This window comes from Lepus europaeus, chromosome 12 (genome assembly GCF_033115175.1).
Source record: "Lepus europaeus isolate LE1 chromosome 12, mLepTim1.pri, whole genome shotgun sequence".
NCBI classification, from domain to species: domain Eukaryota; kingdom Metazoa; phylum Chordata; class Mammalia; order Lagomorpha; family Leporidae; genus Lepus; species Lepus europaeus.
The window spans coordinates 11,517,890-11,639,785 of record NC_084838.1 but is presented as its reverse complement, the minus strand read 5'-3'; the positions used below and the strand labels follow the sequence as shown (position 1 = coordinate 11,639,785).

General features: G+C 48.1%; 2 protein-coding genes across 6 annotated transcripts; one reads left to right on the top strand and one right to left on the bottom strand.

Annotated features, from left to right (window-relative positions):
- Positions 1-3,767: 3,767 nt before the first annotated feature.
- On the bottom strand, positions 3,768-27,192 carry RBM18 (RNA binding motif protein 18). 4 transcript variants are annotated; one of them, XM_062207625.1, is made up of 7 exons: positions 27,087-27,192; positions 26,606-26,662; positions 22,395-22,514; positions 14,184-14,310; positions 10,670-10,756; positions 8,912-8,997; positions 3,768-5,693 (listed from the first exon to the last, which is right to left on the bottom strand). In XM_062207625.1, the coding sequence occupies exons 3-7, from the start codon at positions 22,505-22,507 to the stop codon at positions 5,534-5,536; spliced, it is 573 nt and encodes a 190-aa protein (XP_062063609.1). In that variant the 5' UTR covers positions 22,508-22,514; positions 26,606-26,662; positions 27,087-27,192; the 3' UTR covers positions 3,768-5,533. The 4 variants fall into 4 exon arrangements, with proteins under 4 accessions (XP_062063609.1, XP_062063607.1, XP_062063608.1 ...); XM_062207623.1 differs by lacking the exon at positions 26,606-26,662; XM_062207624.1 differs by lacking the exon at positions 27,087-27,192 and having other exon boundaries at positions 26,606-26,939.
- Positions 27,193-27,225: 33 nt separating this feature from the next.
- MRRF (mitochondrial ribosome recycling factor) lies at positions 27,226-90,345 on the top strand. 2 transcript variants are annotated; one of them, XM_062207621.1, is made up of 7 exons: positions 27,230-27,310; positions 34,151-34,359; positions 41,944-42,099; positions 47,052-47,170; positions 55,113-55,204; positions 79,692-79,851; positions 89,474-90,345. In XM_062207621.1, exons 2-7 carry the CDS (start codon positions 34,176-34,178, stop codon positions 89,549-89,551), a joined length of 789 nt encoding a protein of 262 aa, XP_062063605.1. In that variant the 5' UTR covers positions 27,230-27,310; positions 34,151-34,175; the 3' UTR covers positions 89,552-90,345. The 2 variants fall into 2 exon arrangements, 1 of the variants encoding a protein (XP_062063605.1); XR_009867589.1 differs by lacking the exon at positions 55,113-55,204 and having other exon boundaries at positions 27,226-27,310; positions 89,474-89,560.
- The last annotated feature ends 31,551 nt before the right edge of the window (positions 90,346-121,896 follow it).

The following is a 121,896-nucleotide window of genomic DNA, read 5'->3' as shown; positions in this document are numbered from 1 at the left end:
GAGCCAATACGCTTTCTGCCAAGGTAACTGGGGTATGGTTTTTGTCACGTGAACTGAAGAAGGGGTCCCAACCAACCTGCTCTCCCAGCTGGGGGTAGGGCTTGGCTCTGGCACACCTGATGTCAGAGCCCTAGAGGGACCACGAGGGGTTGCAGCCCGCATTTGTCTCACCTGCCAGCTTGCATCATGATCCCACGGGCCTGGATAGCCAGTCCCCTGTCCCCAAAGACGTCTAGGGGCTCAGAGCCACTCTTTCATTCCCTGCAGAAACACCCGAACTTTTCAAACCGCAAAGGTTTATAAAGACATTGCCATTAATGCAATATCATTGAGAGCAGGAATTGGCAATCTTAAAGTAGATAGTTAAAGCTTTGTGGGCTATACAGTTTTGTGGGCAATTGGTCAACTGTTATTAAAGTGAGAAAACAGCCACTGACAGGGAAATGCATGGGCCTGTGTGGTAATAAACTTATCTCAGAGACAATCAAATGTGAATTTCAGGCCATTTTGTGTCACAAACTAGCATTTTTTTTAAAAAGATTTATTTATTTGAATGAGAGAGAGAGAGAGAGAGAGAGAGAGAGAGAGAGAGAGAGAAATCTTCCATCCACTGGTTCACTCCTCAAATGGCGTCAGCTGCCAGGGCTCTATCCAGGTTTCCCAGGTGGGTGGCAGAGACCCAAGCACTTGGGCCATATTCAGTTGCTTTCTCAGGCACATTAGCAGGGAACTGGATCAGAAGTGGAGCAGCTGGGACTCAAACTGATGCTCACCTGAGATACTGGCATAGTAGGCAGCAGTTTAGCCCACTGCATAACACAGGCTCCACAAAATAGCATTTTTCTTTTGCCTTTTTTCCTGAACCATTTAAAAATATAAAAACCATGGTTAGTTTGCTTGTGGGTTATACAAAAAGAGGTGGCATGGCCAGTGTGCTGAAGAACATACATGGGATTAAATGTTTGCCCTATAGACCTCATTAACTATATGATTCTGGCCAAGTCATTTTGTCTCCCTAGGTTCCAATTCTTCTATCTGGACAAAGAGGAGGCTTATTCTTTTCTTTGGCTCTAATACCAGGATTTTTTTTTTTTTTTTAAGATTTATTTATTTGTGAGACAGAGAAGTCTTCCATCTGCTGGTTCACTCCCCAAATGGCTACAATGGCTGGAGCTGGGCTGATTGGAAGCCAGGAGCCAGGAGCTTCTTCCAGGTCTTCCATGTGGGTGCAGTGGCCCAAGCACTTGGGCCATCTTCCACTGTTTTCCCAGGCCATCACCAAGGAACTGAAGGAACTGGATCAGAAGTGGCGCAGCTGGGAATCAAACTGATGCCCATGTGAAATGCTGGCGTGGCAGGTGGAGGATTAACCTACTATGCCACAGTGTGGGCCCCTAATACCAGGATTCTATATTTCATTTAGCGAACACTTAGTGAGCATGTATTAGATACCAGACATTGTTTTAAGTGTTGGGGATACAGCACTGAGAGTTCCTTCTGACACAGAACTTAAAGAGATGAAATGAATTTACATAGAATGTTAAGTAGTGGTAAGTGCTATTGACAAAATGAAGAAAAGCAAGGGGTTGGAGGACAGCAATGCTGTGATTTCCAATGGGAGGCCAGGTGAGGCCTTTTCATCACTACACATTTGAGCAGAGCCATGCATCAAGTAAGGAAGGGGGCAGTGAGCACTGAGGTGCCAGCAGGTTAAGGCACTGCCTCAGATGCCTGCATCCCGAATCAGAGTGCCAGTTCCAGGTCTGGCTACTCCTTCCTTCCAGTCCAGCTTCCTGTTAATGTGCCTGGGAGGCAGTGGAGGATGGCTCCAAAACTTGTGTGAGACTCTAAGATTAAAGAGTTCCTGGCTTCAACCTGACCTAGGCCTGGCTATTGCAGGCATTTGGCAAATAAACTGGCAGATGGATGCTCTATCACTCTGCTTTTCAAATAAAATTAAAAAAAAAAAAACAAAAAAGGAGAGAGTGTGTGGGCTTTGTAGGAGGAGAGCCCATGAACAGGCCTTGAGGGACAGGGGGGAGGCCAGGGTAGATGGAGCACAGTAAGCGAAGGGAAAACGGCAGGCTATAGAGTCCACAGGCAATCTAAGAACTTTTAAGTCTCTGGATTTTATTGTGTGACAGAAAGCCACTGAGAGGAGAATATTTTAAAAGAATTTTAAAAGGATCACTTCAGAGGGGCCAGTGTAGTGGCACAGTGGGTTAAGCCATCACCTGTAACACCAGCATCCCAAAAGGGCACGAGTTCCAGCTGTTCCACTTCCAATGCAGCTCCTGGTCAACGCACCTGGGAAAGCAGCAAAAGATGGCCCAAGGGCTTTGGCCCCTACACCCATATGGCAGACCCCGATGAAGCTCCTGGTTTCAGCCTGGCCCAGCTCTAGCTGATGTGGAGTGAACCACTGGGTGGCAGATTTCTCTGTAACTCCACCTTTCAAATAATTTTTTAAATTATTTAATTATTTGGCTAATGGGTAGGAAACTATTGAACAGCTCTTCAGTGGGGGTACTGCAAGGGTCCAGGCAAGAGACGATGGCAGTAGCGCTGGAGGTGGAGAGAAGTGGTTGGATGTAAGATGTATTTTGAAGGCAGAAATCATAGGATTTGAAGGACCAGACAGGAGGAGGAATAAAGAGAAATCAAGGATAAATATGTTGGCATCAAATTATATTTGAGGAACATCATGATTACACATAGGAAATGTTTACTATTTATCAAGCAAGAATAAAATTCCCACATCTATTTATTTGGAAATGTATTGTGCATACCTGACATAGATAAGGGACAGGGCTGTAGAATACTTGGTTTCACAAGTTTTTTTTAAAAATATTTCTTTAAAAGATTTTATTTGGGATAGTCACAGACAGAGGAGAGAGAGAAAGGTCTTCCATCTGCTGGTTCACTCCCCAAATAGCCTCAACAGCCGGAGCTGAGCAGATCCGAATCCAGAAACCCAGAGCTTCTTCCGGGTCTCCCACAAGGGTGCAGGGGCCCAAACATTTGGGCCATCTTCTGCTCTCCCAGGCCATAGCAGAGAGCTGGATAAGAAGAGGAGCAGCCGGGACTTGAACCAGCGCCCATATGGGATTCGGCGCCTCAGTGGGGGCTCAGCCCACTGCGCCACAGCACTGTCTGGCATGTTTATTTCTGACATGCTTTGAAAACCTTTGCTGTATCCTCTTCCCAGACACTGAGTTGCCAATTCCGGAAAATCTACTGGTTAAGGACGCATGTGGCATTTGATGCAACAGCCAAGATTAAGACAGTTCATTCCTATTTCCTCAGTTCGATACTCTTGTATAAAACTGTGACATATTAGCAAAACAGTTAAACAAAGAAGAATTCTACTTAGCATACAGATAATCTAACAGGGTTGACCAGGTTACCACTTGTATCTTGCAAACCTTTCATCCTCTTGGCAATTTGTGATCTATTTATTCTTTTGAAACCCCTGTTTCCAGAGACTGAACACCATATGATACTCGCAGGAACTTCCACGACCTACTCCTTTTCAAGCAGTTCCCTTTGGGGCTGGAACAGCTGGTCTCTTTCTCTCTCCTCTAGCAACAGGAGGGCAGGCACATGGGGGGGAGCTGCCAGAGGCCGACCCTCCGGCTGCAGCCCTGTGCAGAGACGGCCCTTGGAAGCAGGGCCCCACCTGGACACACCGGCCCGAGCCCTTCGTGATCCACGCCTTCCACAGAGGTGCAGCCTTTACTCCAGAAAAGGACGAGAGAAGAGAGAACCACAGACGCCGTCTTGCATTTATTCACACAGAGGGATAAGAAATCGGTACAAATAATAAACATTGCTTTAAATACAAATAAATAACTCTGGTTTCTAAAGGAAAAACTCTATATACTTCTAAGGTAAGTATTTTCTAAGTTCCTATTAAAAATAGAAGACTATTTTGCATTAAGTTCTACTCCACTAAAACCCTTTGAGGACTTAAGGATAAAATGGTGAGTTCCGTACTCCAAGGAGTCACCAGAAAAATGGGAGATAGTACTCCTACCTCCCTGAACCATCCTCCAAAAGGAAGGAGATACTTGCATCATAGATAAACACAGTTAATAAATGCAGAAAGTATTTTATATCTAAAGATATCTAAAAAGATTAACCTTGGGAAAAGTGGTAAGAATTTCTCTACACCAGTTCGGTGAATCCTGAAACCTCACGATGCTTAAGTTCCTCTAACAAAAGCTTCCTCGCGCAAGGAATCAGAGTGATAAACAGTCTGTGATCACCTGAATGGTTCCCGGAGTAACAGAGGGATTCCCTGGTAAAGGAGCAATGGTCCTGGCCAAAGTTTGCCAAACCTGGCGTCAAAAAGACTACAACTGTGCTCAAGAAACCATGCCCCAAATCTGTTGGCATAATTCTCTCCATATACTGCTGTATGTAGGATGTTCAAAGTGGCAAAAATATCGAGGGGAAAGTATGTCCTATGAACGAGGAGTCATTCTCATTACAATCCTGGTGCCAGAGTGGCTGCTCCACCGACTTCCAGGGCTCAGGGCATGGCCTTCCTCATCCTACACAGACAGGATCATTTGCTCTCCTCTACTCGGACCCTACACAATTATTAGAAAATAATGTATTTGATAGTGACCTATAGCAACGTTTATGTTTTCAGAGAAATTTTGTTCTGCTATTTAGACTGACCATGATACAATTTCAAACACAACAGTCTCATGCTATGAAACAATCTCATGCAGTAAGTGCATTTTTATAAATCCCACGTTAATAATACTTGTATCATAGAAGGCGGTATTATTTATATTTAAAAATGATTACTACAGAATAAGAGTTAGATTTCTAAACAGAACTTCCACTGTGGTATAAAATGCTAAATTTGATTCTACAATTTTGTTGATGCGAACAATTTTAAGATATACACCATGTTTTCCTAATTGGGATTTTGAAACAACAAGCATAATTTTTAAACAGATCACTACAATGTTTGCTCAAAGAATCATCTCCCTTTTGCCAAGAACGTTCTCTTTTTTTAGTCCAATTGGAGGGATTTTCATAGTAAATTCTGCAACAACAGTTCAGAACATGATTTAAAATCTACCATTTCCCACCATTTTTTACTTTTTCTTTATGTTGTGAAGACATGAGAGCACAGAAAAATGCTCATTTTTTTTTTTGATGGACATAAATAAATTTAGTTTCCTGGTTTGAATAATAACATTTTGTGTGCTTGCCTTTTTCTCTGGCACACTATATGGTTTCTGGAGTCACAAATCCAAACAGATCAGCCAACTAGAGCATCCCAGTGTTCAAATCACAAGTTTTGGAGACAATCCTATTTATTCTGGATGATGCTCAATTCCACACATACTTCAAGGACGACACATCCATAAGAACATCCAAAAATGTTATGCTACCAAACTAACATGTGACTGTGCTCTGTCAGACAGTACCAATTACATCTACAAGGTACAAAGGCAGAGGACTTCAGGTGTAGAGACCAATTCGCTTGCGCTGCTATGGTAATTCACAATCATCATCTTCGAGATTTCCAGGCTGTTCTAGAATAAGGAGTAGTCCTTTTTTTATCTGGTGGTTTAAAGTAGGAATAGACAGGCGCTGCTGGGTACTCTGCATCGGGATTTTCTGCCATCATTTTCAGCTTTGCCTCAATGGCTTTTATCTTTGCAGTGACACTGGAAAAAGGGTAAGAGAGGATCAGAGAGGAGCAAGGTACATTCAGAAAATGTCTGTGCGTTTCATCTTCTTCCTCTTACCCGGATCAGAATGGCAACAAGATATTAAATAATGAACATTTAAACCTCTGATTTAGAAGACTAAAAATAAATAATAAATAAATAACCAGAGCTCTCATTTTAAGAGAGAGATCCAAGTCTGAACCATCTACTGTTTTAAGTCCAGATACTGCCAGGAGTACTTCCTGTGTATTCACATCTAATCTTCAGACAGACACCCTTCAGCACCTTAGTGCTTCACAGAGAGCACTCAAAAATAATTCTTGGGGCCGGCACTGTGGCCTAGCGGGTAAAGCTGCTGCCTGCACTGCTGGCATCCCATATGGGCATTGGTTTGAGTACCGGCTGCTCCACTTCCGATCCAGGTTTCTGCTATGGCCTGGGAAAGCAGTAGGAGATGGCCCTGGTTCTTAGGCCCCTGCACCTGTGTGGGAGACCTGGAAGAAACTCCTGGCATCGGATCAGCCAGCTCCGGTCATGGTGGCCATTTGGGGAGTGAACTAGTGGATGGAAGACTTCTCTTTCTCTCTCTCTGCTTCTGCCTCTCTGTAACTCTGCCTTTCAGATAAATAAATAAATCTTAAAAAAAAAAAATTCTTGTTCAATTCAAAATGACACTAGTAAGTAGGTTATAGTCCTTATTTGGCAGATGAACAAACGAAGGCACAGCAAGATGAACTTGCTCAGTGTTGAACAGCTGGTAAATGACAGAGCTGAGAGCTGGATGCAACTGCCTCTACAGCCCATGCTGCTCACCGGTACACCAGAACACCTTCTCAGTCACTGAATAACGGACAACATGCTGGCAACCCCACAGGCTCTTTTTTTTTTTTTTTTTTTTTTTTTGACAGGCAGAGTGGACAGTGAGAGAGAGAGACAGAGAGAAAGGTCTTCCTTTTGCCGTTGGTTCACCCTCCAATGGCCGCCGCGGTTGGCGCGCTGCGGCTGGCGCACCGCGCTGATCCAATGGCAGGAGCCAGGGGCTTATCCTGGTCTCCCATGGGGTGCAGGACCCAAGCACTTGGGCCATCCTCCACTGCACTCCCTGGCCACAGCAGAGAGCTGGCCTGGAAGAGGGGCAGCCGGGACAGAATCCGGTGCCCCGACTGGGACTAGAACCCGGTGTGCCGGCGCCGCAAGGCGGAGGATTAGCCTAGTGAGCCACGGCGCCGGCCTCTACAGGCTCTTTTTACAGACGGATGTGTGGAATCACAATGAACCGGGACACTGTGCCTAGCGTTTTACTTATGATGTTTCTAAGCCTTGCAAGATCCCCACAAGAACCGGTATCCTTATTTTATAGCAGAGACAATGATATGCCCAAGATTCTTTCAGGTAACCAACTGCACAGCTGAGCTTCAGCCCGTTTGCCTACTGCAAAGCCCTTACTATTTCCTCTCCATCAGGGTGGGAGCCGACCAGCTCTGTCTCACAGCAAGGGGGAAAAGTTGTGAGGGGTTTGCTTCTGATCAAGGCCACTGCTTTCCCCAGACCAGAACGCAAAGCACTCAGGCAGTGTTTTTTGCCATCGGGATCCTATTATTTTGTATCCTTGGTGCTGTGGATGGTCTATAGTCAGTGAGGAAAAGTTGGAAAGAGTGTATACAGTCTTTCAGAGATCCCTGGAAGGTACGCATCTGCTACACACATCCATAAACTTACACGGGCAAGAAATTAAAAAAACCAAGTTACAATAAGAACAATACGGAGGTATTAGTGAGGTAGATTCTGGGACCTCTTTCATTAACGGAACAGCCAATCATTTATTCTGTATGAGTCACAGGGAGACAACTGTCTCTAATTAAAAATAGAAGTTGATAAAAAAGACATACGCTGACATTCTCTAAACTGAAAAATAGATGGAAAACACTAGGCTATCCAGTAAACAACTGGCAAATACTGATCCTGAGAAACTGAACACGTGTTCACTGTAATGTGAAGGCCACTGTGCATAAATACGGTCATCCTTTCCCACTGGGAGTTGATTTAGGGAAACCTCCATAGAGACCAGTCTGTGACCATAAAAAATTAAGAAATACCATGACATGAAACTTAAACATAAGATTAATTTCAATTTATCACTTGTGAAAGTTTTTCAGGGCTACCTCTCTGCCACAATTTAATGAGGTGCTGGGAAGTCTCTTTGGTTGGTGCAGATAACATACAAGGAAGGTATTTTCTTCTTCATCTGGCCTTCTGTCCACGTGGGCATCACTTTCCTGGCTCGAATATGACTTCTGATCTTTCTCTATCGCTGATGCTCCTCCACCAGCCTTCACCCCCACCCCAGACCAGGCTTCAGGGCGGCAGGCCTATTTTTACAGCCTACAGCTTCTTTCAAGTGGTAACTAAAAGGCTGAATTTTGAAGCCTGTCTGACTTTGAATTCTGACTCTGCTATTTGCTCCCGCATCATCTCTGCTAAGTTATTTCACCTCACTAAACGGCAGCTTCCTCCTATGTAAAATGATTTTCAAGGATAATTAAATGACACATTGTATGCAGAGTGCTTACTACAGTGCTTGCTTCATAGTAAGCTCAATAAATCCTTGCTATTGTTACTGTTATTGTTAACATTTCTCCCTAGGCTACAATCTAAAAATAAATAAATAGATTAAAAATCAACTTCTGCTCAACCATCCCACATAGCTTCACCCTTTTCTATCCAACCCTTAGTTCTCCTGTTTTGAATTAACTCCAAAGAAATAACTGACAATTCATAGAAACTAGAACCAAAACTATTATAGTTCCTGCAATGGTGCATAGAATTAAATGTCTGCAAACTAAATTTTGTATAAGGGAACTTATGACTGGGGAGGAATTAATGTATACAAATGCCAAAGGGACCCAAGGCCTTATTAAAATGCTTGTTTTTAGAGAAAGGACTGTGTTTGCCAAGCATGAGGCTCAGTGTGTGGCAGCTAAATCTGTCCCTTTGTGAGTGAATGAATCTCCAAGCGGGAATACACAATCTGAGGGGGCAGTTGGAAGCAGAGGGAATGTATACATTCTGGAGGTTAACTGAACATCTCTCTCAACAGGTCCCGTTAGTAGAATCTACTCTACACCTAGCCTGAAGATCTGCTGCAGTATGCATGAAGGTGTGGAATGAGAAACAGCTTCAGTGCGTGAACACTGTGCCTGACAGTAGTTCCTTACCTTAGGTTGGACTGAGTGGGCTCAGTGCTTGAGGATGGCTCAAGACTAATTGGAAGGATCTTATCATTCTTGTTATGATCGTATCTCTGAAAGGGAGAAAAACAGAAATTACTGCATCTCCAGAAACCAGCCCTTTATTGTAGTGCGTGGATTCAGAAACTCCAATCCCACCAGTACATCATCAGCTTGTTTTCAGAAAACTCTAGGACTGCTTTAGGCCTAGAATTAATGCAAAAATCCCCATGGTTCTGGCCAAAAGCTGTAAGTTTAGAAGTTGAGAAGAAGTTTCCATCTAACCATTAGTCCACCTTATTTGGCAGGGAAAGAATTTCAGCTTTTGGATTCACAGACAGTACACAGCAAGGGCCCCCTTGAACATCCTTATTTTAACATACTGCCTCTTACACAATTTATTTTGATTCAAAATACTTTAAAATCCTGCTAGATTTTGCGAAGCACAAGTTTAACAGTCAACTCTTAAGAGGCCTGAGTGGAGAAGACAGGTAGTAAGGACTTGTAATTGCTGATACAGCAAACATTCTAAAGGAAAGGATTGGTTTAATTTGAAGTTAGAAAATTACCTACTTCTTATATAAATATAATATTAAAAAGTAATCAGGAACCTGTGGTCAAAAAGATTTATAGGAGCAGAGAACCACAAGGCATAGACATTTTCAAATGAAAGGCAGGAATGAAGGATGATTTCTCTTGTGTGCCTTTTCAATGAGATGCAGAATGAGAAAATGACAGCCAGTTTAACAGATGAGACTTGATTTTCTCTTGAGTAAAAAAAAAAGCATTTGGTAACTCTCCTTGTTGTTTCGAATTTTATGGCGATATGTCCTGGAAACTGAGAAGGCTCTGTGATTACCTGAACTACTCACAGGAACCCAAAGCGTCTGATCTTTGTTTTTTATGTTGGGTAGGGGTAGAGCATCTTTGGTCAAAAACCACACTCATACAGCTGAAGACTGAAGCTCTACCTCTGTCACAAATCTTTCTGGCAGACAGGCCTGTCAAGACCCCACTGCAGGAGCAGGAGCGTCAACTCCTGGTTCTGCTCTGGTGCGCACCCCTCACTCCACCTTCTCTGTGCCAGCTGCCAACAGAAGGCCATTCACTGCTACATTTTTTAGACAGCTGCAGTTTTCCTAGTGCATTCTCCTAAGAGACCAACTACAGGACGAACAGAGTAGTTTGCCACTTCTCAGGGCTTGCAGACTATAGAGACACCACAAAGTCACACACACACACACACACACCCTAATAACTCTCATGTTATTAATAACATCTCTGCTGTAAGGATATGCCAGTGTTTTAAACACTCCTACAAACTGCCCATTTCTCCAGCATTTAGAATAAACAGATTCAAACCCTCCACAGGCTGAGAGGCTGGGAAGAGTCTAATAATGCCTAAAGCAACTAATTTTAAAAATAAATACATTTTGCCTCCAAAGAACCACTCCCACCAAAGAAAGAAAGAAAAAAAAAAAAAAGAAGTCTGGGTATACACACCAGCCACATGGAAAAATCAATCAGAAACAGGATCTGTGGGCACGAGAAGAAAAACAACGACGGAACTTAATCCCTCCTGAGGTGCTTTTTAAGACCAAAAAAAAAATCTGGCAACACACACGGTAAATGTGAGTAGGAGACCGAGGTGAAGGGGCTGGGCTGCACACGGGCCGTGGACAAGTGTCTCTCGTAGATCCACTCGGGATGAGACCTGACCTCACCTCTGTGGCTTCTGAGACGTACCTTTACCTGCGCGTGTGCCCATCGCACCACCAGCTTCTTAGACAGAGCCAGCTTGCCATTGAGACACTGGATGGCTTGCTCCGCCTCCTGTCCAGGAAAGGGATGAAGGTTAGTCAGAAACACAAATACCTAACTAGTTTTATTTGTTCTTACAGTGCTTACACTAGACTTGATGGCTGAGTTTCTACCAAAATTACTTTTGGAAAATAACTGGCAAAGGCAGAATTACAAAAAGGATCTGAGTTTTTTAAGTTCAGTCAGACAATGCTTTGAATCTTGGCTCTGTTGCTGGCAGCACGATGTCCGGCGTGTCACTGAATGTCTCTGGGCTCGTCACCTGGAAACATGGATTCTACTATGAGTTCCTTGCTGTCGGCTGTAAACACTCAAGTGGTGCGAGCGAGGCATGCAGCATACAGTGAGCACCTGACAGATGTTAGCTAAGGGGACACCTCTGAGTAGGTGACTCCTTTCTGTTCACTTTTAACTGAGGGTAGCACCTCTTCCGTCAAGTAACTATGCTCCCACTCAGGCTTACTCCCTGGATCCAAAGTGACAAACACGAAGGCTTCAAGGGACAGGGGAGTGAAGGAAACCAGGCCGGAAAAAGCAGGAGTGAGTCAAAGGGACTGTAAGGTATTTGTGTGAGTCAAGCTGTGCACCTGGTTTTCAGAGCCAAAAGTTCTCTGGCCCTTTCCCCATCAAATATAGAAGCAACGAGGTTAAAAGGAATTCCTGAAGCTGGCTAATAGTCACTTTTAGGTCATTCCCACAATAGACACTTAAGGTCATTCCCAGGAAACACGGCTGTACTTTCCCATCCTAACAAATCTTCTCTGCTCCATTTATATCCAGGAGGCATTTATTTATTTTTTTTTAAAGATTTATTTATTTACTTGAAAGTCAGAGTTACATAGAAAGAGAAGCAGAGGCAGAGAGAGTGAGAGAGGTCTTCCATCTGCTGGTTTACTCCCAAATTGGCCACAATAGCCAGAGCTGCGCTGATCCGAAGCCAGGAGCCTGGAGCTTCTTCCAGGTCTCCCACGTGGGTGCAGGATCCCAAGGATTTGGGCCATCTTCTACTGCTTTCCCAGGCCATAGCAGAGAGCTGGATCAGAAGTGGAGTAGCCGGATCTTGAACCAGTGCCCATATGGGATGCTGGCACCGCAGGCGGTGGCTTTACCCACTACGCCACAGCACCGGCTCCTATCCATGAGGCATTTAGCCAAGCATCACCTGCATTTATTTAGTGGGAGTGATGCAGCCCTAAGGAACTGAAGAGGAACAGGAAGTCCCAGAGGGCAGGGACAGACTGTCAGAGACTGAGTGTAATACTAGTGGGCATTCCAGTCTGGTCTTACCAACCAGTGATTCTCTCGTTCCTCCACCACCAGGATATTCAACAAGTATTTATTAGGTATGCCCTCTGTGTTAGGCATTGGATGGTCACTGGCCATCCTTGCCCACACTGTAGCACACAAAGAGTGACAGAAAACAGATGTTTTCTTCTTCTTCTAAGTTTCATTTGGTGAATGAGAACTTACATGGCACTCTTTAATTCTGAGCTATCAGCAATAATAAAGTGCCAGCAGGGTTAAGTATTTTAAAATATAATTTTCTATCCCTCTATGTTGCTTCAAAGTTCACATATTCAATGATAGTATTAAATACAACCTCAATTTTCATAATACCTTCCTCATCAATTCTCCCAACTTCCTATGAGGTAAGGGAAGTATATAATTTTAATTCCCATTTTTAGATGAAAATTGAGGGCCATCTTTTGGTCTTTCATTCTCTGGTTCACTCCCTCAAATGCCTGCAACAGCTGGGCTGGAGCCTGGATCTCCACTTAGGTCTCCCACATGGTGGCAGGGGCCCAAGCACTCAGACCGTATTCTGCTGCTTTCCCAGGTATTGCAGCAGGGAACTAGATCAGAAGTGGAGCAGCTAGGACTCTGTGAACCAGTGCTCTAATATGGGATGTTGGCACTGCATGTAGTAGCTTAATTCACTGCACCACAATATCGGCCAGTAGCCTAGTCTTTTAAAGCCAACATCTATCCTCAACATGACCACTGATTTTAGTTGCCCATATGAATCTTTATCACACTCTATCATTAAGGAAGAGAAAAGTACTTTCAAATGTCAATCATACAGGGCATTTTTACTTGCCTCAAGAAAACTTGGACAACTAGTGTAACAAAATATGACTTACTGCCTATCATATTTGCAAAAATTAGAGGAAATAAAAAAAGTGAAGTCAAATGACACTCTCATGCAGTTTTAGAATATACTGATACATCATTTCTTAGGGCAATATGGCAGTCGTATTAAGAAAAAATATGCATGGCCTTTGATGATGCCATTCCATTTCCACAAATGTAGTAAACATACACCTAGTTAAAGCTACATGATACTCACTGAGTAACATTTACACCAGGGATTCCCTGAGAACCACTTAAATAGCTGACAACTGGAGATTAGGTAAATAACTACTCATATCTTCATATAATGAAAATCATACAATCATCAACAATGGTATTGATTAGCTTTTAACTGCAGTCTATGCCACAGATACTAAAATACACAAATTTCAGATACAGGTCACTTTTTTTGGTGAGTGTATGCCTGTTCACACACACACATAAATGAAATCACATTATCATGCAGATTGTTATCTTGATGTTTGTGTGTGTGACTGTAAAGAAAGAAAAAGAGATTGGAAAGATTTGTCACTAAATATTAAGTGGTTATTTCCTGGTACTGGGCTAAGTGATTTAAATTTTCTCTTTTGGCTATCCGTATTTTCATCTATTATAATAAGCACATTAATACTTTTATAATATAAAAATCATCCATGTAAATTATTAATAAAACGAGAAATATTCTTACGTATGACAAAGTTACAGAGAGTACTAGCATCATCTTTGTACTTAATAACACCCAAACTTGATGTTTTTATCAAGGCCTTTCTACCCCAAGGACTCAAGTGCAGCACATGCATGCAGCACAGTTGGAGCTGCACACTCCCCTCCTCTACGTGTATTAAAATTTGTATGCATTTGTTCTGAGACATTGGGAAGGGGGGTGCATTTTTAAGAAATCAAAATAAAAGAGTTTGTGGGTGGCTTACCACAGATGGAATTTCTGTACCACAGGGCAAAACTACTCAAAGGAGGCTTTGTTGGCCAGCCACTAAAGAGACAGACAAAACAGAATAGGGGGCGGCGGGGAGGGGATGTCCATGGGCTCAATGTGGGCATCCCAAACCACTGGGTCAGAAAAGTAGATCAGCTGCCTTAGACCCTGAGCCTCAGGAGCATGGATTCTGGAAGCTGTTCACTAATTCATCTGTTTACTGAGTATCTCTTTCAGGACTCAGTGCAAGGCACACAGAGATGCATCAAACACGGCCCCTGCTTTCAAGGAATTGTTATTCTAGTAGTCACGAGATGCACAGACAATGGCGACAGAGTTTGGGAGGTACTGTGAAAGGGTGAGCAGCTCAATTACCTGCTTAGTTTCAAAGTTGACAAAACAGTACCCTCGAGGCTGTCCCTCCAAAGCACCCGACTTGTGGAAGAGGAAGTCAAACTGCTTCACCTTGCCGAACCTCTGGAGGAGCTTGAGGAGATGGTACCTGCAGGGGAAGAAGAACTCCTGAGTATCCTCTGGCCACTTTGCTGGGCGTTCAGCCTGAAGTGTGAGATAAAAGCAGGAGACAATGTACCCCAGGGGCGAAATCTCTCACCCCTGCCGTCCTTCAAACTGCTGTGTGAGTTTATTTGGCAAACAGAGTTGTTTGCCTCTATTTGGAATGGGAACTAGAATTGTCATGGCTATGTGTCTGTCCAACACAAAAATGCCAAACAAAAAAACCACTCCTAACAAACAGCTGTCTGGCCCACAAGCACCATTTGTTTTTCTTTTGGAGAAAAGCTCAAAAATAGTGTCGATTTATTTATTTTTAATTTCTTGGCAATGACATAGCACTTGTGAATAACTATAACTCCCTCAAAAACATACACCCACACTGAAAAGCCAAAGCATATCCTATCTCAAAAATAAACAAAGTAACAAACATATACATTCACACAAATCAACAACAGTTCTGGAAGACCTCCCTATTAGATTTCATAGTTAATCATTAGACCCAAATTGCATTTCTATGAAACTCTGCCAAAAACCAAACCATGGCTGGTGGCACTTCCGTAAGAGCGTAACAGTTTCAATCCCTAATGTGCCTAAACATCAGGACAATGCTGGAACCACACAACATGACTGAGAATGGTCTCTGAGAGGGCAAGGGAACCTGGCCAGCCCCATCAATCATTCAGCTATGGGTAATTAACCAACCTCAGTGGCCTTAACACCACTTATTCTCTGCGGTAAGGTCCAGTAAGTACGTTAGATGGTCAAGAAGAAATTTACTCTTGGCAGGATGTTCACTCCAGGCTACCAGTGGCCACTCTTCCCCTCATCCTCTTCTTGGATTCCTTACTCCAAAACTTGGTTTCTACAGAGCTTTCACATTATTCAAACAGATGTGGCCTGAACAGGTTGCTGTGGCCAATCTCAATTCCGACTTCCTGTCATCTGATGTAAGGGTGAGACAAACCAACAGCTCTCCCGTTTCCTTTTCCTTTGGCCTTCCTCCTGGCATTCTCTGAGCTATTCAACTGGAGTCAAGGCTTTCTCTAAACAATGCGGTGCCTGTGATACTAAAAAGGTATCAGCCCACATGCTAAATCTGTTATTACTGGGAATTCTACCCCACAGGGAGTCAGTGAGGTTGTCCTTATGGACACATTTATATTCACACTGTTTTCAGGGAGAGACCCATCAGTATTTCATTCTTGAGTAAGAATCTCCTTTGGGAGGCAGGAAGATATGAAATGAATCATAAGCTACACTAAATTGGATACTAAAGCACACCAACAAGCAACTGCATTATTTTGGATCAGGCCTCTGACAAAGGAGAGAAGGAAGACATACTGCAGGTCTAGCAGTGGAAGGATGCAGGCATCCCAAGGCACACTGTGGATATTTATCTGGTCTTCGGACCTGTCACAAAAAGGAAAACTGCAATTCTCTTACTTTCTAAATTCCCAACTCCCACCAGGAGACCTCGGTGGCTGGGGGAATACAGGAGCTGACTCTTCAGGGGAAAGGAAGACAGCTGAAGTGCACATTTCTGGTTTTACTTGATTTTCTGAATAGGCTTACAGCAAGAGTGAGCCTTTCAGACACAGCCAGATGAGCCAGAGTCTCCCCCAGGGTCTTTAATTCACAGCTGCACCTTCCACTACTATACTCATTCAAAGTAAAACCATACTAGTTGTCACAGAATGAGAGGTCAGAGCCATTTTAAAAAAATGAAACAATCTAAGGGCTACTGTGGGCTGGTCATCTTTTCATTAGCTTCATTCTGCTTAATAGCAGGAAGGTAACGCGATTGGCATTTCCTAAGAAATGAATTTTAATTTACTCGGAAAAAAAAAAAACCCGCTGTCAGATTATTCTTTGTCAAGCTAACAAACACATTCTGTGCGAGAAGTGCGACCTTAAGATTCCAGGAACATCTGCTTAGGTCTGTGTCTTTCAACTTCTCCAGGATTTCTTTTCTTGTTTGATAATTCTGTAAAATTATTGCAACACCGAAACAAAAGGAATGAAATGTTTACTATTTTGCTTCCTGGAGATGGGGACTGCAAGCTCTGATAGTGAAAAAAGCCTGGAGGATCTTGCTCTCACATCTGCAAGCACTTTTATCTGCTGCTCGAGAATGGAGCGCTCACTACGCTCATCAGGCTCGCTCCACTTGATGAAACGTGCGCCCTGCAGCCGCAGGGGCTGCAGAACTGGTCCACCAGCTCTGCACACATTCCTGCACCGTCACCAGTGTTTTCTGTGAAGAGCCTTTCTGCCTCATGGCACCCGAGTACTTACTCCACATGGTGTTAAAACAGACACTCAGGATGTGTCAAGAACCAAGAAGGCACTTGGACGATCCAAATGAATAAGCCTAGCTTCCTGCCACCAGGGACCTCACCTTCTGGTTAAAAGGGAGAAGACAGGAAATCCACTATCCAGCAGAGTGATACTTGGACACAAAGCTATGTGTGTAAGTACACAGATGAAGGAGGACCGACCGTGCAGGGAAGCTGATGACGAAGGGAAACTTCGTGAAAGCTGTGATAAGGGAGAGGAAGCTGTCGGTATGCGTGATTACCACATGCGCAGATATAAAGGCAGAAAACAGTGTGATCCGATGCAAGAGAGTTGGGTAGACGACACAAGATAAGGTTGAACAGTACCCGCAAGACAGGTTATGGAGAATGTTGTAAGCAATGGGAAGCCAATGAAATGACATCTGATAGCATTTTTAGCATAAAACTTGTTTTAGAGAAAATTTCATTTATAAGAATATAGAAATTATTATTTTTTGTTTTGTTTTTTAAAGGTTTTATTTATGTACTTGAGAGGTAAAGTTACAGAGAGAGGGAGAGACAGAGAGAAAGGTCTTCCATCCACTGGTTTACTTCCCAAATGGCCACATTGGCCGGAGTTTCTTGTAGGTCTCCCACGTGGGTACAGGGTCCCAAGGACTTGGGCCATCTTCCATTGCTTTCCCAGGGGGTGGACTGGAAGTAGAGCAGGCGGGACCTGAACTAGCACCCACATGGGATGACAGCACTGTAGGTGGAGGCTTAACCTACTATGCCAGAATGCTGACCCTAGAAGTTATTATGAGGGGCGGTGCTGTGATGTAGCTGGTAAAGCTGCTGCCTGCAGTACTGGCATCCCATATGGGCAACGGTTTGAGTCCTGGCTGCTCCATTTCTGATCCAGCTCTGTGCTGTGGCCTGGGAAAATAGTAGAAGATGGCCTAAGTGCTTGGGCCCCTGTACCTCTGTGGGAGACCTGGAAGAAGCTCCAAGCTCCTGGCTCTGGATTGGCCCTGCTCCGGCTGTTGTGGCCATTTGGGGAGTGAACCAGTGGATTGAAGACCTCTCTCTCTCTCTAACTCTGCCTTTCAAATAAATAAATATTTAATTAAAAAAAAAAAAGAAATTATTATGAGGCAAGTCTATGTTCTATGCTATGGCCCTTATTAAATGATTTTATTGTGTTTCAAATTTAAGTAAGCAAGCATTAAGGAGTTTTTCATACAAATCAAGGCATGAAGAAAAGCATGGCCAGTGAAGGAAAAATAAAGAATGGCCTGAGACAGAAACAGGGGTTTCTTTGGTTCTCACATGTTCATCCATTTATTCTCTCTCACATTCTAGTTTATCTAGTTCATCCCTCGAAGTCTGAATGGCTCACCACTGCTTTTAAGTTTATTTAACATACACAAACCAACCTCCTCTCTATGGCATATGGATGGCCCTTCCCAGATACCCCTCTGGCCAGTGGGAACAGGAGTCCTTGACATTCCTCAGGTAAGATACCTTAGGATCATCTTCAACTCGCCACTCCTTGTCAGTCTCTTTCTTCACCTCTCAGACTCACCTACTGGTCTCTAAGTTCACTGTCTCTAACTAGGTGATACTGATAGCAGGGCAACCTTGCCTAGCTAACATTCATCTTTGGTCTCTGCCCCTCCAACTCATGCCACACACTGATGTCTAATTTCCCTTCTTCTTCTTTTTTAAAAAAAGATTTATTTGAAAGAATTACAGAGAGGAAGAGACAGATGCAGAGAGACAGGGAGGGGGAGAGAGAGAGAGAGAGAGAGAGAGAGAGATAGAAAGAAAGAAAGAAAGAAAGAAAGAAAGAAAGAAAGAAAGAAAGAAAGAAAGAAAGAAAGAAAGAAAGGTCTTCTATCCACTGGGTCACTTTCCAGATAGCTGCAAGAGCTGGAGCTGTCCCTATCTGAAGCCAGGAGACGAAGCTTCTTCCAGGTCTCCCATGCGAGTGCCGGGGCCCAAGGACTTGGGCCATCTCCTACTGCTTTCCTAGGCCATAACAGAGAGCTAGATGTGAAGTGGAACAGCCAGGACTCAAACCGGTGCACATATGGGATGCTAGCACTGCAGGCAGCAGCTTTACCTACTACACCACAGTGCCAGCTCCTAATTTCCCTTCTAACACATCAATTTCAAAATGCCAGTCTTCTGCTAAACACTCACAGTGAGTCTTTTTGGCATGGAATTCAAACTTGTCTGAACACATTTTAAAGATTCAACAGTATTCTATGCATCCAAACACATTTTCATTATTATTTGGTATTCAAAGTCAATAAGGTCTCAATCTTTCTTACTCCTACGTCTATCCTTTTATTTATGAGCTCTCTTCCACTCAGAATGCTCCTTCTACTTAAAAGTTCTATTGACTAGGTCTTCTCCCATACTTCTTATGCACTGGCCATTAATTTGTCTTTCTATATTTAATATGAAATAGTAGAGTAAGAGACAGCCAGTTAGGAGTGCATATTCTGGCTGGCGCCACGGCTCAATAGGCTAATCCTCCACCTGTGGTGCCGGCACCCCGGGGTTCTAGTCCTGGTTGGGGTGCCGGATTCTGTCCTGGCTGCTCCTCTTCCAGTCCAGCTCTCTGCTGTGGCCCGGGAGTGCAGTGGAGGATGGCCCAGGTCCTTGGGCCCTGCAACCGCATGGGAGACCAGGAGGAAGCACCTGGCTCCTGGCTTCGGATCGGCGCAGTGCGCTGGCCACAATGTGCCAGCCGTGGCGGCCACTTGGGGGATGAACCAATGGAAAAAGGGAGACCTTTCTCTCTAACTCTGCCTGCCAAAAAAAAAAAAAAAAAAAAGAGTGCGTATTCTGTTGAGAGGCAACTGATGGGCATCTTGGCATAAAGTGAGAAGGACTTGGATTAAAAACTGATAGGCAGGCCGGCGCCGTGGCTTAACAGGCTAATCCTCTGCCTTGCGGCGCCGGCACACCAGGTTCTAGTCCCAGTTGGGGCGCCAGATTCTATCCCGGTTGCCCCTCTTCCAGGCCAGCTCTCTGCTATGGCCCGGGAAGGCAGTGGAGGATGGCCCAAGTGCTTGGGCCCTGCACCCGCATGGGAGACCAGGAGAAGCGCCTGGCTCCAGATGGGCCCAGCTCCAGCTGTTGGGGTCATCTGGGGAAGTGAACCAGCAGATGGAAGACCTCTCTCTCATTGTCTCTTTCTCTCTCACTCTTTCAAATAAATAAATAAATCTTAAAAAAAAAAAAAAACTAAAAAGCACATACAGAATGATTTACAGAATGATTTGAATTAATCACAAAATGTGAAAAACCAAGAGGAAAAGTGGAGTTTTTTTTTTTTTTTTTTAATCCCTACTGTGTTACTAATTCCCATACTCATTCATGATGGTAAATATGTGCTATCATTTGTTTTCTAATTCAAGAGGTAAGGGAACACTGGACTAGGAAGGGAATTCAAAAAAACAGAAAAGAAATCAGGAAGAGGGGTGGTAGACAGCATGGATAAATGGAAAGAGTAGGATAAGCAGGGATGGTTGAGGGGAAGGAGCAGGAACTGGCAGCACTGTGTGGGTAGGGGTAAGTTTAACTGGGAAAACTGGAGGATGCTCTACAAACTGTCAAGAATCATTAGAAGTTCAGAGATTTGGATTCAACAATACTTTCTGAGGTTGGACTACATGACAGGTACCAAATGTTCACATGGATTACATCATGTAACAGTTTAATGTTTGAAAAAAATTGTATTTTAATAATGCATCTAGGAGCACCATTATCTACCCTGAGAAGAATAGGACCCCAAAGTTCAGATGTTTCAAAAACCTGGAAAGAAATTATGTACTTCCACAAGACGAGACTTACCTTATTAAAATGTTAGGATTCTCTGCTATCAGTAAGTAAATTAAATGAGGTAATACTAAACATTTCATATTCACCAGAAGCTATGACTGGTGGTTATGTCTTTTCAAAGAAAATTTACTTCTCCTTAATAAAATAGTTTGTTTGACATATATAAATGTTCTAAGGTAGGGAATCCAAAGAACAAGTGTCTTGGATGACACAGAAGTGGAAGCCACAGGTGGAGCACAGGCACTTCCAGTCAGCAAGGCCCTGAGCACGGGTTAGCACTTGATGGGCGTCTGCGGCCTGATGGTTAGCAGAGCAGAGATATCGGTGGGGAAGTTCTGACCCTGTGTCCCCGATACTAATGCTGTCACTGGAGAAAATGCTCACACACACTGAAGTAGCAAACGTCCATGTGAACCTGCCCGTCAAGCACCAGGACACAATTGTAATCTCATTACAGAGCGCTGCAGCCAACACGACCAATGCTGTTTCCACACTTTAGATTTCCATTCGGACAAGCAAAGGTGGGAATGGAAACAGCTCGGGAGAATCCCCTCATAGTTTGGGTTTTAGATGATGGAAAAAGCTTCTTTGATGAACAGACATTAATTGAGAGGTTGGACAGATTCCCACATTCATCCTCAAAGCCATAACCACAAAAAACGAACACACTAAATGCAACCTATAGTCCAGCATCCCTGTGACCAAGGTAACATAGTATCTGGGCAACACATCTTAAATACCATTATAATTTCTAAAGGGACACAAATCTACATTTAGCTGATTTGAGTTTGAGCAGGTTTAAGAAACTAAACTTTCTGTTATGATCCTGGATCTGTAACTTTATATATCCTTTTCCTCTCTCCTAAGTCCAACCCTCAAATATACTCCCTCTCATCCCACACTCAAACTCCTTTGCTTTTAACACTATTTCAAAGGGAGTAACTTTTAGGACTGATAGAATACTTCATGCTTGCTTTAAGCACTGACCCCAGACAGCTCAATCTACTCACCCTTTAGTGCTCTGCCACCAAGCACGACTTTCCTCCACCAAACAACTGGAGAGAAGGAAAAACCTCTCTTTCCTCTCAACTAAGAAATTCCTTTCCACTATAATAGCTGTGATGGAGACTGAGGAGTCAGGACCCTGGGCAAGGCCCTTCTGCCGTGGGGCATGCAGTTTCCTCTATCGCAGGATAGGTCAGCTGGTGGTAACAGAGATTTCCAAGTGTGTTCCATGGAACTCCCAAGTCCCACAGTCACATCAGGGACTGCCAGAGAAAGGGTGACAACTGACAGGAGGCTGTGGGTGTACTTCTTTCCCCCTTTAATCAGACAACTCTGAGCTTTTATTTTACATATGGCTTCTGATTACTTTTGCTTTAAAACAGAGCTCCTCCAATTCAAAAAAGTCTGAAAACTACTTAGCATGGCACTTGGCACACTGCAGGCCTTCACATCACTTAATGTGTGAAAAACAAAGGGACTGAGACGATCTCTAAGATCTCTTCTCACTCTTCTTCTATGTTCTGGGGCTGCTGAAAATGAATTATAATCAAGTTGTTACCCTCTGCCTATGTGCAAAGACTACTTCTGCTTGTTCCTTCATGTGAGGGGACAAAAGTACACCCACAGTTAATTCTAGCAAAAAAGTTCCCTATGGCCACTAGGTAGAAGAATTCAAACAGCTGGAAATGGGAGAACATCCTTGGCAAATGGGAAAAAAGAGGTATGTGGTTTAAAAGTAACCGCATCTGTGTCCTTCCAGGAGCAGAGTCCAAGGGTAAGAAAAGTGACAAGAGGCGAACAACATCAAATCCCCTTAAAAAATAAATTAAAAGTTAAACAAATGGGCCAAAGTGCACCTCGGAAATTCTTCAGAACGTCATCAAGGCAAACAGTGCACTTCTGTGAGTACCGGATTAGGGTGACTTAGACTTACTCTGTGATTTTGGGGTCCAGGTTGCCAATCCATAATCGGTGGCCTTCCTGCAGGGAGCCCTCTGAGAGGATGGACGCATTCTCCAGGGGGAGAGTTTTGGTTTCTGCTTCCATCAAATCTCTGAAATGTCAGAGGAAACAGGCACACTCAGGTAGGAGAGAACACTGTGTGAACATGACACTTCAAATCCAACTCCACGTCGGCTCAGGGAGGGCCTCCCCCTGGGCAAGCCTCCAAAGGTCTCCGTTCTTCCACACCAGGGCCCAGGCATCGGTTCTCCTGGGATGGCTCCTCTGCCGCTGAGGGGAGGGGGAGTGATTCTGCGTGAGGAACTGAAGTGCTCCTCCTCTGGAGCCAGAGGCTGCCCGGGCAGGAGCCAGTGTCCATTCACTACACCGTCCGTATTCCAGTTCAACAACTGTCACCCCAAACAAGCCTCAGAAGCCACAGGGAAGTCTTGCGGCACTGAAAGGGACAGGTAGGGAAGCGTAGCATTACATACCTTTTCCCTCAGAAGAAACCACCTAGGAAATCTGCATATAGATTTTGGAGCTAGAACTGCGTTTGAAAGCTGGCTGTGTGGCTTAATGAGTTACCTGAATTTTCTAGGTTTCAGTTTCCTCATATAGGGTATTACAAAGTTAATGGAGGGGTCAGTGTTGTGGTATGGTGGGTTAAACTGCCACCTGTGATGCTGGCATCCCATATGAGCACTGGTTCAAGCTCCAAGTCCTGGCTGCTCCACTTCCAACCCTGCTAATGCACCTGGGAAAGCAGTGGAAGATGGCTTAGGTAGTCCCACGTGGGAGACCTGGATGAAACTCCTGGCTCCTGGCTTTTGCCTGGCCCAGCCCTGGTCACTGGGGAGTGAACCAGTGGATGGAAGATCTCCCTCTCTCTGTAAATGTGCCTTTCAAATACACAAATATTAAAAAAAAGAAAAAGTTAAGGGAAAGGGGTGGGAGTCATGGTGCAGCAGGTTAAGCCACCATCCAAAACACCCACATTCCTGATCACTGTGCCAGTTTGAGCCCCAGGTACTCTGCTTCCAAACCATCTCTCTGCTAATGTGCCTGGGAAGCAGCAGACAATGGTTCAGGTACCTGAGCCCCTACCACCTGGATGGAGTTCCTGGCTCCTCGTTTTGGCCTGGCCCAGCCCTGACTGTTGCAGCCATTTTGGGGAGTGAATCAGTGGATGAAAGAGTTGTCCTTTCTTCTTTGCTACTCTACCTTTCAAATACATAAATAAATAAAATCTAACTTAAAAAAAGGAAAATATTTATGGGAAATGGAATTAAAATGACAACTTTATTTTGGAACCAAAAATTTCTGAAATCCATCAACACTGTTTTCATATATACATATTTTACATTATGAAAAACATTTTTGAACCAAAAATTTTCTTTGTATGAAAATAACTCAACACTTTTTATTTTTAATATTTTTATTTACGGGGCAGAGAAAGAACACGCACACACATGTAAGCTCCCATGCTCTGGTTCACTCCCCAAATGCCTACAATGGCTGGGGTTTGGCTGGGGCCAGAATGCAATCCAGGTCTCTCAGGTGGGTGGAAGGAACCTACTGACTTTATCACTTCTCCCCTCAAGACTGTGCCGGTGGGAAGGTGGGGTTAGGAGGTAGGAACCAGAGCCAGGAACCGAACCCATCCACTGGATGTCACGTCTCTGAGCTTCAGTCTCCTCATCTTTAAATAACAGATTTGAGGTGGACATCTGGCTTAGGCAAGCGCATTCCATAGCAGAGTGCCAGAGTATGAGCCTGGGCTCTGTTCTCAATTTCAGTTTCCTTCTAAGCACAGCCTGAGGGGAAGCAGGTGATGGTGTGAGTAGTTGGGTCCCTGCCACCCATGTGGGAGACCCAGCCCGAGTTCCCTGTTCCTGGGTTTAGCCTGGCCCAGACTTGGCCGCTGTGAACCTGTGGGGAGTAAAATCGCTGAGCAGGAGATACCTAATAGGGCAAATACATAAATAAGAGATTTTCCCATGTTTTTGACACAAGTTTGCTGAGGGACCAAAAACAATACATGTGAAATATAGTTTTAATAAATATGTAACATGCTAGAGAAAGAAAAGATCAAAGGCCAGGAGAGCTGGCGGACTTCAGAACTCCATTCTAGAGAAAAGGTGTCCTTATATGCCCAGAAGTAACTCAATGGTCAGCACTGCAGGAGCTGTATCTTAGTAACAGCTGACACACACTCTTACTCATCTCAGCACACCCTACAAAGTAGACACGGCAGTCCCTATGGAATTGTTTACTAAATACATTTATCTACCCTCCACACTTGAGGGATTTTTCTTCCATTCCCATCTTCAATTTGTTTGGCAGCATGTGACAAGCAACTATGAACTGTTCAGTCATGGGCCATGGCCTGAAAAAGAGAAATGGATAAGCTGGTAGCTCTTACTCCTACCTCTTAAGAAATAGAGACTCCCGGGTCCGGCGCTGTGGCACAGTGGGTTAATGCCCTGGCCTGAAGCGCCGGCATCCCATATGGGTGTTGGTTCAAGACCTGGCTGCTCCACTTCCTATCCAGCTCTCTGCTGTGGCCTGGGAAGCAGTGGAAGACGGCCCAAATCCTTGGGCCCCTGCACCTGCGTGGGAGACCCGGGAAGAAGCTCCAGGCTCCTGGTTTTGATCGGTGCAGCTCTGGCTGTTGTGGCTGATTGGGGAGTGAACCAGCAGATGGAAAACCTCTCTCTCTCTCTCTCTGTGTGACTCTTTCAAATAAATAAATAAATAAATAAATCTTAAAAAAAAAAAAAAAAAAAAGAAAGAGACTCCCAGGACTGGAAACAAGAACGAAACAGTTCATCTTCTTTCTGCTCTCCTTTCCCACTACTTTCTTACTGATCACTTGCTCAAAAAAAAAAAAAAAAAAAAAATTTACCGTGTGTTTCTATCTTTTAAGCATTCTCTAGATTACTGGGGTCAGATCAGGGAACAAGATTCCTGTCCTCAGGACGCTTCTGTTTACAAAGGGATCACAGCAAACCCAAACCAAAAGGAAGGAAGGAAGATAGAACTAGTATAACTAGTGATGAATGGTGGGAGCACCAGTAGGCAGGGAGGTCTGACAAGGGGAGGGGCTGCTTTAGGCTGAGCAGAGAGGCAATTCCAACTGAGCCTTGAATCACCGGCATTTCTGATTTTTCTGTCCAAAAATAGCAATCATACTACCAACAGCTACTCAGCATCACCAACAGGAACCAGGTTTAGCAGAAACGTGCAGGATATGGAGCTAGAGAGACTTGGATTTCAATCCTGGCGTTTTGGGGGCCACAGTTTGCTGGAGCTGTGGAGTCTGACTGCTCTGCTTCTCATCCAGCTCCCTGCCAAGGCGCTGGCAGAAGGCAGCCAACGATGCCCCGAGAGGCCCCCTTCCCGCAACTCTCCTGGAGACCTGGATGGGATTCCTGGCTCTTGGCTTCAGGTCTCAAGCGTTGGGGCCATTCGGGCACGGAAATGGCGGATGGAAGATCTCCATCTTTCCCTCTTCCCCTCACTCTGCCTTTTTTTCTTTTTTCTTTCTTTTTTTTTTGACAGAGTGGACAGAGAGAGAGAGACAGAGAGAAAGGTCTTCCTTTTTGCCGTTGGTTCACCCTCCAATAGCCGCTGCGGCCAGGCCAGGTGCTTCTCCTGGTCTCCCATGGAGTGCAGGGCCATCCTCCACTGCACTCCCGGGCCACAGCAGAGAGCTGGCCTGGAAGAGGGGCAACCGGGACAGAATCCGGTGCCCCGACCGGGACTAGAACCCGGTGTGCCGGCGCCGCAAGGCGGAGGATTAGCCTATTGAGCCGCGGCGCCGGCCCCCTCACTCTGTCTTTAAAATATATGTCTAAATCAATAAATCTTAAGAAAAAAGAAGTCCAGTTAAGTCCCACGATCTCGCGACCCCTAAGAGGGGCGGCTTGTCGATATGCGCTCTGCCAGTCACCTTTTTTCTTCCCATCCAGTGTTAACTCAGGGTGTCGTTTAAGGGTTGATCTTCGCGCCCTCCCTGGACGGAAAAGGGCTTGGCCAGTCCTGCTCGTGGTTCTGTCCCCAGCACTTCGGACACTGCCTGGCTCTGGGGCTGGGGCACGAGATTCACTGAACGCACGCCGTGAACGAGCCACGCGAGTCCTTCCCTGCGCAGAGCCTCGCTCTCCTCCTAGTTGCTACAATGGGTACAATTATTCCTACCTCGTGGGGTCGTTTGTCTCACATGGGACGACTTCGGTGACTGCTCAGCACGGGTCTCTACGAGGAACAGTGAAGTGTAAGAAAACACTACCACAGCCCTCTGCGTTTGTAATGGCGACACTCCCTTAGACTGAGTTCACAATTAAAAAAAAAAAAAGCTTTTTTACATCTACCCTTCCAGCTGCAAGGACCCTGGGGGCTCGGGAGACACATTTCGGAGAAACTCCAGTCCCGGGCAGCAAACGCGCTTGTTCTTACTGACGCTAACGGCGGGGTCCCGCCGGGAACCCCGGCTCCCCAGCTCTCGGCCGGCCGCCGCCGCTCAGAGCCCAGGGGTCAGCGCTCGGGTTGTTATTTCCGGGCCAGCGGCGGGACGATCCGGGGCGGGGCCTGCGGAGCCGTACCGCGAAGGCAGCCTCTTCCAAGGCCTCCTCGCGGGGCCGGCGCTGAGGAACAGGGACACTTGGCGGCCCGGACTCACCTCGTGGCCTCGGCGTTATGCCCTCAGCTCATGCCCGGACAGCAGGTCCCGATCCGCGGCCCCCACGGACGTCTAGACGCGCCCGCCTCAACGCCGCCCGCTGCCAGGCCGGCCGTGACGCGCTACGTCTGCGCCGCTGCCCCGCCCCCTGACGTCACGGCGCCCGCGCCGCCGCCGTGGCCGCCGTCGCACGCGTCTTCCCCTAGTAGCCTGGGCGGTAGCCGGTGAGTGGCCTCGACGGGGCCTCCGGGCGCGCGTGGGGGCCGGAAGCCATTCGCCCTTACCTGAGGACCTCTAGGGGAACGCAGGAGAGCGGAATACGGCCCTCAGACCCTTTCGAATCTGCCTTGACCTTTAAGGCTTCAGACGGGACCTGTCGCCTCAGGGCGAGTGTCGTCAGCTGGGGGTTTCGGGGACGGTGGGGGATTTGCCAGTATCTAATAGCACACTGTATGGCGGGAACATTTAATTCTTCGAAAAATCCCATTGGGAAGGGGTTATCATCCCGTAGGACGAAAAAACGGAAGTCCAAAAAGATAAGTTGGCCCAGGCCCCTGAGTGAGGGAGCTAAATCCAAACCCCGGTTTGTCTTGCTTGCTGTCCAGAGGCAAAACAGTTGTCAGTAGGCCTGGTCCAGCCACGGTCGTCCTGACCAGTCGTATTGTCATTTCCGTTCTGCAGGTGCGATTGAGATTCAGGGTTCGGGCAAATGTCCGTGGCCAGGGAGTGCCGGGCCGAGGGCTCTTCAGTCTCATGTCTTTTCCCTTCAGCCACGCTGTGTTGTGTCCCCCAGAATCCTGGAGAGCTTTCCAGGCGGGAGGCTGACAGCCTGGTGATTTAATAGTTGAGGAAGAGGTGACCCGGCACAGCCCCAAGTGAGGGGTCGTGGAGTGCCCCAGGTGCCTTTTGGAAGTGGCTGATGGTGGTGGCGGGCAGTGGTGAGGCCCGGGGGTTGGCGTTCACGTCTCCTAGTTCTTTCTCCGCTAAGATAGCCCCTCTTTTCTTTGTGCCCGGGACGTAATGATTCTGTGTACACTCTGAGCCCACAGATACCTTTGAATACCTGACGCCGAGTTTAGAGAAAGGCATGCACTGCTGTCTCCAAGCAGAAATTTGGCAAACCGACAGTGAATGCAGGCAGAGGTGGCAAGGAGAGCCCAGCGCCTGCCATTGGAGATGGCAGAGGCCAATTCTGGTGCTAGCATTTTGGCCCTGGGCAAGGACTTAATCTTCCCAGACTTTGTTTCAGGAATGTAGCACATTTATACTGTGTCGGGGCTCAGTGATGGGCAATAGGAATATAGCAGTGAATAAGAAACTCATGGATTCATCTTTGCAGTGCTTGTAGTCCTATAGAGGGAATTAGGCAATCAAATAATTATGCAAATATTAACTTGTATTAAAAATTAAGTGGGATAATGATGTATAGGGGGTTGAAGGAATTCTCTGCAGAACACCTGACCTATGTGGGCTGAAGGAGGTGGCCAGGGAAGACAGGCTGTAATGCAGTGAGGGTTAAGCTGACATCTGGAAGAAAAATGAGGAATAAGTAGAGGTGCGGGGAGATCATTCCAAGCAAGTCAGTGTGTCTGAAGATTTGGAAGAGGAGCACTTGAGGAGATGAGAAATCAGCTTGTTTTGTGCAGTAATCATGGCTCTGGTTATTGTGAGATTCAAATAAGATAACAGATGCACAAGTGTTTTATACACAAGAGACCACATACATGTATTTGTTAAAATGGACAGATTGTAATATCCAGCTGCATTAGAACGGGTTGTTGGGGCCATGAATAAGCCAGGACTTGGGGTTTATCTTCCAGTTCTTTCCAAAATCAAAATGCATTTGTGGGGTAGGCGTTTGGCACAGTGGTTAAGACCTCACTTCTGATGCCCACAACCCTTTTGGGCGTGCGTTGGCTTGAATCCCGGCTCTGCTCCTATTTCCAGCTTCCTGCTAATGCAGATGCTAGGAGGCAGCAGGTGGTGACTCGAGCTGTTGGATCCCTGCCACCCACGTGGGAGACCCAGATTGAATTCCAGGCTCCTGGCTTTGGCCTGGCCCTTTCCTGGCTGTTGTGGGCCTTTGGGGAGTGAACCAGCAGATGAAAGATCTCTCTCTCTCCCTTTCAAATAAGTAAATATATTTTAAAAAGTATACCTTTTGTGAAGAATAGGGAAGTTCAAATTTTGAGACTCAGTTATAGAAGAAGAGAGTGTGCTGCATGGGCTTTAAAAATATTTCAACAGTTTGAATAATAATTAGCTGCTTTTATTGTGCACCTCCTGGATGCCAGACGTTGTCCTGAGTGTTTATATATACAATGTAGTATAGTGGTTAAGAGACTGGAGCTTGATTGCCTGATGCAAATCTTGGAGAATTATTTATTTGTACCTGTTTTCTGTACAGTGGAGATAATCATAGTACTTACCTCAGGTTTGTCTTCAGGCTTGAATGAGTTATATATGCAAAACACTTAAAATCACTTCTGTCACATAATCACTGTATGAATATAGCTATTGTTACTGTTGCTTTGATTATCTTTCAAAACTCATTAACATCAACATGATGATGATAGCAGTGGAAAATGGCTCAGAGAGGCTAAATGAATGATACAAGTCCACACAGCTAGTAAGCGGGGGAGCTGAGATTCCAGTTTCAGACTGTCTAAAGCCCAGGCATTTCCAGCATACTGCCTCTGTGTATACATTAGTTGGTTTTTTTTTTTAAGATTTATTTTATTTATTTGAAAAACAGTGTTACAGAGAGAGGTAGAAACAGAGAGAGAAGTCTTCCATCTGCTGGTTCACTCTCCAGATGGCTGCAACAGCCGGAGCTGCGCCAAACCGGAGCCAGGAGCTTCTTCCAGGTCTCCCATGTGGGTGCTGGGGCCCAAGCACTTGACCCATCTTCTGCTTTCCCAGACCATAGCAGAGAGCTGGATCGGAAGAGGAGCCGCAGGACTAGAACCGCTGCCCATATGGGATGCCGGTGCTTCAGGCCAGGGCTTTTACCCGCTGCGCCACAGCGCCGGCCCCAACATTAGTTTTGTTTAATAATACTTGAGTTCTCATAACAAGTTTCTTTTCTCAACTGTAATGTTTCATCTGTACTAAATGAATGTTAATATGCACATGTCCTTAAGGTAAAGGATCCAAGAACTGCTTTTATTAAACTTCTACTTTGAAATTTCCTGACTTCTGTGCAATTAAAATCTACGCCTTAAGCATTTCAGCAATGTGGTTTATTTATAGAGTTGTCTTCCGGTTCACGTGTACCGGGTCTGCTTTTGGGTGCTGCATTTTCTGTCAAAGGTTGTTTATTTCTAACCCATTTTGATTTCCTGTTGCTTTGTCCATTGGTATTATGACCTGCAACAGGAACACCAGGAAGCCTGTCATAAATGGAGCAGCCAGATTGAGACCCTGTAGATACACATTAAAAAAAAAAAAAAAAAAAGACACATTATGATGCACCATATTCGGATGTAAGTGTGAGTTAGGCATTGGCTATATTAGGCAAAATCCTAGATACAGCCGCTTAAGTCTGAGCCAAATTTTTGTGAACAGCTTTGCTGAAATAAGGCTGAGCTATTATTTCCATTTCCTTGGGCAATGACTTAATCTCTGAACCTCAGTTTCAACATCTGTAAAATGACTGTTCTTTGTGGCATCGTTGAGAGGATTATCTAAAAATTATGGGTAAAGCAAGCAACTTAGAACTGCCCTCAATTAATAGTAGATTATTTATAATAATTATAAAGTAGAGGAAAACTTTTCCTTCATTTCTACCCAGATGTTTTTATAGACTTTGTACAATGACGTTTAGCATCTCTTGCTATTAAAAATTCTATCAGGAGAAATTATTTACCTTTGAGCTTTTATTTTCAAAAAATACTTTTTAATTTTTATTTATTTGAAAGGCAAAACAACAGTGACTTTTCTGACCACTGATTTACTCCCCAGATGGCCACAACAGGTGGGGCTGGGATACCCTGGGGACAGTAGATAGGAACTCCATCTGGGTCTCCCCCATGAGTGGCAGGTATTCAAGCTGTCACCCAGGCACATTAGCAAGGAGCTAGATTGGAAGTGGAGGCGGGACTGTGTCCCAGGCCCTCCAATATAGGATGCAGGTATAACAAGCTGTGACTTAACCTGGTGCAGCACAGTATCTGTTCCTGTGCTTTTCTTTTAAAACATAATGATGATAATAGCTATCATTTATTATGCAACTGCTTTGTTCCAGGTGCTGTGCTAGATGTCTTACATGGCATTCATTATTTCGTTTTCCTTTAAGATCAGGGTTATTTTTCTCATCAGTGAAGAAAGTGATGGTCAGAAAGGAAAACTAAATTGCCCCAAATTGAAATTTACATTTCAGCTCTAGGCCCCCTTTGTACATCAGTAATGACATACAGATACTCCCCAACTTATTATGGGGCTATGTCTTAATAAACCCATTATAAATTTAAAATATCGTTAAGTCAAAATACACATAGGGGCAAACGTTTGGCCTAGTGGTTAAGATGCCCCATCTCAGCCAGCGATGCAGGGCAGCAAGTTAAGCAGGAACCTATGACACTGGCATCCTATAGGACTGCTAGTTTGAGTCCTGGCTGCTCTGCTTCTGATCCAGCTCCTTGCTAATGCGATCAGGAAAACAGCAGCAGGTGGCTTAAGTATTTGGGCCCCTGCCACCCATGTGGGAGACCCGGATGGAGTTCCAGGCTCCTGGCTTCCATCTGGCCCAGCCCCAGCTGGGGAGTGAACCAATGAATGGAGGATCTCTCTAATCTTGCCCTCTCCCTGTAATTCTGCCACTTAAATCAATCAGTCAATCAATCTTGTAAAAAAATGTTCTGTCCCATTTTGGAGTATCTGGGTTTAGGCGCTGGCTCAGGCTCCTGATTGTAGCTTTCTGCTAATGCAAACCCTGGGAGTAAGCAGGTAATGGCTTGAATAGTTCAGTCTCTGCCACCCATGTGGGAGACCTCGATTGAGTTTCTGGCTCCTTGCTTTGGCCTGGCCAGACCTGCTCTTGTGGGCATTTAGGGAGTGAACCAGTGGTTGGGAGTTCTCTATGTTCCTCTCTTTATGTCTGTTTGCCTCTCAAATAATAAAAGTATGCATTTAATAATGCCTGAGCTACAGAGCATCATAGCTTAGTAACACTGTAGCAGGGTGGGGGACCTGTTCTCTGTGGAGGGCTATTTGGATATTTATAATTTCATTTGTGAACCATACAAAATCATCAACTTAAAAATTGGCCCACTGTAGATGTGTTGAATTTTGAGTCCCGCCTGCAGTTGCCTTGGCAGGGCTGGATTTTTTTTTTTTTTTTTTTTTAAGATTTATTTCACTTATTTGAAAGACAGACTTACAGAGAGAAGTAGAGACAGAGAGAGGTCTTCATCTGCTGGTTCATTCCCCAAATGGCCACAGCAGTCGGAGTTGTGCCGATCCGAAGCCAGGAGCCAGGAGCCTCCTCTGGGTCTCCCATGTGGGTGCAGGGTCCAAGGACCTGGGCCATCCTCCACTGCTATCCCAGGCCATAGGAGAGAGCTGTATCAGAAGAGGAGCAGCCAGGACTAGAACTGGCATCCATGTGGGATGCTGGCTCTTCAGGCCAGGGCATTAACCTGCTGTGACCCCGGCCCAAGGGCCAGATCTTAAATGGGCCTTTGATAGCCCTTGGGCCAGATAGTGCCATCCCTGCAGCATCAGTGTATTGGTTGTTTACCTTTGCAGTTGTGTGGCTGGTTGGGAGCTGTTGCTCCCTGCCACTGCCCAGCATTCGAGAGACTATCACACCACATATCACAAGCCTGGGAAAAGGTCAGAGTTTGCAGTATGATTTCTTCTGAAGTTGTCTCTCTTTTGCACATTGTAAAATGGGAAAACCAGAAGTCAAAATCATTGTAAATTGGGGACCGTGCATATGAAAGCTTATTGTGTCTGACTCTGGCATGAAAGTCTTTGAAAGGAAATGTCATAGCTTTCAGTAGGTAACATTTTTCTGGGTTCCTGCTGTCTGCTAAAACTGAACCCTGTGTTTTACCTGCATAGCCTCATTGATCCTCAACTCTAAGAAATAAGTATAATTCTCCCTTTTGAGGAATTCAAGGCACAGAGATGTTCAGGAGCATGTGGTCAGTGGTAGAGCTGGGATTGGATTCCAGGTCTTCCTGATTGCAAAGCCCATGCCCTTATTCACTCCATTATTTGCTGCTATAAATAGGATAAGTTTTTTTTTAATGAAGTGTAGGACTGATTTTCAGAGATAGGCGCTTCCAAGTGTTTGATGCTAATTCTTCTTACTTTTTAGCTGAGTAACATCCAAATTCCTGGTAGAGGCTATTAATGCTGCCTTTGTCACTTAGCTGGGGCGGTTTTAACCCAGAGGTAGCTGCAGGCAATAGCATCTTTCTGTAGTCACAGATCCCGGAAGTATAATGTGCAACTTGTGTTAACACAGTGGAGGGTGGCATTTTCCAGAGCTTTAGTTCTATACCATGGAAGACCTCAACCCTCAATCATGTTTCAGAGTCACATTAAAGTAAAAGTGCATTCTAATTGGTAATCAGTGCATAAGGAACCAAAGAAAATTTTAATTAAATGCTGTCGTGTAAATTTTCCAGTCATTTTATGCCTGTTGAAATGGTTTTCTTATTTAGTTTAAAATCCTCTAGTGCTCTGCACTCTCTCTTTAAACTTTATCAAGATTTTGTGCTTTTCCTCATATGAGGGTTTAATTAGCATCATTAAAGGGTTAGGCTGCTTTGCATTTGCTCAGCAGCAGCGTTTTGGTATAATGGAAAGAGCTTGGGGTTTGGAGCCAGAGACAAGGTAAGCTACTGAAATCTCTGAGTTTCTGTTTCTTCATTCTGTAAAATGAAGCTAATATTTCCTCCCATGGCCATTAGGAGGAGGAAAAGGGATAACATCTTTAACTGCCAACTCCATAGCTCAGTTTGTAGGAGTTACTTGCTCATTGGTATGGATGATTTTCTGAAGTTGCAACAGGGTTTTTTACTTAGATCTCCTTTTTGTCTTGTTCTTTTTAGTGGATGTCCATAAGGATTTTCAGTCATGGCCTTGGGCTTAAAGTGCTTCCGCCTGGTCCACCCTGCCTTTCACAGTTACCTTGCAGCCTTGACCAGACCTGTTTCAGAAATGGCACTGAAGACAGTGAGTGGAAGACAGCAGGAGCACAGGCGATACATGGGCTCTCCAGCTGTACCGGTCCGCCATTTTGCTACCAAGAAGGCCAAAGGTAGAGACATATGATCTCCTCCCCCTCCTTACCCCTTTCTTGTGTTGGCCCCTGCGCTGGCATAGCTGGCAGGGATCTCAGAGATGTGCTGAATTTTCCCTCTTGCCCACATGAGGAAATGGTATCTCAGTTCCTTTGAATACCTTAAAAAAGTCACAGTACGGCCGGTGCCGTGGCTTAACAGGCTAATCCTCTGCCTTGCGGCGCCGGCACACCGGGTTCTAGTCCCGGTTGGGGCGCCGGATTCTGTCCCGGTTGCCCCTCTTCCAGGCCAGCTCTCTGCTATGGCCCGGGAAGGCAGTGGAGGATGGCCCAAGTCCTTGGGCCCTGCACCCGCATGGGAGACAGGAGAAGCACCTGGCTCCTGGCTTCGGATCAGCGCGATGAGCCGGCCGTGGCGGCCATTGGAGGGTGAACCAACGGCAAAAAGGAAGACCTCTCTCTCTGTCTCTCTCTCACTATCTACTCTGCCTGTTAAAAAAAAAAAAAGTCACAGTGGGCTGGCGCTTCGGCTCACTTGGCTAATCCTCCGCCTGTGTTGCTGGCACCTGGGGTTCTAGTCCTGGTTGGAATGCCGGATTCTGTTCCAGTTGCTCCTCTTCCAGTCCAGCTCTCTGCTGTGGCCCAGGAGTGCAGTGGAGGATGGCCCAAGTGCGTGGGCCCTGCATCCACATGGGAGACCAGAAGGAAGCACCTGGCTCCTGGCTTTGGATCAGCGCAGTGCCAGCTGTAGCAGATCAGAAGGAAGACCTTTCCTGTCTTTCACTGTCTCACTCTGCCTGTAAAAAAAAAAAAAGTCATGGTGGAAGAGACAGCATTCGAATCCTCGAATCCAGATCCTGTTTTCTCATGACCGTGCTACCTCATTTATTTTCTTGGTGCCTCAAAATGCCTACTTTCTTTCTTTTAGCTTTAGAATTAGAGATATAAGTACCAAGCAAACCAGAATGCTTGTGGCAGGGATCAATATACTCCGTCCTTACAGGAAGGTACATGGTGGAAGTATAATTAAAACCAGAAGGTTGTTGGATGAAGGGGATATTAGAACTGTGGATGTAGATGGATGATCTTAATGGCTTGTGTCATCCGAGAATGAGACTCTGAGGTACTGCAGGTCTTACTTAAATGCCACTTCCTCAGGGAAGCCTTCCTTGACCTCTTAGACTAGGTCAGGTCCCCTGTTACACGCACTCGTGTGTGCTGTTATCTTTCCTTTGACGCACTTAGAACAGCAGTAATCAATTAATTAATTGTAAGGTTTATTATTGTTTCTGTCTTTCATGTTGGAGTCAATGAAGATAGACTCTGTATCTTTCCTATTGAGCCCTTTATGAGGCCTGACACATAGTGTGTATTTAAAAATTTTGTTGAATGAGTGACAGAAAAATTATCAAGCTAATCAGCTTTTTCAGGGATGGGCCTGGGAGTTCACTCCCAAAGATAGTGCTTGACATACATAGCTGAATGTTTTCTCACTGACTTTCCTTTTCTGGTTTTGTGCTTCTCCTTTGTGTTAACAGGACAGTTAACAAGTTGTTGATACATTGTGAATACTTACATTCTGTTAATAGTGACAGTAACAATAACTTTTGATATATGTGTTGTGTTGTATTTTTTAAAGTTCCATATATTTACTGATTTGACCTTTATCATCATCTGTTGAAGGAATTAAAATTTTCCAGTGAAGAAGTCCTATAGTTACCTCATGAATCCAGATTCCACCATTTTGCAAATGAGGAAACAGATACATTTATAAAACATGTGTCCCTAGTCATACGTGGTTGATGGCAGAATTGGAACCCTGACTCCTGAGGTCTCCAGCACTGTGGTCTTCTAGCACACTGGACAATACAGCCTAAACATTATCTTCTCAAAACAAAACAAAACATTGTCTTCTCTTTTTCTGTGGGCTACTCAGTTTTACCTTCTTTGATTGCCTCTTTAAAAGTTGGTTGTTTGATTTTCTTCTAGAGTTACTGGATTCTTCCTGTATTAGAGGTGCCTTTGTTGATAGTGTGTGTCACAAGTATCTGCTTTTTACTTTGTGGTGTTTTTCTTGAACATAAGTTTTAATGTGCTCATGTTTTTCAATTCTTTTCTAGTCATTTTTATATCTTGTTTAAGAAATCTTTCCCTATTCCATGGCAACTTATTTCTGAATGTGTGTGAGGTAAGAAATCTGATGTGAAGTTTCTTTTCCATATGGGTGATAGGTTGTATCAGCATCACTTATTGAGTAGCCCAATTCTTACTCCTGGATTTTCAATCCCCCCATTGAATGACAAGCTCTTTATATGTATGGCTTTGCTTCGAGCTGTTGATTTTGTTGGACTGCTTGTCTCTCTGCTGAAGTCACTCATAAATTCTTAAATCTGAAAGTACAAACCTTTCCCACCACTCAAACACTTCTTATATGATTTATAATCATAGTGTCAGGTTTTCTCCAGAAAGATCTTACACTGTTCTTCAATCAAGGTTTATTTCTGGAATATTGTTTTTATTTTCTTCATCTTTGTATATGATATATTTAAAAAATTTTTTGAGTTGTAACATACACAGTGAAATGTATGCATAGATCATAAGGGTATGATTCATGATGTTTTGATAGACATATTAAAAGTAAAATAAGTTAAAAATAGTAAAATAAGTTAAAAATAGTAAAAAAAGTTATTTACAGTCAAGCAAATAAACATAGCTATCATCTCACTTGGGGGGGCATGAGCACCTAAAGCCTCCTAGTAAAAATCCCCAATATGATACAATATTGTTAAATATAATCCTCAAATGATATCTTGGATTTCTAGACTTGTTCCTCCTGCATACCTGCCACTTTGTGTCCTTTGACCTATATCTCTCCATTTCCTTCTTCCTCCCACCCTTCATATCTCATGTTCTGTTCTCTGTCTCTGCGAATTCAACTTTTTAAAATTTCAAACATATAAAAGTGAGAACATGCAGGATTTTTCTGTGTCTGGCTTATTATACTGAGCTTTCTATCTTCCAGGTTTGTCCCTATTGTGGAAAATGGCAGGACCTCCTTTTTTAGGACTGAATAATCCATGTGTACACACACACACACACACACAACATACATACATTTCTTTATCCATTCATTCAGTTGACAGACTGATGGTTTCCATATCTTATCTATTGTAAATAATTCTTTGTTCTTTTCTTATAAGCATTTGAGGCTATAAATTTATTCATAGAACTTTAAGTGCTTCCTGCAAGTTTTTAGTGTCCAATGTTTTTATTATGGTCATTTCTAAATATTTTTAAATTTTCATTTTGCATTTATTTTTATTATGGTCATTTCTAAATATTGTAAAATTTTCATTATGCATTTCTTTTTTTTCTGAGTATTATTTAAAAGTGTTTAAAAGCTCTTTTTTATTTTTATTTTTTTATATTTATTTATTTGATTTACTTATTTTCATTCACTGGTTCACTTCCCAAATGGCTGCAACGGCTGGAACTCGGTCAGTCTGAAGCCAGGAGCCAGGAGCTTCTTCTGAGTCTCCCAGGCAGATGCAGGGCCCCAAGCACTTGGGCCATCTTCCACTGCTTTCCCAGGACATCAGCAGGGAACTGGATCAGAAGTGGAGCAGTCAAGACTTGAACTGGTGCCCATATGGGATGCCGGCGCTGCAGGCTGAGGCTTAGCCTATATGCCACAGTGCTGGCCCCAGTTTAAGCATATGGCTTTCTCAGCTTAATCTCACTTTGGTTAAAGAACACGTTCTATTGATGCTTCCTGAAGTTTGCTTTGTGGGATAAAGTGTGGTTATTGTGTATAGAGGTCCAAGTGTGCTTGAAAACAGTGTGTGTTCTCTTTGGGATGCATGGTTCACTATATTTTCTTTCTTTCTTTCTTTTTTTTTTATTTGAAAGGTAGAGTTGCAGAAAGGTAGAGAGAAAGGTCTTCCGTCTGCTGGTTCACTCCCCAAATGGCATCAATAGCTGGAGCTGAGCTGATCCGAAGCCAGGAGCAAGGAGCTTCTTCTGGGTCTCCCCCGCGGGTGCAGGGGTCCAAGGATTGGGTCATCTTCCACTGCTTTCCCAGGGCACAGTAGAGAGCGGAATCGGAAGAGGAGCAACTGGGACTAGAACTGGTGCCCGTATGGGATGCTGGTGCAGCAGGTGGAAGATTAACTAACCTACTGTGCCATAGTGCCAGTCCTAGTTCTCTATTTTCATTAGATCAAGTTGACTAATTGTGTTGATCAAATTTTCTATTTATTCACTTTCCCAATTTATTAGTCAAAAAACATATTAAAATTCTTGTGATTGTAGATTTATTAGTTTCTTCTTTTTAGTTATGAGGCTTTTGTTGCTGTTTCCAGTGAATTGTTTATATTATCATTTTGAGGTGGCTTTCATTATTTCTAATAATGTATTTTGTCTTAAAATCCTTTTTGTTTGATATTAATGTAACTATACCAGCCTTTCTTCTTTTGGTTAATATTTGCCAGGGTTATAATTTTTTTAGTCCTATACATTAAGCTTTCCCTGTTCTTAGGTATTTAGTAAATATCACAAATGACTGAATTTTTAAAAATTCAGGACTGGCATTGTGGAGCAGTGGATTAAGCTGCCACTTATGACGCTGGCGTCCCATATCTGAGTACTGGTTTAAGTCCCGGTTGCTCCCCTTCCTATCCAGCTCTCTGCTGATGTGCTTGGGAAAGCAGCAGATGATGGCCCCTGCCATTCATGTGGGAGATCTGGATGGAGTTCGTGCCTCCTGGCTTTGGCCTGGCCCAGCTCATGCCATTGCAGCCATTTGAGGGATAAACCCAGTAGATAGAAGATCTCCCTCTGTCTCTCTCTGCCTTTCAAACAAGTAAATAAACGAATCTTTTTTTTTTAAAAGATTTTATTTATTTATTCGACAGGTAGAGTTACAGACAGAGAGAGACAGAGAGAAAGGTTTTCCTTCTTTTGGTTCACTCCCCAAATGGGCACCATGGCTGGCACTGTGTCTATCTGAAGCCAGGAGCCAGGTGCTTCCTCCTGGTCTCCCACGCAGGTGCAGGGGCCCAAGCACTTGAGCCATCCTCCACTGCCCTCCCGGGCCACAGCAGAGAGCTAGACTGGAAGAGGAGCAACTGGGACTAGAACCCAGTGCCCATATGGGATGCGGGCGCCGCAGGCGGAGGATTAGCCAAGTGAGCCACGGTGCCAGCCCCAAATAAATGAATCTTAAAAATACAAAATCTTACTGAGAGTGCCAAACTTTTAACTGGTGGTTTTGGTCCTTTTATAATTATTGTTTTCACTAAGTATCTGTTTTTATATCATTTTATTTTGTACTTTATCATTTTTCTTCTTTCTTCTTTCTTTCCATTAGGTTAGGCAAATTTCTTTTTTCACCTTGGTTTGGTCTCTGCTGATTTGGAAGATAAATATGCTATTTCTTGTTTTGATGGTTACCCTTAATTTCTCTTTTTACTTTTATATAGAAATAAAAAAGCAGATTAGAAAATTCAGCTTTTGTAAAAATGCAATTTGATAATCATCAGAAACCAAAATCACTTGTGTAACCAGCACCCAGATCAAATTCCTAGCATGCCAGTGCTCCCTTGTAGTAAATGTCACCCTGTGCCTCTACTGATACACATTAGTTTGTCTGTTTTTACACTGTTCAGTGTGTGTTCTCTTCCCTGGCTATTGCGCTATACAGTGTGTTTTCTCATGTATGTCTTTGCGCAATATCACGTTTGAGGTTCATTTAAATTCACCTGTGTATTTATAGATTATTGTCTCTTGTGGTTATACTGTTTCATTCATATATACCATCCATTTTATGAATGAAATTATTATGAATAAAGCTGGTGCTGTGGCTTAGTGGGTAAAGCAGCTGTCTGCAGTGCCAGCATCCCATATGGGCTCCGGTTGGAGTCCTGGCTGTTCCACTTCCGATTCAGCTCTCTGCTATGGCCTGGGAAAGCAGTAGAGGATGGCCCAGGCCCTTGGACCCCTGTACCCATGTGGGAGACCCGGAGGAAGCTCCTGGTTTTGGCTTGGTGCAGCTCCGGCCATTGTGTCCATCTGGGGGGTGAACCAGCAGATGGAAAGACCTTTCTCTCTGCCTCTGCCTCTCTCTAACTCTGCTTTTAAAATAAATAAATAATTTTTTTTAAAAAAGAATATAATTTCTATGATGGTTTAGACATAAAATCAAATTTTATTCAGTTCCCAGTGCTGTTGGTTTTCTAAAATATAAGCCATTGTCACTACCATTAATAGTGTTTAATGTCTCTGAACTACTGTTATTCCTTTTGTTTGTACCGGCTGTTAGATACTGCACATATCCTTGTCTTACTATTCATTTTTAGTTTTTTAAAATTTGTGTTTATTTGAAAGACACAGAGACAGAAAAAGAGACAGTTTTCCCATTTGCTGGTTACTCTCCCAATGCCTGCAATAGCTGGGGCCTGGGCCTATCTGAAGCCAGGAGTCAGAAACAGAATCCAGGCCTTCCAGCTACTTGAGCCGTCACCTGCTGCCTCCGCGGCTGTGTATTAGCAGGAAGCTGAAATCAGGAGCAGAGCCAGGGCTTGAAACTAGGCTCTCTGATACAGGCTGCAGACATCCCAAGTGATGTCTTAACTGCTAGGCCAAATGCCATTCTGGTGGTTTTAAATAAATTAATGTATTTCTCCATTCCCTTCATTTAGAGTTTATGGAAATGGTCTAATGGAAAGTTTGAGTTTAAAACTAGACAGATCTGGAACTAGACCTTTTTTTTTTTTTTTTTTTTTTTAATTTGACAGGTAGAGTTATAAACAGTGAGAGAGAGGGTTAGAGAGAAAGGTCTTCCTTCCGTTGGTTCACTCCCCAAATGACCGCTACAGCTGGCACTGCGCCGATCCAAAGCCAGGAGCCAGGTGCCAGGTGCTTCCTCCTGGTCTCCCATGCGGGTACAAGGGCCCAAGCACTTGGGCCATCCTCCACTGCCTTCCCGGGCCACAGCAGAGAGCTGGACTGGAAGAGGAGCAGTCGGGACTAGAACCCTGTGCCCATATGGGATGCCGGTGCTGCAGGCAGAGGATTAACCAAGTGAGCCACAGCGCCGGCTCCTGGAACTAGATCTTGGCTTTACTATTTCCTGACCTGTGACATTAGGCAAATTATTTTGCTTTTATCTTTTGTTTATTTTTCTAAAAAAATAAAGGCATTAATTCACTATGGGTTCTCTGCCATGTAGATAGTGCTCTTTTAGATATATGAATGACTTAAGGTGTGCCCTCATAGCAACTTTGTAATTTAGATATTTTTACTTCTCTTTTACAGATAGGGAACCTGGTACTCAGAAAAATAGGGTAACTTGCCCACAGACCATAGAGTTAGTAAGCATTATAACCAGGATTTTAACCAGTGTCTGATGATAAAGCTTGTGTTTCACTAATGTGTGAGAGAGTGTTCAGCGCAATATTGGGTACCTACTTGACACTCAGTAAATGTAGGTTTTTTCCCTAGTACTGGCATTTTGCCCTACGCGGAGTATATACTTCTTCACCAACTGCTTATTCTCTTTGTTTTTCCTTCTTTTCTTTTGTTTACTGGATGTTGGCTTTCTAGCTAAAGGGAAAGGACAGTCCCAAACCAGAGTAAATATTAACACTGCCTTGGTTGAAGATATAATCAACTTGGAAGACGTGGATGAAGAAATGAAATCTGTGTTGGAAGCACTCAAGGATAACTTCAATAAGACTCTCAATATAAGGACCTCACCAGGTAAGTGACTGCTGCAATATTTTGGGGAGGGGTAGAAAGAGCCTGACTTTGGCAGAGCTGAGTTTTGTGTTTTGATTATTTGAAAGGCAAAAAGAAACAGAGAAAGACAGAGATCTTCCATCTGCTGGTCCACTCCCCAGAGTCCCCTATTAGCCTGAGCTGGACCAAGCCAAAGCCAGGATCCTGGATCTCAGTCAGGATCTCCCATATGGATGACAGGAGCCCAGCTACTTGAGCCATCAGCTGCTGCTTCCCAAGATGTGCATTACAGGAAGCTGGAACTGGGAGCAGAGCCAAGATTCAAACCAGGCTCTCTGATATCGGATGCTTGCATCCCAGGCGGTGGCTTAACTGCTGCACCACGTGCCTACTCCATAGCTGAGTTTTTTTTCCCCAGCTTTGTAACTAACTGATGACCAAGAGTAGTTCTTTTGCTTTTCTGGTCCTTGGTGTTCTTGTCTGTTTCCTACTGTATAGCTCTGGGGGAGGGATGGGTATTAAAATAATGGTGTATAATGGTTCTAGCATAGTTCCTAGCACATAGTTAGCGGTATATTTATTTATCCTTTCAGCAAGTATTTGTCTACTATGAACTAGTTGTTGTGCTAGTACATGGTAGTGAACAAAAAGTCATGGTCTCTGCTCTTACGGAATTATACTCAAAAAATGTGGAATTTCTTTGTGACTACATTTAAGTCCTGACGTCTTTAGTCTGATTTTTCCAATTTGTGTTTTTACTGGAAACTGAATGGCTGCAAACCTGCCCACCTGAGTCATTTCTCTACCCCCGAGCTTGACCAGGAAGATGCTGTTTGGGTTAATAACTTCCTGAAAGTGGCTTTTCTAAGTGGGAAATGTCAGAACTGTCTAGGAGAACTGTTTGCAGATGTGATGAGAAGTGAGTCGTCAGCTAATGGTGCAAGCATGCAGGAAAAATCCAATTGCTGTTAAATTGGCCTTTTGCAAATTGTCATCATGCCATAGTCAAGCCTGGGACCCCCTCTGAAAGTATCTCATGGAACCTTGGCTGCTTCCACTCACATAGTTTGTAAGGAAATTAGAAAGTACTTCATGACCTCGTTCTTAAGAAAAGCAAGTGAAAAATACACAGCTCCAATTAAAAACACTATCAGAAATGTACTAAGTTCATAGATGAGATCCAGTGTGAAATCAGAAGACCATTCCCATCATTTGTCAACCTCTGGACTGGGGCATTTCTGCCTTTGCTGACAGTAGAGCGTGCCATTCAATCTCTCCCAACTGTTTATCTTAAACTTGCTTATTATTTTAGGTATGAAACTGATAAAGTGCTCTGTCTCCCCCGTGCTTTCTGGCCTGTTAACATTCTGCAGCCGAAACCAGAGAGCGGTTTGAGGGGAGCTCAGGGGGAAACGTGATACTTAAAATTAGCCAGCAAGCTCCACTCTTGTTGAACTTAAAAAGACGATGGGCCTGGAACAAGGATGGAAGTGTAATTTGTTAAATGTTAACCTCTGAGAAAATGAGGGACAGGAATGAGATTGAGGGAGATTCTCGCTGGGGACAGATTGAGGGGAAAGGATTTGATGCATTATGTCGATACGGATTTAGGGAATGGGAACCCCCGCAATTGCACTCTGAAAAGCCTGAGTTGGGACTTCTGTGGCAAGAGGTCCTATGGTAAATCAGGAAGGCTGAACTAAGATCCATTTTCAAAAGGCCTCCTATTGGTATTTCCTCTTTGCTTCTTTCTCTTGAGAGCTATGTTTGTTTAATGTTCTATGTAGAACTTGGGATCATGAAGAAACTGGGGAGGCAGGTCAACCTAGGCCAGTCTTTTTTGCCAGATTCTTCCATATTGTCTTTCATTACTCTCTGAAGCAGCAGGCACTCTTCCTCATACGTTTCCCTCTATCCACCAGCAGTCTATCTCCAAGGTAGGTGATACCTTTTAACAGTTGTTCAGGACATTGGTTCAGGACATTTATGTGTTTGTTCTTGTCCTCTTTCCCTTTTGTCCATCCATGCGTGCATTCATTCATTCATCACAGCGTTACCGAGCACTTCACCTGTGCTGAGTACTTTACCAGGTGTTGTGGATACAGAGGGGATAGACACAGTTCCCAACTTTCAGGAGCCTAGAATTCAAGGTGGAGGGAGGGACAAACAGGTAAGTTGGAGCCAGCACTCTGCCTTAGAAGGCTGTTGTGGCCACCTGGGGAGTGAACCAGTGGATGGAAGACCTCTCTCTTTCTCTCTCTCTGCCTCTCTGTACCTCTGCCTTTCAAATAAGTAAAGTCTTAGTCTATCCCATGGGAATTGTCCAAAAGGAGTATCACATATTTGTAAAATTTGATTTCACTCCCTTTTATTTTTTTTAAGATTATTTATTTGGAAGTCAGAGCTACACAGAGAGAGAAGAGGAAGAGAGAAGGAGAGAGGGAGAGAGAGGGAGGGGGGGGTGTCTTGTATCCACTGGTTCACTCCCCAGGTGGCCACAACAGCTAGAGCTGAGCTGATCTGAAGCTAGGAGCCAGGAGCTTCTTCCAGGTCTCCCTCGTGGGTGCAGGGGCCCAAAGACCATCTTCTACTGCTTTCCCAGAGCAGAATCGGAAGTGGAGCAGCCTGAACTTGAACCGGCGCCCATATGGGATGCCGGCACTAGAGGTGGTGACTTTACCTGCTATGCTGCAGCGCTGGCCCACTGCTTACTTTACATAATACACATTTTCATGAACTTTTTTTTTTAAAGATTTATTTATTCATTTGAAAGAATTACACAGAGGGAGAGAGAGATCTCCATCCACTGATTCACTCCCCAAATGGCTGCAACTGCCAAGGTTGTACCAGGGCAAAGCCAGGAGCCAGGATCTTCATCCTGGTCTCCCACATGGGTGCATGGGCCCAGACACTTGGGTCATCTTTTGCTGCTTTCCCAAATACATTAGCAGGGAAGTGGATTGGAAGTGGAGCAGCTGGGACTCGAACCAGCACCCATGTGGGATGCAGGCAGTGCAGACGCAGCTTAACCCAGTATGCCACGGCGCCAGACCCATCCATGAACTTTTTAAAGAACTCCTCATAAGTGCTTTTCATATATTTCATTTATTCTCATAAAAACCATGTAGGTATAATTTTTATGCCCCATTTATAGATTGGCACACAACGGCTCAGAAGATTGAAGGGATCTGCCTAGGATCACACTGTTAAGAAATGGCAGAGTTTGTATTTGAGCTCATGTCACTGATCTTCAGAATCATGGATTTTGCCAATATGTTCCTGGCTAATGTCTAGCTTGTGATGACGGTGAATCTGGTTGAGTATTGCAAATAGCCCTTTGACCAGAGTGTGGTACTGGATTATTTGAACACATATTGATAGGACAACTACAATTTGTTTTAAAAACTCCTCCCTTCCACCCTTTTCTCTTTGTATCTCAAAAGGAGACATCCATGAGTGCTTCAACAGTGAATGGTAAGGATTGTCTTCTAGTTTCATTTGCATAGGAAATCAGAGAATTTGAATAATGCACCTTTCCATCTGTGATTGTGGCTGTACTGCTTATTTCTTGGATTTCTGAAATTTTTGCCAGGGTTTTCTAGAATTCAGATATGGATAAATGTCAAATCCAGGGTTAACAATGAACTTAATATAAGGGTACTTTAGAAAGCTTATGGATAATGGATTAAAAAGTAAGTTTATTTTTGGAGCAAACAATTTTGAAATCCATGGGTGCTCATAGTTTTTGTCTTTTTTTAAATGTTTATTTTTTCTTCTACCTGAAAGGCAAAACAGCAGAGAAAGAGAAAGAGAGACTGACTGAGACTGAGAGAGCTCTTCCATCTGCTGGTTCACTCCCCAGTTGTCTACAATAACCAGGACTGAGCCAGGCTGAAGCTAGGAGCCAGGAACTACATCCATGTGGGTGTCAGGGTACAAAGCACTGGAGCCATCATCTTCTGCTTCCCAGGATTTTTTTCTTTTTCCTTTTTTAATGGGCTTCTTTCTGAAGAGGATTTAGGTATCAAAATCAAGGGTAGCATAAGGGAATGGTTCTGAACTTTATGTGTCAGAATCAGCCTGATGAACTTAAAAAATTGAAGTCTCCCCAGAAATCACAGGCTCCATAGCCTCTCCAGAGTTAGAGTCTGGGGTGGGGCCTAGCAATCCAAGTCACAAAGCCCCTGGCTGATTGTGTTGCTGAGCAGGATTTCTGTTCCACTTGCAGAAAGACCTTTGACTGAGATAAGAATAAAGCACAGCTGAGTTTGGGTCTTGGCTCTTGATGGTTTCCTTTTGTTAGCTCTACGCTCTTGGCCCAGTTATCCTTCTCTCTAACCTGGAAAGTCAAGAGAATAATGCAATGTCAGAGAGAAATTGTAAGAACTAAAAAGGCTACTATGTTTATTATTTTGGTATCTTTTATATATTCGATTGTCTATATTTAGCTAAAACCCTTTAGCTAGAGTCCTCACTTTAATCCTGTAAGATAAGTTACCTTATGTCTGAATTGGAAACCAAGACACAGAGAGGATAATCGAACTGGTCCCATGTTTCACAGCTAGTAGATGGCAAAGTGGCTGGAGGAGGGGTGAGGGGGTCTGAGTTGGGGGTGGGTGGAGTGGAGGAGGGAATCAATGGATCCACTCTTTCCACTTTTAGCTCTGGAAGTCTTGGGTCACAGGAGACCCCTCAGGTTCAGGTGGAGAAGGAGGGGTGGCCACCCCAGTGGCAGGTAGGAAATTCTAGCTTGGTTCTAGTAGTGTCAAGCACTTTCCATCACTATCAGTACTGCTCCAATAGAAGTGCTTAGAACAGTCTTATCACATTGATAAGGGATCCCTAAGTGTGTGTGGAGTCTGAATTAAAAAGGGGGTTAGCAGTGGGGCTACTAAGGTCCTAAATTTTGTATTGTAATTCTAAGACTCTGTAATTTTAAAACATTTTTATTTTTTTTTGTTTGTTTGTTTTAGGATCCCTTGATCAGATTACTGTGGTGACTGCTGATGGGAAGCTTGCTTTAAACCAAATTAGCCAGATCTCCATGAAGTCACCACAGCTGATTTTGGTGAATATGGCCAGCTTCCCAGAGGTAAGGGGGCCTTGCTGAAAGGGTTGTTCTCTGCGTTCTCCTTGGGGATAGAGGAGGCTGGATCACATCAGGAGGATGCAACAAGAGAGAAGACATAATAGAGGGAACTTAAGGATAAGGAAAAGCTCTTTCCTATTTCTGAATACCTTCTTTGTTAAGCTCAAATGCTGGAGATCAGGCAAGAAGTTTGAAAACTGAAACAAGACTCACCTACAAAAAACAATGATGGAGATGCAGTGTTTGGCATCTGGCCAACATGGCAGGGCGCTCTGGAAAATTGGAAAGGCTGGGCTGTACTTGTGGGAGGGCCTCTGCCCAGCTCCTGCTGATCACTACCAGGCAAAAAGTGGGCCTGGTAATGAGTGTTAGTGGATATTAGGATATTTTTATTTCCAGAAAATCTAGTAAACTCAAATTATTTTATGAACTTTGTCAAATGATGACTAGTTCCCTTTTTTCTTAAGACTGTGAGATGAAACATACTAATGGGCCAGATGTGGCCTGAAGGCCACCAGTCTGTGACATCTGCATTAGTATTTGGAGCAGATCCTCCAGAAACTCACAATCCTTTCAAGTTAGATTGACTTGAAGAATTGAATGGAGCACAGTGCTCTCAAGACAGGAAGGTGGGTTACATTAGATCATTGCAATCTTGAAGCTTAACTATTTTAAGTCTAGTTGAGGAAGATGAGTAGGCTTTTCCTTATTGGTCCACTAAGAATTGGTCTGGATTGGAAGTCCTAGTGGACCCGGGATCTGGTCCCGTCTCTGCCACTAACGGGCTGTTTGACCTTGGGCAAGTTGGTTCTCTCTCCCGGCCTCCATTTCCTCATCTGCTAACATGAAGTGAAGGAACCTTCCAATTCTGGTCATTTCAGTAGTTCTGTCCAAAAACACAGGCCATGGTTTGGAGTCAACAAACTAGGCCAGAGAAGAGAAAGGGAAGAAAGCAAGCCCTTCCTCAGCACACACATTCATAAAATAGAGCTGTGCCAGGCACACTTGTGGGGTGCTGTCACCACGACCCCTCTATTCGCCTTACTTCTGCCAGAGTGAGCTGTTGAGAATATATGTTGGAGCTGGTGTGGTATAGCAGGTTAAGCTGCCGCCTGCAATGCAGCCCATATGGGCTCTGGTTTGAGTCCCAGCTACTCCATTTCTGTTCCAGCTCCCTGCTGATGCACCCGGGAAAGCAGTGGAAGATGGCCCCAGTCCTTGGGGTCCTGCATCCGCATGGGAGACAGAGATGAAGTTCCTGGCTCCTGGCTTCAGCCTGGCCCAGGCTATTGCAGCCATTTGGGGAGTGAACCCACAGATGGAAGTTCTCTCTCTCTGTCTCTCTCTCTTTCTTTCTCTCTCTGTTCTGCCATTTGGTGAGTGAATAGTGGAAGGAAGATCTCTCTGACTCTCTGGGTAACTCTGCCTTTCAAATAAATAAAATAAATCTTTAAAAAATATGTTGAATCACATAATTCTCATACTTTAAATTTATTAGTGGCTTCAATTAATCTTTAAGAAAAAGTGAGAAATCCTTACAGTGGCCTAGAAGGCTTTGCATGATCTGGCCTCTGTTAGCCTCTTCAGTCTTGTGCCCTTGTCATCCTGAATTTTTCTTTTCTTTTCTTTTTTTTTTTTTTTTTTTAACACTTTTTATTTATTTGAATGGCAGAGTTACAGAGAGGCAGAGGCAGAGAGTCAGGGGGGTGGGGAGAGAGATCTTCCATCTACTGGTTCACTCTACAAATGGCTGCAGCAGCTGGGGCTGGGTGGATCCAAAGCCAGGAGCCTGGAGCTTCTTGTGGATCTTCCACACAGGTGCAGAGGGCCCAAGCACTTGGGCCATCTTCCACTGCTTTCTCAGGCCATAGCAGAGAGCTGGATTAGAAGTGGAGCAACCAGGACTGGAACTGGCACTCATTTGGGATGCCAGCACTACAGGCGGCAGCTTAACCCACTACGCTACAGCACCGGCCCCCTGCACGGTGTTCTAACCTTGCTTGTCTTTCAGTCCCTCACACTCCTTTGCGTCCTAGGCTTTGCCTGTACTGTCTGTTGCTGGCAATGCTCTTGTTTGGCAAGCTGCTACTTGTGTTTTTGGATCGTAGCTGAAATGTCACTTTGGCAGGGAAGCCCTCCTTAGTTCACCCAATCTAAACTCTTCTTCCACACTAAGCTTTCTCATACAGCATATTTTTTTTCCTTCATTGCACTTATCACTCATTAGTTACACATTTATTTATGTGTATTTTTCATCTCACTTGTGTTGAATTGTAAGCTTGGAATATAGGCATTGGCTAAGTTGTTCATTGTGTCCAGCATCAAACACAGTGCCTGGCACGTGGAATCAGTCAGTAAACTCTCCTTGAAGGGATGGGTACTTGTCATTAGGTTGAGGGAAGAGAAGCACTCAGTGCTGGTGGTACTGAGGAGCGGAGAAAGGGAGGAAAAGAGAACTGTCACCTCTTTCCTTTTCTGGCCCCTCTGAGCTACTGAGGCCTCTCTGCCTTGTTCATCTAATCCCATAGGCACTGCAGGCCAATTTAGGGAATAGCCTCCTAATTACACAGCTTGAAGACCTCATCAGACAGATTGCCTTTCAGAGCCCGCCACTTCTGTTATTAAATAGCAAATGATATTCACAGAAGCAGCTCCTGATTGGCTACCAGAGCATCTTAGGAGGCAGGAGGAGATATGAACAACCTAATTTTTTCTTAGGAAGTTGGAGTATATCTTCATTTTTTTTTTTTTTTAACCAAGGCATCTTTGCCATTTCTCCAAGTTGAAATTCAATGGATTTTGAAAAAATTTTGTACAGGCATCTCAGAGAGGTTCATTTGTAGGGACAGAGTGAGGAAGTGTGAGTTACATTGTCTTTTGAATTCCTTTATCTCATCTGGTGTCTATATTAAACAAATAGCTCTAACTAAACATTTCCTTCCTCTAGCTTAGACGCCGTCTATAGAGTACCCAGGTTCGAAGCTTTAAAACGCTGAGCTAATCCTCTCTGTGTTTATGTAATTCCTTTCTGTTTCACATACCGTTGGCTTTTTTTTTTCCAAACCTGAGCGTTTCTGTGTCATGCTGCAGTGACACAATACAGATTTACATGCATAATCTCAGTGCATTGAAGACAGAACACTGTGTTGCATTTGTTTAACATGTGTCCTGCTTGATAAATGATACACACAGTTGCTGCCTTGTATGAACTTGCCTGCAGCTAGAGCTAATGATGGGAAAGAAAAGAAGGGAGTAAAAACCCTTGAACAAAACAAGGCAAATGAAAAAAAAAATCAACAGGCTCTGTAACACTTTTTGGAAGGAAGAGAGTTAATGTGTATTAAGTGTCTCTTGTGCTGCCAGTTCCTTTCTTATGTTTATTTCATACGACCAGCCCAGGTGCTCTGTAAAGTTAGGTATTACTTAGTCCATTTTATCCATGAGGAAACTGAGGCTCAGAGTAGTACCCCTTCGAGGTTCGCACTGTTGTCATAGAGCCGGGATTTGAACACAGATCTTTGCTGGGTGTGATTGCCTGTGCTCCTTTCTCCATTCACTCATTAATTCAACACATATTCTTTGATTCCCTTCAGTTGATTAGGTTCTATTTGAGGCACTGGGAATTCAGTGTTGACTAGAAGAGACTAGGTCTCTGCTTTGGTATACCTTACATTCCAGGTGCTCATTGAGGTATAAAGAAAATGGAAGGCCAATAGTTGATATAATTCTAACAGAGTTGACATGAATCTAAATCCTCAAGGACTCATTCACCTGTCTACACAAGTTTCATGTCTTTAGTCCTTCAGAACTTAATAGCTTAAGAATAGCAATGGTATGGGTTGGTGTTGTGGTGTAGCAGGTTAAGCTGCTGCCTGTGCCATTGGCATCCCATATGGGTGCCGCTTTGAGTTCCAGCTGCTCCACTGTTGATTGAGCTCCCGCTACTGCACCTGAGAAAGCAGCAGAAGGTGGCCCAAGTACTTGGGCTCCTGCCACCCACATGGGAGACCAGGATGGAGTTCTTGTGGCTCCTGGCTTTGGCTTGGCCCAGCTCTAGCTGTTCAGGCTAATTTGGGAGTAAACTCAAGGATGGAAGATCTCTCTCTGCAACTTTGCTTTTCAAATAAATGAAAAGAATGGCTATGGTAGAAACTGCTGATTGATCATAGACCTCTTTCCTGCCCGACTCCATTTGGAGTCTAGAGTCTTTCTCAACACAGTACTCTAAACAACCATAATCAGTTGGCCAGTGTTGCCCTTTGAGAAAGTATTTGGCCTGGGGTACTGGTGAGCATACCACCAATGGGAATAAAAGCTATGGATAAGAGATAGAAACGTCACAGGAATGTATTCCTTTTTTTTTTTTTTTTTTTATGTCTGAACCATAGTGTTTCTGATATGTTGGGAAAATAACTCCAAGTCTCTGAGGTTCTGCATTCTACCATGTCAAACCAAAGTATACATATCTAGAATATGTTAGAAGAACAATTTCTTTCAGTAGGTTTCTTTGCAAAATGGAAACTTTGCTTGATTAACATATTTTTCCTGTATATGAAAAGACATAGGAAAGTTTAAGTATAAAGTAAGCAATAAAATGAACTTTGTAATAGATCTGAGCTGTATCATTAATATATTTATTCAATAAGTTTTTACTGAGCACTTACCTAGTCCCTGGTACTGTGTGTTGTACTGGGAAGGTGTAACAGGTATAACAGAAACACAGTCCCTGTCCTGTTTAGTGTCAGCACTAGTTGCTCTTGTGCCCACAGAGAAAGGTAATATGGAAATTCTTGGGCCAGACTGTGAAGTAGAGGTGGTGGTGATGGGATGTTGTAGTGGGAGACCATTGGTCATTTAGTGAGAAGCCACCGAAGAGGACTGGGGACACTTGAAATCGGCCTGTTCCTCCAAAGTAGAGATTTCCCCCTAATTGTTAACTTTGAAAATCTATTTCATTTTATTAAAGGAGGATGACAGTTCTCTTGTAGAGGAAAATTAATTTCACTTCCTTATCCAACTCTTTTATGTACGTTGGCCATGCTCTTTATTTTTTTAAGATTTATTTATTTATTTGAGAGGTAGAGTTACAGAAAAAGAGAGGGAAAGACAGAGAAAAAGGTCTTCCCTCTGCTGGTTCACTCCCCAACTGATTGCCAGTCTGGAATCAGGAGCCAGGAGCTTCTTCCTGGTCTCCCATGTGGGTACAGGGGCCCAAGCACTTGGGCCATCTTCTGCTGCTTTCCCAGGCCATAGCAGAGAACTGGATTGAAAGTGGAGCAGCGGAGACTTGAATTGGCACCCATATGGGATACTTGTGCCCCAGGTGGAGGCTTAGCTCACTATACCACAGCACCAGCCCCATGCCCTTTATACACCAGACCTAGTTCCAAATTATTTTTGGCTATTAAAAAAATCAAATTCTTTATGTAACAATTACTGAATGCACTGAACTTTGGCATCTGGAAAAAAATACAGAGTAACATCATGGGACTGAATCTTCATTTAGCCTTCCCTTCACTGTGCCAATAACAGAAAGTACGATTTGTGGGGTTCTTACTCTATCTTTTGGGTTCTCAGGGAAGACCATGTCTGTGCTATAGAAAATAGAGGCTGTACTTGATTGTCAGAGAGCCCTTCCAGCTCTGATTATCTGGTTAGAGATAACTAGTTTAAGAACTTACTAGGGGCTGGTGCTGTGGCGCAATGGGTTAAAGCCCTGCCCTGAGGCGGGGGTGCCGGTGCTAGTCCTGGCTGCTTCACTTTTGATCCAGCTCTCTGCTATGGACTGGGAAAGCAGAGAAAGGTGGCTCAAGTCCTTGCGCCCCTGCAACCACATAGGAGACCTGTAAGAAGCTCCTGGCTCCTGGCTTCAGATCGGCGCAGTTCCAGCCGGCCATTGCAGAGTGAACCAGCGGATGGAAGACCTCTCTCTCTGTCTACCTCTCTCTGCAACTCTTTCAAATAAATAAAATAAATCTTAAAAAAAAAAACTTAACTATCAGGCTGGCACTGTGGTGTAGTAGGTTAGTCCTATGGGTGCTGGTTCTGTTCCTCCTCTGATCCAGCTCTTTGCTATAGCCTGGGAAAGCAGTAAAAGATGGCCCAAGAACTTGGGCCTCTGCGTCCGCATGGGAAACCTGGAGGATTCTCCTGGCTCCTGGCTTTGGATTGGCCCAGCTCTAGCCGTTGCAGCCTTTTGGGGGAATGAACCAGTTATTGGAAGCCCTTTCTCTTTCTCTTTCCCTCTCACTGTCTGTAACTCTACCTCTCAAATGAATAAATAAAATCTAAAACAAAACAAAACAAAACTTACTATCTGGGGGACAGATTTTGGCCTGTTGCTTGAGATGTGTTTAAGATCCCGGTTCCCACATTGGATTGCCAGAGTTGGACTCTGAGCTCCAGCTCCTGATCCCAGCTCCCTGCTAATGCAGACCTTGGGAAGCAGCAGTGATGGCTCACGTAACTGGGTTGCTGTCACCTATGTGGGAGACCTGATTTGAGTTTCTGGCTTCAAGCATCGGTCTCCTGGCTGTGGCTGGCATCTGGGGAGTGAACCGAGTATGGGCTCCCTCCCTCTCTGCCTTTCAAATAAATAAATACTTAACAATAAAAGAATCCAGTTAAGGAAATAATTTACTATTTTAAGCAGTGGCCACACCGTTGGAGTCTTTGTACAACCTCCCAAGGGGATTGTTCATCTGTATGTGGATGGTTGTTTGACCTTATGGTGACAACTTATAGTTGAAGAATTAAGGTCATTTGAAAAATGGATAAGCTTTTTAGGTACCTCCTCCACAAACAATAGCAACAACAGCAGACACCTAGTAAATTAAAACAGGTGTGTATCCACCCCCATTCATTCAAACCAGAAACTCGAGAGGAACTCCAGGCCCAGAGTTGCCAGATGAATACAAGTGATGTGTACTGGCTCTGGTCAAACCTAAAATTCTTTTGAAAATGTCAGAGGCTTTGGTTTCATGAATTCCACATTGTTGTGCCAATCTCTTTCTGTCTCTCTTCCCCCATCTCTCTCTCACACACACACACATGAGCACGCACACATACACACAGCTTTCTTGTTATCCTTTACAAATCAGGTGTGGTTGTAGTTATAGTGTAGCTTAAATGTGAGGTGAGGCGCTTTGAGAAGTCAGCGTAGCAGTTGACAATGGGCACGCTGGTGAGCAACCCTGCCAGAGGAGCCCTGAAGGACATCAGGACAGCAGCTACATGAGGGCATCGACTCCGCTTTGTGTGAGGGTTTGTGGGTTCTTACCTTCGTAGGATGATGACTGGGTGTTACCATGTGCGAGCACAGAGTGAGAGGTCTTGCTCATGTTGTCTGCCTGTCTTCTGAGGTTCAGGTGTCACAGGGTCTCAGATTGGAACAGAGGCTTGCAGCTTCCTGTTCAGAAGAACTATTTTTCCTGTAACGCACACCAGCGGATTCATTGCTCACTCTGAAGACGTGAGTGAGTTTGGTGTGAGTGTAGATGCGAATGAGTTAAATTTATTTACTCATTCCAAATCGGCACTGGTACATTTTGAGTGTAAAATGTCAACTGGAATTTTTAACGTATGAAATCTTTCATCTGTCTTTACACCAATCTTTGCACAGACCAGCCCCCCTCCCTTGAGGATTTATTGTGGTTTTGATCTGTGTTGCCTCAAACCATTGAAATCTTTTCAAAGAAGCAGAGCTGTTTTCTTTTTATTTTTTCTTCTCTTTTTTCCTCCTGCTGTACACTGGTACCAGGAGTGGACATAGTTTGCTATTCAGCTTGATCAAAGCACTCTACACCAATGTAACTTCCTGATCTTACTGGTAACAGAACTAAATGTTTCCATGTTCTGCCAAGATGGGTTGCCAGTTATCGACGGAGGGCTTGCATCTGGTAATAATTATTTACTAATTCTGTTTACCTTTTGATCTGGTTTTCAGTGTACAGCTGCAGCTATCAAGGCTATAAGAGAAAGTGGAATGAATCTGAACCCAGAAGTGGAAGGGACATTAATTCGGGTACCCATTCCGAAGTGAGTTTGTCTGAAATTCACATATTTCAGTGAAATGAGGTGACTGTCCTTGGAAAGAAACCAATGCCCCACTGTGCTGTTAAGCTGATAGCCCGCCCTACTGCCCCTTTCATCTTGGAAAGCTTCTTTTGAGACCCAGTGTACTGATTTGGAACTATTTTTGAGTGCCTGTTGTTCTAGAGGCTGCGAATGTAGCAGTAGCTTGAGAAATCCCTTGTCCTCATGTAGTTTGCATTCTGGTTGGAAAGAGAGGACAAGTAGGTAAATAAAATCATTCCAGGTAATAAAATGCTCTGAGGAAAGAAATGGCAATGGGCTTGAAAAGAGATCTTGGTGAGGGTAGTGGTGACAAGCAACTGCAGCCTGAAGACTCCTGAAGGAGGTAACATTTGGGGCTTACGTTGTGGTGCAGTGGGTTGAGCTGCCACCTATGATGTGGCATCCCATATAAGCACCCGTTCTAGTTCTGGCTGCTCAACTTCTGATCCAGTTCCCTGCTAATGCACCTGGGAAAGCAGTGGAAGATGGCCCAAGTCTTGGGTCCCTACCATACACATGGGAGATCTGGATAGTGTTCTTGGCTTTGGCCTGGCCCAGCCCTGGTTGTTAGGCCATCTGGGGAGTGATCCAGCAGATGGAAGATGTCTCTCTCTCTCCATAACTCTGCCTTTCTAATAAATAAATATTTTTTTTTTAAAAGAGGTAACTTTTTGTGGAGAAGTAAATGATGAAGAATAGCTGGCAGAGGGAAGAGCATTCTAGACAGAGTGAACAGTAAGCACAAAGGCCCTGAGTCAGAAGTGAGATCAGCGTTTGTTCGTGAAGAACCATTAATCCCTGCTAGTTGAGTTTTAGACATAAAAACAGAATATTAACTGTATTAGTATATAGAACTTAAAATTTCAAATGAACAAAAAATGCTGTGTTCATTTTTAAATAAATAATAATAAGAAGAAGACAAGATCATGGCATGTTTGGGAAAGAAGCCAGCATGGGGCAGCCTCCAGGAGAGAGTGGTAGGTGCGGGTTGTGCCTGCTGGGAAAGGTGCCTTCTGAGGAATGGGGCTTTGTTCTAGGTGCAGCAGAAAGCCACTGATGGGGTTAAAGGAGGGGCTGACCTGATCTCATGTGGACTTCTCGAGGGTTTCTCTGGCTGCTGATTAAGACAGAGAATACATGGGACAGGTGAACCCAGGAAGTCGGGATGTGGCTCCCGCAGCTCAGATGAAACCTAAGTCTTCTCAGATTTCTTGACAGGAGATTTAAATTCCTCTTAAAAAAAAAAGTGAATTTGAAATACAGAGTTGCAGAGAAAGGGGAGACAGAGCTCTTTCACCTACTGGTTCATTCCCCAAATGGCTGAAATGGCCTGGTCAGAAGCCAGGAGCCAGGAGCTTCATCTGGATCTCCCACGTGCGTGACAGGGGCCCAAGCACTTGGACCATCTTCCACTGCTTTCCCAGGTGCATTAGCAAAGAGCTGGATTGGAAGTAGAGCATCCAGGACTTGAACTGGCACCCACATGAGATGTCAGCTTTACCTGCTGCACCACAGTGATGGCCCTAAATCCCTTTTCCCACAGAGACTTTCACATACTCATTGAATTAATTTGTTTGATCATTCAAAAAATATTTATTAAGCAGTAACTACATGCCAGGTACTTTCCTAGTTGTTGGGGTATAGCAGTAAACAAACAGCAAAAGGTCCCCATCTTCCGAGGCTTACCTGATAGATGATGAGTAGGCATGGCAAGTTGAAAAGCAATGTGATGCCAACGTACCTACCTAATACAGTGTCAAGTGACGGTAAAGACTATGAGGAGGGTAAGGAAAGTAAGGAGATCGACTTGAGGGCTTTATTATAGATAAGGAGGATCCGAAAGGAAACAACGTTTAATGAATATGAAATGAATGCAGCTTCCAAATAACTAGGAGGGAAATTAAGTCTAACTCGAATCAAATGTCTTTTTATGGAGTTATCCTGGATTTTTTATGTTGCCTCATTTGTCATATGATCCTTGTAAAGTAGGTTTTGTCCCCTCTCCAGGTTTGGACATTTAGGTTCAAAGAAGTAAACGGTAAAACGATCTCTCCAAGGCCACACTACTTGTGCTGAGGCTGGGCCCTAACCTCAGGTGTAGTTGATTCTAAAGCCGCAGGATGTGCGCAGGCCTCCAACAAGAAGTAGTCCCAACACCGAGAATCCAGGAACTTTCCCTGCTGAATGTTTTTCTGACTTGGGGCCAGAAAATGACTGTCTTGTTCTGCTGTGTTCTCAGTGCTCTGTAAGCTGAATTAACATCCTGCTTTGAAAGCAGGTATCTTACAGGTCAGAGAGACTTGGATTCAAGTCCAGTACCCGTTTGCTTGGTCACTTCATCAGTCTGCTCAGTGAATTCCCTGAGAATGTCTCTGGGCCAGGCTCTGTGCTAGGGATGTACATACCCACACGTCCTGCACATACCTTGCCTTCTTGGAGCTCACAAGCTGTGTGCCAAACCCCTTGTTTACCTCTAGCTAATTTGTGGAACTTCCTAGGACCCACAGTTTGCAGAGGAGAAAACTGAAACTCAGAGAAACTAAGGGACTTGCCCAAGATCACAGGGCAAGGAAGTACGGCAGAATTAGAATCCTGATTACTCCTTGCATTTTCTTTGCAGACGGTAATTCAGCAAAGTGCTAGGTATGCTCGTGGACCTTAGAGGTGAGATTTAGTAGTGGAATAGATGATAACCAGAGGTTTATTTCCTAGTTCTTGCTGTCCTGACTGGGAAACCTTAGACAAGCCACTTAACCTCTCTGAGCCTCTGTTCCTTCATGTCCCATGTGAAGGGTTGTCCTCAGTGGCCTGCCAGCTCCCTTCTGAAGTTCCAGAGTCCTGAGACCCCATCAATTTGTGCTGCTTATTGCCTACTTTAATTCTTAGAGTGGCCTGATTGAGAATCACATTTTCTTTCAAAGATATGGTTGAAATAATAGCACCCCTACAGCCCCGCAGGAGTTTATGATTGCCCTGGGTGCACAGCATGTAAGTTTGAAGAATCCGTGAGTTTAACTTCAGTTTCCAGGGACATAGACATAGGGATCTGTCGCATTATTCTCCACATTATTTTATCTTTTTAATGGGTGTAATCCAAGAGAAAGTTGATGGACCCAAACCGCCTCTCCTGCAAAACTCATTTTTTATACACTTTCTTCCCTTTGACAAGGTGGTGGGGTCATGAGGCCCCTTATTGAGTTGTGCGTTTGGTAGTTTTCCAGATAAAAAACGAATAATCTGTTCTTTATTATGGAGGCTGTGTCATGTGAGAGGAGAAAGGCTGATTTAGAAGGAAGAGGACTGAGGTTTCTATGTGGTTTTGGCAGTGACTTCCATATGACTCTGGGCGTATCACCCAGCGGCTTGCTGACTTCTAGCTCCTTATTGGTAGAACAGTTGAAATAGTGCATAGTGATAGGCAGAGATGCAGTGACAGTGATAGAGAAAATAGATTAGCTAATGTGATTTCCTTAAACTATGTGACTAGAAGATACTAATGCTATTTCAGTGGAGCTTCAATTTGTTATATATCTATCATTTTAGGATAAAAAGGAGGAGCAAGCAAGGGAACTAATATGTTGAACACCTACTATGTGCGAGGAACCGCTATGTGCCTAATGTACACATGGAAAGTCGAAAAAAGTATAAAGGTTAAATGTGTGCCTTGGTGTCAGCTAAGCATGAAATTGAGTTCCAGACCTTCTACTTTTTAGCTGTGTGACAGTGGCAACTTTCTTTGCCTCTCTGAATCTCACAGAGTTCATCTATAAAATAATAATTTATGGATTTTGCCTTACATGGTTATTGGAAGATTTCAGTGAAATAATGTTCATGAAGCTTTTGATACACTGAGTTAGTGCTAAATGTTACTGTTTCCTTTACTCCCTTCACAAATGTGTGGTCCCTTTTAGGTGCGAGGAAACAGATTCAGAGAGGTGAGCCATCGACTCCAGGTCACACAGCCAATAATTGGCAAAGCTATAAGGAAGAGAATAACACATCACAGTTCGCGTTAGGAGTTTGTGATGTGGGGGGAATGAGAAGCATAAGTTCCTAGGATCAGTTTCTAGTTATAATATTTCGAATGTAGTTCCAGGAAACTTTGCCTGTCCTGACTGATTGCGCTCTTCCTCTGCCTGGTGACACCTGTAAGTTGGCATTTTTATCTTCACTCTGAATGCCTAGAGCTAAGTTTTATTTTCAGTCACAGCAGATTTCAAAGTGATTACGTCTCCCTGTTGTGCTGCTCTGATTCTTGCGTTCCTGTTTAAGTGAGTGTTCCGAATATGTGACTCTTACTAGCTCACTCTGCCTCTGAGCTTTTGAGAAGTAGGTGGAAGATAATCCTAAATCGATAACAGCCCACATGGGAGCCTACGTGGTCCCCAACACAGGCCTTTCTATGGCCTCTGAGAAACAGCTCTTGTGGCTTCATGTACATTTTCATCCTGGCTGTCGTCTTCTCAGGTGAAATGCCACCAGGCCCACGAGGCTCTGTTTTTGCTTGTTTGTTTGTTTTTAAAATTTATTTGACAGGTAGAATTCTAGACAGAGAGAGACAGACAGAAAGATCTTCCTTCCGTTGGTTCACTCCCCAAATGTCCACCATGGCTGGCGCTGCGCCAACCTGAAGCCAGGAGCCAGGTGCTTCTTCCCGGTCTCCCATGTGGGTGCTGGGGCCCAAGCACTTGGGCCATCCTCCACTGCCCTCCCGAGCCACAGCAGAGAGCTGGACTGAAAGAGGAGCAACCGGGACTAGAACCCGGTGCCCATATGGGATGCCGGCGCCGCAAGGCGGAGGATTAGCCAAGTGAGCCACGGCTCCGGGCCTTTCTTCCTTCTTATTATCGCTTTCTGTGCACTAATTTTTTTTTATTTAGTAAATATAAATTTCCAAAGTACAGTTTATGGATTACAATGGCTCCCCCCCCCCCCATAATTTCCCTCCCACTTGCACCCCCCCATCTCCTACTCCCTCTCCCATTCCATTTGCATCAAGATTCATTTTCAATTATCTTTATATACAGAAGATCGATTTAGTATATATTAAGTAAAGATTTCATCAGTTTGCACCCACACAGAAACACAAAGTGTAAAATACTGTTTCAGTACTAGTTATAGCATTACTTCACATTGGACAACACATTAAGGACAGATCCCACATGAGAAGTAAGTACACAGTGACTCCTGTTGTTGACTTAACAATTTGACACTCTTGTTTATGGCATCAGTAATCTCCCTAGGCTCTAGTCATGAGTTGCCAAGGCTATGGAAGCCTTTAGGGTTTGCCGACTTTGATCTTATTCCGACAGGGTCATAGTCAAAGTGGAAGTTCTCTCCTCCCTTCAGAGAAAGGTACCTCCTTCTTTGATGGCCCTGTTCTTTCCACTGGAATCTCACTCGCAGAGATCTTTCATTTAGGTCTTCTTCTTTTTTTTTTTTTTTCGAGAGTGTCTTGGCTTTCCATGCCTAAAATACTCTCATGGGCTCTTGAGCCATATCTGAATGCCTTAAGGGCTGATTCTGCCCTTAATAGCACTCTGAGCCAGAGTGCTATTTAGGACATCTGCCATTCTATGAGTCTGCTGTGTATCCCGCTTCCCATGATGGATTGTTCTCTCTCTGGGCACTATTTATTAAGCACCCATCTGAGAGTTGCAGTACCCCGAGGACTGAACTGAATGCTTTAGACTCGCCTCCAGATACTCCCAGCAACTCTGTGGGTGAGAGGATATTCTCAGCCTCAGTTGGCTGCTGAGAGACCAGAAGCTCATCAAGTTGATGCCCATTGCCAGATAGATAGGAAATGGCAGAAGCAGGGCCAGAATCGGGGTTTTTGTTGCTGCCTTTCTTCCTGTTCTTTTCTCCTGAAAGATGATCTCCCTGGAATATGTTTTTCACTTTTTAAATAGGAATGTTGAAAAGTTTTGAGCAGCAGTTTATTTTAATCAGGCCAGATTTTGGCCTCTGCCTTATTTGTATGCCCCAAGACAAACACACCATCCCAAACTCATTGTTTTACTAAGATGTCAATGAGAAAGCCACCCTAGGTGGGGTAGGGCTGTTTGGGTCGGCGATTGTTGAGTTCGTGTCTGGCTTTAAGTGACATTAACAGGAAATCATGAATTCACGCAGAGAAGACAAAGGCACACATGATCGACTCTGTTCCCCGCTGAAGCTGCATCCTTGTCTTCTTCTGTCAGTGTCCGCATAGATTTTATTTTAAATCAAGCTAACTAAAAATTAAAATATCTGTTCTTCACAGGGAACCACGTTAGCCATTTGATTTTCTAGGGTTTTCTATGCAAGGCCATGTATGTGTATCTCCTCCATTTTTCTTGTAAGGATTTTGGATTATATTATACATACTGTTACTGCACTTTTTTTTAACTTAACAGTATATCATTGCTTTCCCTGATGAGACTTCTTCACTCTCTTAAGGCTGCTTAGTGTTCACATTTTACACGTAGCACGAACCAGTTTCCAAATGTCAAATGTCTGGGTTTAAATTTCTTCACTTTTCTTTCACTTTTTCCTCACTGCTGAGGCCTCCCTCCCTGTTCTTCCGCTGGGAGTGGGAGGTTGGGGAAGGAAAATTGGGCAGCAAGTGAATGTGCAGGGGAGGGGCCTCAGTGTTGCTCTTGCTGCTCCTTGCCCGAGGGCTTGTTTGCAGTGTGCTCCTCAGGGCCACACTTTCCAGACACTGGGTTTCAGGGCCAGATAACCATCAGCTGCACTCACATGAGCCCTCCACCATCAGACCCACACTTTCTGTCACTGTTTACAGAAACCTACTGGGGTTGAGTATCTCCCCGCCCCCTGTGAGGCAATACTAATATCAAGCAAAATGACCCTGTATTGAGTGCAAGCTAAATTCTAGGTCCTTTGCTGTATTATCTAAATTGTTTTGTTCTGTTATTACATGTGTTTTTCGTCTTTAAAGATTTTATTTATTTGAGAGATAGAGTTACAGAGAGAGGGAGAGACAGAGAGAAAGGTCTTCTATCCGCTGGTTCACTCCCCAAATGGCCACGCTAGCCGGAGCTGGACCAATCCAAAGCCAGAAGCCAGGAGCCAGGAGCTTCTTCTGGGTCTCCCATGTGGGTGCAGGGGCCCAAGGACTTGGACCATCTTCTACTGCTTTCCCAGGCCATAGCAGAGAGCTGGATTGGAAGAGGAGCAGCTGGGACGTGAACCAGCGCCCATAAGGGATGCTGGCGCCGCAGATGGAGGCCTAGCCCACTACGCCACAGTGCCGGCCCCATTATGTTTGTTGGTTTTATACATAAGCAAAGTAAGCATGAGAGAAGTTAAATAACTTGCTCAAGTGTGTTTAGCTCGTAAAAGCTGAGTTGAGCAGGACTCAACACTTGGGTCTGTTTGACTTTAACATCTGTATCCTTGCGTCTGTGGACTTCTAAGAGTATGTTCTGTTTTTGTTTTGTGTTTACTTGTTTTTGTGTCAAGGGTCAGCTGTTGGTACTTTAAAATTTTAATTATATAACCTAACTATATTTAGTTTTAACTTTCAAATAATAAAATGAACCCATTGCAAGTGTACATGATGAGTTTTCGCAAATATAAGTGACTCTGTAACTGTCATTCCCATCAGGATGTAGAGCTATTCATTCACCCCAGGGAGTCCCACTCTGCCTCTTCACGGGTCAGTCTCCAGTCCTACTCCTCTGGTGCCAGACAACCACTTGCCTGCTTTTAAGAGAATATAGAGTTTTTGTCTTGGAATGTGAAACTTCTGGGACATTCATGAGTTTATAACATTTTTTGAATATTTACTGTATATCAGGCGTAGTTGTAGACACTGTGGATAAAGCAATGAATAAGCCAGACAAAGCCTTTGCCCTTCTGGGGAGATGGTCAATAATATACATTTACAGTGTGTGTGTAGAGAGGGTGGGAGAAGAGAAATAAAGGATGCCATGCCATGGATGGGAGTGGTGATGGTGGTTCAATATTTTTTTTTTCTTTGAAAGTCAGAGTTACAGAGAGGAGAGGCAGAGAGAGAGAGAGAGAGAGAGGGGTCCTCAATCCACTGATTCACTCCCCAGTTGGCCGCAACGGCTGGAGCTGTGCCGATCCGAAGCCAGGAGCCAGGAGGCTCTTCTGGGTCTCCCACGTAGGTGCAGGAGCCCAATGACCTGGGCCATCTTCCACTGCTTTCCCAGACCATAGCAGAGAGCTGGATTGGAAGTGGAGCAGCTGGGTCTCAAACCAGCACCCATGTGGGATGCCCGGTGCTTCAGGCCAGGGCATTAACCCGCTGTGCCACAGCACCGGCCCTGATGGTGGTTCAGTATTAAGGAAGAGGTATGTCCACGCAAGTCTTCAGAAGGGCAATATTCGAGGTGAGAACTGAATGATGTGAGGGAGTGAACCGTGCTTATATATGGCGCTGAAGCAGGAAGTGCAAAGGCCCTGAGGAAGGAGTCCACCTGGGACATTCAAGTAACAGCAAGAGGACCTGTGTTGACTGTGGCGCAGTGAGGGAAGAGGAACCGAGATGAGAGCCGAGGGAGTGGGGAGACTGACTCATGTAAGGACTCATGGATTTCCCCGAGGATTTTGGCTTCTTACTTGGAGTGGAATGGCAAGCATTGAGAAGCCTGGATCAGGAGAGTGGTACGACTTAGATTTTGAGCATCTTCCCAGCTACTGTTTTGAGGGTTTTACTGTAGAAATACAGGTGAAAAGAGACCATTAGGAGCTACTGCAACCATGCCAACAAGAGATGATGGTGTCCTGGGTTAGAGTTGGTCGTGGAAGAGGTAGTGAGAAGTAGTTGGATTCTAGATGAGTTTTAAAGGAAAAGCTGCCAGGACGTTTTGATGTTTTGGATGTGGATTTAGAGAGGACTTCAAAGTTCTCAGCCTGAGAAGTTACCAGGAAGGAGTTGCTGTTTACTGAGATGGGCAGACTTGGAGGGGATGGGTTGGATGTGAAGGAAGAGCAGGTTTGGTCAGGCCTATTAGGCGGTGCCCTGGGCGTCTAACTGGGGAGGTCAGTGAATTTGGAATGCAGTGCACGGGAGTCATGAACATGTAAAGGAGGCCATGAAATTGCCTGAGATCAGAGAGTAAATGTCGATGATGAGGAGAAGCGCTCTGGGACTCAGCCCTGGACCCATCACTTCATGGATTAGGGGTCAGGGAGATGAGGAGGAACCGGCAAAGGAGACTGAGAACAAGGGGCCAGCAAGGTAGGAGAAGGGGGAGGGGGTGGGGTCCTGGAAACCAGGTGAGGACATTGAAAGAAGAGGTATGCTGAATTTTGCTCATGGCTTAAGGATGAGGTCTGCCAATTGATCATTGGATTTAGCAACCTGACTTCCTCACCAGTTTGTCCCTCTGTGTTTTACTCTCTGGGTGTGGCAGCACGGGTCCTCTGAGAAGCAGTTGCCTACAGGATGTGCGGGAGATAAATTGCAGCAGACACAAGTGGAGATGGAGCAGGAGCAGACAGGGTTTTAGGCTCGACACCAGAGAAGAAAAGAGACTGGAGAGAAGGAGACTCACTGCAGTGCAGCTTTGAGGAAGTCTCCGCCTGGCTGAAGGGGCCTCCAGGGCAAAGACAGCCCCTGGATGGATCCCATACTGTGCGTAGTGGTCTGGCTGCAGTACCTCTGCCATGCATGGTGGTTGGCTGTTAGCTGGGGAACGTGGCCTCCGTGTGACCTCAGTGTGAATGTCACAGGGGGCTGAAGGTGCCAGCATTTGTTTTCCTCGTAGTAGGTTCTTCTGGAGGACGAACTGAGTGGCACCTCATGCCCACTGTGATACCTTGGGCAAGTTGGTTAACATTTTGGAGTTTCAGCCTCTTTATCTGTGAAATGGGAATACGTGATATGGTTTGAAGCAGTCATCGAATATTGTGTGTGAGGCCTGCCTGGCATATCAAAAGGACTGCATAAATTGTAATTCCTTTGTTTTAGAGTATTATTATCTTGGAACCATCTTTTTTTTCTCTGATTAAATTTGGGAGTAAAACCAAGGACATTTTATTTCTATTTGTTGATTTCTCTTTTAGTCCTTAATGCCATCCTGCCTTCTCTTCCTCACTAACTCCCTCCCCCAGACTCATGCTTATATTGTTTTCTGTCTTTCCCTTCATTTTTAGGGATGGGAGGAATTGAGTCATTATGTTGTAATTATGTGAGAATTTAAGTTGCTCAGGAACACTGTAGTTTGATTGTTGATAAGCACTCGGTTTGTTCTGTGAATATGAATTACAGTGAACACACCTCCTGGAAGGCATAGTTCAAATAAGAAAATCCGGTGACTAGTCCTGCCTGTGGTGTGAGGTTTGCTCTATGCTTCCAGTGCAGGTGAGAGATTCAGCCTCTCTTTGTCGTCTCTATCAATGGAACTGCTCCCCAGGGTCTCAGGTCCCTCTCTTCTTCTGAGCGTTGTTGGGATGACAGACATGGTACCTTGACTAGGCTGTTTCCCCCAGACTTTGTTCCAAGGTGATAGGAAGGAGAATTGCACTTAGAATCAGACCAGGGTGCTCCCCAGACAGCAGTAAAAAGCCCCTGTGTTATCATTCCCCCAGCCTCAATTCTCTTTCTCAAGTATTTTCCCCACCAAATGCTGACGTGCGCTTTTTCTTGGCTGATGACTAGGCTTTGTCAGGGAGAGCAAGCTGCGGAGGATGGGGTAGGGTGTGCTCCAAGCTGAGGCAGTGGGGAGGGGTAGCTGCTGACCAGCCAGGGAGAGCCCAAATAGGCTAGGTATTTAAACTGTGCAAGTCAGCTTCCTCATCCAGAAAATGGGATAACAGCAAAATATGCTTTTGTGACAATTGACTGGGAGACATTCCTGTGAGAAATAAAGGGGAGAGGAAGCAGTAGTCGTCAGGAGAGCCTAAAGTTTGCAAAGCAGGTGTGACACCAGTGAAGACAGGAAAGGAACTCAGAAGTGAGGTTAATGCCACTTTTACAACTGTCATTGTCAGGTTTGCAGTCCTCACTGATCCTTCCTGTGACCTTTTCTGTTGGCGTTAGGTGACTGTTTCGGAGGTGTTGTCTTCACTGCCCTGGGAGGTGCTGCTCTCATTCAGGGTTCCACTTGGAACATGTGTGCTATTCAATGGAAAGACATATGGCTTTTTAACAGCTTTCCTGACATATGACTCACCCATCGACAGTATACAACCCTAGAGTTTTGTATATTCATCAAGAAGTGCAGCCATCAATGCAATCGATTTCAGGAAATTTTCATCATCACTTCAAAAAACAACCCTGTCTCACTAGCAGCCACCACCCCTTTCCCCAAAAAACCTCTTAAGGTTGCTCTAGGTAACTACTAATAAACTTTTATCTCTATAGGTTAGCCTATTCTGAATGTTTTATACAAATGGAATCACACAATATGTAGTCTTTTGTGATGGACTTTTTCACATAGCATAGTATTTTCAAGATTCAGCCATATTGTAGCATGTAACAGTACTCTTTTTTCTTTAATTATTAAAATTCATTTTATTTATTTGAAAGACAGAGATCTGTGCCGGCGCCGTGGCTCAACAGGCTAATCCTCCGCCTTGCGGCGCCGGCACACCGGGTTCTAGTCCCGGTTAGGGCGCCGGATTCTGTCCCGGTTGCCCCTCTTCCAGGCCAGCTCTCTGCTATGGCCCGGGAAGGCAGTGGAGGATGGCCCAAGTCCTTGGGCCCTGCACCCCATGGGAGACCAGGAGAAGCACCTGGCTCCTGCCATCGGAACAGCGCGGTGCGCCGGCCGCAGCGTGCTACCGCGGCGGCCATTAGAGGGTGAACCAACGGCAAAGGAAGACCTTTCTCTCTGTCTCTCTCTCTCTCTCACTGTCCACTCTGCCTGTCAAAAAAAAAAAAAAAAAAAAGAGATCTTCCACTTGCTGGTTCACTTCCCAAATTCCTGCAAAAGCTGGGCCTGGGGCAGGCTAAAGCCAGGAACCAGAAACTGCATCCAAGTCTCTCACATGGGTAGAAGATACTCAACCATTTGAGCCATCACCTGCTGCCTCCCAGGGTAAACATGAGCAGAAAGTTGGAATCAGAAGCAGAGCCAGGACTCAAGCCCAGCACTCAGCTATGGGATGCAGGCATACCAAATGACATCTTCACCTCTGGGCCAAATGCTCACCGCCAACCCCCTATTTTTAGCTTTTTGAGGGACTGTCAAACCTTTCCACAGGGACTGCACATTTTACATTCTCATTAGCAATATTTGAGGGTTCTAGTTCCTCCATCTCTTTGCCAACCCTTGTTACTATTACCACTTGAGTGGGTGTGAAGTGGCATGTCATTATGTTTTCTATTTGTGTTTCCCATGGTTAATGATGTTGAACAGCTTTATGTACTTATTGGATATTTGAGTATCTTTTTCAGAAAAATCTCTATTCAAGTTCTTTGCCTAGTTTTAGTTTGGATTGTTTGTCCTTGTGTTATTTGGTTGTAAGATATCTTTATTTATTCTGAATATTAGGTTCTTATCAGAAATATAATTTAAATCTCTTAATTGCAAAAATAATACATGTTTTTCATAAGAATTCAAATCGGGCTGGTGCTGTGGCTCTGCGAGTTAAAGCTGGCAGTACTGGCATCCTATATGGGTGCCGGTTCAAGTCTCAGCAGCTCCACTTCTGATCCAGCTCCCTGCCGATGTGCCTGAGAAAGCAGTGGAGGATGGCCCAAGTGCTTGGGCCCCTGCACCCATGTGGAAGACCTGGAAGAAGCTCCTGGCTCCTGCCTTCAGCCTGGGCCAGTCCTGTCTGTTGTGGCCATTTGAGGAGTAGACCAACAGATGGGCAATCTCTCTGTCTGTCTCTCCTTTCTTTCTTTCTTTCTGTGGCTCTGCCTTTCAAATAAATAAATAAACTTTTTTAAAAAATTCAAATCATACAGAAATATATAAAAAGTTTAACTGTTCCCCAAGTATTTTTCCCAGAAGTAATGAGTATTAATGTTTAGTATGTATCTCTCCTTCCAGATTTTAAAACTGGAGTCCATATGGAATGCCAGCATTGTAGATGGCAGCTTAACCCACTGTGCTGCAACACTGGTCCCTAATAATAACATTTTTTTGGAATGAATTTGAAGGAAATTAAAAACAGAAAATACCTAATGACTGACTTGTGCTGGGACAGCCACGCAGCCACAACCTGCACTTGACCAAAGGCAGCCGCCTTTCAGGCCTCCCACTCTGCTGCCTGCTTGCCGTCGCTGCCGCTGCAGGCCGTTCCATTCGCTCCTGAATGAGCTCCAGTACACTGTCTCTACCTCCCAGGCCTGAGGAGGCGCCACGCAGCTGCAGGCTGCCTGCCTTCTCCTGTGACTTTTGTTGCAGGTCCCCAGTGTGTGCAGTGGGCTCTCTCTCCCAGCACAGATGTAAGGCTTGGAACACACAAGAGCAGTCAGGAATCAGGAGTGGAGCCTGGGTTGAGGAGAAAGTTGCCACAAATACTGATGCAAATGCTTGCATGAAAGGACAGGTTCCTGTGTCCTTACCTTGTCCTTGTCCCCCTCCCTTTGTTGTTGTGAGCCTATTTACATTAACTGGCAATTGATAGATCTGGGTCAGACCACTTGTCTATTACATTCCTCTGTGGATTTTTCCCTCCTTTTTCCTCACTGCTTTTGGATATGTAATGGAGCTGGAGGAGTAGCAATGGATTATATGGTCACACACCATGGGTGACAATATTTTGATCAGCAACAGACTGCATTCATGGCTGTGGTCCCCTATCTCTCTCTGTTACTGTGCCTATCAAATAAATAAAAAGATTATAACGGAGCTGAAAAATTCCTCTTATCTAATGATGTTGCAGCTGTCATATGTCATAGTGTGATGTATTATTTGCATAGCGTGACATACTACATGTTTATGGTGATGCTGGTGTACTGTACTGCCAGCCATATGAAAGTATAGCATCTACAATTATGTATAGTACAATCCATAATACTTGATAATGAATATGTATATTGCTAGGTTTTGGACTTTAAGAAGTTCATGGAAATATGGAATTAAAAGATGAGTTTATTTTGGTGCAAAAAAATGAAATTCATACATAGTTTTCCATCTACTGGTCCACACCCCAAATAGCCGCAACAGCCGGGGTTGAACCAGGCCAAAGCCAGGAACCAGGAGCTTCTTCTGGGTCTCCCACGTGAGTGACAGGGGCCCAAGGACTTGGGCTATCTTCTGCTGCCTTCCCAGGAACATTAGCAGGGAGCTGGATTGGAAGTGGAGCAGCCAGGACATGAACAGGTGCCCATATGGGATGCTGGCAGTGTGGGTGGTGTCTTAACCTTCTGTGCCACAGCACTGGCCCCCATACATAGTTTTTCATAATGCACATTTCCATGACTTCTTGAACATCCCTTGTATTCACATTATAATATATATTTTTATCATTGTTTAGGGGGTACCCCTTCTACTATAAAAATACCATAAAGCAGTACTCGGTGTTACAGCAGCAACCTCATATATATCGTGTTTAGCACGTCTCTTGAACTAAACTTGCTGGTGTTCGCACACGATGAAGTTGCCTACTGATGCGGTTTCTCAGAATGCATGCGTCGGTAAGCAGGGCCTAACTGTATATCTGCAGGTCTGGGTATGAGAGCAGTGCTGTTCCTATTACACCGCTAGTAAAAATAGCTGCTAGGATGGTCTAGTACCAAAGGAGAGGAAGTATAGCCAGGAGGCCTGAGATTTGGGAGTCAGGTTGCACCGGGCTCAAATCCCAGGCCTACCAGAATCTTGTTGTGTGATCTTGGGTGGGTTACTTGATCTGTCTAAACCTCTGGCTTTCTAATCTGTACAATCCACATAATGGGACCACTAATAGCATAGGAGTGTTGGGAAGATTCACTAAGCCAGTGCATGGAGGAGAGTGCTACTGAGTGGGTAGGCTCTGCAGGTGTTCTCATTGTTATTATTGAAGGGGGTAGATGACACTGGGATCCGATGACAGAGCAAATATGAACAGACCTTAGAGAGATAATTAAGTCCTTATCTAGCTTTATTTTCTTCATAGCACTTATGTGTCTTTTTAAAATCTCTCTCTCTCTCTCTCTCTCTCTCCCCTTTCTCTCTCTCCCTCCCTCAATCCCTCCTCTTCCCCCACTCCTTCTCTCCCCCCCCCCCCCAGGATGTAAATGCTTTGACATTAGTTTTGTTCATTGCTGTATCCCTAGCTGCTGGAGCAGAGCCTAGCACGTAGTCAGTAGATAATAGTGCAGTCAGTATTTATGAGTCAGTGAATGTGTGCACTCACTGTTTGCCCACTGCTGTTCCAGGTGCTATTTGTATTAGCTAATATATTCATAAAAATAAAAAAATCTTCTGCAGTCAATTTATTATCATCTTCATTTTACAGTTGAAAAAACTAAGTCGCAGAGGAATGAGGTTCTTTGTGTCCAGTGTCATAGTTATTAAGTGGAAGAACAGGCAGCCTTTCTCCAGAGCCTGAACTTGTAGACATGCTGTTATATGCTTGCTCTCTCTCTCTCTCTCTCTCTCTCTCTCAGAGAACATCACTGTTATTTTTATTACAGTATTATTGACAAGTTAAAATAGTTCAGTGCCTACCTGTGAAAGTTCTTTGATGCTCCTCTCTTACCTGCTCCTAACACTGTGGAAGAAAGGGAGCATTCTCCCCACCCATACAAAGGTTGCAGAAATAACCACCGTCTGTTTACTGAGCGTCCACCACATAGCAGCACATTGATTACCCGCATCCTCACAGCAGTCCTGTAAGTAAATGGTATTGGACATATTTGGCAAATGGGAAAACTGACACAGAGAGGTACATTTACTTGTCCAGGGCTGCACAGCTAAGAAACTGTAGACCTGGGCCTTGAACCCCAGCCAGAGTGGCTTCAGAGACTGTTCTGTTAAACGCTTACAAATCAAAGAGGAAGAGTTGATTGCCACAGTTATTTGACTTGTAAGTGGCAGAGCTAGGATTGGAAATCAGGACTGTTTTGACCATAAAATCTTCTCTTTCTCATATACATTGAGGCCGAGGCAAGAGATAACGTCTGCTGAACCCAGGACTTGGGCTTCCATCCTTCTGGGATTGATGTAGAAGGAGAAGAGCCACTCAGCTGGGAATGTGGAGCCGCGGTCCCTGCCCTCAATGCTCTTTCTCTTTTTGTCGTGCTGGACTGTATCTCAGGTTTCAGTCACAAGACAGACCTATGATGGGGGTGACCACTTGTGTCCCCAGAGAGCCACAATTACTGTTGGTGGTAGATGTCCTTCCAAAGTGTATGATTTCCTTTAGGCTGAAGGACACCTACAGAAGATCGGATGTCTTTATGAGACATTAATGGATGTCAGACAGGCTGGTAGGCTGGGGGCAGGGCTGGTGTGCCTAGCGACATAGGAAATCTGGCTGTGCTACACAAACAAAAACATTTCCTTCAGGGCCGGTGGCCCCAAGTCCTTGGGCAGCTCCCACCAGCAAACAATGAAGCCGGGCATGTGTCTGCTGCTGATTGCGGCCGATGATGCTGCTGCTGGGGCAGTTTCCCAGAAGCCCGCTGAGGAGGCGGCAAGGTTTCCCTGAGTGGCCGAATGTCAGAACTGTGTCTGAGGATGCCATTCCTGAAGTGCAGCTTCCTTCTCTCAGCCTGTGCCCCACTCGGGGTCCCCATTGTCCTCGCTGCCCAATGCTCTCCTCTCGCTCTGCCCCTCCCTGCTCACCATTCACTCCATAGCCCAAACTCCAAGTGACTGAATCCGTTTTGACCATTTTCTCCCTCACCCACTCCTGTTGCCGCCAAGTCCTAGAGATCCTGTAGTAAGAAGAATGACACAGACACCCTGGGTTGAACTCCTGCCTGTGTGTGCACTGGGAGTATTCCACGACCTTTCATTTCATTTACTCTGGCTTCCACCCTCCAGTAATATTCTTACTGCTGTTTGATACACGAGAAAACTGAGTTTGGATGGGTTGACTATCATGCTCAAAGTGCCAAAGCTAACAAGTGGCACAGCTTAGGTTCCAGGCCTTAACATTTGTCCTTTGCTCGTGTAAAGCTTGCTTTAAGTGGCCAAAGAGCCTTCTGAAGTTGAGTGTGTGTTGCACTGTGGTGGATTTTTGCTGTGATTGCCTGAGCTGAGCAGGCTTCCTTTAGTGCATAGCTTTCCTTGTACGCGTGTCCCATTCTCACTGGAACAATAGGAAGTATCATTGCAGTCAGTGGGGTTCTCTGTTGTGTTAGTTACCAGTGGGGCATGCCCTCTGCTCATTGTTCAGGGGAACCTGCTTAAGGAATTTTGCAGGAAGGCCCCCATCCAGGATGTTACTGGAAGATCTGCCTGGCGGAGTTTGTACAAACAAAGTGTGACCCTGCCAGCCCGGCCCAAACCCCTGCCTTATGCTGGGAGGCTCTCTGACCCCAGCGGAAAAGGCTGCTGTCTTCATCACCCGGCCAAGAAGCTGCCACAGGGGGTTCTCAGCTTCCTGTCTACCTGTCTGGAGGTCCCTGGGGAACACCAGCCATGTGCTTAGATCTGGTTTGCACATATCTGATCAGGTGTCCTGTGTCCCCCTCAGACTCTTCGGTGGTGTTCCATGTTGTTCATAGAAACAATCAGTTAGGACTCTTAAAATCTCTTTCTCTCTCTCTCTTTTTAAGATTTATTTGTTTCTTTGAAAGGTAGAGTTACAGAGAAAGAGAAGGAGAGACAGAGAGATCCTCCATCCACTGGTTCACTCCCCAGTGGCTGCAAGAACCAGGAGCCTTATACGGGTATCCCACATGGGTAGCAGGAGCCCACACACTAGAATAGTACATTTTTTTTAGTTTTTAAAAATTATGGCAAAATGTACATTTTAAAATGTAGTCATTGTTAATGGTGCAGTTCAGTGACAGGTACATTGCACATTGCTGCGCTGCCAGCCTCCAGAACCTTTATATCCCGCAGACTCAGAACTCTGTTTTGCTTTAGACAGCTCTCTACTTCTCCCTTCCCTCAGCCCCAGGTAATCACAATTCTACATTCTGTCTATGAATTTGACAACTCTAGTACCTCGTACTTTGAAGCTGGGCTTATTTCATGCAGTGTAATGTTCTTCATGTTCATCCGTGCCGCAGCACATATCAGAATCCATTCCTTTTGGGAGACTGAATAATATTCCGTTGCATGCATATTCTTGAGCATCTGTATTGCCTTGAAGGAAGGGCCTGTGCAGTGTTGCCTTCGCCAGCCTCTCCAGCCTTCTTGTCTGGGATAGCCTTTGCTCCCTCTTCTCTGTGCTCCAGCAACGCTGCCCTCTCATCAAGAGCTGTGGTCTTCTTTCTTGGAGAAGTGTTGCCTTTCCACATGCTATTCCCTCCTTTCACTATCACTCTCTGCTCTTACCCACTTCACTGTCAGTTAGCTTAAGTATCCCCACATTGAATTCCTGGGGTCCCACTAGGAAAGCTTGATCCTACTTCCTTCCCCCACTAATTATTTTCATGGAACTCTGTATCTTTATAGTGCTTACTGCAACTGTGACCTAGTGATTAATCATGCATGTGTTTGTTTAATGACTGCCTTCCTTGCCAGACTGTAAATTCTTGTGTGTTTAATGCTTTATCCTTTGTTTCTGCTGTAGTAGTGGGCATATAATAGGTGCCCAGGAAGTAGTTGTTGAATGGAACTATGAATTGAATGAATTCATTCTGAAAAAAGGACATTTCAGGGCCATGTATTGGCAGCATTTGGATTTTAAAATGTATGTGAGCTGTTAAATTACTCGTCAGATCTCAAAAAAATCATCTTGCTGAAGCATAGACTTTTGTCCTGTCATTTCTCAGTTGATAGGAACTTTAAATAAACTCTTCTTTAGATGCACATGCCTCTGGGGTTGCCGGAACATAAATAGCAACCGCGCAGACAGCTTTTGTTTGAGGAGTGCTTATTGTCTGCCGGGCTTTGTGCTGGCTACTTTCTACATAGGAGGCCACGTCAAAAAGGTAGTGAAAAAATATATTAAAAGATGTTTATTTTGGTGCAAAAAAAATTTTTTTGGAATCCATACATTGCTTTTTCATAATAATCATTTTCAGGAACTTTTGAAGATCCTTGATATACATGCATTTCAAAAATTTTTTGCACCAAAATAAACTTACCTTTTAATTCCATTTCCACAAACTTTTTGAAGTTGCCTTTTAAATGAGTTTCTCGGTAGGTAACTCAGGAATGGAGGTGCTGCTTGTCTATAATTTCTGTGTCCAGATGAGAAGACCAGGCTTAGTGAGTCTTAATAACTGGCTTAAGGTCACTGAGCCTGTAAGTGGCAGACCCAGAAGCGGGTGGGTGGGAGCTGAGCTGTGTAGCCTGGGGTAGAGCACACACCGGCCCTGGTGCCCTTCCTGTCACCCGCTGGAGTAGTCTCTTTTTATCTGTTTTATGAATTGGGCATCTGCCTTGGTTTTCTTTGAAGACAGGGCTTTATGGCGAAAGGAAAATTTGAGGGGCCAGTACTGTGGCCTAGCAGGTAAAGCCACTACCTGCAGGGCCGGCATCCCATAGGGGTTTGTGCATCCCAGCAGGGTTTGTGTCCTGCTGCTACATTTCCGATCTAGCTCCCTGCCGATGTGCCTAGGTAAGCAGTGGAAGATGGCCCAAGTCCTTGGGCCGCTGCACCCTTGGGAGACCTGGAGGAAGCGCCAGGCTCCTGGCTTCAGATTGGCTCAGCTCTAGCCATTGTAGACATTTGGAGAGTGAGCCAGCAGATGGAAAAAGACCTCTCTCTCTTTCTGCCTCTGCCTCTCTGTAACTTGGCCTCTCAAATAAAACAATCAATCAAAAAAAAAAAAAAAAAAAAAGAGAAAGAAAAATTTGAACACTCTAGGCCTACACAACAAATTTGACCCTGCACACTTTCCAGCCTCAGGTTCTTCCACATGCTTCTCCCCGACATGCCTTTCTTCTCTCCTTGGCTGACAAGTTGCTGTGTGTCTCCAAGACATTTCCCAGGTTTCAAGACAGAAGAGTTGGCCCCTGGGTATGCTTCTCCTCCAGAGGTGCCCCACCCCCAAGCTCTTAGCATGGTTCGTGCACTGCCAGACTGGTTTGCCTCCACCACTAGACTGAGCCCCTGAGAAACCTGGTCCAGGCGTGCCTGCTCTCTGCGGCTCCCCTGGGACTGTGCCTGACTCAGGATCTGGCATGGTGCACAGGGGTTGGCCAGGACTTGCTGATGACTCAAACCCCAGCTTAGAGTAGGGGCTCGGAACCAGCGGCTGAGTTCAGGAACCTTGAATGCGTACTCTCAGAACCCCATGAATATGAGGTGGAGAAGAGGATCAGATGTATTAATCCCTGGTTTGGAATGGAATTAAAACATTTCTGTAATGTGTTTCTTTTCTAAAGCAGATGTGCCCTGTTGTTTCATGAGAAAGTAATTAAGTGTGTTTGATTAAAACAAGCATAAACTCGATCATTGATTGAAGGCTACTATATGCTGCTCTCTTTATTGGCATTTTTACCTGTTGTGTCTGCTTCTGGTCATCCTGTAAGGCATCGTTTATCTTCACTTTAGAGGCAGGGAAACTAGGGCTCAGTGGGATTTAGTAGCTTACCCAACCGCTGAGCGGTGGACTTGGGGATAAAACCCGACTACCTGGTGCCAAAGCTGGTGCCCAGCCGTCACCGAACTGCTTCTGGTCTTGTAGTTTAGATGCCTTTCAGCTCAGCACTCCAACCAGCATGTGCCCTTCCTCCTCTCAGCCCAGCACCCCGTCTCTCCCTTCGTCCTCACTGCGCTCCCATATCCACTTCCTTCTTACTATTACCTCTGTATTTGCAACCCAAAATGGAAATGTGTTTGGCAGTGTCCGTTATAATTGGACACTATTGTGTGTGGAAACTGTTACTAATAGTTTAGTAATGTCACATTTATAGCACAAATACAAAGTAGTATGTTTTATTGAGGCCAGATTATTACATCTATGTTTTGATTATTTTCTTTATATAAAATTTTATTCTTAAGATTTTTTGAATCCCAGTTTATATTGTTTTAAAACATACAGCCTTTTTCTTCCATTTAAAACATAAACATAACAAGTAGTGAAAAGAAAAGTTGGTTAGGTAAAATGTTTTCTTTTATTAAGGATTTTCTAAACAGCAGGATACCTATTTCAAATTATATGTGAAAAACAAGATTGAAATACTTCAATGAGGTCTTTTTAGAGAAGTTTAAGAAGTTTCTTGCAGACTTAGATTCATTTATTTTCTGCCCCTCCTAGTATTTCAGCAGGATTAAGTTTTTTGAATCAGTGGATCAAGTTTTAATTTCCCTGTTCCTCCTTATACTGACATATGCTTTGGCAGAACAAAAAAGAGACCTAAACATGTCAGCATGATTTTTGTTCAGTGAATTAAAAACCATAAAAGTAACAAGATCTGATCCAAATCCCTAAACTCCTGACATGGTGGTTTTGTCCTTTTCAGTCCCAAGATTCATATTACTGACTTTGAAAGAGTCTGCCTGGAAGCAGAAGTAAGGCAACAGGGCATGGTTTATTTGGACTAGATTACAAGGAGTAGGCAACACACAGTGGTAGAAACAATGCAGGCCAGGAAGATCTGAGTTTGAATCCTAGTTGTGTCACCGGTGCCCACAGAGAAGTTGCTAAACCTTTGTGAGCCTCAGTTTCCTCACTGGGAAATGGGAGTGTTGGAATCTCCGTCGAAGAGGTGTTGTGAGGATCAGCAGGGTAACCTGCTTACTCACCTGGCGTGGAGGAGCTTCATATTGGTAGGACTCAGGGTCGTTTTTTAAAATTTATTTATTTATTTTACATAGAGAAGGAGAGGCAGAGAGAGAGAGAGAGAGAGAGAGGGAGGGAGGGAGGGAGGGCGAGAGAGAGGTCTCCCATCCACTGTTTCACACCCAGATTGGCCATAAAGGCTGGAGCTGTGCCAATCTAAAGCTAGAAGCCAGGAGCTTCTTTCGGGTCTCCCATATGGGTGCAGGGGCCCAAGGACTTGGGCCATTTTTTACTGCTTTCCCAGGCCGTAGCAGAGAGCTGGATCGGAAGTGGAGCAGCTGGGACTCGAACCAGTGTCCATATGGGATACCAGCACTGCAGGCAGCAGCTTTATCCGCTAAGCTACAGCACCGGCCCCAGGATCGTTTCTATTTTGAGAGTACCTTTAAATAGACAAATCCAGAAGGATTTGTTTATAACACAGCTGTCTACATTGTCTTCAGAGCCTATCCTTTCTCAAAATTCTTTTTTTTTTTTTCGTTAGAGAAAATACAAGGCAAATGGTGCTAAATCTTGAATGACTGCCCCTCACTGTTTGGCCAGACGTGTTCCTGGAGCTTGAGCTTGTCCTTACTCAGCACTGGAGGGTCAGGAAGCATGTGGCAGTGATGTCCATTTCAGGACCCAGGGGGCAGAGAAACTTTGTCATTTGAAGACCTTTGGTTTTTTAGATAGGCCGTCCTGGGTTTGGCCTTGTGTAAAGTACCAGACTTCTTAGGGCCTCATTTTCTTCATCTGTAAGATGAGGTTCATGATCCAAGGCACTCCACGATGTGGCCACTCAACCCCATTCTTGTCATTGCCTTTGTCGTCGTCTTTTTTTTTTTTTTTTAATTGATTTATTTAGAAAGCAGAGTTATTGAGAAAGAGGAAGAGACAGAGTGAGCCAGATATTCCATCCGCTGGTTCACTTCCCAAATGGCCCCAACAGCCTAGGCTGGGCCAGGCCTAAGCCAGGAACCTGGAACTCTGTCCAGATCTTCCACGTGGGTGGCAGGGGCCAAGACACTTGGGCTGTCTTCCACTGCTTCCTAGGCCATTAACAGGGATCTGTATAAAGTGAAGAAGGCAGGACTCAAACCGACCCTTATATGGGATGCTGGCATTGCAGGCAGCAGCTTAACCAGCTGCACCATAACGCCAGCCTCTCATTCCCTTCTTTGTTACCTGTATTCCAGCCAATTCCTCACATGAAAGTCTCTTTGTAGCTTTAAGCCTTTATATGTGCTCTTCCCTCTTTCTGCAAATCCCTCCTTGCCATGCCATGTTTGGCAACTTGGATTTGTTACTCAGCTATGAGGGTGGTGTTGCTAGTCAGGCTAGGATGAGTTATGCTGTGGTAACAAGCAATCTCAAGGTCTCCATGGCTCATTGCTGTTTATTTCTTGGTCATGCTACAAGTCATTCTGGGACCTGAGCTACTGGAAGTTCTATCTCAACTTCTATGAAGTCAAGGGAGGCAAATGTGCTAGTGCACACAGAGGAATGAGGAAATGCACTCCTACTGTGTGTCTGGAGCGGTGACAGCCAGAACACTAGCGAGCAGACCTAGTGATTGCCACATTTGCATATTTCTTCAAGAAAGTCTTCCTTTCCTGCCTCTTCTCTAAATTCAAGCAGTTCCTGATCAGTTAGCTGCTTCTGTTAACTGAAAATGTCTCTTTACTTAATTCTCGCCCTAGCTAAGCTCCTTAAGAACAGGACAAAAGTTCTGTCATGTCCATCAGACTATCCTGCGTGCCCAAAACTTGGCACTGAGTTTTGGCACTGGGAGAAAGGAAGGAAGGGCAGAGCTGCTGGCTGCCTTGCTGGGCTGTGGAGAGTGAAGGTAAAATAAGAATGATAGTAATTGCCTCCTGTGGTTGTTACAAGGATCAGTGTAGAAAATGCTTATCCCAGTGACTTACTGTAGGCTCTCACTATGCTTGTTGTTGTTATGATGATGTTATTAATAATAATAAATAAAATTGGCATTTATTAAGTACTTATAAAGTGTTAGGCACTCCCGTGTACTTAGAGAAGTTAACAGGTACATTGGTTTTCATATGTTATGTGGGACTCATGTCTTGACCTATTTTGAGGTGATTAACAAGTGATCTGTTACCATAATTGTTAAGATTATGCAAGTTGCTACTTGTTTTGGGTGATTTAGAGATGACACAGTTTCTGTAACACCATCAGTCATTTGCATTGCTTTCTTAGTGGGAGAAAAAGGGATAGAGTTGCAGCTAATAATTAATTCCTTTCATCGAGCACTTAAACTGTGCCAGGGTCGGTGCTCAGCAGTTTACACGCATCGTCTCATTTAATCTTCACAGCACCTCTGTATGACAGGCGCTGCCATAATTGCCATAGACAGGTGGGGAACTCTGAAGAGGGACAGTCAGTTATGAATCTTGTAGGTATTGTGGCCAGGGTTTGACTCCAGGTCTGCTTAGACTCCTTGGCTTATGGCTTCTTGACTTATGGTTGCTGGCTGTGCATAGCTAACCCACCAGGAATTGTACTTAACCTTGAGCACGTGTCAGGAATGTGAAAATTGTCAATCCACAGAGAGTCAAGTTACAAACTGTTGAGCTAGTGGACAGAGTAAGGTTGCATTCCTGGCCAGCAGTTAATATATGGAATGATTTTGTTATTTATTTATTTATTTATTTATTTATTTATTTTGTCTTTTGTCAGAGTAACCAGGGAGCACAGAGAAATGCTGGTGAAACTGGCCAAACAGAACACCAACAAAGCCAAAGACTCTTTAAGGAGGGTTCGCACCAACGCAATGAATAAGGTGAAGAAATCCAAGGACAAGGCCTCAGAGGACACCGTTAGGCTCATAGAGAAGCAGGTACTGTTGCCGGCAGACGCAGTGTTATGTACCTGACCCGAAGAATCGTTTGCTCATGTCTGAGGTGGAATGCCTCAATTCTTTCATTCATGTGGTCCACATTGATCAAGGCTCTGTTCTGGGCCTAGCCCTGTGTGCTGAGTCTAGGGGGTGGGCACAAGCGCAGAGGAAGATACTGTGCAACAGGCTCTGTGCTGCACACTTTACCGTACCTCATCCTCAGCACCCCAAACCTGAGAGAGGCAGTGAGGAAACTGAGTTTTGGAGAAGTTAAGTAGCTAGCCTGAAGTCACAGCACTTTAAGAAGTGTAGAAATGGTGGACTACTTCAGAGCCTGTGCACTAGTGTTTTTCTCATTTTCTGGTTGTTGAGAAGGGAGCGCTCAGTGTTCCCAGTGTGCTGTGTAGTGGTACTTGAACAGTCTTAAAGGAGCTATTGGGGTGAAGCTGTGAGAGATACAGGGGAAGGTAGAACAGCATGTGCAAAGGTACTGTGGTGCAAAAGAATGTTGTTCAGGCAGATGACTGGAGCTTGAACCTGGAATGAGACTAGGGAGTGGATAGAGAAGATGAAGTGGCTAGATCATGGAAGAAAATGTCTAGAGGTTCCCATGTTGGCTGTGCATCTGTATCAGTCACCTGTGGCCACAATAGTACATAACCATCTACCCTAAAATTCAATGATTTATAATATCAAAGTGTTATTTCTTGTTTTTGTTTCTGTGGGCAGCTGGTGTGTCACTGTTCTAGGCTGTGCTCGGTGGACTTGGCTCCAGATCTGGGATTGAGTTCAAGTCTACTTTATGTATCTCTCAATCTTCTGTGGTCACCAGGTTTATATAGCAATAGCAGATGCCAAGAGCATAAACCCAACCTCTCCAGCACATTTTAAGGATCTGCTTCTGTCACATCCCATTGCACCAAGCAAGTAATGTGGACCAAGACTAGTGTTATTGGTACAGCGACATTCATACATTCAAGGAGTGAAGGGCTGAGGGAGGGAATGAGTACTTGTTGAATGGTGATCTACCTCAATACTGTAATCACGTGGGGAGCTTAGATTTGGTTATGTGGCACCCCAGTGCCAAGACTGAGTCAGTGAATCTGGGGTGTGGCTCAGGAAAGTTTTGAATGCTTCCTGAAGGAGGGCACACAGCCTAGTGGGTAACCTGGATCCCGTATCAGATTGCTTGGGTTCGAGTTCTGGCTCCACTCCGGATTCCAGCTTCATGCTGGTGTGTACCCTGGGAAGCAGCAGGTAATGGCTGAAGAAGTAAGGTCCCTGCTGGTCACACAGGAGAGCTGGACTGAGTTCCCAGCTCCTGGCTTTGGCTTGGTCCAACCCCTGCTATTGCAGGCATTTGGAGAGTGAACCAGGTAATGGAAGCATTCTCCTCTCCCCATCTTCCCCAAGTAAGTAAAGAGAGGGTTCTGTCCTTTAAAAAATATTCTCATACTTGAAAGATTGTTTTTTTCCAAACAGCGAGGATATTACATCTGTCTTTATGAGAGATGACCAGAGTGGCCAGGTAGCAAACAGACTGTAGGATGCAAGGCTGGAGGCAGAGGGACCAGGGAGACTGATGCAGAAATCTGACCAGAACGGAAAGTGCAGACGGCAGGAGGCTGAGAAATACCATGGGGAGTGAGATGGGATGAACTTGTGGTATTTAGGAGATAGGATCAGTAATGTTTGGTGTACTATAAATGGGTTGACAAACCCGAACGTTTTCTATTCCACGAGAAAAGCCTTATTTTGGGAGGATGCAACAGGAGTGTGGCCGAGACAGGAAGTGAAGAGGAAGCAGCTGAGGCCAGGAGCATCCCTATGGGGACCTCTGAAGGGGAGCATTGATTGTCCAGCTGCCCCAACCGTCAGAATGCCAGTTGCAGGCTAGCCACAGCAGTCACCCAGGGATAAGTGCAGTTGGGTTCTTGGGTCCTGTGGCTGCATTTTCTGATTCAGTGAGTAGGTCCAGCGTGTGTATTTTTGAAAACGTTCTCCAGATAGCTCTGTAAAAACACCACATGCTGGATGATGCCAGCACACAGCTGGAAGGTGACAGTGGACTTAGAACCACTGTTCTGCACCTGACGTCCTGAGACCTCTCCTGGGGATCGTACTTGACTCCTTGGCGTCTGTTTCTTTTGTAAAAAGAGATGGGTAATTTCTACCTTGAAGGGTCGCCCTGAGTGCTAGAAAGCCCCCTCGGAGCTCCTCTCTTGCCACCTTTCTGTCCCCTGTTGCCCTGCATCACTTAAAAGAGGAGGTTCTTGGGTGAAGTGGTCTTTTCTGAGCGCTGATCAGGTCTGGTAACAGTCTGGCCCCGGCCCCGCTGCTTGTTCCTCTCCCAGGGATTCCACCTCTGTGGTGGTCGAGACTTGGCCTTGCCCTTGCTGTCTGGTGGTTAAGCCAGTGGGCCTTGGGGCCTGCCAGTCCCCATCACTCAGCACACTGGGGCGTCTGCCTCAGGGACCAGAGCACAGCACTCCTGAAGGAGGAGGAATGATCAGCTCAGCAGGGCGCTGGTGGAATCTGCTCCACAGACCCTGCTGCAAGCTCCACTCATTAGCACTGGCTTTTCTTCCTCCTCTTCAGATTAGACTTTTCTTCCTCCTCATCCTCTTCCTCTTCTTTCTTCTTTTTCTTGGTCGTATCTGCTCCATCATCTTCTTCTGGGCTTCTTGCTGTTGATTATTGTTTTTTAAAGTGAAAATAACTTAGTTTTTCTGATACTAAACTAATACATGTTTACTGCAAAAAAAAAAAAAATGTAAGAAAGTTACTCAAATCTCATCATTCACAGGTCAGGGAACCTTTTTTCTGCCAGGGCCATTTGGGTATTTTAGATCATGCACAGACCATATAAAATCGCAGTGGAGGATGGCCCAAGTGCTTGGGCCCTGCACCCCATGGGAGACCAGGAGAAGCACCTGGCTCCTGCCATCGGATTAGCGCGGTGCGCTGGCCGCAGCGCGCCAACCGCGGCGGCCATTGGAGGGTGGACCAACGGCAAAAGGAAGACCTTTCTCTCTGTCTCTCTCTCTCACTGTCCATTCTGCCTGTCAAAAAAAAAAAAAAAAAATCGTCAACTTAAAAATTAGTTTGCTAGGGGCTGGCCCTGTGGCATTGCAAGTTAAGCCTCTTCCTGTGACTCCGGCATCCCATATGGGTGACAGTTCAAGACCCGGCTGTTCCACTTCTGATCCAGCTCCCTGCTCATGGCCTGGGGAAGCAGCAGAGAATAGCCCAAGTCCTTGGCTCTCTGCACTCGTGTGGGAGACCCAGAAGAAGCTCTGGGCTCCTGGCTTCAGCATGGCCCAGCCTTGGCTGTTGTGGCCATTTAGGGAGTGAACCAGTGCGTGGAAGATTGATCTCTCTCTCTGCCTCTCTCTCTCTCTCTTTCTCTCTCTCTCTCCTCCTCTCTCTCTCTCCTCCTCTCTCTGTAACTCTGCCTTTCAAATAAAATTTTTTTTTTTTTAAATTAGCCTGCTGTAGAGTAATTGAATTTCGAGTCTCACCTGCATTTGCCTTAGCAGGGCCAGCCAAATGATTTGCAGACCTCATACAGCCCTCACGCTAGATGTCCCCTACCTCTGCAAGACTGACCATTGTCAGTTAGCATCGTGTGGTCTGTCAAGTTATCTCTCTTAAACATATGTGCAATATGACAAGAAAAAAGATCCTACCGTTTGTTTAACGCAGTATGTTGTAGGTATCTTTCTGATGTAAACATATTTTTTGAAAAAGATTTATTTATTTATTTGAAAGGGAGAGTTACAGAGAGAAGGAGGGAGAGAGAGAGAGAGAGAGAGAGAGAGAGAGAGAGAGAGATCCACCTTCCATCTGCGCATTCACTCCCAAAATGGTCACAACAGCTGGGGCTGGGCTAGGCCAAAGCCAGGAGCCTGGAACTCCTTGGGTGACCTTCTGCTTTTCCAGGTGCATTAGCAGGAAGCTGGATCAGAAGGGGAACAGCCAGGACTCAAACCATCTCTCATTTGGGGTGCCCAGGTGGCAGCTTAACCGCTGTACCCACAACAACCATATGGGTGACCAGTTCAAGATGGCCCAAGTCCTTGGGACCCTGCACCCACATGGGAAACCTGGAAGAAGCTCCTGGCTTTGGATTGGCCCAGCTCTAGACGTTTCAGCCATTTGGGGAGTAAACCAGAGGATGGAAGATCTCTTTTTCACTCTGTCTGCTTCTCTCTCTATAACTCTGCCTTTCAAATAAATACATCTTTATATATATATATAAATATATTATATATTATTAATATATTATATACGTATACAATAATTTAAATGTCAGCTCTTTCCACTGTTGTTAGTAACTTCATTGATTGTCATATGGCTAAAAATTTGGGTAGGAGAATATGCAGGAGACAGCCTTGTGTACATTTCATTTTGCTCTTTTTCCCTGTCAGAAGGCACCAAATTGGAGCTTTTGATGTGTGTTTTTTGTTTTTGTTTTATGTAAATACACTGCAGCTGATTGTTGCTTCATCAAATAGTTTTTAAAATTGTGTTTACTTTTGTTCCTGATTATCAGAGTAATGTATGCTCGTTGTAGAAAATGTAGAGGGTGGGAGACTGTTTTTAAATAATGGAGGAAAATGCGCTCCATAATCCCACACTTCAGAGGTAACTGCTCTTAGCATTTTATAATGTTTTGTCTTCCCTTTCTCTTTTTTTAACTGCATAGTTTTTAACATGATTGAGAACATTACTATATAGCGTACATTTTGTACCCAGCTTCTTATTTGTGTGTGGCATTAGAGGCATCCACGTTTTCTAATGTCTTAGAACACTTGAACAGCCATTTTCTAGTGGCTGGTTCAAGAGTCCTGTTATGGTTGGACCCACAGTCTAGTTTTGTGAACCCTCTTTTTGGACATTAATTTTTTAAAAATTATGAGTAAGATTGCAGTGATTATATTTATATATAAATCTTTGTTGAGATGATTTCCTTAGGTAGAATGGCCCAAGTGTGGAATTGTTGCACACAAAGAGAATGATATTTTTCCGGTTCATGGTATCTTAAATTTCTGCCTAAATCACATGCGAGAGTTGTTAGTGTGTGCCTTCTCTTATAATTTTGCCTTTTCTAGTCCCTAACAGTTGAACTTAGAATTTTTAATGTGAGCTTAAAATGTTGCTTATCTTGAAGTACTGCCTTTACTCCATACTCTTCAGAAAAGATTGTTTTTCTGTATAAATCAATATTATCTTTCTAGAGGATAGTATGGCAGTACTTACCAAAATCCACCCCTTTTAGATTTAGTGACTTAGTAATTTATCCAAAATAAGTTATGAAGAATCTTGTCTACAGGTGTGTTGATGTATTATGAATAATGGTAGAAGACTAGAAACTGGACATTTCTGACTGTGAGAAAATAGTTTTAAAGTATTCTACAGACATGGTCACTTTTGTACAATTTTTTTTAAATGATAGGTTCTGCAGCAGTATTATGCTTCCACTTTTTGTAAAGAAAAGTCACGTGTACATAATGCAGTTGGTAACTTAAAACATCAGAACAATGAAGGTGTTCTTTTCAGATGATGGTATCGTGGATAATGCTGATTTTATTTCATGTGACATTTTCTTTTTTTTTTTTTTTAATTTTTCTTAATTCTTTTGAGGTCAGATTTTTAAAACCTGTTATAAAAATGTTTCATCTTTGGTGTGTAAGAATGAAATGATTGGGCTGTAGGTCTACCCCCGCCATTCTCTCTGACCCCTGAGCTCCCTCAGCCTTCCCCAGCTTGCCAGGCCCCAGCCCGGGCAGCCCTGCTGAAGAGGGCAGGGGTCTTCCACTCAGCACTTGGACATCTGCCGGCCTGCTGCTCCACCTTCGCTTCAGTTTGCTGTAAGCGGGCCTGCTGACCATGAGAGCGCTTGGCAGAAGCCACCAGAGACGCTGGCCAAGATCCTTTCACTGCTGCCGTCCTCTGAGGAACAGAGCAGCTGTGAGTGAGTGAGGCTGGGTGCTCGTGGGGCTCACGGAGGGGTGGCTCCTGCAGCCGGGGCAGCTGGCTGGGCAGCGGGCGTTCCGAGCCAGGCCTCAGGGAGGATGAGGATGCGGGCCTGCCCCTGCCTTTCATTTTCTGAACTTGTAAGGAGCAAATGTGATGAGGATGACAGTGATGATGTTAATCTTTACGAGGCAGCATATTGTAGTGGAAAGAGCTCTTGCTTTGGAGTCAGATAGGCCTGGATTCGAATCCTAGCTGTTACGGTCAGCAAGTGGCTTTACTTCTCACCTGTAGAGTGGGAGCAGCAGTGCCGACACAGCATACTTCAAGGCGCTTCTGGGGCACCTGCACCTCATAATGGCTCACCCTGTTTGTCCGTCCCACTTGTCTCCCCAGCCTTCGGACTTTAAGTATGGTACTGGGATTTACACTTTGACCCTGGAGGAAAACCTAGGCCAGGTACTGGGCCCAGGAGTGGGCCGATGGCCCCAAGGGAGTAGGTGCATCAAGCTCTTGAGTTCTCAGCTCAGCCGGGACACTGACTTTCATGTGATCTTGAGCATATCTGTTGTCATTCTATGCCTTGGTTTACTCTGCAAAATTAGGGTGATACCTGTCCCGCCTGCTTTACAGAGTCTTGTGAGGGTTGGATTTGAATGCAGTAACAGGACAATTGTATGACTGTCAGGTGAAATAACAATCCTTAATATGTTAAAGGGAGATGAAATGCTATCTTGAATGCCGTGAGGATTACATGCAGTAACACATGTGTAACTTTTAGCCCTGTGTCTGGCATGTAGTACATGGCTCAGGAAGTCAGGGCTGCTGGAGAGGGCGTTACCTTAATCACCGACACTTCAGGACATCTGATAAAGATGGAAGAGGTGAACTTGTGAGGCAGATCTCCCCTCAAGGCACTTTGAACCTAGTCTGTGATAGGACAGATAGTAAGTATTTTCAACGATTAATTTGAAAAGAAGTCAGGTAATGTTCTTAAAACTCATAGTAACATGGCCATGTTTGTGCAGCATGACCAGGTTAAAATGTGCCTGTATAGTCATGGTTTTGTTTAACCCTCGCAGTTACTCTGAGGACGGGACCAGCACCCTCGTCTGACAGATGAGGACACTGAGACGCAGAGGGAAATGACGTGCAGGTTGTCACCCACTGAGGATTTAAGCCATCCCCAGTCCCAGCCTCAGCACTGTTTTCCCAGAGACAGTCCCAGGCTACATTCCTGGCTGTTCCTCTCCAGCCTGGGCACTACGCCACGCCCTGTGCGTGGCAGCTGCAGGGGCAAAGGCATCTCAAGGGCTGTGGCTGGCTCAGCAAGGAGGGACCAGGCTGGCATCCGAGTGACTGTGGCCCCAGAAGCTTTGCTCTCCCCCCTGCAGAACACAGCTGCTGCAATCCCGAGGGCCCAGCCGCCTCCCTGCCTGGGACCAGTTGCTCCAAGTCCCTTTTAGTTTCTGCCCTCTCTGGGGCATTAGTTCCCAGTCCCTGGCCTAGGCTTGTGGTCTGCAAATAAAGACGTCAAACAGGCGCTGTGCCATGGAGCACAGGATCCAGGGCAGCTGTGGCTCCTGCCAAAGCCTCCTGCCTGGGGCCTCCTGCGCAGGCCATGTAGACGGGGCAGGGAGCCTGCAGCACCTACTAAGCTGTATTGTGTTGTGTTTTCGTTCTTAGAGCAAGTGTGTGGTTACTGCAGAAAATACAGAACATCACAGAAACTTCATAATTCCTCACTTAGTAAATATCTCCTGAGCACTTGCTGTATGCTGGATTTTTTTTTTTTTTTTTGACAGGCAGAGTCGACAGAGAGAGAGAGACAGAGAGAAAGGTCTTCCTTTGCCGTTGGTTCACCCTCCAATGGCCGCCGCGGCCGGTGCGCTGTGGCCGGCGCACCGCGCTGATCCAATGGCAGGAGCCAGGTGCTTCTCCTGGTCTCCCATGGGGTGCAGGGCCCAAGCACTTGGGCCATCCTCCACTGCACTCCCTGGCCACAGCAGAGAGCTGGCATGGAAGAGGGGCAACCAGGACAGAATCCGGCGCCCTGACCGGGACTAGAACCCGGTGTGCCGGCACCGTAAGGCGGAGGATTAGCCTAGTGAGCCGCGGCGCCGGCCTGTATGCTTTATCTTGGACTGGATGTGACTGATATGGACATGAATAATGCATTAACCCATCTTCCTACTGTTAAATCACTGTTAATATTTGGCGAGTTTCTTTTAATTTTTAAAAATATACAATTTTTAAATTTATTTGAGGCCATTTCTGTTATGTATGTATACTTGGAATTTTATATCCTGCTTTTTCTTTCATTGAAATATAATTTGAGCATGTTCGCATAATATTGTGAAGAGCTTGAAACATTGTTGAAAAAATAGTCTTTTTGATTACAAAAGTAATTCATACTTGTTATAAAAAATCCAGACATTTCAGGAATATATCCAGGCTGTTATTCATATTTCCACCCTCTCTGTAAGAAATCAGCAGTCTTAGCCATTCTAAATGACTATATGCATTCAGCTACTTCCCCAACTTTAAGGCTTTAGACTTCCTGACTTTTCATCATTAAAAATAGAGCTAGGGTCATCAATTATCTTTGTATATAAAATTTAAAACAAAATTTTCAGATCCTGCTCACGGTACAATTTCTCAATTGAGAAGTTTGGGGGTTAAATGGTATGAACATTTGCATCAACTTGAATTCCTGTCGATGATATATAAGTTTATCCATTTCACTATAGCTTGCTGGCATTGAATATTGTAATTAAAAACCACAACATCAAATTTTGCTAACTGTGATAGCTGAACTGTATCTTGTTTTAATTAGCATTTCTTCAGTGTCTGTTGAATTTTCCATGTTTGTTAACCAGATGTACTGCATCTTGCTTCAAGGCATTTTTTTTTTTTCTATTTTATTGGGATCTTAATAGTCTTCTTATCAGCAGTGTCTGAGGTGAAGGAAATTCTAGAGGCTCCTTAGGGGACAGATAAAGCTGACTTCTCTTAATAGTGTAAAAATAAGTAATAATTTGGGCTGTGGAATCAGTCAACTGTGATATTTGAAAGAGTTACACAGAGAGAGAAGGAGAGGCAGAGAGAGAGACAAATCTTGGCATCCTCTGGTTCACTCCACCGCATGGCTGGAGCTGCACCATTCTAAAGCCAGGAGCCAGGAGCTTCTTCCAGGTCTCCCACATGGGTGCAGGGGTCCAAGGGCTTGGGTCGTCTTCTACTGCTTCCCCAGGCCAAAGCAGAGAGCTGGATCAGAAGTGGAGCAGCCGGGACTCAAATTGGTGTCCATATGGGATGCTGGCACTGTAGGTGGCGGTCTTACCCGCTACGCCATAGTGCTGGCCCCCACTGTTACTTTTTAGTGTTTATCCTGAAAAAGTGATTTCACTGTCTCAGTTTACTTGTCTATAAAATGGGGATAATATAGTCTGTTTCCCGGAGTTGCTGTTCGGAATTGGTGAGACTGTGTAAAGTTCTTTGTACTATACCTGTCTGGCACTCATTCAGAGGGGACCTTTGTGCCTGTTGGTGTTTCCCAGTTCCTGTTTCCTATTTCTAGAACCTTTGGCCCTCTACCCTTTTCCGCCCAGTGACCGTGCTGTCTTGTTTGGTGTTCCTGCAGATCAGCCAAATGGCCGACGACACAATTGCAGAGCTGGACAGGCATCTGGCAGTGAAGACCAAAGAGCTCCTTGGATGAAAGTCCGCCAAGGGCCAGCCCCGGTCCCGAGCCTAGTCCCTGGTGGCTCCTGTGGGTGGCTGTGTGCACGTGAAGGCTCTCCCCGTGCTGCCCTTCCACACGAGGCCTGGGCTTCCAGCTGGACAGTCAGACTTGTCCTGTTCCTTCTCCTATCCCCTGCCCGTCTTACTCTGCTCCGGGCACTCTGGCAGGGGTGCCCCCCGAAGTGTCTGCTGCTGGCCCAGGGCTCCTCAGGACGTGATGTGGCCCAGGACTGGGACCATGGGCAGGCTTCACAGCACCTGCTGCATCCCAGGAGCCTCCATTCCCGTCAGGTCCTGTCCCTGTCTGCACTCTGCCAGGGCTGACACGGGCCTTCACCTGTGACCGGATGTCCTTGCCACAGGGGCACTCTCACCCACGGTAACCTCAGCCACAGAGGGAAGGGTAGCCTTGGTCTGCTGGATGACCCTAAGGACCTGTATGTAAAGCGCTCAAACAGGACATTTGCCCCTGGGTCACCTGCACACAGCCCCGCCCTCCACTTGGGCCACTCTTGCCCCCGTCACCGCTGGTCCTGTTCGTCTGGATATCTCGCCCTCTGGGATGCCCTCCTTTCCCGTCAACCTTGGACCCCCATCTTTGGCTGTTGTAGCAAGTCTACTACTTGATCTGAGCCCTAATGATTTTTTTGCTAATTAGTCTGTACCTCCTCAGAACTTGGCATAAATACCTGAAGCATAGTAGGCATTCATGTTTGTGCTATGAATAAATTGCCCATAGTAGCCCTCAACAAATGCTGGCTGCTTTGCCTTTCTTTCTAGTCTTAACACTGCCTTTCTGCCATTTTCTACTCTTTTTAAAAAAATTTTATTGATTTATTTGAGATGTAGAGTTATAGACAGTGAGAGGGAGAGACAGAAAGAAAGGTCTTTTATCTGCTGGTTCACTCCCCAGCTGGCTGCAATGGCCAGAGCTTTGCTGATCTGAAGCCAGGAGCCAGGAGCTTCTTCTGGGTCTCCCACGTGAGTGCAGGGGCCCAAGGACTTGGGCCATCTTCTACTGCTTTCCCAGGCCATAGCAGAGAGCTGGATTGGAAGAGGGGCAGCTGGGACTAGAACTGGTGCCCACATGGGATGCGGGTGCCACAGCGCCGCCCCATTTTCTACTTTGGTCCTTGTCTTCAGGTTCTCTCGGTGGTGAGATACCTTGCCCCAGAGCTGGCTTCTCCTCTCAAGAGCCTTCTGTTGTTGACAGACAAGTGGTTTGTCGTGGCTCGTCTGTGGGCTCTGGGTTCAGTTAGGGCCTTGTCCCTCACCTGTTGGTGATGTAACCCTCACGAGCAGGATGCACTTCTCAGCATCGTTTGTAAGCTTCACAGTACATTTGATGGCTGTGCATTATCTCCATTTATAGACAGGAAAACAGACTCGAGGGCATTAGGTAACTGCCCAAAGTGACCAGGCCAGAAAGTAGTAGAGAGTCTCTGTGACTTGCTGTCAGCTTGTTTTTCCACGGAGATAACTCTCCTTGCCCAGGGTTACCTGGCTCGCAAGTGGCAGAGCGAAGATCAAACCGAGGCCTGATGCCAAAGCCTGTAACGTAGGGAGAAAAACTGGTGGTGGTTTCCTGCTGTACCCTACACTCCACATGAAATGCTCCTGGGACCAAGCTGTCTCCACTGGACACCAGCTGGCTATCCCGTATTGTAACTGAATTCCATGCAGAGGCTGTGGAGACAGCATCAGGTCCCACTCTGAGGGCTCTGCCCCACGAGGCCACCTCTGCTTCCAGTGCTGTTCCTGAGTCCAGGATTCTCTGTGGCCCCCTCCTTAGGTTCAGTTAATTTTCTAGGACAGGGGCCAGAGCTGTGGTGCAGTGGGTTAATGCCCTGGCCTGAAGCACCAGCATCCCATATGGGCGCCGGTTTGAGACCCAGCTGCTCCTCTTCCGATCCAGCTCTCTGCTATGGCCTGGGAAAGCAGTAGAAGATGGCCAAAGTCCTTGGGCCCCTGTACCCACGTGGGAGACCCAGAAGAAGCTCCTGGCTCCTGGCTTCGGATCAGCACAGCTCTGGCCATTGCAGCCAATTGGGGAGTGAACCAGCAGATGGAAGACCTCTCTCTCTCTCTCTCTCTCTCTCTCTCTCTCTCTCTCTGTGTAACTCTTTCAAATAATAAATAAATCTTTTAAAAAAGGTTTTTTTTCTAGGACTGTTCACAGAACTCAGAGAAACAATGACTTACCTTTTGCTGGCTTCTCACAGGGATATTTTAAAGGCTGGCAGTGTGGCCTAGCAGGTAAAGCCACCTCCTGCAACGCCAGCATCCCATATGGGTGCTGGTTCATGTCCCTGCTGCTCCACTTCTGATCCAGCTCCCTGCTGATGGTCTGGGAGGAGCAGCAGAAGATGGCCCAAGTGCTTGGGCTCCTGCCATCCATGTGGGAGACCTGGATGAAGCTCCTGGCTCCTGGCTTCCACCTGGCTCAGCTATGGTCATTGCAACCTCTTGGAGAGTGAAACAGCAGATGGAAGGCCTCTCTTTCTAACTCAGACTTTCAAATGAATAAATGAATCTTTTTTTTTTTTTTTTTAAGATGATATAGCTGAACAGCCAGGTAGGAGCAAGGTAAAAAGGGAGCCTTATGCAGAGGTGCCATGGCCTGTGCACACCACCCTCACAATGCACCCCCCACCCCTGCTTCCTTCAGCACTGAGTGAGCGCCGATGGTTTGTCAGGTAGTGTACCATGTGCTGGAAGTGGGAAGGACTTGACCTGAGAGGAGCTGAGTGCTAGGAACTAGGTACTGTACTACAGGTACTGTGCTGCTACAGGGCATTGGCTGGAAAAGCAGGGACGTCCATTCCAGTTCTGCCAGGTGTCTGCCTTTACAGTGGAGCCACTGTGGTGGCAGCAGGGCCTGGCTGAGTCCCTCCCAAGCAGCGTCCGGCTTGACTGTCCGACTCCTCGCAGCCTCGCTCCTCCCTCCGCTCGTGCTGGTGGAATAAGGCTAGAACAGCCAGTGAGCAGTCAAGGTCAGAGGTCAATGAAAGACGCTGACACCGTCTCGGCTTCCCCGTCCTCACAGCGCACTCAGCCCTGAGTGGCCATCACACACCGCAGGCAGCCCAGGCTGGGGGCAGGGGACAGGGCTAGAAGTTGCCATTAAGGATCCTCCCTGGGGGTAAGCCACATGGCGGGGGCTTTGCAAAGTCTTCCGTGAGTGGCCGAAAGCTCCGGCTCCCTGAAAATGTGCTTCTCAAAGATGCAGGATTTTTTAATAAACAGAGGAAATGATGAATTATGTTGTAACTCCACTCCAAAGGCATTTGGTTCTTAACAGCCAAATCCTCTGTAGTCTTTAAATAAACAAAAACTTATTTGGTGAACAGACGGGAGGGAAAATGAAAGATTTTCTGTACTTGGGTTCCACATGTCAACAATTTCTCTCCCGTGTGTATGTTGGCCAAAGCTGTACATCATGATAAATGAATAAAGGAAGCCTCGGGCCCAGGGCGGTCAGACAGCTCAGCAAATGGCTTTCAGCTGATTGCTCTATTTCAGTTGACATTTATCAAGGAGGTCCTCCGCTGCTCTGGGTGTCGGAGCGGCAGAGGTGGCAGGGCTGGGGAGGAGACGACCTGCTTGGACGTGCCGAGTAACGGGGGATGCCAGAGCACCTCGTCTCCCCCTTTGTAGCAGGAAAGCTGGCCGGAAGAATTAACCGCCTCCTGTGCCCCGCCGGTGGCTACCAAAGTCCCCATGAAAAATCCAGGCTGAAGAACGCTTCCCCTTTGTTTTATCTTTCCCTCTTGTGTGTGTGTGTGATAAGAAGTTAAACTTGTTACACGTCCTCCTTTAAAAATCAGTATATATCCTTCTAGACCTTTCTACCTCTCTCTGTGTGTATATATGTGTGTGTATAAATATACATATATATATATAATGTTTGAAAAGGAGAGAGGGAAACTATTCTATTCATACTCAGAGGCTTTTTACTTTTAACCCCAAAACAGTCATGGCTGTCCCTATGTGTGCATCTCGATAGAATTCCTTGTTTTACTGCAATGATCCTATAATATGGACCCACCGTAACTTACTCCACTGTTACCTGGTGTTGGGTTTTACCAATCGTTTGAAAAGCAGTGCAGGCTGTTTCTACCTAAAGTTTGTGTTTTTAGATAGAAAGGGATCCATACTCTAAAACTGGTAAGTTTTGCTCTTCCTCCTCCAAGCTCTCATGAACCTCTATTGAATGTCCAGCGTGGACCAGGTGTTCGTCCATATTCAAACTTGTTCTCCTATATTTAAACTTCACTTGCTTTTCAATATTTAAACAGTCCTAATTGATGTAGATATCGATATTTTCATGTGAGAAAAGAGGGTTAAAAAGGGTATTTAACTTGCCCAAAGTCACACAGCCAGTAAGTGCTGGAGTGAACCCTCCGAGGAGAGGGAGGCCTGAATCAGTGCTTCAGATCCTGAGTCTTTGCTGAGCGCTCAGAGTGGCCCCAGCCCTGCCCTGGGCTTGGACGGCACAGAAGGGTAGCAGAAGTCTTGCTGTTGTAGAGCAGTTAGAAAACTTGCTTGTAAAAGACTGCACGTGTGTGAGATAGCACAGGACCTGGCTCAGAGTAAACATTGAAGAAATGGTAGCTGTCACGGAGACAGTGCAGGGTACATATTCATAGCCTCCCTGTCTGGTGGGCTTCTCCCCAGCAAGCAAAAGGATGGCGAGCAGTGAATCGTGATCCCAACACCACCCAAAGTGGTATCCATGGCATCAGGGGGCTAATGTTTGCTCAGTGATTTCTCAGTTTTGCAAGCACTTCTACATCCTTTTAGTGAAACTTGGCCGTTAGGAAAAGATAATGAGATGACTTCAAAACGTTTGTGGGAAAGTGGAATTAGCAGATTGAGTTTATTTTGGTGCTTAAAAAAAAAAAAGTTGCCGTCCATGCGAAGTTGATTCCTAGTTTGTGTTTTTCCCTGAGAGCCCTCCGTATGCTCATACAAACGCGTATCTTCAGAAGCCGCTTGTGAGCCTTTCTGTTCCCTGGCACCTGTGGTCGGTTTGCATGATGCACACTGTTTCGGGGACCATTTTGACACCCACACACGGGAAATAGCGGATTATGCTGAGGGTCCCTACAGCCTGGTTAGGCTCTGGCCATTGCTGAGGCTTCGACTGTAAGGGGTCCTCAGCCTCCTGTTACTGCAGTCCCAGTTCTCCTTTGATGTCCTGTCCTTTGTGCTGCACGAAAGCATCCTGTGTGGTTTGTGCCGCTCGCTGCCCTTTGCGGCCCTCGCTGGCTTGCTCTTCCTCGTTGCGTGGTGTATCTTTCCTCTTTACTTTGAGTCTCTTCAGTATTCATCGTTTGGGTGTATTTTCTATAACTCTTTTTTAAACGTTTATTTATTTATTTGAAAGAGTTACACAGAGAGAAGGAGAGGCAGAGAGAGAGAGGTCTTCCATCCGCTGGTTCACTCCCCAATTGGCGCAACAGCCGGAGCTGTGCCTATCCGAAGCCAGGAGCCAGGAGCCAGGAGCTTCTGGGTCTCCCACATGGGCACGGAGGCCCAAGAACTTGGGCCATCTTCTACTGCTTTCCCAGGCCGTAGCAGAGAGCTGGATCGGAAGTGGAGCAGCGAGGACTCCAACTGGTGCCCATATGGGATGCTGGCACTGTAGGTGGCAGCTTTACCCACTACACCTCAGCACCGGCCCCTAGAATTGGGTTTTGTTCTATGGTCCACCCTGGAGCTCCCTTTTTTTCCTTAGTGTTTTAAATTGTGGTAAAACATTCCTCACAGGAAATTTACCATCTTAACCTTGTTGAAGTGCACGGCTCAGTAGTGTTATGCATTCACAGTGTTACACACCAGTCTCCAAAACTTCCCACCTTGCAAAACGGAAACAGCCCCCACTGGCAACCACCTGGCTCCCTTCTCTATGCTAGGAGCCTTGTATGAGTGGTATCTTGTAGTTGTTTTATGATGTATTTATTTGAAAGGCAGAGTTACAGAAAGAGGCAGAGACAGAGAAACAAGGAGATCTTCCAGCTGCTCGTTCACTCCCTAAGTGGTTGGGCCAGACCGAAGCCAGGAGCCTGGAACTCCACCTGAGTCTCCCATGTGGGTGCCAGGGACCAAAGCAAGCACGTGGGCCCTCTTCCATTGCCTTCCCAGAGGCGTTATCAGGGAGCTGAGTCGGAAATGGAGCAGCCGGGACTTGAACAGGTGCTCCAGTATGGGCTGCTTGCGTCACAGGCAGTGGCTTAACCTGCTGTGCCACAACGCTGGTCCCTGTGTGTCTCCTTGTGACTGGCTTATTTCACTTAGCATAATGTCCCCATAATGTAGCATGTGTCCGAATTTCCTTTCTTCCTAATGCTGAATAATACCCGTGTGTGTGTGTGTGTGTGTGATTGACTTTCTTTACATTCAGTGGTGACACTAAGTGGCTTGCTGTCTCAACCCTCAGCAGTTTGGGCACCAGAGGGTGGGCTGGCGAGCAGGGTCGCCTCTGCATAGGCGAGTGCGGTGTGTGTTAAATGAACAGGTGATGATCCCTTTCTGTGTTCCTTTCTTCTGCTCCCAGCCCATCCCGTGTTGTGAGATTAGATCAGCCTGAGACACAGCCTCCGCCTTGTCACTCAAGACTTGTCTGCTGAGAAACCTTCAGGGGTCCCCATTGCCTGCTACCTTGTGGCGTTCGGTGACCTCTGCAAGCTGGGCCTGTCGAGGTCCTGATTGTGAGGTCACTCTCACAAGGCCCTGATCCAGCCGTGCAGAAGCTGAACAGCATTCGCTTGTCTGCCTCAGGAGCCCTGTTCCTTCCCCGTCTGTCCATACACTCGCTCGCTCGCTCGCTCACTCTCTCACCCACCTATCCTGACGTCTCCTGACCCCTGGGCCTGCAGGTGCCTGCTGAGCATCTGCACGGGGCTGTGCCTTAAGCGCCTCACCTCGGCCTCGGCCGGCCCCACCTGGAGTGCACCCAGGCCTGCACACCCTTCTCCATTCCTGTCTCTCCAAAGGGCCCCCCCACCGGCATTAGTCCGCTATTCATTGCTTTAAAGGAGCTTCTCTGTGAAAAAAAAAAAAAGCTTATTTCAGCTTCCAGTTTGGAAATTACAGTGTGGGGTCAGGCGGCCCCATACGCCAGCGTCTCTGGAGGCTGCTCATGGCAGCTTCAGGGAGCCAGGAAAGAGAGAGAGACCTAGGCCGAACTTGAACTCAAATAATTAAACCACCCTCCAAGGAGACGCCCCCAGTGACCCAAAGGCCTCCCACTGGCCCCACCTCCCGGCCGCAACTGTTCTATCAGGTCTCTACCCTATTATTATCTTGCATGAGTTTTTGGGGAGACAAGTCCTATCCCCATAACACCTCCCCCCCACCCCACCAAGGTGTGAAGCCAGGATGTTGGGAACAACTTCAGCCTCCCTCTCTCTCTCCCCCTATCCAACAAGGCATGGAGTCCTGCCTGCCCTCCCTTGGGTGGTCTCAGTAGATGTGGTGAGTGTGCCAGGCTGGCCTCACCACAGAGGCAGACACGGCCAGCCCTAGATACGTTCCGGGCGAGTCCCTGGCAAGACGGTTCCCTGCTCTTCTCACCCCTGCAACCCCTGAGCGGCACAGTCTCGTTCGTCTGGTCCTAAGGGCCCCCCCAGGCCTTGAACACAAACATTCACATCAGTTACCCCCAGGAGGGGCCAGCGCTGTGGCGCAGCGGGTTAAGCCACTGCCTGGGATACCAGCATCAAGTATGTGTGCTGGTTCGTGTCCTGGCTGCTCCACTTCGGATCCAGCTCCCTGCTCATGCCCCTGGGAAGGCAGCAGAGGATGGTGCAAGTTCCTGGGCCCCTGTATCCACGTGGGGAGACCTAGGTAAAGTTCCAGGCACCTGGCTTTGGCCTGGCCCAGCATCGCAGCCATGTGGGGAGTGAACCAGCAGATGGGGGATTCTCTCTCCCTCATTTCTGTCACTCTGCCTTTCAAATAAATAAAAACAAATCTTTCAAAACAGCCCCATTTCCCTAACTCCTCGCACCTGCCTGCTCAGGCCCGTCAGCCCCTCCTGGGACTCTGCCTCAAGGGTTTCTGGACCTCCCCTGAAGGCCCCGGGGGGTGTCCACCTTGCTACTCCTCTCTGCCTGGGCTCCCGTGGCTGGCGTCGGTGACGAGAAAATGCCGCTTCACCTCTGCTCTACTCGGAGTGTCCGCGGCCCGGGCAGGAGTGCTGGCTTCAGGGCCTGGGCTTCCTGCCCATGCCGGGTGGGTCCCCAAAGAGGCAGGGGGAAGGGCTCTTCCCTAGTCCCAGGCTCTCCCTGGGCCCTGAGCTCCAGAGCCCCTGAAGTGAGGCAGCCCAGCAGCTGCTCTGCAGGCTCCTTCTCCCAGCCCCTCCTTGCTGACAAATACTGTGCTCACAAATACTGCCCTTGACTGTGTGCTGGGCCCCTCTAGGAGCTGTTTGCCATTTTTCATTTTGCAAATGAAGTTGGGAGCACAGAGAGATTGCTACTTGTCGGAAGACACACACAGGAAGATTTGGAACGCGGGAAGCCAGGAGTCTGAGCTCCAGGTAGGCGGCTACATACATGATTCGTGGAGGCCAGTTTCGCCCTTTCTTTTCTTTTTTTTAAAAAATATTTATTTATTTATTTATTTGAGAGGTAGAGAGAGAGAAAGTCTTCCATCTTCTGGTTCACTCCCCAAACGGCTTCAATGGCTAGAGCTGGGCTGATCTGCAGCCAGGAGCCAGGAGCGTCTTCCTATGCAGTGCAGGGACCCAAGCACCAAGCACCGTCCTCCACTGCTTTCCCAGACCACTAGCAGGGAGCTGGATCCAAAGAGGAGCAGCTGGGACACCAACTGGTGTCCATATGGAATAACAGCACTGCAGGCAGAGGCTTAGCCCACTACACCACAGTGATGGCCCCCAGGTTTGCCCTTCCTGTTCCCAGTAAAGGCCACTTCGTTCATCGGTGGGCACTAGGGAGGCACCTGGACACGGCCTGTGGCTTCTGGCTGGGTCAGAGAACCTGCGCCAGCTGCCGCGGCCATCTTCATCTGTCTGGGGGCAAAATAAAGGCCACGTGGCCCAGGTATTCTGCAAATTAAATTTATTGAACTTGAATGACTGTCGTACAATCTTAGATCTTATTCTTCCTACTTTTATTTTTGGTGTTAAAATATTCTTTCTATTAGGAAATAAAACATTGATATTTCTTAAAAAAAAAAATCCTCATTTGGAAAAGTAAAAAAGTCACTATCTATTGGTTCCCTCCTGTTTTTTTTTTTTTTTTTTTTTTTTGCTTGAATCCCAAAGTCTGGGAGGGAGGGATCTCACGCCCACTCCTGGCACGAGGTCCCCGGGGCTGGCATCCCAGGCGAAGCTGGAGCTGCCGGCGTGCAGGAAAGCAGCAGAGGGAGGGAGGCGGTTTGACCCGTGTGGGCGTCGTCGGGGACCCTGCGGGTGAGTGAGCGGGGCTGGCCGTGAGGCAGTGTGGGAACCAGGACAATAGTCAATCAGGAGGGGTGGGAGCGAGGAGAGAGGGGGACAGGGACAGGGGCGAAGCAAGGAGGCAGAGAGGCAGCCGCAGATCAGATACGCCCCGCGTGGGGGTCCCGGGGGGTGGGGGAGAGCGAGGGAGGGAGGGAGAGAGACGGTGACGTGGGTGGGGGGCAGGACCCTCTGCTGGGAGATTGAGAGAGACACCCCTGCAGAGTGAGGCCTGTGGCCCAGGTCGCCAGCGAGAGCGCGAGCGGCAGGAGCGCACGGAGGCCGCCGAGCAGAGAGAGAGAGAGAGAGAGAGAGAGAGAGAGAGAGAGAGAGAGAGACGGGTGTGGCGGGCGGAGGAAGCGCCGCCCGAGCGCGGGCCGGGCTGCGGGGACTAGATAAGGCCGGCAGCCGCCGGAAAGCGGGGAAGGAAAGACGCTTGCACAGCCCAACGGCGGACACAGCCCGGGAGGCCGCGCCGGCCCCGAACAATGGGCACTTGACTTCAGGGGGTCATTAAGGAGACAATTAATGGAAAGAGTCGCGGGCCGCCTCCCCCGGGAGGACGGGGAGAGGACACACGTGGACTGGCTGAGGGCGTGGCCCGTGTGCCCACGACAGACCCCTGGCCCCGAGCGCCCCTCGCCCTGCGCCCTGGCCCCGTGCCCGCGCCCACGGCGCACCCGCCTTTCCCATGCCCAGGCCTCGCTGCCGCCGCCGCTCCCTGTGCCTGGAACGCGGTCCCCTGCCTGCCCCTGCCCCGTGGGGTCGGGAAGCCGGCTGCGTGCCCTCGGTGCCTGGGGGGCAGTGGAAGCAGCCGGCCGAGGAGTCACGGATCCAGTCTGACACGTGTGTTGGGAGTGGGGAGGACAAGGCGCAAAGCAATGCTGTTGAAAATGAGTCTTGACTCTATTTCACCTTACCGCGGTTTTACAAGGGGGCTTTCGGGGGGATCCTTAGCAAATTCCTGATGGTGACTGAGCCCAAGGAAGAGGCTGCACCCTTGACGTCATCCCACAAATGTATCTATCTGTGTGTGACGGCAGGACGAAATGTCAATTTGGGGCTGTGGAAACAGGGATGGCTATTTTCCATTTTTTGCCCTGTGCTTAAAGATGTTTTCCCAGAAGAGGGGGAGACAGGTGCTATCCCTCAGACCCAGCCTCCTTCAGGAAGTCTTCCAGGAATGCACCCACAGTTCAGATGTGGTCTCCCTTTTTCCCTTTTCTCCTGCTCCACCAACTGAAGGCTCTGCTGGCATCTCAGATCCAACTCACACAATGGGTTTGGCCTGCGGAGGGGCAGGGGGCTCCCCGAAACCAAGCCAAGCTGCCCGAATGGGCATCTAGGTGGGGAACCGCTGCTATCGAAATCGTTCAGGGCTGTTCCCTGGCTGGTGGTGGCAAACAGGGCCTCCGGCTGGAGCCCCAGCGACGTCCCTCAGACCACCCCAGTGGGGTTAGAAAGGCGCTGAGCCCCTTCCACCCAAAGCTACAGATGAAAAGAACCCCTGAAGCCACAAGCTTCTGGTGGAATGGAGCCGTGGCAGAGAAGGAAGGAGGAAGGGCATTGGTCCTAGGCCACCCACCGCCATTTACGGAGCATTCCTGCATGGTCGGCCCTGGGCTGCGTGCTCTGAGCATCTCAGGCTGTGCCTGCACCAGCCCTGTGAGCTCAGACATCATTACCCCTACTTTACAGAGGAAGAAACTGAGACTCAGCCCAAGTGTCCTGCTCACGGTCACAGGAGACAGCTAGAATGGCACTCAAGTCGGGCCTGCTCCGTGGTCGTGGGTCCGGGTGATGGAGAGACCATGACTCTCCTCACTTGTACCAAAGGGGACACTGAGGCAGAAAAAGAGCAAGAACTCACCTGCCGGCAACATACTAGATGAGTGGCGGAGCTGGGACCTGACCTGTTTCCTACCCAGTAGGCGCTGCCACGCAGTGGGTCAGTCCTCAGCTCTCTGCAGCCAACAGCCATCCAAGGTCTTCCGCAGGCAAATGGAGAAAAAGTCTGTGCCAGGGGAAAACCAAGTAGCTCAGGATTCACCCAGTGCCTTGGATCTGCAGAACCTATTGGTGCCCGCCTGAGGAGCCCTGTTCACAATAAGATACTTTGTATCCAGATCCAGCCCCAATTGGAAACTGGGCAGACTGGGGCCGGCCCATGGCTCACGGTTAATCCTCTGCCTGCGGCGCCCGCATCCCATATGGGCACTGGGTTCTAGTCCCGGTTGCTCCTCTTCCAGTCCAGCTCTCTGCTGTGGCCTGGGAGTGCAGTGGAGGATGGCCTAAGTGCTTGGGCCCCTGCACCCACATGGGAGACCAGGAGGAGGCACCTGGCTCCTGGCTTCGGATTGGCACAGCTCTGGCTGTGGCAGCCATTTGGGGGTGAACCAACAGAAGGAAGACCTTTCTCTCTATCTCTCTCTCTCACTAACTCTGCCTGTCAAATTAAAAAAAAAAAAAAAGTGGACAGACGGGGGAGCAGGACAGCTTCCACCCAGAGATGCCTGTTGGATGTAGAACAGGCGAGTGGATGAGTGGCTGCTGGGCTCATTTCTGGCTCCTACCTGGTTCCCTTTCCATGCTGCACCTGCTGTCAGATAAATGATCTTGCAGCACAGCCCTTGGGGCAGGTGTTGCTGCTCAGTGGGTTAGGCTGCCGCGTGGAGTTGCAGCCTGAGTCCCGGCTATTGCGCTTCCCAAATCCAGCTTCTGGCTCGTGTGTCCTGGGGAGGCAGCAGGCAATGGCTCCAGTAACTGGGTCCCTGGATGGAGTTCCCAGCTCCTGGGTTTGACCTGGCCCTGTCCTAACTGTTGGGGTGCAGGAAAGGGGGGCATTTGGGGAGTGAGCCGGAAGATAGAATATCTCTCTCTCTCTCTCTCTCTCTCTCTCTCTCTCTCTCTCTCTCTCTCTCTCTCCATCTGTTGCTCTGCCTTTCAAATAAATAAAGAAAATTTTAAAAAGATTCCCAGCTTTTGTTTGCCATGCCATCCCCCCTCTCTCATTGCAGAGAGAACTGGCTGACCTCCTCCTAACCATGCCCCATCCCCCAGCCGAGGCTTTCATACCCGCCCTGTCCCCGCCTGGGAAGCCTGGGAAGAAGTCCCAAACTCTTAACCCAAGGTCTTAACAGCAAAGGTGTGACCTTGATGGTCTCTCCCAACTCCTCTCTCTCTGGCCTCCCCCTTGCTCTGGCTCCAGTGCACGCTGGCTTCTCTGGGGTCCTCTCTAACCCCCCTCCCCACCCTCCGCGCCCACACACCTGTCACTTCAGGGACTCTGCACGTGACTCTCTTTCTGCCTGCCACACTCCAGACCCTGCTGCTGCTAAGCCTATGCACCCTGCAGCTCCCGCCGGATCTCACTGCCTCTGGGCAGCCTTGCCCGATCTCCGCGGCTCGGGTCAGGGCCCTGAGACTGCTCCTGGTGCCGTCTTCAGCGTCTGCCTCTTGCCCAGACTGTGGGCTCTGAGAATGCAGGCACCCCTCGTTCACCACGGCACACTCAGTGCCTCGGACAGAGCCCAGCACACACCACACACTCAGCTCACTGGGCTGCTCATTGAAACTGATGCAGTCCACAAATATGCAAGTATCCTAGCAGGCGCTTGTGGGGTATCTCTGAAACGGCAAACATAGTTCTGCACACGCCCCCCCGAGGTGAACGAACCATCGGCAAAGTCGCTGCCTTCAGGGAATTTATAGTCTACTCAGGACATTAGGTAGATAAAGAAGCCATGCAATGCCAGGCACAGCCAAGTGCTGGACTGAAAATGAAACAGGTGAAAGGGGTTAGAGAACTGTGCATGCGTGCGTGTGTGCACGTGTTGGTGCTCACTTAGACGGAGGTGGTCAGGGAACACTGCATGGAGGAGGTGACATTTTAGCGGCAACGCAGACCGGTCCTGCCAGAGCCCTGGGTGTGTCCAGGGATGGCGGTCTCCCGAGCTTGCCTCCCCTTGGGAGCGTGGAAGCCAGAAGAGGCCTTTGGCAAGGCTCTGAGGTGGGTGCCGAAGCCTCAAGCTGCTCTTGACAACGGCTGTGATTGGGCTGTCTCTGCGTGGCGAGAGGCGGCAATTGCTTTGTGCGCGAGGACGCGGCTGATTGTGGCCGGGCGATCGGCACCCACAGCCCGCGGCCGCCGGGGTTTACCACGCAGCCCCGGCGCGGCGGCGGGCCGTGCGCAGCGCGCCAGCCCAATCTCGCCTCCTATATTCAGAGTTGATTAGACGCTATTTCTGCCTGGATTTTCAGAAGGCTCAAGAGCTGTTTTAATCACTACAGTGGCTCATTACGGCTCTGCAGTGACACTCATGTCCTTCAGTTCTCTTCTCAGATTAGATTCTACAGTCCGATGAATATTGGATGATTTCATTACATACAAATGCAATCAACAGTTTTGCATAAATTTCTTCTCTTTTCTTGAGTTTCAATTGACCCCAGCACCCATGGTGGCAGGCGCGATCCACATGCAAATGAGCTGGGCTTGCTGCTGGGAGAGGGGCTGGGAGGAGGCGGGCACTTGCACCAGCCCGGGGAGGCAGCCAGCCTTGATTGCTCAGGCTTCGGCAGAGGGGCGTCGGGGAGGGGGCGCCCTGTGGTGGGCAGCCTCCCTGGAGAGGCAGGGCTCCCTGATCGGGATGAGGCTCCCACGGGAGAACTGAGGCACAGGAGGGCTCCGAGTGCTGCAGGCTCTCTCTCTGGGTAGATCTAGAATGCAGAGCTGGGGCCCCGGCCGATGCCTCCCAGGGCTGTGCTCAGGACCCTCAGGGCAGGGGCTGTGGGGCAACCGCATGGACCCAGTTCAGTATTTTTGTAACTGGTAGGGCGGTGAGCACAGATTCCTGCTGCTATGTCTTCCACCCATTGAATGCTGGTGTGGTTGTTATTCTTATTATCACTGTCAAAGGCATCGTGGCTGTTCCTTCTGGAGGCATTGAGCTAAGCTACAAGGGCAATCAGCAGATGTCAAAAGGTGGCCCTGGGGGCGCAGGCATTGTGGTGCGGCAGGCTGAGCCAGGGTCTGGGGATGCCCACTGCCCATACTGAGGTGGCTGGGATGGATCCTGCCTCCACCTCCACTTCCACCTCCACCTCCATCTCCACTTCTGATCCAGCTTCCTGCTAATGTGCACCTCGGGAGGCAGCAGGGGATGGCTCGAGTACTTGGGTCCCTGCCATTCACATGGGAGACTCGAATGAAGCTCCTAGCTCCTGGCTTCAGCCTGGCCCAGCCCTGGCTGTTTGCCAGTATTTGGGGCATGAACAAGCCGATAGAAGACCTCTCTCTATCTCTTGATTTCTCTCTCTCTCTCTCTTCTCTCTGCATTTGGGATAAAAACAAACAAACAAAGCCAGCCCAAGGCAGGTGTGTCAGGAGCCTGGAACAATGGTCCTTGCCTCCACTTTCTTGATCTCCCTGCATCTTGCCTGGCTGCAGGGGCAGGAGACGCTGAGCCCTGGGCTCCGAAGGCTCCTAACCCAGCCGAACCTGGCACTTGGCGACCTCTGCCTGCTCTCCCACTGCATGCCCAGGCCTCTGGCTCACCCAGCTTCGGGATGAGAAGGGGCTTTCTGTGGCTCCCAAAGCAACCCTCTTGGCTCTGTGCTCTGGGCCCCCAGCCCACCTCTGCTCTGTCCGCCCCACAGCAAGGTTCAGGTCAGCAGGTGCAGGCTGTGCCCTGCTGAGTCAGCTCTCCTGGGACCCGCCTTCCTAATTCCTGCAGTTTCTCTTCCCAGAAGGCAAGCTGCAGCCTCCAACCGGATCTGTCTTCCAGATGCGCCTGGCAGCTGGCCCAGGTCGTGGCCTTGGCCTGGACCTGACACCAGGCACGAGGCTGGTAGGGAGAGGAGGGGGACCATTGCTAACAGCTGCGCACCCCATACCCCATCACGGCCAGGACAGAGCTGCGTGTCCCAAGCCTCACTTCCTCCGGGTTGCTTCTTTACAAAATCTCCAAACACAAACACAGACATGACACAGGCAGTGTAAGGCCCAGAGAGATGCCTATGCAAAGTAGCCAGAGACCCACATCTGTTGTCACAGATGTGATGGGACCCTGAAGTGGATAGGACCCCAGCCTAGCAGGGAAGAGACATGGCTGTGCTGCCTCAGCCCCAGGCTCAGCCTCCGCCCCAGCTCCCTCGAGTGGGGTCGTGGAGACCCAGGGATGTGAACTGAAGCCAGGGGCTCCCATCTTGCTGGGCGAACGACCGAGGTCCAGAGAGGGCAAAGCCGAGTTAAGAGTCACACAGCACTGAAGCCAGGGTCTTGTGATGTGGGGTGGGGGCTGCTTCCCTGCACCTGCTGCTCTGCTGGAAGCGGTGTGTGCTGCCCAGGGCTGCCATCTATCTGGGATTGAGAGATCTGGGACCTCAAGGCTGTCCCCCTTAGAGCTTTGGGAAGGAGGGGGTGGGGCTGGCTTCTTAATGCTTCCTGCAGTAGCCTCACTGAGCCATCCCTCCTCCCTACCCCCCCCCCCCAACCGCACCCTCAGTCAAGGACAACAGGGAAGCAGCCATCTCTTGTCCATCACAGACCTATTCCCACAGCCCCGAAGAGCAGACTGGGAGAGTTCATGGACTCCTCAAACAGATGGGGATCCCTCTACCCAAGCCCCTGTCTTCAACCATAGAAGCCCCCCTCTCTCTGCCATCCCCCTCTCTCTGCCATCCCCGCGGGCCCTCAAGGCAGACGGAACCCCAGCCCTCAGCCCACTCAAAAGCGGGCACCCACTCACCTCACCAGTCTCCTCTCCCCTTCCCTTGCTGGGCGGTCAGGAGGACCCATTCCTGGCCAACTACTTGGTACAAGTAGGGGTTTGATAAAGCATTTGCGAGGCACCAGCGACCGAGCACGGGCCGTGGGGAGGAGGCTCAGGTGTCAGGGACAGCACAGGCAAGGGCAGGAAGGAAAGGAACCCCGGAGAGCGGGGGAGGGAACCAGAGTGGGGGCTGCTCCCACAAGCTGGAGGGCGGGCGGGGCAAGGGCCCGAGTTATTTATTCATAACAACAATCAAGAGTCTGTTATAGCAGGGAAAGGGATGATCAGAGGAAGCTGCCGGGTGCCAACAACACACCAGGCAGCTACGCTGTCGAAGCAGCAGCACCTGCGGTGAGCGGAGCCCAGGTACCCAGGCATCTGACGAGCGCGTCTGCGGATGAGGGGCTGAGGCCTGGCGAAGAGCCGCGCTGTCCTGGTTTCCACTATCAGATAGTTCTGATAACTATCCCGGCCCTGATTTGAACTCTGCTCTAGCCTGGCCCCAGAGCTGCTGCTCGGGCCCCCCCACCTTTCCCTGGCAGGTGCGGCCGTGGGGAGCAAATGGCTTAGACTCCATGGCAGCAGGTGGTGGTGGAGAGTAAAGCAGGCCTCCTGGGAGGGCCTGAGCGTCAAGAGCGTGGCAGCCTGGCTCAGGCGAATCAGGGCTTGGGGTGGGGGGCAGAGCAACAGCTGGGGAGGAGGCTGAGGCAGTCCAGATGGTGGAGCGGGCGCTGGCAGATGGTGGCCGTGCTGCCCGATGGCCTGGGGCTGGGGCTCCTCATCCCGATTTGCTTTTTGCTGGGGTCCCTTTCCTCGGCCCCATCCTGCACAGCTCGCCGGAAACAAAGGGTTCCAGAGACCCCAGCCCTGGGCTTCGACCTCTTGCTGCACGACCTTGGCCAAGCCGTGACCCTTGCTGACCCCTACTGGCTGCAGCCAGACCAAGACCTGGATTAAGGCACTGAACTCGCTCGGGGACTTTCCTCATCCATACAGTGAGGACCCGAACTGAAGTCCAGAGTCCTTTCTCCAGATCCTGTGAGGTCCAGCATCCTGATTGTCAAGTGCATGGCCTCCCGGTGGGCACAGGGCCATTTCTGGTGACCAGACTCACACGTTTCTCAACAAGACAGGAATATTCACACCAGGTGGAGAACTGAAGCCCCAAACAGCCTCCCCTTCACACCAGGTAGAGAACTGAAGCCCCAAACAGCCTCCCCTTAGCTCAGCTCTGAGTCCTTTCTGAGTTTCACCGTTGTGGATAAGGGACTGGGGCATAGGACGGCTTTTTGCACAGAAAGCATTCAGAACGCGGCCTGGCACATTTTGTATGCTCAAGACACAACATGCGCTGCGGTGGGTCCCGCCCGTGCCCAGAGTTCTCCCACGGTCCCCGTGTCCTCAAGACACGGTGTAGACAAGCTGGCCTGGCATTCAAGGCCTTTTGTGAGCAAAGCCTTGCCCACCACGGGCAGGCAAACTTCAAGTCCGTTTGTCTTTCTCTCTTGGCGGGTGTCGCACTTGCTGTGTCTTCAGCCTGCAGCGTGGTGCTCTCGAAGCTCCTGTTCTTAACCCTCGTCATCCTGCAGGTGCCACCAGAGCTCTCACCGGAGCACAGATCACAAGTTCTGAAAGTGGCACGGCTCCCCCTGGAGCCTGGGTTCTGTGGTCCTCCTCTGGCATGCAGTCCGGTGGTGAATGAATGAATGAATGAATGCTCTTTAGCTCAGGGACTGTTTGTTGAATGAATAAGTAAAACACAGCTTTGGAAGGAGGGAGCCCTAGGGGATCGTCCCTTTCCCCATAGATGCCCAGAAGGTTCTCAGGACGCTTTTCCTTCTCTCCCCAAATTCCTTCGGTGATTTTTAAAAAGGGAGATGGAATCCATGCAGGGGGCCTCTGGGATGGTGGGGCCTTGGAGGGGGGCGTGTCAGTACATTAGGCAGAAACCACTTGTCCATGTTGGCGGAGGTCCCCAGGGCTTGGGGAGCAGGGGGCGGGGCCTAAGAGGCCTCCAGTGGTCTGGAGCAGTTGCTATAAAATAAACTCCATAATCAGGTAACTGCAGCCGTATGGGGGATGGTTCCTGCGCAGCTGTGGGCGTCCTCCGGGCCCGGCCACGGGGACCTGTCTAATCTCAGGGTAAGGCAAACGTGGCTCTAATTACGACAGAGGGCTGGGGCCTGGGCCGCGGCCGGAGTGGGGGGGGGGGACGCCGGGGGCCCTGGCAGCGGAATTAGAGCATTTAAACTGTCAGGCCAAATCCGGGGGAGGCCTGATTACCTGGCTCACGAGGAGGCCACTTCGGTTTGGTGTCGACTATAATTTCCTGGCCGCCGGCCGTGAAGCCAGGGGCCACCTTCTCTCCCCTGTGATGGGGGTCCAAGCTCTGCCTCTCCAACCGTTCTCCCCCCACCCCACTCTCGTGCTAGGCCAGGGGAGGGGTCTGGGCCTCCCAAGCTGCCCTGAGGGGCCGAGAGGGAGGCAAGCCCGGCAATCACACACGCTAGGCTTGGCTCGTGCATGGTGCGGTCAGTACTTTAAGGAAAGGTGTGAGCGACACACGCACCGCGGGTGCCTGCGGTGCAGGTGAGTGGTGTGCGCACACCCTGCAGTCCCAGCGTGTGCGTGTGTGTGCAGGTACAATGTGTCACACACTGGCCACGTGTCCAGTACAAGAGCTGTGTCTGTGTGGATTTACATGCAGTGACCCACCAATGAGGCGCATGAGCAGCTCCTGTGTGTGGGCTCCGCCCAAGCACCAGCACATGCAGGGTGTGCACGTGCCAGGGCTGTGCGTCCACAGTGGTACAGAGGCCACTGTGCCGGGCCAGAGGCCATGAAGGCATGGATCAAGTGTGCCTGGCTGACGGCAGGGTTCTAGACCCACTGGGGGCTTGGCCTGGGGGAGCTAAGTATGCATGATGGAGACATTGAATGTGCTTTTGTCCCAGGCGCAAGTGAGCTGTGGGATGCATGGATGAAAGACGTGAGCGACCGGCACCGAGGCTCACTCCGTCTGCGGTGCCGGCACACCGGGTTCTAGTCCTGGTCGGGGCGCTGGATTCTGTCCTGGTTGCCCCTCTTCCTGTCCAGCTCTCTGCTGTGTCCCAGGAGTACAGTGGAGGATGGCCCAAGTGATTGGGCCCTGCACCCGCATGGGAGACCAGGAGAAGCACCTGGCTCCTGGCTTCGGATCAACGCAGTGCGCCAGCCGCAGCACAGCGGTCGCAGCGCATTGAGGGGTGAACCAACAGAAAAGGAAGACCTTTCTCTCTGTCTCTTTCTCTCATTGTCTGCTCTGCCTGTCAAAAAAAAAAAAAAAAAAAAAAAAAAAAAAAAAAAAAGAAAAGAAAAGAAAAGAAAAGAAAAGAAAGACGTGAGTATCTGCAGGCATGGAAAGCCATGACATGGTGGCAAAAAACAATCTAAATGAAAGATCCTGGTGAACAAGACCCCAGCAGAAGGAACAGGCCATCAAGGAGAGAGGCGCCTTTCTCTGAAGGGAGGAAGGAACCGCCACTGTGATACGGCCTTGACTAAACAAGTTCCGAGTCGGTGAACTCAAGGGGCTTCCATAGCCTAGACAGCTCATAGCAAGAGTCTCGCGTGATTGCTGACGTCATAAATGAGTGCCAATTGTTAAATCAACAACGGGAGTCACTGGGTACATGCTCCCCACGCAGGATCTCTGTCCTTAATGTGTTTTACTATGAAACTTAAAAACACTACTAGTCGAACAATACCCTATACCTTGTGCGGTTGTGTGAGTGCAGCCTGTTGAAATCTTTGCTTAGTATATACTAAGTTGATCTTCAGTATATGAAGATAATTGAAAATGAAACTCGATAAAGGGCGGGATGGGAGAGGGAGAAGGAGAGGGGAGGGCCACGGGAGGGAGGGAGGTTGTGGGGGAAGCCACAACAATACAAAAGTTGCACTTTGTAAATTCACATTTATGAAATAAAAAAAAAAAAGACATGAGTATCTGGAGACTTCTTGGGATATGCCTGGTGTGCGCGTGTATGCGGGTGTGTGTGGTGTGTTAGCATCCACACTGCGTGACCTGGGGGTGTGAGCTCCAGAGGCAACGCCAGGGCCTGACCTGTGGGGTCACGGAGCCCTGCGTAGACAGGCTGTGTGACTTTAGGCAAGTCGCGTAAGCTCTCTGAGCCCCACTTTTCTCATCTACAAAGCGGGTGATAACGATAACAGGGTGGATGTTTCCTGAGCACTCGCTAGATGCCGGGTGCTGGGCCGTGTGCATCTCATGCATCCTCATCTCAACGACTTCACAGCAGCCCTGAAACTCCAGTATTGCTGTGGCCTTCGTTCTGCGAGGAGATCTCCACGGCTTAAATCAGGATTCAGACCTGGGCAATCTGCCAGCGGCGTGAGCTTCTCTCTGCCAGGCTGAAAGCACAGGACCTGCTCCATAGGCTGTAGTGACGGTGGAGTGAGCTAAGCCCTCCAGCACTGTGGCTGTGCCCCGTGGGTGCTCAGCCAATGCCACTGCGGGATGCGTGCCTGCGGGACATAGGACAAAGCGGGAATGTGCAGGGCATATGTTTGTGCACGACAGAGACCTGCTGGCGTGTGTGGTGTAGACACACACGCACACAGGGTATGTGCACAGAGATATATTTCACGGTACAAGCACAACACCCGGCATGCAAATCAATGTGCTGCGATGTTTGGGGCTCTGCCGCGTTGTCGTGTGGCTTTGGAATCAGGAGCACGCATCCTTGAAGTCTGTGCTGTGCGTGAGCCTACCCGAGGCCCTGTGCATGCTTATGGCTCAGGCTACACACGGAAGGGGCGGGCATGGTCTCGTGTGTGCATGTGGGGAAGCATGTGTGTGCACAGAAGTGACAGATACTGCAGCCCCAGCCACACGTAGCCAGGCGTGTGGATGGGCCAGCAGGGCTTATGCAGGGGGTGCCATGGGTATGGCGGGGCACATGGGGTGTGTGCAGCCTGTCTGCTGGGGCCTGTGGCATGAATTTTTGAGACGTACACATCTGTGATTATCGTTCTGTGTCTTTGTAACAGCAACTACCCTATGAGAATAACCCCAGTTCCCAACGCCAGTCTGTTTTTCTCCAAAGTCCGATCGCCTTCGGAGGGACCCCACAATTCCGGGCTTTTTAGGATGGGCGCTTCCTCCCTGGCCAGCCCAGAAACTTCCAGTAGGTTCCTCGACTCCCCCACCCCCCACCCCCACTTCCCCCCACTTAGCACAGGGGCCCGGATGCTCCAACCACCCAGGGTGGTGTGCAGGCGAGGCTCCAGGCTCAGGTGCAAAGCCGCGGCCCGCCTCGGGCTTTGCGCGCAGCTCCATCGCGGGCTGCGTGCAGAGTCCAGCGCCCCGCGCGTCCCAGCTCCCGCCCGGTCTTCGCCGCGCCAGTCCATACCCTCGCCCGCTGGCCTTCCCTCCGACCCCGGCCGCGGCCCGGGGCGCGACCCCGTGTACCCGCGGCGGCGGCCCCGGGCTCGGCCCATTTCCCGGCGGCTGCAGGGCGGGGAGCGAGGGGGCCGCGGCCGGGCCGGGCGGCAGGAAGCGGCGCATTGTTCGAGAGCCGCGGCCGGGCAGGGAGTTCCCGGCCCCGCGCGGACATAAAAGGAGAACGCGGCGCTCCCCTGACCCCGCCTCGGCTCCCGGCCCGCGCCGCGCCCCCGCCGCCCTGCAGGCCGGGCTCGAACCCGGCTCGCCGCCCCCGGGGAGGCCTGGAGCATCCCCGGAGCCGGAGCCGCTGAGGGCCAGTCCCGGGGCCTGAGTGACCCCCTTTGTGCCGTGGGGCTGCCCACACCGGGCCTGGAAGGCAGGGAGGGCTCCCGGTCACCGCCGGCGAAAACCCGGTCGTGCACAGTTTTTGCAGACCTGGGCTGGCTGGCTCGGTGGCCGTTGCGGTCCACTGTGAACCGGATGCACTGAGTCCTGTTGGGGCGCACTCGCTCTCGTATCCCCCACCCCACCCGGGAGGCCCTGGGAGGCCGGGTGCCTCCTCCACGGGCTGAGGAAGACGGCCTGGCTCCTGGCTCTGTCCAGGACACGGCCAATTTTTTAATTTGAAAGGCAGAGGTAGAAGGAGGGGGAGAAGAGAGAGATTGATCCATCTTCCCTCTGCTGGTTCACGCCCCAAGTGACAGCAATGGCCAGGGCTGGGCCAGGCCGGAGTTAGGAGCTTCATCTGGCTCTCCCACTTGGGCCATGCTCCGTTGTATTTCCCAGATGCATTAGCAGGGAGCTGGATCGGAAGTCGGGCAGCCAACGCTTGAACGGCCCCCTTATGGGATGCCGGCACTGCAGGCAGAGGCTCCTCGAGCCAGGACACAGTGATCTTGAGTGGGTTGTTTTTTTTTTTTTTTTTAACTTTTTGACAGGCAGAGTGGCTAGTGAGAGAGAGAGGCGGAGAGAAAGGTCTTCCTTTTGCCGTTGGTTCACCCTCCAATGGCCGCCGCAGCTGGCGCGCTGCGGCCGGCGCACCCCGCTGTTCCGAAGGCAGGAGCCAGTTGCTTATCCTGGTCTCCCATGGGGTGCAGGACCCAACCACTTGGGCCATCCTCCACTGCACTCCTGGGCCACAGCAGAGAGCTGGCATGGAAGAGGGGCAACCGGGACAGAATCCGGCACCCCAACCGGGACTAGAACCCGGTGTGCCGGCGCCACTAGGCGGAGGATTAGCCTGTTGAGCCACGGCGCCAGCCATTGAGTGGGGTTGTTTTAAGATGCGCTGAAGGCAGGAGAAAGGATGGGGTTGGCACCACCAGCCTGGCCCAGCCCTCAGCACCGAGGGGCCCAGAGAGGTGGCACGGGCAGCACCGGGTCACACAGCAGACACAGGCCTCTCCCTGTGGAGGGAGCCCGCCTCCTGCGCCCTGAGATGTTGGGGACCGGTCCCGAGGGGCCAGGAGAGTCTGATTACGGAGCCCCAGCCTCCCGCCCACCCCTGCCCCTGCCCAGCCCGGGAACCCTACACCGGGGGTAATTGAGATCAGATGCGGCTGTGACCTGCGGAATGCTCCCGGGAACCTGGAAGCATTTATTGTCTGGAAGACAACCCTGGGCCGGCTCGGGGCTGTCCTCCCTCCCCGGTGCATCGGCGGATCGCCGGATCAGCCCGCAGCCTCTGGTGCCGCCCGGGGCTTGAGCGCTGGCCTTGATGAATACCACTGCTGAAAGCACCTTCCTGGCTCTCTCCTTCCTGGGGATACGGTTACAGGGGGCCAGACTTCCTGCCTAGTGGCCGCCTTCGCCTTGGCCGTGTGGATGTGCGGGCGCCCTGGCAGGCAGGCAGCCCCGCTGCGTCCCCTTGCAGCTGGGGCACCGGCAGGCCCCATCTAGTTTTGAGCCCGGCTCAGATGTCACCTCCTCAGGGAGGCCCTCCCTGACCACCCTGTACGAGCCCACCTACCCACAGTCTCTCCCTCTCGCCTCCTCCTGCCACTCATCTCTAACGGCTCTGTTTGTTGACTTTCATATAATGTTTATTTCCGCTCCCCGCTTCAAGACCGTGCACCCTGTCTGTGCAGGCAGGGGCCTCGTCACCCATGCACACTGCAGGGCCCCGGAGCCTGGGCCTCTGCCTGGCACAGGGTAGGTACTCAGTAAACCCAGGCTGAATGAGCAAAGCCATGAGCGAGCACCCACCTTTGGCCTCTGAACTTGGAACCTGACCTTGAGTTCCTTTGCTCTGAGCTGGGCTTTGCCAGCCGCGACCCCACCCTCCGAGATGCTGATGATGGTGTGTACCCACTGGCCTCGGGCTGAGTTCTGAGCTCTGGTCCTGGGTCCCTCCCCTTGGCCCTCCTCTCCCCAGTCTCCGCTGTGTGACTTCCTGAGCAGGCGCAATTCTTCAAGCAAAAGGCTGTGGGAGAAGCCCAGTGTCTGAGGCAGGTGCAGGGTGAGGAGTTGGGGGGAAGGCCCGGTCTCTCCCTGCGCTCCGTTTCATCCCCTCAGCCTCGAGGACACAGCCAGCAAACCCAGCTCAGTGGCTCGGCCGACTCTTTGGGTGCTGATGCCCCGCGGTGGCAGTGCTGAGAGGCCTGCTCTACACATCCGTTCCTTCTGTCACTCACTCATTTATCAGACACGCAGGGAGCGCGGCCGCGTGCTGGGCTCTCCTGAGCCCTGGCCTCCTGATTCTGTTTCTTTTTTAAAGATTTCTTCATTTATTTTGAAAGAGTTACAGAGAGAGGGCAGCATCAGAAAGAGAATGACAGAAAGAGAGAGAGAGAGAGAGAGAGATCCTCCATCTGCTGATTCACTCCCCAGATGGTCATAAGGGCCAGGGCTGGGCCAGACCAAAGCCAGGAGCCAGGAGCTTCTTCCAGGTCTCCCACATGGGTGCAGGGGCCCAAAGACTTGGACCATCTTCAGCTGCTTTGCCAGGTGCATTAGCAGGGAGCTGGATCGGAAGTGCAGCAGCCAGGACTCGAACTGGTGCTCATAGGGGAAGTGGATGCCGCAGGTGGCAGCTGAAGCCACTGGCCTGGTGGAGCAGGGGCAGGTCTGCCAGCTCCCAGCTGGGCGAGGCTGGACACGCTGTGCTGTCATGGTCCCCACTGTGCAGGCACTCGGTGACCGGGAGGAGAGAGATGCTACTGGGGTGTTGCCCACACCCGGCCACAGCAGGTGCTGGGCCACCAGGTGCCAGGGCAGATCGGAGCAAGGAGTTGCTCGTTTGCATCAGGGGTTTTGGAGAGGGCTTCCTGGAGGAGATGACGAGGGTCCAGGCATGGATGAGAGGGGAGGGGCGTTTGCAAGGGCAAGTCCAGGATGGACAAAGATGGCCGGGCCTGGGTGGGAGAACAGGGGTGGGGGTGGGGATGGAGCTGCAGAGGCAGGGAGCCGGCGGCCTGCTTCCGGGTGAGGGTCTGCATGTGGTCGTCTGTGTGGGCCTGGGAGGGCCCCAGCCTCCCCTCCACCCAGAGCAGATCGCGGGTGCAAACCCCTCTCTCTCTTACACTTGAGGTGGGCGTGGGGACTCAGGATTTTATTTGTGACAAATGACATTGTCTCAGCCACGGGGGATGGGAAGCTGGGGCAGGGTTAGCCCCCCTCTGCCCTTCTGATCCTGGCAGGGCTTGCCCTCTTTAAAGGAAGAAACCTGAAGCTGATGGGGCAGGCACCTGCTCCAGGTCGCAGGCAGATTCTAGAACCTGGCACTCTCGCCTCCTACATCGGGGCTGTTTCGGCTCTCAGCAGCCACGCACCCCTGCAGGCTCTGCACAGATCTGGGGCCTGCTTTCCAGGTCTCCTGGCAGGTCCCCGGTGCTCCCCCTCTTAGCTCTGTTCAGTGGGAGAGCACTGGAAAAAGGCGGCCTATGCTGCCATCTGGTGGCCACTCCAGGTAGGTGAGGGTGCTACTTCTGGGCTCTGGGCTTCATGGTGCTTTGCTCTGGGGTATAGGCTGCCCTGTTCTGGGGCTTTCGTCCTCTGGGACTCCAGGTCCACTAGTGGTCGTATGACCCATCCCAGATCTTTCTTCTATCTCCCAAGGCTCAAACACTTAGCGCCCTGAGTGCCTAATCCTGTTTCCTCCCACTCTCTCGTGCTTATTGAATCCACTCTATCCCCAGGTCTGCCTTTCAGGTGGATCTGGGCTACATCCCTGCTCTCCATCCTGGGGACCGAGGCTGCCAGACGGCAGCATGTGGGCCCTCACCTGGCTGGCTGCGGTGGCCTGTTTGCAGCCCGTTCCCCGGGCCACATCCAGAGTGACCTGGCTAAATCCCATAGCCGTGTACATGACCCAGCACCTAAAACCATCAGTGGTTCCCCAGCACCCTCAGGACACCCTTGGCCTGGGCTCCCCTCTGGGACAGCCCCCAAAGCCCACCTCTCGCTGGCCGCCTCCTCCCCACCCTGCTCGGCAGAACAGCAGAGGGGTTGCAGGCTCGGGCTCAGCTTTGCCACTGGACAGCTGTGTGGTCTTGGTCAGGGCCCTGATCCTGGTTTCCCAGTCTCTGAAACAGGGCTGGCGATCCCAGGGCCTGCTTCAGAGGGTGCTGTGAGGGGCTGGGGTCAGTGGGAGCCGACCACAAGGTGGACGGGTACAGCCTGGGGGGTTCCGAGTCCGCCCGTGGTGGGGAGAATTTGCCCGGGGGACCCACTCCTCGCCCAGAGCTTGCGCCCTCTCGGCCACTCAGCCATCGCCCGGAGGCTCCTTCTGCCTGTGACACCCTGTTGTCCTGCGGCCAGGGAGCCGGGGCAGTCGTGGCCCAGCACCAGCGTGGACAACACGCACAGAGTCTCGCCAACCAGGGAGCTTGCCTGAGCCCCGGCGCTCAGTTCCCATCATGTAGCTGTGACTGGTTTATCAACTGATCCACTGATCGATTTTTCTTTACTTGATCTCCAGCTCCCAGTCCACTGATCTGGCCTGACTCGAACCCCCACTGCCCAAGTCACATGTTAAAAAAGAAAGATTTATTTTCTATTTGTTTGAAAGGCAGAGTTACAGAGAGAGAAGGAGAGAGAGGGATCTTCCATCTGCAGATTCACCCCCAAATGGCTGCAACGCCAGCACTGGGCCAGGCTAAAGCCAGGAGCCAGGTGCTTCTTCCAGGTCTCCCACAGGGGTGCAGGGGCCCAAGGACTGGGGCCATCTTCTGATGCTTTCCCAGGCCATGGCAGAGAGCTGGATGGGAAGCGGAGCAGCCGGGACTGGAACCATGTGGGATGCTGGTATTGCAGGTGGAGGCTTAGCCCACCATGCCACAGAGCCGGGGCCCCAAGTCCCATTTCTGCTGTTCTGGCATAGCCTGCCCCCACCCCCAGACTCTGCTACTGTGCCTGGCCCACCCTGAGTCACATTCGCTACACCGTCCGGCACGTCCTCAGCACTCGTGACACTCGGAGGCCAGAGGTTCCTTTGTGGGAGCCCAGGGCAAAGGTGGAGCCTCCCTTTGGGCGGGGCCACAACCTTCACCACTCGGGAGTGTGTAGGGCTCTCTCCGGCAGACTGCAAGTGTTCTCCGAGTGCCAGCCATTCTCACCACTCTTCACACTGGGAACTCTGCCTCTGGGCCTTTGCACATGCTGCTCTTGCCACTAAGAACACTTTCCTTTTCTCCAGGAAAACCCTTGGGGCTGAGTTGTGTCCTGTGTGTGCCTCTCTGCCTCCTTCTTGTGGCCTGGGCAGCGGTCAATGCCTCTGTCCCCCATCAGAGGGGACAGGGGGGCACCTGTCTTAGCTCTCGGGGTCCTAAGTGTCCAACACAAAGCAACACTAGATGACTGATCATGAAGTTACACTCTGAGCTCCCTACTCTAGGACAGAACTGGAGTGAGACCGGAGGCAGATCTGAAAACAGCCTGGACAAGGCGGCCGAGAGCCACGTTGAGCCTGGGTACCTTTCTCCTACTTAATCATGATGCTAGCCGTTTATCATTATCAACCAAAGGCCGGGGTCTGTGCCAGTGGCTTTTCTCCTTCAGCACCTGCACAGCTGATTATCTGCACTCTGGAGATGAGTACACGGCCAAGGTCACAGTCAGGGCTGGGGCAGAGCTTGCGCCTCCCGGAGGAACTCGAACTCGGCGCCTCCAAAAAGAAGCACTCAGCCAGGGAACACGGGGCCGCGGGGCCGAGAAAGCACGCAGGGCGGTGGGTCCCAGAGGCCACAGCAGGGCCAGCGGGGGGTCAGGGACGGCCCTCCCCAGGAAGCAGACTGGAGGGTGAACTCCTGCCCCTCCGGCCCCCTGCAGAGCGAGGGCCGGGGCGTGTCCAGGTCCAGATGCAGGCTGAGGGCTGGGGGTTGCGGGGGGAGCCAGGGCTGCGATCCCCTCCCTGTCTGCCCCTAGCTGGGCCCCAGGGGTGGGGAGAGGGTGCTGGGAAAGGGGAAGGAAGAGGTGGCCCAGGCGGAGGTCACTGGAGGAGCTGGGTGGGGGGTGGGGGGCAGGGAGGGCACATCCTTTCCAAGGCCTCTGGGAGGAGCCGGACTCGGGGCTCCCTCAGGCCCTGGGGCTGAGCTGTGGGCTCTGGGGCACAGGGCAGGGTAGGGAGGGCACAGGCTGTGTTTAACCTCTTGAGAGGGGTCAGAAGTCAGGACCCCAGGCGAGCACAGCTGGAGGACCTCCTGAGGAGGCGGTCTGGGAGGGGCCCCAGAGCCAGCTCCTTGGTGGCTGTGAGTCCTCGGGCCTCAGTCTGCCCATCTGCTGCCCTGGGCTGGAGGCCCCGTCCATGCAGGAACAGGAAGTCGGGGGCTCCGAGCAGGGGAGAGGAGTGGAGGTCGGGCCTGGCCGGGTCCTGGCGGTACCTCCCCCCGCCCTTGCAGCTTCTCCTTTGCCCACCATGGGCGCCACAGGCTCCTCTTCTCCTTTTCTATTTTAGATGTCCTGGAGTTCTGGGGAAGGCCCCGGCTGGCGCCTGCCCAGGAACTCTGAGCTGCACAGGCCTCCGTGAGCCACCGCAGCAGGGGTGGCCCGGGCTGGAGAGGGTCCTGTCCCCCTGCAGCCTGGCTGGGGCCCAGCCCCCCACCCATGGGCACTGGCTCCCTGTGGGGCCACTGGGCAGGAATGCGGTGCCGGCCCTTGGTCCAGGGCTCACCCTGACCAGGGCAGTGCTGGGGGCTGTGCCTGGCTGGGCGGAGAGACTGAGGTCAAGGGCTGGATGGCGGCGTCTGGGTTCCAGCTGTGCAGACTCCAGCCTTCTCCCTCATGCGCGCGGGGGCAGCCGGCTCTGCCCCGTAGCTCCTGCCTTCTCCCTGGCGCATGGGGGCCTCCCCTTGTGGGGTCAGGTGGCGGCTGGGGCCCTGACCTGGGAGGTGGGGAGGGCTGGGGTCAGACTCTGGGGTCTGTGGCCTCAGGAGGGCCCCGCTAATTGCAAATGGCTTTGGGCCCTCTGGGTCCCACTTTGCCATCCATAAACCGAGAGCGGCCCATACTCCCTTCCAGCTCCAGAGTGCCAAACGCTGACCTTCTGGCTGGGGAAGCAGGTGCAGCACCCGTGCTCTGGGGGCCTCAGGCCCAGGGGTTCTCAGGTAGCCGGGGTGACCTCCCGAGCTCCTGCAGGGAAAGCGTGGAGGGGAAGGAGGGTGGAAGGGGACTCTGCTCACTAGAAATTGTCCCCAGCCGAAGGTTACACCATGAAGCAGATTGTTCCAGAAACAAAGACAGGGACAGAGAGGGATGAGTCAGCAAGAGGGAGATAGCAATACAGAGATACCGAAAGAGGAAGAGCAGTGCAAGACCCCAGGAGATAGAGCCAAGCACAGAGGCAGAGATAATGATGAAGGAAAAACCAGCAGCCACTGAAGCTGAGAGATAAGACAGGAAACGGAGGACAGGGCCAGAAAGGGGCACGGAGCCAGAGCCAGGTGGATGGAGCAGCAAAGCCAGGGGTACAGCGAGCTGCTCCCGGGGCCTGGGCCACACCTGCTTTTCCCTGCAAGGTGCCCAGGCCAGGTTGTCCTTATTCTGCCCATCAAACCTCCTTTGGGACTCGGAATTCGCTCTGGCCAGAGGCCTTCTGCAGACCTCACCAGGTCCCCGGAGTGTGTGCCGAGGTGAGGGTCCTGACCAGACCTGGGTCTGGCTTCATGGCCTGGGGACTTCAGTTTTGGGTCGAGGACCCTGGTGGAGCGGGGATAGATGACGGTTTCCACCTGTGCGAGGATGCCCAGGACTGGGAGGAGAGCAAGGAGGCGGGAAGTCCGAAGAGAAACGTCCCCATCTTTCTTTGGATCGGTCATTCAGTCCACATCTCTGTTGTAGGGACTGACATAAGCCTGGAGCAGAGGGTGGAGGTGGTGGAAAGCAGGCGGAGATGGGCAGGGTGGGTCCAGCTGAGCTTAATCACAGCCAGGTGCATTGCTGCTGGGGGCGCAGTATGGGCAGAGTGCAGTGGCACTGTGCTGTGTCCTGCTTGGTGGAAGGGGGGGGGGTTGCATTGGGTCAAGTTTAGTTTGGTTGAATGAATGGCGTTGATCCGGATTTGGCTGAATGCACTTAACTTGAGTTTAGTGCACTTGCTGTGTCTGGCCGCGCTGGGGTGGGTTGTGCTGAGAAGAGCTGACTTGGATGAGGCTGGGTTTGGGTGGATTGGATGAAAGTCAGATGAGTTGGGCTGGGTTGAGTCGGATGTAGGTGAGCGGAGAAGGGTTCAGGTGAGCTGACTTTGGCCTGGGTAAGAAAGTGAAAGGAGGGGCCGGCGCTGTGGCGCAGCAGGTTAACGCCCTGGCCTGAAGCGCCAGCATCCCATATGGGCGCTGGTTCAAGTTCCGGCTGCTCCACTTGTGATCCAGCTCTCTGCAATGGCCTGGGATAGCAGTAGAGGATGGCCCAAGTCCTTGGGCTCCTGCACCCGCGTGGGAGACCTGGAGGAGGCTCCTGGCTTCGGATCAGCACAGCTTCCGCCGTTGTGGCCATCTGGGGAGTGAACCAGCGATGGAAGACCTCTCTCTCTGCTTCTCCTCTCTCTGTGTAACTCTGACTTTCAAATAAATAAATAAAATCTTTTTTTTTAAAAGAAAGTGAAAGGAGGAGAACCAGGGGCCAGGGAGGCACAGAGAGGTCTCAGCAAGGAGAGACGTGCGGAGGGGAGGTGCCCACAGCCGCGCTTCCCGCGGGTCTGAGTGTGAGTGTGGTTTGCCGTGAGGACGCCCCCAGTGTTTCTCCATTTTCTTGCACTTGGCATTGGTAGCGATGGCTGAGCTCTGCCCCTTGGCACGGTGAGAAAGGAATGTGAGAGTCTCCTTGTGTGTGTGCAGTGCTCACACACGTGCTGTGTGATTTGACCACAAACCCCAGGGCAGCCGTGAAATGCCTCCCAGGCTGCGGCATGCTCCAGTTGAGAACCAACTTCCCGTAGTCGAGTCTCTGCTCCTGCAGAGCAGGTTTGCTCGGGTGCGTCCCGGGCAGGAAGACTTGTGAAAGGGGAAGATCGCCCCGCTCAGCCTCTTAAGAGGAAAACAGCATTTATTGAGCTCCCATTGTATGCTCGCATCCATTGGTGTACTAAAGCCTCACAAAATATTCTCACTGAACAGCACAGAAAGCAGCCTAGGGAGTCTTTAAAATTGTCATTTAAGAGATTATTTATGGATTTATTTGAAAGGCAGACAGAGACAGAGAGAGAGAGTGAGAGAGAGAGAGAGAGAGAGAGACGAGAAAGAGAGATCTTCTATCTGTTGGTTCACTTTCTAAATGCCCGTAAGAGCCAGGGCTGGGCCAGGCAGAAGCCAGGAGCCAGGAGCTCCATCTGGGTCTCCCACATGAGTGGCAGAGAGACAAGCATTTGAGCCATCACCCACTGTCTCCCAGGCTGTGCACCAGCAGGGAGCTGGGCTGAGGAGCCGAGCCAGGACTGGAACCTGGGCCCTCTGCTGTGGGCTGTGGGCTGTGGGCATCCCAAGGGTGTCTCAAATGCAGGAACAACACCCTTCCCTAGCCAAGGAAGTCAGGCAACAGGGCCACGAACCCAGCTGCCCAAAGAGCGAGAGAGAACCAAAGGGCTTGGGGGCGAGCAGAGGAGCTGAGAGAGTGAGGAGCTACAGTGGGGGGGGGGGCAGCATCGAGGAGACTGGGGTGCAGACAGGTGCACGGAAGGGTCCCCACAGCCCATCAATGGCTGCCACCCACTCGGGAGCCCACAGCCTCAGCGAGGCCTGCCTGTGGGGCTTCGGCACATGGGAACAGGTTCTCCTGGGGATCCGGTCAGGCGAGTCCTCGAAAGGAGTTTCCACGCTTTGCGACCCCGAGGCCCACCCACCGATGGAGACCCCTTGAGAAGAGAGGACCCCAGCAGCCCAGGGCATGTTGGCCAAGAGGCATCTGGGGAGGCCTTCGGAGCACAGGGAGAGTGGAGCTGGAAGTGTGACTCATGGGGCAGCGGGGTCACCCCTGGACGCGGGGGGCCTGGCTCTGGCAGCGGCTGGCTGTGGGCAGGCACCTGACCAGGCCTCCCTCACCACCCAGTTCTTTCTTGTGGTCCTGCGGTCCCGGCCCCATGGCTGTGCCTCCTCCTTCCCCCACGCCTCTGCGACTCCCGCACACAGAAGCCCCACACACCTCGGCCGGCGGGAGGCTCTACGCAGCCCCTTAGTGCTCGCGTTCACTCTTTGCTTTACAATTTATGGGAG

Bases quoted from the DNA above. Each gene is read 5' to 3' on its own strand.
- MRRF (XM_062207621.1), top strand. From the start codon at position 34,176: ATGGCCTTGGGCTTAAAGTGCTTCCGCCTGGTCCACCCTGCCTTTCAC. The intron at 47,171-55,112 runs GTAAGGGGGCCT...TCTGGTTTTCAG, and splicing joins ATATGGCCAGCTTCCCAGAG to TGTACAGCTGCAGCTATCAA. The intron at 55,205-79,691 runs GTGAGTTTGTCT...GTCTTTTGTCAG, and splicing joins ATTCGGGTACCCATTCCGAA to AGTAACCAGGGAGCACAGAG.
- RBM18 (XM_062207625.1), bottom strand. From the start codon at position 22,507: ATGGAAGCAGAAACCAAAACTCTCCCCCTGGAGAATGCGTCCATCCTC. The intron at 8,998-10,669 runs GTACGTCTCAGA...TCTCCCTTTCAG, and splicing joins GGGCACACGCGCAGGTAAAG to AGATACGATCATAACAAGAA. The intron at 5,694-8,911 runs GTAAGGAACTAC...CCCTTTTTCCAG, and splicing joins CCCACTCAGTCCAACCTAAG to TGTCACTGCAAAGATAAAAG.